The sequence below is a fragment of the Phalangium opilio genome, unplaced genomic scaffold (assembly GCF_054372755.1).
Source record: "Phalangium opilio isolate 3A_F unplaced genomic scaffold, DU_Popi_V2 ptg000002l_1, whole genome shotgun sequence".
Lineage (NCBI taxonomy): Eukaryota > Metazoa > Arthropoda > Arachnida > Opiliones > Phalangiidae > Phalangium > Phalangium opilio.
Genome location: NW_028324144.1, coordinates 10,003,127 through 10,112,255, shown reverse-complemented (window position 1 = coordinate 10,112,255; position 109,129 = coordinate 10,003,127). Strand labels below are relative to the sequence as shown.

At 35.3% G+C, this 109,129-nt stretch overlaps 5 protein-coding genes and 1 long non-coding RNA gene across 7 annotated transcripts in view; 4 read left to right on the top strand and 2 right to left on the bottom strand.

The window, feature by feature from the left end:
- The first annotated feature begins 12,346 nt into the window (after positions 1–12,346).
- On the top strand, positions 12,347–80,692 carry LOC149718750 (DNA (cytosine-5)-methyltransferase 3A-like). Its single transcript, XM_089852177.1, has 19 exons — positions 12,347–12,505; positions 18,004–18,056; positions 21,030–21,185; positions 23,037–23,153; positions 26,092–26,191; positions 27,691–27,813; positions 32,391–32,435; positions 34,229–34,273; positions 50,075–50,208; positions 50,916–50,980; positions 54,667–54,721; positions 57,076–57,277; positions 63,317–63,462; positions 64,979–65,069; positions 72,742–72,899; positions 73,992–74,077; positions 74,828–74,906; positions 78,219–78,337; positions 80,472–80,692. Exons 2-19 carry the CDS (start codon positions 18,021–18,023, stop codon positions 80,614–80,616), a joined length of 1,902 nt encoding a protein of 633 aa, XP_089708303.1. The 5' UTR covers positions 12,347–12,505; positions 18,004–18,020; the 3' UTR covers positions 80,617–80,692.
- LOC149718751 (uncharacterized) lies at positions 42,382–47,789 on the top strand. Of its 2 annotated transcripts, none has more exons than XM_089852175.1 (2): positions 42,382–43,035; positions 46,003–47,789. In XM_089852175.1, the coding sequence occupies exons 1-2, from the start codon at positions 42,447–42,449 to the stop codon at positions 46,890–46,892; spliced, it is 1,479 nt and encodes a 492-aa protein (XP_089708301.1). In that variant the 5' UTR covers positions 42,382–42,446; the 3' UTR covers positions 46,893–47,789. The 2 variants fall into 2 exon arrangements, with proteins under 2 accessions (XP_089708301.1, XP_089708302.1); XM_089852176.1 differs by having other exon boundaries at positions 42,382–43,668; positions 45,813–46,143.
- Positions 80,693–80,831: 139 nt separating the features above from the next.
- Positions 80,832–100,702, top strand: LOC149718749 (uncharacterized). The gene is made up of 14 exons (XM_089852178.1): positions 80,832–82,773; positions 82,854–83,183; positions 83,258–83,398; positions 95,159–95,204; positions 95,297–97,464; positions 98,054–98,156; positions 98,224–98,263; positions 98,340–98,416; positions 99,025–99,097; positions 99,155–99,325; positions 99,388–99,556; positions 99,668–99,885; positions 99,949–100,271; positions 100,330–100,702. Exons 6-14 carry the CDS (start codon positions 98,092–98,094, stop codon positions 100,538–100,540), a joined length of 1,347 nt encoding a protein of 448 aa, XP_089708304.1. The 5' UTR covers positions 80,832–82,773; positions 82,854–83,183; positions 83,258–83,398; positions 95,159–95,204; positions 95,297–97,464; positions 98,054–98,091; the 3' UTR covers positions 100,541–100,702.
- A 3,780-nt stretch (positions 100,703–104,482) lies between these two features.
- On the bottom strand, positions 104,483–104,935 carry LOC149718748 (THAP domain-containing protein 2-like). The gene has a single exon (XM_089861570.1). It carries the CDS (start codon positions 104,933–104,935, stop codon positions 104,483–104,485), a length of 453 nt encoding a protein of 150 aa, XP_089717696.1.
- Positions 104,936–107,821: 2,886 nt separating this feature from the next.
- Positions 107,822–109,129, top strand: part of LOC149718747 (uncharacterized) — a 1,354-nt gene continuing 46 nt past the window's right edge. The window contains exons 1-5 of the long non-coding RNA XR_016374616.1: positions 107,822–107,930; positions 107,998–108,085; positions 108,147–108,478; positions 108,550–108,966; positions 109,043–109,129. The exon at positions 109,043–109,129 is cut by the window's right edge and continues 46 nt beyond it. This is a non-coding gene — a long non-coding RNA (uncharacterized LOC149718747). The remainder of the gene's footprint in view (positions 107,931–107,997; positions 108,086–108,146; positions 108,479–108,549; positions 108,967–109,042) is intronic.
- LOC149718746 (uncharacterized) overlaps positions 108,806–109,129 on the bottom strand; it is a 2,070-nt gene continuing 1,746 nt past the window's right edge. Inside the window, exon 2 of the mRNA XM_089852174.1 lies at positions 108,806–109,129. This exon is cut by the window's right edge and continues 89 nt beyond it. Within this exon, the coding sequence (XP_089708300.1) occupies positions 108,806–109,129 (324 nt within the window).

Sequence of the window (109,129 nt, the reverse complement as noted above, 5' to 3'; positions counted from 1 at the left end):
TAATACACTTTTGTTACTTGCTTGTGTAACGTACTCGAACCACCAATTTAAGTGAGACTTGTATATTGGTGGTGGGTTTTAGTCAATGTGATGCTAAGTGCTGGAGCTTTGACAGACACATTTTCGAGGGGATTTAATTATTGGTTTTTCTTTTAAATATATTAGAAAGGTAACTTAACTTCGAATTTAAGTCCAGATTTCGAACTTTTTGTTATTTAATTTAGTTTTAGGTAGATGGTTAATTTATGTTTAAAATCATCAAATGAACTGGTAGTTTTTATATGCTTGGGCAAATTATTATAGAGTGCGACTGCTAACGATTTTGCATTTTTTTGTGCAATAGCTTTTTTTACCATTGGGATGGCCTTATTCAAGTTAGATGTAAACCGGGTTTCAACTCTTTCTTCCATTGTTTTGGTTTGTTGATCTTTTTGCACATAGTTTTTGAAATAGTTTATTAAAATTGCTTTATGAAAGAGTTGTTTTAGAGATAAAACATTTAGTTCCGTGTATATCAAGTTAGTTGGGTAAATAATTGGTCTTTTAAGGCATTTCTTAATTGCTCTATTTTGATTTATTCTAATCTCATTTAAGGTTGTATCATATGTACTACTCCAACAAATTATTCCATAGCATGAGTTAATAATATGTTAGCTCCCTATAAGTTACTCAGGCAATTCATTTTTATACTCCAGCGTTTTCTTCCGCGCCGCCGGCTTCCCAATTATATGCGACGCTCTGCGGCCGCCACGGGAACGAAAATCTTATTTACTCTTCTTTCCGGTTTTTCCCCGGAAGCGCGTGTAGTGGAAGCTAGCCAATGATATCGGAGCCGAATATTTCACTCAGTAGCCTCGGTTAAGAAAACAGTTAAGAGATCAGTGGATTGGATTTAGCTGTTGTATAATTTTCTCGTTTCAAGTCAGAATAACAACTCTTATCTTTAGCATTCTTTATCAATATCGGCAAATTGCATTGAGTTCGTGCATTTTTTTGTCTCGGTACTGACACAAACGCCATGATTTAATGTTAAATTGTTAAAACATAAACATTCACGACTAAAACACTCCCTTGGTGAAAAAGCAGCCGACGACTCGAGGTCGAGGAGCCGTACGAGCGGGATTTTTTTTTCGACAAAACACGGATTTTTTCCCGCGCGGGCGAAATGAGAAGAAATCGCTGGATACATTACGCCTATGGAGCCTGAGTAACTTATAGGGAGCTAACATATTATTAACTCGTGTCCATAGGTAATGAATGACTGGAAAAGACTAAAATAGAGTGATCTCAATGTTTTTTGGTCCAAAATATTGGTAAACTGGCTCAAGCTAAAGAGACTCGAACGAAGTTTTTTTTTAAGGAGAGTTATGTGGGCCTTCCATTTTAAATGTTTGTCCACTGTAACTCCCAGATAGTTTACAACGTCAGTTTGAGTGATTTTTTTGACATTCACAGGTATAATTAGAATTTAAACAGGTTTGATTTTCATGTAAATATAATTGATCCAATTCTGTTTCACCAGCTTTTGTAATAGAGAATGCTAAATAGTTGGATTTTTTTGGGTTAAGACTAAGAAGGTTTACGTTTAGCCAGTTCTTGGCCAACCATAAACCGTTATTGGCTTTTTTAAATACTTCAGTCCATGTGTTGGCAGTGTATATTAACATAGTGTCATCTGCATATGCTATTGTATGATCAGAGTAGTTCTGTTCTATTAGATCATTTATATAAATCGAAAATAGGGTTGGTCCTAAAATGGACCCATGTGGAACTCCATAAGAGTATTTTTCAGGGTCACTTAGTACTTGATTTATTTTTACTTTTGCTATTCTTTGTGAGAGATAACTGTTAAACCAATCTAAAGGTAGACCATGTATACCAATATTTTTTAGTTTTTCTATTAGTTTGTCATGGCTGACCGTGTCAAAGGCTTTTGCCAAGTCCAAAAACACCGCAATTACTTTTTTACCTCTATCAAGATTTGCTACTACCGTACTATTAAACGAATGAAGAGCATCTTCTGTCGACAATCCCTTTCTGAAACCGTATTGGTTTTTCGAGAGGGGGCTAAATTTTTCCAGAAACTTATCGAATTGGTCTTTTAGGCTTTTCTCAATAATTTTGGAAATTGTGGTAAGTACCGATATCGGCCTATAGTTAGAAATCTTAGTTGAGTCCCCAATTTTGAGTATTGGGGTTATTAGGGAAATTTTACTCTTTTCCGGAAATACGCCATTCGAGAAGCTTAGGTTAACAATATGTGCAAGAGGGTTACTTATATCAGGAATACATAGATTTAGTACTTGGAATCTATAAGAGGCCATAGACCCCATACAAATATCTGATTGACTGTGAGGGGAAGCGCCAAAAACCTTTAAACCACCTGCCCCTCCTTCCTCGCGTCTCATTGGTTATGCGAATGTGTGGGACAGATCGAGATCATGACCTTTTAAGCTGTCGTCTGCATCAGTTTCGGCTCCGAAATGGTCAGAAAGTGCGAGAACTTGGAACAGTTTGACTTTGACGTTAACAACGTTTTTGAGGCGGAAATTTCTGTAACTAAAGTCGACGATTTAGAAGTAAGTGTAGCTCGAAATTCAGTATTGAAAACGAATGCTATAATAATTTCGAGAAACGATGACGTTACCTCCCCTTAAACCCTAAGCCTTTGCATAGGGATACTGATGTTTTGTTTTTGTATAACTTTGGTGAAGAGTGGAAGGAATTAAATTTTTACTCCACCCTGTGAGAATAGTAATATCGAGTTAGTAACGGAAAGCAAGTCTCGCTTTTTTTTAGAAACGTAATTCTTGGTCTACTTGTTCAGACGACGTATCATTCGGGTTCACCGCGCATAGGTCGCGGGAGTCGCGGCGCAGGTCGCAAAATACGTTCAAATAAATTATGCATGACGTCAACGGTGACGGTTTCTACACCGCCTCCCCTTTCAGTCAGACACCCAGGCCCATAAAATGGCCTCTTAAGGATTCCAAGTACTAAATCTATGTATTCCTGCTTACATATATAGCAATTTTTTTTAAATAGCGAGGAGCTATGACCGTCAATCCCACAGGATTTGGTTGATTTTAGGGTGCGAATATATTTTAGTATATCTGTGGGGTTTACAGGGTATAAATAAAAGGAGTTACCCTTTTTGGTGCCGCTCTTTTGTTTAATAATAGTTTCTCTTAGCGAATTCAAATCCCTTGTTTGGGTAATGTTTTCTGCCAGAGTTGGACCAACTTTTGAGAAATATTGATTAAATTCATTTGCAATTGTGTTAGCGTCTTTGTCTGTACTGTAGTTTGTTTGTCTAATTGTTATGGTTTCAATCCCTTGTTTATATTTTTTATTAGGATTTCTTATATCGTTTTTGATTTTTCATAGTTTTTTATTGTCTGTTCCAGCATTCATAACTTTTTTTTTCATAGTAGAGATTCTTCGTTTGTTTTATAAGGGTATTAAGTTTGTTTCTGTAATTATTATATCGAATTTTTAAATCCGTGTTTAATGGCTCTTTTAATAGTTTTTTTCTAAGTTTGTCTCTCGTTTCAATACTTTTTATTAAACCGATTGTTACCCATGGATTTCGAGGTTTTTTTCTTGTGGCCTCACTATGATTCTTTATAAATTCGATATTTTGTTTATATGGTTTTTTTGCTAAGTTTATGTAAAAATTTAAGTGTTCTGTGAATTTTGTACAAGCGTTATTCGTGTCCTCTTCATTAAGAATGTTCAACCAATTCTCAAGGGATAATAAATAATTAAGTTTTTTAAAATTAATGGGTGAATATATTGAGGTTGGAGTTTTATCGGCTTGGGGTATTTGTAGTTTAGAGAAGCCGACAATAATTGGCTTATGATCAGTAATTGCAGTGTTTACTATATATGAGCATGTTAATAGTCGTGCGTGGGAATTAACTTTAAGAAAAATATGGTCAATACACGATGTAGTAGACTCTGTGGTTCTTGTTGGGTCATTTATTAAACTTGTAAATTGATTGGACGCAAGAATATTGAGGTATTCATCTGAGAAACTATGAGTATTATTTTCTATTATGTCAATATTCATATCTCCTATGATTATTACATTGGGGAGGGTTGAGTAGGAGTGAATTTCATTTTCAAAGGCTTTTAAAAAATTGGTTAAGTCTGAACTAGGTGATCGGTATATACATAAAAGCCTAAATTTGTGCTCATTAATACAAAAGTTAAATGTTAAACAATTAGAATCATGTATAACTATTTCCCGATGTTCAAAATTAATTTGGTTTGAAATAAAAACTACTAGGCCATCCGCACGGTTATTCAAATTTTTTGTTGTAGATAATTTATAACCAGGGAGGTTGAAATGGCTAATTTCTAGATCTCTGAGCCAGCATTCTGAGAGAATTATTATATCAATTTTTTTTCCATTGAATCTAGTCATGACGTTTTGGTCATGAATGCAGATTGCTGTAGTTGCGTCCGGTTGCATTCGGTGTCTTTATGTAATAAAACATGCAAAGGATCTGTAATTTTTGAAAAGCCTACTCTGAAAAGGCGATAACCATTACCAGAAATGTTCTCAATTCCTTGACATTCCTAGGAACGGGATACTCGCTAACGGCGGTAGTCTTTGCTGGATCAAACGTGACGCCATTCTATATATGGAAGCTTCTTTTTGACCAAACTTGGTATACTCGCCTTTATGGTGAAGCCAGTGTTACTGAAGGCGCAAAGACATGTGAAGTAGCCATATGCTCTTCGAAAGTTAATGAAATAACTATCAGGTCGTCGAGATAAGCACTTATTCCCTCATGACGAAAATCACGTAATGGTGCGAAGAGACGATCAATCATACTTTGAAACGTCGAAAGGGCGGTCGTGAGGCCCAGTGATGCATGTCAAAGATTTCAATTATGATTTCGGGAGTTACTGGTGTTGTTTCCTCCCGCTCGGGGATTACCCTAATTTGGACGATTGTTTTGCGATGGAATGGTTTGTGTTCGTCTTTGTCTATTATCGTTTTGGAACGAATTGTTTCTCATTTGCCTCGGACAATTCGGGCTAATATGACCCGTCACTCTGCAGGAACGACATACTGGGAATGAATATGAGTTATTGTAAAATTCTCGGGTGGAGTACCATCATCCGAAGAGCGGTCCAAATGTTATACAACATTGGAGTCAGTCTGAGCGACCTTAAACTAGTACAGTACCTACATATTCTGTGAACCTCAATCTCAAAGCACTTGTAATTCAGTCGTCGTCTTATCAATAGCGGTAGGCGTTAGCTCCGAAGTCAATCTTATGTATTCATTATAGCTGGCAGAAGTCCATCACCCAGGGGTTATGAACTTCTGACTTTAGTTAAACGTTGTGCAAATGGACATAAATTCGTTTGTTTTAACTCACTATCGTGGTACTGTTACTTGGTAAATTGTTGTATATCGCATCATTCACTAAGCGCAGCACCGTCAGCCTCGAATCCGATGGTGGGCCCAGGGCCTCCGAGAAATTAAATGCGACACTGCCTCAAGTGATTTAGGAAAAGTACGCACCCTTCGCATAACCGAGAGAAACTCTTGGCACGCGCTTTTTCATATTATTTAAAGAAAATATAAAGTAATTTAATAATGGTTGTCTGAACTTTTAATTCTCCGTATAATAAAACTTACTAAAAAGATTTATTTAATTAAAAAAAATTTAAACATAATTTGTAAAGTCTAACACTAATATCTTAGAACGGACCCTATATTTTTTAATCTGAAACCAACTACAGCACGAGGTTTCATAAGAAATAACAAGATGCCCCAAGGCCTAGGCTCATAATAGTAACCACATCGTACCGTACTTAACTGGCGTAAAAAAAGTTTCTGTGACCCTTTTTGGAATACCCTGTATAATGCTTATGACTGAAGACCATCCCAATCTAGCAATTATATACGCGTTAATAATTGCGAGACCGGGATGGTCTTCAGTCATAAGAATTATACAGGTTATTCCAAAAAGGGTTGTAGGAACGAAGCGCAGTGTGTTCTATGGCGGTATTTTGACTCGAAAAGGTTTTATGTAGAGATGAGCCGATACCGATACTGGTATTGTTCCCGATATTTGCCTAAACCGATATATCGGTATCGGTTTAAACTAAATAATAGTAATAATTTTAATAGTATGACAGAAAACTAAAGTGAGTAGCCCCTCGATGCGCTACCTTAATCAGTGCTAAAACTGTTACCCGTTACGCATACCTAACGCTTAATAGAAGTACATAAATTAGAGTGATGAGCCCCACGATGCCATACCCTAAAAATATTTTCATTCGCAATCAGTACTTGAATAAATTTACTTCTGTTATAATTGTAATATCCCGGGCCACAAGCTTGAAGCTAGATATATTGGTTTTTAGCCACATCGTAGTATACGATGAGGCTCTTAGTTTGACCCGAGCCGTCGTCGTCGTAGTAGTAGTAGTGGCCGGGGTTGTCGCTTCGTTATCGTTAGATTTTAGCTTAAAAGGAATTCGATAGTACCTCAAACCACCCATAGGGGTAACTGAGCCAGGTTAGAGATTTTATTTTCATTAAAATTTTTTTGGTCGCAGCTGAGATTCGAACCCGGGTCGTTCACGTAGCAGTAAGACACTCTACCACTATACCACGAGGGCTAGACATTAAAAGCGAGTTTTCTTCCTTTAATTTATCTCTAAAGGGTCGGGAATGAGGGAGGGCCCTATTTATTTCTGGGGTCGGATACTTATGTATTTCTGGGGTTGGATACTTCTGAATTTGTGTCTTTTGGTCTTTCTGCACTGGTATCTTTCGGGTCGGACACTTTCGAATTTGTATCTTTCGGGTCGGATACTTCTGAATTGGTATCTTTCGGGTCGGATACTTCTGAATTGGTATCTTTGGGGTCGGATACTTCTGAATTTGTATCTTTGGGGTCGGATACTTCTGAATTTGTATCTTTAGGGTCGGATACTTCTGAATTTGTATCTTTCGGGTCGGATACTTCTGAATTTGTATCTTTAGGGTCGGATACTTCTGAATTTGTATCTTTCGGGTCGGATACTTCTGAATTTGTATCTTTGGGTCGTACAACTCCACCAGACTTCATTAAAGTGGAAGTGGCGACTTTAATTCTTAAAATAACCATTAATAATCTAAATTTTTTAAAGGTAAATGGAAAGAAAGGTATAGCTTGTTATATTTCCCCATCCCGCGGGCGCCGGCCTTGACTGGCTGAGGCTCCGCTCTGCCTCTACCGGTATTACGGTTATCACTGTTTAGGGTAGGGCATCGAGGGGCTATTCACTCTGATTTTTATGTACGGTAAATCTAAATCATTTAAGCATTGTAAAAGATAGCGCTATTCACTCATTATGGTATGGTATAGAGGGGTTATCCACTCATTAGGGTAGGGTATAGAGGGGCTATTCACTCGTATGATGTGGCTACTATTACGAGCCCTTGGGCCGTCTTGTTTCTTTTAAATTCTTCTCTATTTCTGGACAAATGCACGTAACTTGTTTCATTGTAATAAACACCGCCTTGAAACCGTTCTAAAAATAAAATTCCCCTCGATTTCTTTGAATGTTGGATTATGGGAACGGTATTAAAAGCACGAAATCCTTTTTTGTGGTTGACGGGTAAGAGAAATTTTAAAGGGAGTAAAACACCTTCCATTTAAATTAAGGCAATCCCATAATATTCTCTCTCGCTTTAAATATATCGAGCAAACGTAAAACACAAAGCACAATGCGTATCTTCATTCTATCTTTAAAGAGTCATCACGTGGCTTCCCTTTAACCCAAAAATTAATTTTATTAATTTCGGGAATTTTTTTTTAAATTCACTTTTTGTAATGACGCTTACATCTACTTTTTGGAATAAACAGTAACTGTGTAGAGGCAGTACAAACCATTGAGTTCTAATATATGTATTTCTAGAGTTTTTTTTTTTGAATTTCCTCTTCGCGTACTCGGGTTCGTCGAATTTCATTTCTTTATCATAAGTCGTTAGCGCCATCTGTCGCCTTACGTGGGAAGCTTAAAAGAAAGCGCCCCGCAAAATTGCCGCAGCTTGAGTTTGAAAATTAGGCTTAGGAAGAAGTAAAGCGCGAAATATGAAAGTTAGGTAATTGAAAAACAGTAAGTGGAGCCTAATAAATAAAATTTGATATTTAATAAATGGAATATTGATCAATTTCTAATGAAATGCGTGTTTTTACTTGGGAATTATATGTTATTAGTTATTAAAGTAACACATAATGTGAAAATGTATTAAATTTTAAAATGGGTCGAAAATGCTCAGTAGAAAAGTGTGTCAACACTGGTAGAAATAAAAATGTTTTGTGACATTAGTATATACGCGTAGAAAATTAATAAATATTTAGATAGTTCAACCTTTTTTGAACTGTACGATTAAGATTCCCTACAAAAAATTCGGAATTACCAAAACAGTGGTGTCAGGCCATTAATGGAATTGAATGGACTCCAAAAAAAGACATTCGCGGTGATCATTTTGGTCAAGTTGACTATCACGAAAGCTCAAAAATACATATAATATCGGTTAATGCAGTTCCTTCTCTGTTTTTACTCGAATCTAGCAATTTACTTTCATTATCATAGCGGTTTCTATACATTTCCTATCTATATTCAGAAATTATAGCAGACACCATAGTAACAAATATGTGTTTTTTAAGTGAAATAGATGGCGCCACCACCTAATGATAAAGTTGTCCGTCTGTCCCCTAATTTCAAAAACGATGGTCGCGCGAGCGCGAAAACCCGATATCCAAATAGAACTCTAGAAGGATATATGCTATGAACTCAATGGTACAAACCGCTACTCTTCCTTGATAAACGGAAGTGGGCTAGATCCATAACAAAATACCAGACATCTCGATATAAAATCGCTCATCGTATTTTTTCGAAAAATCTAAAATTTAACCGTGAATTAATTGGTGCGTGACGAATTTAAGCTTTGTTCTCACTTGCACGGGAGTCGGTTGACAACTCGTTTGCCCAACTAGGCCTAGTTTTTAAACACTCTTTATTGCTAGTTCAAAGCGATTTCAACAGCCTCGGTTCACACCTTACGACAGAGTCGGAAATAAGCACAGGACAATTGTCCAATAATAGTTTAAAAACCGTGGCGTCACTGAAAGGATAGCAAAGAGCGCACCTAGCGGAGATTAAAGGTGAACTAAAATATCAGAAATATAATCTGCAAACCCTACGGCGAACTGGCCTTAATATTTATCCCGTAGGCAACGGTGAGACGAATAGAATGTAAAACCAAGGAGGTCTGTGGTAAAACCGTTTGAAAAGAAATAGAGGGTAATGTTTGGGGGTCTTTGAAAAAGAAGTTTCGGTTGGCGTTCTTTTCCTGCAAGGTTTAAGAACCTTAGTTCTCGCTCTGTCTATGGTTCTCGATTCAGAATTTCAGCTCTCTTATTGCTTATATTAAATAGTAAAATTTTAAATCCTCAATGATCGAGCCAAAGGAAATTTTCTTTTACGAATGATCCCTTTATAGAAATATAGCAAAGCACGGCATCATATATGTATATCTTAAGATAAGGTGAAGTCCCCCGCTCTCAGGCCTCAGCCAGGGAGGAGAGAGGTGTAGGCAACAGTTTCTTACTTAAACTTGAGGGGTCATTTTTAAATCACTCCAATTATATCTTGTTTACCTGGTTATTAGGTCAAAATGTCATGTCAAGGACCCTTTTTGGACTCGAAATCAAAAATAGAACCCACTGTAATTTGATGCAACCACCCGTTTGCAACCCAACCTGTCTATAGGCTATGACTAAATTGAGAGCGCAGGAGATTCCATTGATACTTCAAATTTTAAGTGATCTAGTACTGTAAAGTTCCACTTGTAGAAGAATTTGTAAAATATTCTTATTAACAATCAAGAAGATAAATAGAACTATTTTAAAGTTCGTTCTTGAAATAAGGAATTTCTCATTCAATGGATACTTAAAATGTAAAGGGAACTGGTATAGTGACGACTTTGGTAGTTCAAAGATCGTGGCAAGGGCACGGTTTTTGAATAGTAGTGTAAAACCCGCCTTGTAAGAGAAATTGTAAAAATGATCTTAAATGACTTTAATTACGAGTGTAGAATCATTTTAAACGCCTTACTACATACGAAGAATTTCGCATTTTTAGTGTTCCGAGCGATTTTGGGTGGTAAATTATCTATGACATTTTTGGCATCATGATTATATTGTTTTAGGGATGACCCCTTAAATTAAAATAATATCCAAATACAATTTTGGAACACCCTATATATTGCCTTAAACCTATTCCATCTAACTAATAAATATATAAAACGAAAGCAGTCCATATCCAAATGAAGGAAATTAAATGGAAATAAACAAAACTAATGTTTAAAGTATTCATTATGTCCCTCAAAACAGTTCCAGTCCTTCTGTTTAGTAGTTTACAATAAAAAATAAAAGCCATGCCTTTAAAGAAGACCCCTTTAAGCGCAATTGTGTTTGGGCTAAGGGGCGAAGATCGAAGGAAACGTCGAAAGTTCAAGGTCGCTAAATATTTCCACCCCACGAAAAAGATAAAAATAGTTACTCCCAGTCCCAGAGCACCAAGGGACAAAGCCACGTTGGACTGTTAAAGTCGTTTTCGGAAACTTTCCTCTCCCCTCATGGAGTCATGTATTGAGAGGAGAGGTTAGCGCTAGGCTTTAACTGTACAATTTGTCTCTTCCTGCGTCTCGACCAGTTTGAGCATGAACCCTTTATATAATGGACCGGAATCTTAATGGCGGATCTCATGTTAAATTTTCTTGCTAAAGTGTCCCAAAATAATAAAGAAAAAAAAAAGCTACGGTACTATGTAAACAAGTAAAATGGCCGCTTGGTCTCATTTCGCTAAGCCTTGGGGCTAATGTTAATTTTTTTTGCATCTATTTTAAAGTAAAGTTTAATAAAGTAATTATAAATAGGAAATATAAAGATTTGCGCGTTTGGCAATTGTGAAAGTGATTCAAGGAAATTAAAATGTAAAAACATAAGTTTTGTACTCTTCCCAAAACCTTCACGTTTCTTTACGTTGTACCGCGGTGCGCGTACCTAGCGAAATTGGCGGGAAACTGCGCACAGACGTTGTAAGCAGAAACAAGGCGACCCAAGGGCTCGTAATAGTAGCCACATCGTACGAGTGAATAGCCCCTCTATACCCTACCCTAATGAGTGGATAACCCCTCTATACCTTACCCTAAAGAGTGAATAGCGCTATCTTTTACAATGCTTAAATAATTTACCGTGCATAAAATCAGAGTGAATAGCCCCTCGATGCCCTACCCTAAACGGTGATAGAATTATTACCCGTATAAATTTACTTATGCCGTAATTGTAATATTCCGGACGGCGAATCGAAGAACAGATAGTTTTAGTGATTATCCCCTCGATGAGTTTACAACATAGACTTATGCCGATGCACACTTATCGCTTCTTATAAATTTCTAACATGAACTTATGGTCAGAAGAGTTTGAAAGAGAAAGAATTCGGTAAAACACCCAATAATTGTAATATCCCGGTGCCTTAAGACCATTCAAAATTTCCCTCGATTTCTTTGAATGTTAAAATAGGGGAGCGTGAAACTCTTATAGTCGACGGGTAAGAGGAATTTTAAGGGAGGCTTAACCTAACTATCATATTCCTTCCTTTTAAAATACACGAACGAAAAATATCACCTCACCCGAATTCTCTCCCATTCACTCTCCCTTCAATGACGATCGAAAAATTTTATACTGTCAAAGGCAGTTCTCTTTCACGACGCCGCCGCCACCACCACCACCACCATCAGGCCAGGTCAAACTAAGACCCACATCGTAGATGTTCATCATACGATGTGGCTAAAAATCCTCCCAGTTTCTGGTCCTTCCAGATTGATGGTTCATGTTTCGAGCGACTGGCCAAGAGTATCCCAAAGCTTTTTTGCTCTACGGGACCATAAAATTTCAAATTGGAGATGCTCTACGGAAATTTCGAAATTACTACCTTTCGTAAATACCGCATAGGACAGCGATACTGATTCGGCTGGGTTTATTAAATATGCCTTAGAATGAACACTTAACATATCCTTGGATACTAAAATGCCAAAAAAACTCACCAACCCAGAATGTTGTTGTTTTCGCGGGGGCTAAAAACAGGCGCACTTACCGCTCCTCTTAAGATACAGACTCCATGCCCACATGAGCTACCTCGGAAGGAACGTTTCATTTATCCCTGGTTTCTTAAACCCCCATAGAAAATGTTTTTCTTCACATATTCCCCCTCCCAAACTGAAGGACTGTGACCCTACGCCCCTTTCCTGTTATCCTATGGATGCTTCCAAGTTTTATAGGCACTGGTATAAACAAGGATCTGTGTAAAGCTAGTAACGGCAAGTGGTGGTGGCGTGGTTCCCACATCACACGAGAAAGCGGGCCACTAAGCATTCCATAAATTTTGATCCTTGGATTCGAAGAACTTCGATTTAATTAAAGTAAGAAGCCATTTATTAGCATGTTCAACTTTATTTTTTTTAAACAATTTAGTATTTACTCCAGTAAACATTGCAATTATAGTAAATTATTTATTTACTTACTTTAGACTTAAGTAAACACCCCAAAACCCCTATAGAACGTTACTTTTAACATGAAATCAACCTAAAATAAATTTTTTGGGGTAACATCATTAATAATATTTTAAATAAACTAGGATTAAAACTACACGATTAATTCGTCCAGCCATATTTCTCCAATTTCACACTTAAACAAACATTAATCATCATTAAAATACATGAAAAGTCGTGAAAATTAAAACTAGGGTAAATTAGTGAAAGTTCCGTACAAAATCTTCACTATACATTATTTATAATTAAAGTAAACTTAGATGTTAGATAAGGAACAGATCCTTCATGGAAATTATTAAAATTAAAAGATTATTTACAAACTAAAAATATAGTGGGAGCTTTCGGACCGCAGTCTTTCTTCAGCCAAGTTTTAATCTAAACTAATTTATATTTACAAGTAACAGTCATCCATTTTTTGGATAGCGGTTACTTGTAAAAATGAGAAACCAACACACAGGGGGGGGGGCATTGGGGTATCCTCCCTTTCGCCAAGAAGCAACGCCGGACCTTCGCCAACATTAATACGTTGGCGAAGGCCGAACGGAGGACGAGTTCACTACACACGGGAGGCTCCAATTTGCACTGCCTCTGGAATGGTAGGTATACTCGTGGGGTCGGTCATTCACGAAATCCCGTAGGCTACCCGCGAAATCCAACTTAAGAAATCCGAAGTCAATAATAAGAAAATCAGAAATCCGGAAAGATATCAAATGTATTTTTGCTGATTGATTTCGAAATACCATAAAAAATCACAAAGTCAGTAAAGAAACAACAAATTTAGTAAAGATATCACAAAATCAGTAAATAAATCACAAAATCAGCAAATAAATCACAAAATCAGTAAATAAATCACAAAATTATTAAATAAATCACAAAATCAGTTAAGAAATAACCAAATTAGTAAATAAATCACAAAATCAGTAAAGAAATCACAAAATCAGTAAAAAAATCCCAAAATCAGTAAAGAAATCACAAAATCCGTAAAAAAATCCCAAAACCATGCATAGAAAACATTGGTGATTTTCATTAATGCTTTATTGGTGATTTAAATTGGATGAGGATTAGGGGTTATGTCTGGATTACGGTTAATCATAGAGGTGCTAGTCACTCGTCGATTTTAAACGGAATTCGGATTAAGGTATACTTAGTGGTTTAGTGTAATCATCTTAGCACTGTTGAAGACAAAGCGTCGAGGAGCTATTCACTAACGGTAATTTTCACTCATTAGGGATTTTATTAGTGATTTTAAAAGGGAATTTGTTTAAGGGTTACTTATGTGTAATTATTTTTGAAACGTTAAATGTAGTGCGTCGAGGGGTTACTCACTAACACGTCATTGCCGATTTTAAAAGGGATTGGTAATAGGGGTTATTTAGTGGTTCCGAGCAATCATTTTAGCACTGTTAAAAGCAGCGCGTCGAGGGGCTATTCACAAATGATGATTTACTTTCATTGGTGTTTTTCATTGATGTTTCAAATGTGATAGGGATTTATTGATGATTTAAAATGGATGGGGATTAAGGGTAACTAATACCTATTCCGAAGATAGAATGTTCTCGATAGATGGAGCCTGACAAACGATGGGGCTCTAATCTGGCCGGGGCCATCTTGTTTCATTGGTGTCTATGTTTAATAGACAAGGATCAGAAGATGATGGTGTACGAAGCCCATGTGTACAAAGTGGTATCTATGAGGAATGGGAGACAAACTACGCACATAAGAAAATAGTGGGCAGTAAAACTTGGAAAAATTTGAGTGAATAGCCAGTCGATGCGCTACTCTTACTTTAATGAATTTACTTTTGTTTCAATTGTAATAATGCGACACAAATAGAAAACGTGAGTGAATAGACCCTAGACGCGCTTCGATTAACAGTGCTAAAATAATCACCCGAAATCCTTTCTACAATAATAATAATAATAATAATAATATCAGGCATACCTAAACCTTAATACAAGTACAGAAAATGTTTGTGTTTAGTCCCTCGAGGCGCTAACTTGCACAATGCTAACCCGTAATCGTTACCTCGATAAATTTAGTATTGTTATAATAGCAATATGCCGGTTCCACAAGATTTTTATGCTTGCCTATGCCTTTTAAAATTCTTCTTGATTTCTTGAAAGATACACGTAATTGTAATAAACACCGCTTTAAAACAATTCGTTTCTTCTTTAACTGTTTAAATATAGAGGGGCGTTATTGAGAGCGTGAAATCCTTATTGTCGACGGGTGAGCAAAATATTAAAAGAGCGGGGACACCTCCCGTCTCCCATTTATGTAAAGGATAAACCATAATCGAGGGGCTAGTCATTCACCAAAATTGTGTACACCTGATTACCGATTTCTGAATTTTCATGGAAATTCCGATGATTACAAAAGGAATTCCTTGATTTCTGTGATTACGATTAATATCGGTGATTTTCATAATCTTTACACTGATTTCCGCAGAATACTTGTGATTCCTGTTTGTATCCCAATGAATTCCGGTGATTTTTTGATTAATGCCGTGATTACCACAGGATTCTTCGTTAATTTTGATGAAAAAAGTGACTATTTCTATTTCAACTGATTATGATTTTTACTTTGGATTTTTCGAATTCCTCAATTGATTGCATGAGTGATTGTTTCACGAAAAGTGTGATTACCGGGGTGATTACAAAGGATTACTAGTAAATCATGTGATTATTTCCGATTTTCTCATTATTTCACGTGATTTCCAGTGATTATTGGAGATTTCTGATTACCTTTGATTACCCACAAGAATGATTTTGATTACTGCGGTCTGTACACCTGTTTATTCAAGTGACTAACCCCTCGATCATACTCACTTTCAAAATAACAAGCAAACGTACAATTAAATTTAATGCATCTTTAACATTAAAATGAAAAAAATATTACCTCCTCACAATCTTCTCAAATTTACTCTCTCTTCAATGAGGAACAAAACTCTTTATACTGCCATAGTTAGTACTGTGGCACGCCGACGACGACAACAGGGCAGGTCAAACTTATAGCCTTATTGTAGATATGCATCATGAGATGTGGCTAAAAAGGCAATTCTACCCAAATTAAGGAGGTAATAATCAATTATTTATGATGGATGGCTGAGCTATCTACCGAAACTCTTGTGCATTAGTGCAATATTACTTTCTCAATCTATCTTAGCCAGATTAGGCAATCGTTACCCAGCGATGCGACACTTCATTAGTTTAGCTATTTTACTAGTTAGTGCGTCAGTTTTTATTAAGAAATTTAACTTAACTATTGGTACCTGAGAAGTCTGGTCCTTTTTCTCCACCATTCTCCGTGAGTGAAAGCTTTAGTGTTTTCAGGACTCCCGGTGATCCTATAATATCCTATAATTTCGAGATGATCCTATATAGGCTATCCTAAATTTTAAACAAGGTATGTTTCTAAGAGCTCCAGCCATAAAAATGTATTCCAAAAACATGTAAAAACACTCTGCCTCGCTTTCAAAGTCAAAAATGCAAAAATCTAAATGTGATCAAATAACCTAGATTCACTATGTAATATTAGCTTTCAGATTATTTCAAATACTTTTTACTAATAATTAAGCCGAAATTTAGGTTTTTTTATCCAACAAAAGATCACTTTATTTCAAAAATTCATCCTATTAAACCCTATATTTCGATAATTTTAACTCCATCCTATCGCCGCGTGTATCTTAACCCTTACGATCATAATGGTGTAGATCACAGGTTTGTGTCTATATGTGATAGACTACAGACCAGTGGGTGGTTGTGTTTTTAGAAGAAAATAAGCTCAGATTGGTGTCAATCTTCAGAATTTGGTGTTGTCAAAAAAATTATTCGTGTCTATGCGGGATAGACAAAGATCAGAAGATGGTGGTGTAAGAAGCCAATGTGTACAAAGTGGTCTCTATGAGGAATGGGCGACAAACTACTCAGAAAAAAATGGTTGGCAGTTAAACGTGGATATTAAAGGGAGGGTGAAGTAGAAAATCAAATGATTTTTTATCGATTCTTCAACCAATTTTAAGACCAGTCTGTATAGTGAAACATTCAGGAAATACTTCCGAATGATTTTAAAATTCAAATAGGTTCAGATTTTAAGGATAATTTTAAACAAGGACTGCTGACCAATCGCGTAACGCCCTGCCTTTTTGTCAACAAAATTCTCGTGGCACGCTCCATGTCTCGCGCACGATTATCACGTCGCGCGCCTAATTTTATCAAATCTCGTGATAAATTTCATTCAACACGGAACGCGCCACGAGAATTTTGTTAACAAAATGTTACGCGATTGGTCGGCAGTCCTTGTTTAAAATTATCCTTAAAATCTGAACCTAATTTGAATTTTAAAATCATTCGCAAGTATTTCCTGAATGTTTCACTATGCAGACTGGTCTTAAAATTGGTGGAAGAAGCGATAAAAAATCACTTGATTTTCCACTTCACCCTCCCTTTAAAGTAGAATAGCTAATGTAGTGAAAAACAATTCTGAAAATTTCTGCGAAATGTGATAGCGGTCCCTCAGGGTGTAACAACAGACGCAAAGACGCGTCGGTAATAGGAACTCTCGGCGAGACGCATGAATTTCTCGGGTTATCCATGAATTATGAGAATTTCGAAAAATGCAATGGATATATAGTTTGAGAGTTTAAAAATGATGGCCCTGAGATTTATCGTGTAAAGAATACGACACTTTTAAACATTCACTATACAATTTCACCCATTCCACACTATTAGACAAGCCATAAGCTCAATTTTGACTGCCGTAAAATCCAGTTATATAGAGGAACAACTCAGTATTCTCATGGGCATCCCCGTGGTTATGCCTTGAGATTTCCATTCGGGAAAGCAGGAGCGGTTGATGTAAGAGATTTATAGTACCATCTTGCCATAAAGAAATGATAGGATCCAGTAATCGAGAGCCTTTTCTGTATATAACTACGCCAAGGCTAGAGAGATGCGACAACTCCACCAATGACCAAACCACTAGTTTCCATATTGCGAGTGCGAAAACTGTAGAAAGAAACTGTCAAACATATTCCTTTTCAACTATTCAAAATTGCCACATTATGTGAGGCAAATTGTCAACTATACTGTTTAATGTTGCATCCCTGAGATAAAATCCTACCACACACAGTGTTCAGAAATACGCATGAAAGTACTCATCCTAGCACACTGTTTTGGTGTTCGATTTTGGTGCCAGTATTTACTGTTCGAAAACATAATTCAAAAGTGTGCTCCCAGTGTGTTTAGGCTTGCCACAATTCTTGGTTTAGTTCTAAACACATTTTCTTAGAGTGTATTGTTTCATTGCCCTATAAACATTTACTATTATTATATATCTTACATCCAAGATATTTATTTTTTCTTTTTTAGCTGTCGGTCAAAGGAAAATGGCAAGTCCTGAGAAAAAAATGAGAGAGAGTCCGGTAAGATAATTTGATTAAATGTTTAAATTTTACAGTGCATTCAAGTTGTCTGTAATGATTAACTACCAATTTAAGGGTTAGTATCAACCTCGCGCGTCAACTCGCGATATTCGTAAGCGAGAAATCTAAATAGACCAGGTTCTAAATGACCTTAAGCCTTGAACAAAACGTGCCGGTAAAGTGCTCCAATATAACAATTAGGTGGTCAAATTTGAATTTTTCCGGTTATAATTGTCCAGCGAGTGATTTCAGAACGGCTTAAATTTAAATCACTGAAATGTGACCACGAAGTTGTTTTATTAGCACCATAGCAGTGGCGACCTCACCGTCCTTAACATACAGTGTGAAAAAGATAGACCAACACCTTCCTTTGTGGACAAACCCTAATGCTGTCAACGAATGACGTCATTATACTAAAGTATACCGGGCGTAAATATTTTGACTTTCAAATAGCATAACATCTACGGAAAATGCAGGAAGGAATGGAGGCTATAAACATTTTATTTTTAAATTTATTACTAAGAAGCCAGTAAGAAGAGATTGGTGTAATAAAGGGTAGAGTAGCGAATGATGGTGTTCCCAGAAGCCAATGTGTTCAGATTTGTGTCTTTGTGAGATAGAAGATAACTGTTGGATGGAAGAATCAGTGGCGTAGGAACGAGGGGGTACAAGGGTAAATTGTACCCCCCCTAAAATTTTACTAGGGCGCCTAAATTGGACAGAAAGGGCGCCAAGTTTATAATAAAAGGGCGCCAAAATTATAATGAAGTAAACAAGCTACCCCAGCAGAAAGGACACTCGTGCGAGATATGTACGATAATAAAAAAGTGAAACAATAGGGGCTAAAAAAGCGAGAATGAGGTAAAAATACTAGAGGAATATTTTGATCGAAAAATTAAAGCAGACTTTTATCACATTGGTATTAAAAGAAATAATTATAAAAACTAAAAACTTTACATTTTTATGTTTGATGATGGAAATTTCTTTAGACAAAGTTAAATAGATGAAATTTTTTTCATTCTTTACTAGACGCCATACCTCAATCATTCAAAACCCCCTATTTATAGGGCTGTGCGAGCCTTGAATTTTTGGTTTCGAGTCGAGTCTCGAGTATTGAAATTTTCCCTTATCGAGTATCGAGCCGAGTCTCGAGTACTCGAATCGAGTATCGAGTATTTGGAAAATTTGTTTCGAGTATTTATCGAGTAATTGGGAATTGATTTTCTAGTGTTTTCACATTTTCTGTTAATTTATCGCTCTCATAATAGACATTTGGTGTAATTTTGATCATCGACAACTACTTTCATCAATTCCCAGACGGTATTAGTCTTCATCCCTTTAAATTTAACTAACTTAATTCCTCATTAATATCTTCCTCGGAATCTCATTCCTCACCGAAGTCACTTGTAGCCATTTTTATACTTCGCGCAAAGTTCCAAACGAAAATTACTAACTTAAACTTAAAAATATATAAATAAATAAATAAATTAATAAAATAATAATAGTAAACGCGCCTTTAACTGTATTTCATTACTTTTACTTCCACTATTTTACCAGCTAGGAGCTACTACCCTACTACATTGCACTGGCATTATGATCTAAACTACCCAATGAGCACTAATGTGCGTCTGTTAACCAATAAGCGTTACTTTCTTGTAGATTTTTATAGCTACTACATCCTGTTTTCAGAGTTGAAGGCTTTCCAAAAGCAGATTCGAGTATTTATCGAGCCTTGGTTTAATACTCGAAACTTTTTCGAGTCTCAGAAAATCTCTTATCGAGTATCGAGCCGAGTACTCGGCTCGATACTCGATCGAGTACTCGAGTCTTATCGAGTACTCGCACAGCACTACCTATTTAGCAGTCGGAAATGGGAAGTGGCGAGTGTAAAAAAAACGCTTAGTAAAAACTTTATTGAAACAACAATATAAGATACGTTCTTTTTACCAATTGTATCAGGTCAATAATTTCTAGTTTATTGTTGAAACAAGACGTCGCGAGAGAGATAGATTTTAATAGGTAAATGTATAAAGTAGGAGGAGCTAATTGAAAAATATAACAAATTGTCACGAGTGACGTTTCTAGTCTGGAAAAATGACGCTCATGCTCAAATACACAAGATCATGGATAAAGGATGCGCGCGAGGAAATTTGTTTTAATGCTATAAGACAGAAGTGAGATGAGACTAGAAGTACTGAGCTAACCAAATTCTTCACTCGGCGAAAGTGAATATTCTTGATAACACACCAACGGTTGGCCCTCTAGTGGCGGTTTCAGAATTTCTCCTCCAAAACGTGAGACGCTCGCGGTGGTAGACGGCCGAACTAGATTCAAGCACCCGCGTCCGTGTTTCGCCGCTTTAGGTTGAGGGGAAGGGGGTAAGAAATTTTTTTGGAACTCTACCAATTTTTTTCTCTCTAGCGTAGGCGCGATTGAAGCGGCGTAAAATCCTCAAATTTGTTCACTAATGCCAGGATCTATTACCAATGCTAGAGCCCTTCACTTCTAGTCTCATCTCACTTCTGTATAAGATAGGCCTAGTGTGAAAACCAATTTCCTCACGCGTATTCTTTATTCACGACTTAACAATAAATCACCAGACTAACGTCACGTGCAAAATCGCGCGCAACTGTGATGACGATTTCTTACTTTTCAACAACTTCAGCAAGACCAAATACTTTATATATCCACCTATTGCGGCGACTGTACACCGAGAGTTTTTGTATACTGTACCACTGAAAGAAAAGATCGTGTACTTTGTATGCGACCGTCCAGACACTTACGCGTTCTATGAAACGTAATTAGTGACGAAACAAAATATGGTATTAAGTTTCATAAATCTGAAATTATATATGTGAATATTATGTTATATATACAAGTATCAAATAGTAAAAAATATTCGCTAACAACGAGAAAAAAATATTGTATTATTTATATTCTACCAAAATCAAGATAGTTTTCTTTTTACTATAGAATTCTGATTTTGGCCACGGAAACATTGTTTGGGCTAATTTCGGTAAAGATTCTTGGTGGCCTGGTATGGTAATCTACGGGTCGGACATTGGACACCCTGAAGCAGAATCCAACCGTGTGTGGATCTACTGGTTTGGTGACAAAACCGTCACCCAGGTAAAATTATATCATCTTCTAATTTTGAATTGTGATTCACTGAAATATGCATGACACAGTATTTTTTAGTATTTCAAATATTCTTTTCATATTAGCTCATTGTGATTTATAATTTTATACTATAAGCAAAATACCTGGTTTCTTACTAATATAATGATTATAAATGATATTATAAAATAAATACGAGTAAGGCTCTTAATTGCCAAGAAATTACTAATTTATCTATAACAAATTTGGAAACTAAAATATTACTTCTCTTAGTCGAGACGATGCCTATCTAAACTTTAATTACCTTAATATGTAACTATTGTTATTTATTAATGAGCAACTTCAAGCTCAAAAATGAATTTTCCTATAACTGCTCTATTAAAATCTCGATTCGTCTTTTAACACTACCCTCTCGTTTCACAATATTCTTGGTTGTCCAGCGTGATAGCTAATCTTTGACGTAACTAAAGCCGCTAAGGAGAAAAGACAATATGCACCTTCAGAAAAATCAGAGCTATAACAATGGCGAACATGACTGTTAAGTGCATAATATTATTCATTTAAATGTGTGTTTAACTTTAGGCTCACTCTGAACCGCTCATTGTTTATTATAATATCTAAATTTATCATTTAAGCATTTCCGTTGCCTTTATCACGGTCTTAAAAGATTGTCAGTATAATTTCGCCTATTTCCCCACGCTTTAGAGGAAAGTGGACGAATAAGCTTTATAGTTACTCCCGAAATACTGGGCATCAGAAGTTTTTGTTACGTAATTAGGCTGATGTATAGGTTGAGATTGCTGTCATCTACCGCAAATTTGAATGAAATTAAGACAATTTGTTACGTTCGTAATAATTTCATGCCTTTTTCAAAATATTGTTGCTTTCAATTGGTTACATGCTCAATAATTTAAAGCCTTTTCCAAAATCTCTGACTTACTTAAATGTCAATTCTCTTCCACTTTAATTGTAATCTTTACTTCAATTACAGGCGAAAATAGAGAGATTTAATGAGTAGTCGCCAAAACCTTAAACAGTGCCGTCTTATCCATTGGGCCCGTTGGGCACTGGCCCAGGGGCCCCTTAAGAACAGGGGCCCCATAATTGTCAAATAATACTCATTTTACATTTCTTGTCATAAGAAAACCACTTGAAAATATAAACTACTCTCCATCGGTCATTCAGTCTTTTCAAAGAATAATTTCGCCTTCGAACTTGAAAAAATGTAAAACTAAAAATCTGAGACCTATGAGGTAGTCACCCATTGCAAAGGCTTTTACATTATTCCCCCTCCCCATGGCCTCACTTCAACACCGCACATCGGCTTTTTACTTAGTTTGAAACCACCCTAAAACAGACTCAGTCTAAACTGTCATTTCGCCCATGCGCAGAGAGAAAACCTGAAATTTTCTGGCTCATTCTCGGTGTTAGGTGGCACGTGGGGTACAAGTCTATTTCTTTCCCTGCTGAAAGTAGACAACTCTGTTTAAAATATAATGCCTGTTATGAATAAAATTATGGCTGAGATGTTAGACAAACTATAAATAGAGATCGACTTCGTTCCAATTGTAAAGGAATTTTTAAGGAAGAAAGTGCGCAAATGTTTCGGACTTTGCGTTGACTGTTAAATTTGTAGTCTTTTGTTTGAAGGAAATAATAAATATTTTTATTTCTCGATTAATGTTTTGTATAAGGGAATAGGGGGCCCAATTTACTGCACTGCCCAGGGGCCCATATAGCACATAAGACGGCCCTGACCTTAAATGAAATTAAAGAAATACATTGAACACCGAAATTATGTGTTCTTAAAGCAATGTGTAACAAGTTGCTGTTTGAATATGGACTTCTTTCTATATATTGCAGATCTTTCGAAAAAATAATGTGTTGGATTTCAAGAAGAAATTTGGTGAGAAAACGAGACGCTTTGCTTCTAAAAAGATGCCACCGAGGTTTGAAAAGAATATAAGATGCGCCTTGGATGTAAGTATATAGTTAATTTTTATTCGGGAGTTAGGGAGTAGCATCGGTGATTCTACAATACTAACATGTTAACATATAGCGCGATGAGATTACTACCCTCGGGACTCTAGGTCGAAGCCCATAGGTTTATTCGACAAGATAATATGATACATGTTGACCATTTAACCATGAGGATAAAAATTTGCAGTTATATAATTTTCGAACCAAAAAGAATAAATATGGAATGTAACGAGTGCCAATTTTTGCCGCTATATTGAAATATACCAGCTTTGACATTTTCCTAGAGGCTTCAAAAACTTTAAAAACAATTTAGCACCATTTAAAGTTCCTTTAATATTAACCGCTTAGGACTGACTTTTTAACCACTATGTTGTATAATGGCCGGTGTATGAAACTATCACTCAATTTTCTATATTATTCTCTTTGGTTATGCAGGGAAAATAAGTAAGGCGTTTGAAGGCGCTGGGAGAGGAGTTAAATAAGCAGTGTAAACTCTACTATTAGATATTTTGTGAATTAAATTCTCTTCACAAATACCGCAGTACAAAAGGTTTAATATTTCTCGATAAACAATGTCAAAGATTGAGCTTCGTAGCTTTTAGCTAAAGCATTATCTTCTATTAAAGAATGAAGTTTTTCTAGACGCACAACTTATCATTGTCGACGAACTGCGTTTCAAAACTGTTAATTTAATTGGATACTAACACAGTCTTTTATTAGTCCGGTGACGAATGACTTTGGGTCATTTGTTTTCTTAAATTACAGCAAGGAAGATGTATATTATTAGAGATTGGTTCAGGAAAGGGGGACGAAAAATAACTAGGCATCTACCGCACGCAGTTTTGCGCAACTTCGATGCGCAAGCAGTTGGTAAAGGCGCGCGTCATGTGATTGTTGATGGAAACGAAGGATATTCAAAAGCACAAACAAGCTTATGAGGGTAGAGCAAGGAGGCTTGAACGCATGCGCGAGAACGTACGCTCTCTTGCCATGAAGGATTTACAGTAGCCATGGAAACCAGGGAACGGCACAGTACCGCCCTTCTTGATTACAGATATAGGGGACTCCCCATTTTAAGGGCTAGCAAATCCCATGAAAATTTTCGCTGCATTAAGGAAAGTATTAATATGTGTCGCCGGCGTAATATACAATATAAAGACTGAGAAATGATTTTTCCAAATATATATATATTTATATATATATATATATATATATATATATATATATATATATATATATATATATATAAAATGGGCAATTAAAGCCAGGGCTGGCACGATTTTGCCAAGGGTGGGAAAAACATTGATTGACACATTTTAGTATATAATTATCTTTTTAAGTTAAAACCATAATTATTTAATAGAATATATTATTCAAAGTTTCATTGCTCAACACAATAATTAGTATACTAGCAGAGATATAACTATAGTGCTACTAATATGCCAAATCCCCAACTTTTCACGCGTTATCATCTACTTTATCGTTAACACAGTTAATGCTAATCACTGTAAGCTCTTAACAACAGTTTTTTGTGATCATTTAAAGACCCTTGGCGGCGGATGTCTTACTAACCTGCACCACGGGCCAGTTAAATAAATATAATTGTTATCAATTATTTTAATCGAAAGAAATTCACCTTAATTCTAGTTAAACCGTTTTAAGAAACTTTATTACTAAAACGATTTTAAACATACCTATTGTTGACGTTTGAATTCAAGTGTATGCCTCTTTAACAATTTTTGGAAATTAGGATATGTAAGGCGATTGATTCACAATAAATGATAAAAAATCCGCAATTGCGTGAAACTTTGATGTTAGCCCTGCTAGACGTTTCTCATAACCGTATAGCCGATCGCTGCCTACTTCTTAATCCTAACGATGGGAGTAGAAGCCAAAAAATGCTTTCTGCCAACACGTTTGCTCCGATTTGCCAACTGCGATCGCGGTGACAGACACACACACATACACACCCCCACCCCCATACACCCCCGCCCCACACACAAAAACGTCCAGTGTAATACCTTTCCGTGACATCATCGTCACTCGGAGAGGCAAAGAAAGGAACGAAAGCTTTATTGGGAAAACCTGAAAGGGACTGTAAAGAATGCTTCGGCGAGTGGGTAAAAATTATTTGAAAAACGTCAGAGTCATGTGACCAAGTAGAGGCGTGGTTCAAAGAAGCTTAGTTCGTTTTGTTTCGGAAACAAGCACTTCAGAGAATTGGCGTTGCAAAATACAAGGAGTAAATGTCCAGTGTGGAGTCTTTGTATCTTGTTGTAACGTGGTGCCTGTGACGTATTTCAAATAATTTTTACCCACCCGCCGATAGCTTCTTCGTTTTTTCGACTTGAGCCGAGCCGAGCTTTTAAAAAGCTCGCTCAGTTCGGCTCGTGAACAGTCCTAATTTCCAAGTCTGTTATGCTCGCGATGTGCTATTTTTTCCGAAACGGGACAAAGGACAGAGTTAGGTCTTAGTCCGCAGAACTTGCAGACTATATTTTATTTGCAATACTTTGAGGGATAACCCGGGTTTGTACATTTATAGCAATGTCCTTGAATTAGTAGAATCACACGTACATTTTACGAAATGATTTTCTTTACTCGTTATAGGTAAATTATACATTTCGGTTGAATCAGTTTACTTTGGGGTTTTTTTTTAAGTATAACAAAACTTACTTGTATTATTTGCGCTTTACTTTTCAATTGCAACGCACAAAGGGCAAATTTATAATCTTTTCGACACAAAAGTGAATTCCTAGAAATTTCGCACATACTACCGTATAAATTCATAGAAATTCTAAACTTACTAATGTAAGAAAATAAACATTTTAAAGCTACCAACATTTACTTAAAAAACTGTTGTAGCTTCTTAAATTTGAATTGGCAAAATTTAACTCTAGTGAGCTGAATGATTCACATTATAATTTTACTGTTTTAGGAAATGATATCACGAGAAAATTTGACCATCAACACGGATATTGTGGAATGGGCGGAAAGTGGTTTTAGGTCAACTGTGCCTTACGACGTCCTTGGAAAAGGTGACTACAGTTTCATACATGAATTGTTTTTCTCGTAGTTAGGTTGTTTATTTGGTATCCCCCCAATGAACCGAATTCCCATTCGACCGAAATGCTCCAAATAAGATAGGAAACTAGCGAAATGGCGGGTTTCGAACCACTGGGATTTACGTACAATGTCGATTTAAAATAATCTGCATTTAGTGTAAATAATGAAGCAATTCCCAGTTACAAAGCAGTTTTTTGCTCTAGAATTTCACATAGGTAGAGTCATTGAAGTTCATTATCGGCATTTAGTTTCACAATATCATAATTTAATTTTTCTCTATTGTGCTATAGGTTAGGTTAAGTTTGGTTTGGTTAGGTTTTAATGAACACGTCACTATTCCATACGGTTAAGTAAGATTAGTTACAGAATAATTTTATGCCTTTTCTAAAATATTTTTGCTTGCAATTACATACTTCCGCAATAATTTGACGCCTTTTCCAAAATATGTTTGCTTTCATTTATTTTGTTCTTTCCCCAGTAATATTACGCTTTTTCCAAAATATTGTTGCTGGCAATAATTGGCGCCTGGGTTAGGTTTTCTTCGTCTGGTTTAGAATAACCTAGGTTAGGGTTGGTTAGGTCAAATTATTTAAGGTTGTCTAAATGAAATGAAAATAAAAACACTTAAAGTGAATAAAAGATACGGAGGTTGGGGTAGCATATAGCAACTAAATTTATAGAGTAGACTGGTAGTGTTTTCCTTAATAATTTTTTTTTTTATAACGAAGATTTTGAGCGCATATTGAGAGAAAGATCAACGGTTTTCTTCACAAAATTTCTTAGCTGAGAATTAGGTAAAACACGTTCATCTCAATCATCATTCAAACTTAATATCTAATGAACTGTTTCGAAGTACAGCTTATTTTACATTACCCATTTAAGGACGTAACTTTTTTAATTCAATCAAACAAGGTTAATTTATCGTTAGTGCTCACTACGCCTATTCTTTTCGTAAATGGCCTAAAGTGTTGGGTTTCGGTTGAATTAAATGTTTAGAAAACCAAAAAAGAACGAAATTTATGAATAGAAAAAATGAACGCATTTATTGGCATACCTTATTTACTGGGTTCAAACAAGGGAGTACCAAGTTAAAATTTATCTCTATCTTGAGATATTTTTAACTTTTAAACAGAAATCATTAGAGCTAATTTTTTAATGCAAACTTATCTATGGTAAGTTAGTAACAGAAATTTAAGTCACGTAAGTTTGAAAATAATAGCAACATTGTAAAAATAAAAAATATAAAGTATATTAAAAACAGCCATTTCTTATGGAAGGACCTTAACATTACCTCCTAGAATTAGTGCGTTGTCATTCGGTTGTGATGTTATGGGGTATAATCAATGATGGAGTTCCTTTTATGTTGGTAACTAATTCTGGATTAGTACTGTTATTAAAACATCTCTTCTGCCGATTTTAATTGGGAAAACGTTTAGAGTAAATAATATAATTATTTCGAAATATTTTTTAGGACCCAGTATTACAGAATGCACAAGAAAAATTTTGGATGACATAAGGACCAGAAACAGGAGTAACGAAACTCAAAAATTTAATTCACCAACGAAAAGCGAAAATAATGATGAAGTAAAAAGAGGTAATTACATTGACATTCAACATGTGCATGAATTAACATAAGGTGCAGACAATTCCATACTACATTTAAAGCAATGCTTTCTGCGACATAGTAACTTAATGTTCTCCAGGTAAACGAAGGATATTGAAGTTAGTTATCGTCATTTATAGTAAACAATGGAATTTAATCCAATTCAACGTAATCAATCGCTTTTATTTCTAAATCAGCAAGTCACTACCCGTACAAAAATTTACGGCTGCATTTTGCTGTTAAGTAGATTTTTTATAATCTGCAATATATTGCAAATAAACTGGAATATTCTGGAATAATACTGGAATAAACCTGAAAAATGTTCAACTTCAGACACAATTAAGATGCATTCCAGAGGGCAATGCAGAACATTTTAGACGTTTTGCAGAAAAAATATCTTCCGTTGGAAAACTCGATCAGTATATACAAAATATTAGCTACTCTAGAGTCATAAAATAGCTACCTTACAGCTAGAAAACAGAGGGGAAATAGTAACTCCCGTAAGAAATCAGGATGTTTGTAGGCTCATTACAGGTACCTTCCAGATATTTTGTATGCATTTACAGTCAGAAAGAGGTAAGTTTGTAGGATCATTGCAGGTGCATTTCCGATACTTTGTAGGATAATTGCAGGTGCGTTTCAGATACTTTGTAGGATAATTGCAGGCGCGTTTCAGATACTTTGTAGGATAATTGCAGGCGCATTTCAGATACTATGTGGGATAATTGCAGGCGCGTTTCAGATACTTTGCAAGATCATTGCAGACGCGTTTCAGATACTTTGTAGGATAATTGCAGGTGCGTTTCAGATACTTTGCAGGATCATTGCAGTCGCGTTTCAGATACTTTGCAGGATCAATGCAGGCGCGTTTCAGATACTATGTAGGATAATTGCAGATGTGTTTCAGATACTTCGCAGGATCATTGCAAGTGCGTTTGAGACACTTTGTAGGATCATTGCAGGCGCGTTTCAGATACTTTTCAGGATAATTGCAGGCGCGATTTAGATACTTTGTAAATTGCAGATGCGCTTCAGATACGTCGCAGGATCATTGCAGGTGCATTTCAGATACTTTGCAGGGTCATTACAGTCGCGTTTCAGATACTTTGCAGGGTCATAACAGTCGCGTTTCAGATACGTCGCAGGATCATTGCAGGCGCGTTTCAGATGCTTTGCAGGGTCATTGTGGGTTTTCTTATCAATTATTGTGAATCATTCGAATTATATACCCTAAATTTCCAAAAATTGTTAAAGAGGCTTACGCATGAGTTCAAACGTCAAAAATAACTATGTTTAAAAATGATTTTAGGAATAAAGTTTCTTAAAACGATTTAACTAGAATTAGGAAAATTAATGACGTTTAAATTAATAAATATCAATTATATTTATTTAAATATTTAAAAATAGCCTCTAAATTGCGTCTCGACTTGGAGAGGTTTATTTTGGATTCCCAACTTGTACCAGGAGTTCATAATAGCCCGAAGTACGAAACTGGTTAAAAAGCCCGTAACAACAAAGTTTCGCCGTAAAGCTCAGCGGATTCATACACCGCTTAACTCCCAAAGAAATAGTTACCCCATTTTTAGCGCCCACGCGCATTAACTTACACACTTCCGGTTTAGCACTATTTTTATCTTGTGATTTTGGAAGCAAAAATGGCTCACGTCTGCTTCTGTCGGAACGGTGTAAAATAAGCCTTGGCTGAGAAGTTGGCTTTTAGTCGGGGTTTCTAGTTTTCTACAAAACATTTAAACGATCGTCAATGATGTTTTGTTGTGATATGTGTGAGTGAGAATTCCGTGGTTAAATTAAAACGGTTTGGACAAATTTATTCGCAGTATCTTTAATAAAGGAATTGCAACGTGTTTCTACGTCCACCATATCGCCATTTTTCTTTTCGACGGAGATCCCAGCCAACGGAAGTTTTGGAACGAAAACCAAGGAGCATAGATACCACTACGATATACTCTAAGGTTGTATGTCCATAAGCGGGCTAATCCATTCTATACGCAACGACAGAATCTTGTTGTTCGCGATTTTTACCATTAGCTCTATGGCCAGTTTCATACTTCCCCCCTGAAGGGGGGTTATTATGAACTCCTGCTTGTACTCATCCCTTACAAAATATTAAGCTGTAATTCATCTGCATACACGCTTTTTTATCGCTACCACGCTGTAATATGTATACATTAAGGCTACATTTTCTGCAGCTCAAAAAACTGGAAAAATTCACAGCATTTCTAGAACTGCAAATTGACTGCCGTTTTTACATTTTCTGTTAGTTAACTGTTAACTGTCTAGCCTGGCAGAAATATGCAGCGCAATTCTGCAAACGCTATGCAAAAGTAGAAATACCAGCTGCTAGTTTAAAACTGTAATTTGACCATTTTTATAGACATGTTACAGGTCTGCAAAAGTGATAGAAACGTAGAAACCCAGCTGCTAATTTAAAACTTCAATTTGACCACATTTATAGACATGTTACAGGTCTGAAAGAGTGATGAAAAAGTAGAAATCCAGCTGCTAATTTAAAACTGCAATTTTACTACATTTAGAGATATGTTAAAGTTCTGCAAAAGTGATGGAAAAGTAGAAATTCAGCTGCCAATTTAAAACTGTAATTTGACCACATTTAGAGCCATATTGCAGGTATTCAAAAGTAGGACATTTTACTTGAATTGAATACCTGCAATATGTCTATAAATGTGGAATAGTTATAGTTTTATATTTTAAGCTAGATTTCAACTTTTCCATCACTTTTGCAGAACTGTAACATGTCTATAAAAATGGTCAAATTACAGTTTGAAATTGGCAGCTGGATTTCTACTTTTCCATCACTTTTTCAGTCTTGTAACATGTCAATAAATATGGTCAAATTACAGTTTTAATTTGGCAGCTGGAATTCTACTTTTCCATCACTTTTTCAGACTTGTAACATGTCTCTAAATGTAGTAAAATTACAGTTTTAAACTAGCATCTGGTATTTCTACTTATCCATAAGTTTTGCAGACCTGTAACATGTCTATAAATATGGTCAAATTACAGATTTTAATTGGCAGCTGGATTTCTACTTTTGCATCACTTTTTCAGACTTGTAACATGTCTATAAATGTAGTCAAATTACAGTTTTAAACTAGCATCTGGATTTCTACTTTTCCATCACATTTGCAGGCCTGTAACATGTATATAAATGTGGTCAAGTTGCAGTTTTAAACTAGCAGCTGGTATTTCTACTTTTCCATCACTTTTGCAGACCTGTAACATGTCTATAAAAATGGTCAAATTACAGTTTTAAATTGGCAGCTGTATTTCTACTTTTGCATCACTTTTTCAGACTTGTAACATGTCAATAAATATGGTCAAATTACAGTTTTAAATTGGCAGCTGGAATTCTACTTTTGCATCACTTTTTCAGACTTGTAACATGTCTATAAATGTAGTCAAATAACAGTTTTAAACTAGCATCTGGTATTTATACCTTTCCATAAGTTTTGCAGACCTGTAACATGTCTATAAATATGGTCGAATTACAGTTTTAAATTGGCAGCTGGGTTTCTACTTTTCCATCACTTTTGCAGACCTGTTACATGTCTATAAATATGGTCAAATTACAGTTTTAAATTGGCAGCTGGATTTCTACTTTTCCATCACATTTGCAGGCCTGTAACATGTCTATAAATGTGGTCAAGTTGCATTTTTAAACTAGCAGCTGGTATTTCTACTTTTTCATCACTTTTGCAGATCTGTAACATGTCTATAACTTTGGTCAAATTACAGTTTTAAACTAGCAGCTGTTATTTCTACTTTTGCATTGCGTTTGCAGAATCGCGCTGCATATTTCTGCCAGTACAGACAATTAACAGTTAATAAACAGAAAATGTAGAAACGGCAGACAATTTGCAGTTCTGGAATTGCTGTGAAATTTTCGCGTTTTTCGAGCTGCAGAAAATGTAGCCTTAATGTATACATATTACAGCGTGGTAGAGATAAAGAAGCGCGTATGCAGATGAATTACAGCTTAAAATTTTTGTACGGGTAATCAGGCCAAGTTAGGGTAATTTTAGTATCTGAGCAGTCATGTCATTATTTGAAATGATAAATTTACTCCTTTTTATCAGCAAAACTTCGATATGAATTAAATGAGAGATGGGCTGATACCAGTTTTAACCGATACCGATATCTTTCGTCACTTGGGAAACCGATACGTTCCGGTACCGATACCGATATTTTACCCGATCCTTCGAATAAACCGATCCGTACCGGTACCGATACCGATATTTTACCCGAACCTTCGAATAAACCGATATTAAACCGATACCGATAAATTAAACGATATCAATAATAACAATAAATAAGAAAATAGATGCTAAAATTTAGGTTGGAAAATAGAACCTTTATTTTGATAATAAATTACAGCTTGTAACTTATTCCAATATGAGTATTTGAAGTAGACTAGATATGTAAAACAATTTTGAGAATTTCTTATATTTTTGGAAATTTACTTTGATTTATTTATGTTGATGAACTTCATGAAACGTTTTAGATATGTGTACTTTTTCTCTAACTAGGAAATGCACAGGATAAAGCCCGGGAGAAAAATTCAGATAAAGAAGGTAAATTTAGTTTTCACTAAAGCTACTGATTTTTACTTTTGTAATCTATACCTTGATCCCTAGCGCGGTAGTGTACATTTTTGGAAAAATAATTCATAATCAAGGGGTAAAGGGTTATTCTCACATCAATTTGCTTTTGTATTTGTCTTTATCCTAGTGGATTAGCGCATATATTAAGGAATACAAAGCAGTAGATCTACGTATTCCTGTTTATTAATTTGAATATTGAGTTTTTGTGATAAAAAAACGATCGAAGGTTTTTTTAAACAAGGCGACCCAAGGGCAAGTAATAGTAGCCACATCGTACCGTACTTAACAGGCGTACAGAAAAGAATTTGAGTGAATAGCCCCTCGATGCGCTACCTTAAACTGTTATAAAATTATTACTTAATTTTTTTTACTTCTGTTATAATTATAATAGACCAATACGAATATTACCTACAGAGAAGCAACCTTCCAGGGGCACGCCTACATACTGGATAATTTCCCTGTCGTCACAAGACAGCACTAGAGGCAGCCCAAGCTCACTGCATCTGAGAGGCTAGTCAACTCGGTCATGCCTCTAGCGGTGTCTCCTGACATTAATGAAATAATCCATTATGGAAGCGTGCCTCTGGAAGTTTGTTTCCCTGCATGTAATATTCGTATTGGTCTATAGTGTTACACGAACGGAAAACGTGAGTGAGTACCCCCACGATGCGCATCCTTTAACAGTGGTAAAATGATATTCCAGAAAACACCCATTAAAATAAGTACTGAAGATCAGAGTGAATAGCCCCTCGATGCCCTAACAAAAATTATAACCCTTAATCCTTTACTTACGTTTTAATTGTAATATCTGGGGCCCCAAGCTAGTACCTTCTTTTAAAACTCTTCTCGATTTTTTGGAGAAATAAACGTAACGTCCAATAATAAACACCGCCTTAAAATCACTTTAAATATAGCGTCGGTATATACTTCCTTTTGCTTTTTAAATATTCCCCTCGATTTCTTTGAATTTTAAAATAGGGGGAGCGGGATAAAAAGCGTGAAACCCTTATTGTCGACGGGTGACAGGACTTTTAAAGGGAGCCTTAAACCTCCAATTTAAATTAAGGCACTACCATATTCCTCTCTCAGAGGCTCTCTCTCGCTTTAAATATATCGAGCAAACGTAAACACAATTCACAATGCTTAACTTTGCTAGAACAAATAAATCCAATGCTAAAACTAACAAATATAATTCCCTTCCTTTTAAAATACACGAACGAAAAATATCACCTCACCCCAATTCTCTCCCATTCACTCTCCCTTCAATGACGATCGAAACTTTTTATACTGTCTAAATCAGTTCTCTTTCACGACGCCACCACCACCACCAACAACAGGCCAGGTCAAACTAAGACCCACATCGTAGATGTTCATCATACGATGTGGCTAAAAACAAAGAAAAATCGATGGGACTCCAAAAAGGAAGCGGGGGTGGGTAAAATTATTTGAAATACGTCACAGGCACCACGTGACGCCTAGCTTCATGGAATTCGTATGGAGTAGGACTGAACAGGACTGAACACTTCGTTGTTTTCGCGAGATAGCATTGCCATTTCTTAAAGTACTAGTTTTCAAAGTGAAATGAACTAAATTTATTTCAACCACGTCTCTCCTTGGTCACGCACCTCTGACATACTTCAAAGAATTCCAGGCTATACATATACTCAGAACTTTTGAGACAATAGAAAAGAAATTCCTACTAAAAACAAACGGCATAATTTTTTGGTAAATTGAATTCTTATGTGTATTATTATTTTTTTTAGGAAGTGCGTTGGAAAAAGTCCGAAGTGGAATTTTAGATATCAAGGGTAATTGTCTTATTAACTAAAGCTTTTGACTTTTACATTTGTTACTTTTATTTGTTTTCTTTAAGCGGGCAGTTTGAATTCACGCATCGTATTTCATAAAATTTATTGAGTTCAGCTTGAAATTACTTGAATTTGATTCCACGCAGTTTTAATCCGAAATTTAATTAAGGCAAATTATAGACTATGAAACCACAGTATATAGTTAAAAATATTCTCAAGAACTAAAATTAAGTATAGCGTTTTGAAAATAACCTTAGTTTTTAGGCGTGCATCTAAACATTAGAGTTAAGTACTATATTTTAAGGTTGGTATTTCGAATTATTTACAGATTATGGGTTATATGCAGTGTAGATTTCACAATGAACGGGGGATCAACTTTGACACTTAACTCTCAAAAGGAACCACTTTTATTGTTATATTAGCTTTAGATAGGACAGTTATTTGTGATATTTGGTTTTAAGCTCAAAAAGCGCAACAAAACCTATTTGTACGAAAAATTCATTTTTTGTAGATTTTTCATTTTTGAATGGTGACTTTGTTGGAGGCCCAACAAGCGTTAAATTGCCTTAGTTCTTAACGTGTAACCACGTTTGTCCGTGACATTTGGGTTAAAATAAAATCACATTTTGTTTAAAATAAACAGTGCATTTCCAGACGTAAATTCATAGCGAAAGTTGTGTTTTTACGTTTTTGGGCATTAGAAGACAAGTGCCACAAATCAGTGAAGCACCCGGTATACGGACTAACTTCCCAGAACACAAAAGACCCCCATCATAGAAAACGTACAAAATCCCCACACTCTTTCGACAAAAGCCCCCCACTCTCTAAACAAAATCCCCAGCCATAATTTATCCCTGTTATATAGAGAAAGTAAAAAATACAACATCAATATAACATAAAACAGTTGTGTAATAGATGTGGAGTGATGGATGGTGGGTTTGGATCCTCTAAGGAATGCTAATAAAGTTTGTCCTATTTCCAGCGGAATAGATTGAAATTATAATAATGAGTGATGAGCGTAAATAATGTAGAAAAGTCACAAATTTGAAGGCATTTTTTTAATTTGCAAATTAATTCATTGCCGTCCGGTTAGGTGTGGTTAAGTTTGGTTAGGTTAGAATAGGTTAGATTGGATTTACGTTCAGTTGGGTTAGGTTAGAATAAGTTAGATTGGGTTATGTTGGCTAAGTTTAGATAAGGTTATGTTAAATTGAAAGACCATCATTTATGGATTTGCGTGTCACTGACAAAATATCCATGTAATTTTAGGTTATTTACTTGAAGGATATTTCATAAGGTACATAGCTATCCGCACTGACCCTATTTCAGTGAGCCTGGACACGAATTGATAAACACGAGCCGAGCCCAAAAGTTTATGAAAAAAAAATATTTTAGAGATTGAGCCCGGGCTCACAACAAAGTTAGCCTAGACTTGAAGCTGTTTTCAACAATTTCAACTGTTTTATAAATTTGAAGCGTTTCTTGAACTCGAGCAAGGCCAATTTAAAACTATAAGCCCGCACATTTTGAAAGAGCGCTCACTGCCCCATTTAGTGTAAACAGAAACTAATGTAACTCATTGATAGACGAAATTTTTTAATACAAAAGTGGTGAAAGTCATTTGGATATTGAATAAATATTCAAATTTTGCATTTATCGCGTAAAAATAGCTATGCAATTATATCTACTTAAACATTTACACTGCTTGTAAGAAATGTTCTTCGTAGATATGAGACTAAGCTCTAGCTTGAACTTAATAAATTGACTGAGGCCAAGCTCGAATTAAGTTAGCCTTAAATACTATCAATCTTGAGCCCGCAAAAGATATTTGAGCTCGAGTTGAGCCAACAAATATTTTGTGAATGAACCCGAGCCCGAGGTGAGCTCAATATTGATTCCGAGGTGAGCTGGTTGTGAATTTCTAAAAATAAACGTGAGGTGAGCTGACCCCAAGCGATGGTGGGCAGGTATGTGCAGATAGATTTTAAATTAAGTGAAAATTCAATAAAAATCCGTTAGTTTTGCTTTTCGCCATCCATTTAAATTCTTGCCTATATTTGGAGTGCTGAAGATTTTCAAACATTGCATTAAATAAATTTTGGCGGAATTTGTCCTGCTTGGGGTATTTTGTTGTAGACATCCCGGGGATTTTGGACGATGTGAGAAGAGAGAGTATAGACGACCGTATACGCCAGTTTCACTGGCGTATAAAATCGTCTGGTGGGGAGGGGGGGGGTTCATTACTTCCCACTTTTCGTTCTACTCTCTAGGCGGTACCGTGCCTGAAGGGCGAAAGTATGGTTGGGGGGGGGGTTTGATGCCGTCACGTATCACGTGATGTTGTTGGCGGGAAATTTGAATTTATAGGGGTATTATTTCGGTGTATTTTTAGGTTATTGTGTCTATTTAAGGTATAATTTACGGGTAATTCTATAGGTTCATTAGGCCCTTTCTGCCTGTAATGCTATTCTCTGTATGATTTTGAGGTCTCTCCGTGTAGGCTTATGTTATACTAAAGAACTAGATTAGGTTTACATTGCAAAAGGTACCAATTAAGCTACGATGCGGTTCTAGGTGTACTCATGTTTTGTATTGTTATTTTTAGGTGTATCTTTAGGATATTGTGTACATTTAGGATATGATTTTTATAGGTTCAGTAGGCCCTTTCTACACCATCCTGTAATGCTATTCTCTGTATGATTTTGAGGTCTCTCCATGTATGATTATGTTATATTACATGAACTAGTTTTAATTGAGATATGGTTTACATTGAAAAAGGGTACAAATTACACGCGGTTCTAGGTGTACTCATGTTTTGTATTGTTATTATTAGGTGTATCTTTAGGATATTACGTTCATTTAGGGTATGATTTATATAAGTTCAAGTAAACCCTTTCTGCACCATCCTGTAATGCTATTCTCTGTATGATTTTGAGGTCTCTCCGTGTAGGCTTATGTTATACTAAAGAACTAGATTTAAGTGAGATAAGGTTTACATTACAAAAGGTACCAATTAAGCTACGATGCGGTTCTAGGTGTACTCATGTTTTGTATTGTTATTTTTAGGTGTATCTTTAGGATATTGTGTACATTTAGGATATGATTTTTATAGGTTCAGTAGGCCCTTTCTACACCATCCTGTAATGCTATTCTCTGTATGATTTTGAGGTCTCTCCATGTATGCTTATGTCATACTAAAGAACTAGTTTTAATTGAGGTACGGTTTACATTGCAAAAGGTACCAATTAAGTTACGACGCGGTACTAGGTGTTCTCGTTTTTTGTGTAATGGTTATTAAGTTACTATGTTAAAAAATAGTACATTGTAATATCATAAAAGGGGAATTAAGGCAGTTTTTACACAACTTGGTAGCTGGTAATCAGTTAAAATGAACAAATATTACTATAAAACATCATAAAATGTTGATCCTAACTAAAGTATACACGAATATAGCTAGACTGCTTCATATATTTTCTAATTAGCACACATTTTAAGCGACATTTTAATCAAAAAAGAATTACATATACCGTAACACATGATTTCTTACTAACCTTGTCACCAACCTTTCTCTCCAGAGTTCGGAAGTGAAATGACTCTCTATGGTTTACAAAATCGCCTTTTGGCAACCCAGCAGGTGTAGGTTACATGACATTAAGGGGGAGGAGGAGGTCGAACATGGTTCATAACAAAAGAATTTATCCCAATCTGTTTTTACTTATACGTAAACACGTTCAGACGTGTCGTAATGGCTTTTGGGGGCGTGGTCGAACCAGTTGTATTGTTATCAATGGAATTTATTTTGTCCTTTCTTTAATTGGACCACCCACCAGGTTTTATGACATTGAAAAGGGGGGGGGGTGTAAACCTTTATCCCCATCTGTGTTTTAGGTATACGTAAACATGTCCAGGCGTGTCTTAATGGCTTTGGGGGGAGGGGGTCGAACCATTTGTATTGAATCAATGGAATTTATATTTAGAGTGATCTATTGCTTTATTAATAGGGGCTGGTGATTCATCCTACGAGGGGTTTCAAGCATTTAATTGATTACAGGTGTTTGCCCCGAGGGCCTTATTAGGACAAGTCTCAACAAGTTTAAGATGTTTCCGTTGCGTCAACAGAAAGGCAATATATCATTAGACCGAAGCATTGACTATACTATATTTATCAAAATTATCGGCAGCGTAAAACAAAAATTTGTGGAAAACGTAAAAACGGTATTGAAAGAAGCATCATTCACAACGCATTTCGTGTTAAAAGTAAAAAACAATCGAAACGTTTTTGATCAACCACGTTACATTTTTTCGCAACGAAATTGAGCATTTAAAATTCTTAAAAACCCATAGGAATACATGGTAAATTGAATAGACCACCGACACGAAATCAGTCATGCACGTGACAATTGACTGACACGGAACGAGTCATTTGAAAAACATTTCAAATTAATTAAAACGTTTCGATAAATTTTAGCTAAATTTATCAAAATTACTCTATGTTTCACCAAAAACACTTTTGATTTAGCAAAATTTCACCAATTTTTTTCTATTTAAATAAAAATTTAATACCTCTTAACCCCCCCCCCCTCTTCGCAGTAAATAGTATAGCAATGTTTTACTATACAGAGACTAAGCTAATTAAACAAAGTATTTCTTAGGAAACGTCCATCCATTCGAGCACGAGTATTAAAATACCCAAAATATATGTTTACAATGTCGAATCATCTACATAGTTTCACACTAGAATATCACTGCTATTTACACTGTTCTAGGGAAAAACACAGATTTTAACTAACACCTTTAGAAAAAACATAAATCCCTATTTACTAAAACAGAATATAACACCAGCGAAAAGTTCAAAGTACAACACAGAGGGTCATTTAGCTAATGTCAGTGCATGAATCGTGGATCTCTAGCAATAGAAGGAAAAATTGTACGCAACATTTTTCTATAAAAATGCTTATTTGGGTTTCCTAAATTCCCCAAAGAATTGCATACAAAGTTTGAAAAAGTACTGACTTCAGTTAATCCAACTCACTTTGTTTCTTTAGTTGCCTTAAAATGACGAAACGAGTCATTTGAAAAAGAGTTCACATGACTAAAAACGTTGCGATGATTTTCGCAATATATTTATCAAAATGATTCGATGAAAAGCATATTTTCATTAATTTCAGAATCATTAATTTCAATACATAACGCGATGGTGTTGCAGACTTAAGGAATTTAATTTTCTATACCTCAAAACTAACTTTACTCTTATCGTTGCAATTTATTTATTTATTTATTAAATAAGGCTCGAGGGATAGGGTCGTGAAGCCTGCAGGGCTTGGGTACGACCCCCCGCCATGGCAAAAGAGTCTAGATACAATACGAGAGTATATACAAACGGGGGAATATTACAAACAGAAACGTACAAACGGACTAACAAAAGAGAGAAATCTTACGAAATGGTTAAGTTTAAACATTCAGTTACGTCATTAAAATTATTCCTTACTAGTAAATTTGAATATCATGAAAAATACGGGTTTTTACACCAATAGTTACAAAATTTGACGACTGCTTTGATTAAATTTAATGTGATAACACTAGTATTAGTGGTTAGGGTCGCTCATTCTTGAGATGTTCAGACTTTAGGGTGGTGCTTCCCTCGATTGTTGTCTGATGCTCATAGCGTTTTTTAGATACATTGGAATTTATTGTCCTTTCTTTAATTGGACCACCCACCTGGTTTTATGACATTAAAGGGGGGAGGGGGAAGAGGTCGAACTTGATCCATAACAAAAGGATTTATCCCCATCCGTTTTTATTTATACGTAACCTCGTTCAGACGTGATGGCTTTTAGGGGCCTGGTCGAACCATTTGTATTGCTATGAATGGAATTTATTTTCGGATTTATTGCTTTGTTAGTTGGTGACTCTTCCTACCACGAAACATTTGATTCGAGGAGTTTGCCCCGAAGCCATTATCCTGACAAGTCTCTACACGTTATGTCTTTGTTGCGCTAACCGAAACCATGAAAATATATGAGTATTTTTCCAGAACTATAGGAGACTAATTTCGTTCTTTTTTTAAAGGAAATAACGCTCTTTTATCATCTTTAACGTAGCAAATAATGTAACAAAGCTATCCTAAATACCCCATTTTAATTTCAATCTGACAGCTACATCAAAAACTTTCAGTGCTTACATCTCAAGTAAACGCTGTATCAATCTAGGATTAATCAAAACATTTGTTAAAAAACAGTACATTTTTAACCTTTTTTATCGCAAACCATACAATATATTGTGATTTTCCCGCCTATCTTAAATACTGGTTGGGGGTTCAACATTGTTAACAAGTTGGGTAGAGTAAAACAGTCCTTGCCAGATATTTACGCCTATACAGAACTTTGACGAGATTAAGAATACTTTGGTAGAAAAATCACTCTCAAATCCTTGTTTTTGTCAGTCATTCTCACAAAGTCTCTGATTTTTTAGTGAGGTTAACAGGTTTATTTAATTAGGGTTTACAAATAAACGTTAGAAGACGAAACGTTGTTGTGTGCCGTTTGTATTAATGAATGATAAGAGAAATCCTTTGTGACTCTATCGTCCCCATGATACGAATGCGTTAACATTTTTAAAATTAAGTGCTTCAAAGTCTTAATCCCTCGTTAGACGGACAGTGACGTTTTTCAGACAAAACCATAATTTTATTTTGGAATACTGGAATTATTTGTCCATTTAGGACCAAATTGCTCTAGGTTTAGCTTTCTTTATTTACAAACCTTTCACAATCAACTGTGTCCTTTTTAAAGGTATTACAGTTCCATCACTATACTAGCCCGTAGCGAAAATTATCATTGTACTATGAAATTAACCCAATCAATAGCATTTCGGAGTTATACGCCTTTTGTTATGCCAGTTTTGTATACACATCGGTGGAGAAAGGTCTTTTGTTCTATTCTTGCGAAAGACGTCTAATGTTTGGACTTGTTTTGAGAATTTTGATCCGCAGATAAACCTTTTCATAACGAATACTAGCTCAATTGGCGCTGTCTCTACTATAAAACTTTCGAAATTTAGCCTCTTAAGGAATTAAATATGTTATATTTAAATGCCGAGTTGCTACCTGGTTGATTAAAAATATTTTATAGCCTATTCCGTAAACACGTCGGGACGTGTCTTAATGACTTTGTGGGGGGGGGGGGGTCGAACCATTTGTATTGTTACCAATGGAATTTATTTTGTGATTCATTGCTTTACGTAGGCCTACTTCTCGCCTACATAATCATAGTGTTATTCAAGACCGTGAGAAACTATTTGGTAATAGGTTAGCTTAGGGTAGAATTTTTTTAAATCTACTATGGTTTTTACGACCTGTTCGGAACAAAAGATATTTTTAGCAGACATGAAGATATCAAAGGATATTTTCACAATTGAGAATCTCTAGAAACGCTTTACACACCATGTTTTTTATTTATTACCCCCATAAAGTATTGTCCCTTATTTGCGGTGTTTATACCAAAATTCTATTTATAAGCCACTCTTTTCTTGACAATTTATTTTACATAAAGCAAATCCATCGTTATTTTGTTATAAAATGGGTAAACTATTAACAGGCATGGGTCCGAAAATGCATAGTGAGAAAAACATCTGGTGACTGATTAGCAATAAATCAGGCTATTGTTAAATGATTGAGGAATATGGGCGTGTCTATTAAGAAATTTAGTTTGCTTAAGGTGGCATTTTTTTTTGAAAAATGTACAATGGTTTTTATGACCTATCAGAGAAATTCGGAACGTTATTATTTAACAGACTTGAAGATAACAAAGGATATTTTCTCATTTGAGAATCTCTATAAACGCTTTACACACCCTGTTTTTTATTTATTACCCCAATAAAATTGTCCCTTATTTGCAGTGTTTATAACAAAATTCTATTTATAGGCCGCTCTTTTGTTGACAATTTATTTGACATAAAGCAAATCCAACGTTCTTTAGTTATAAAATCGGTAAACTATTAACAGGCATGGGTCCGAAATGCATTGTGAGAAAACATCTGGTGACTGATAAGCAATAAATCAGGCTATTGTTAAATTATTGAGGAATGTGGGCGTGTCTATTATGAAATTTAGTATAAAAGCGGCTGAGGAAATGATCAAAATACACAGTCGATCTTCAAACACCGAAAGTTAAACATGGACCCTGAAACTCTTAGTACAACTTTGAACGAACTGGCTATAAATAGACCTTGGCCGTTACGTTTAATATACGAGTTTTATTTCTACCTATGCGCCTATCTGCGAATAGATCCGATGTACGGACCTCAGACTCTACCACAACTCGTAGTACAGGCTGACTTAAATGTCATTCAAGCCTGCCTCGACTTACTCGAATATATGAAAACAGTTGTTCGAACGCCAGAGGACTGTACCACCATAGAAGAATTGGAAAACCTAAGAAATCTAATTCCTAGTCCCTTAAGAAATGAATACTCAGATCGCCTAGCGAAACGACAAGAAGAAATTGAGCGTGGTATACGGGAAGAGGAAGCCCAGATCGCCGACTTCAACAACTCGCAATATGACAAAGAGATAGCCACGTTTTTAGCCCGAACGGACCAAGGACCCCCCATAAAGGAGATACTTTTGAACGATACCTTAGAGAGGGAGAGCGGATCTGAAGAGGCGCTTTCTGACGATGATATCGATGTACAATGGGGAGGAGGAGAAACGGACCAGCCCATACCTATTGACAGCGTACCTTCTTGCGAGATACTAGGTCAAAGTGAGAGATTTTACGAACATTTTAACATGTATGGTAGAGAGGTAGTTCTTAGAATTACTGAAGATCCCGTAGCCCGTGTATGTACCGTAACCAAAAGCGTTCTTAGCAAGTATAGGCCTACAGATTACGTCCAAATTACTTTAAAGAGTGCGGCAAATATTTGTAGGTCCGAACTAGAATTATCTTTTAGACGATTAGATCAAGTCGACCCTAATATTCTTTTTGACCAGCTTAGTGTTATGCTTTATGATGACGAAATGGAAGCATTTTTCCTGGGTCCTGTTAAAATTATTTTTAGCATTGTACGATTGCCTGAGGGCAAGACCCTCTCTACGGCCCGAGGTATTAAACCTTTTAATCTATTCTGTCAAGATAGACGTGGTATTGTACGCATAGTTAATTCTGACAACCTGTGTTTAGCCCGATCGCTTTGTGTGTCTATAAATCATAGAAATTATGCTAATGATACAACCGAAGACAAGACTCTAAAAACTCAATACGAAGCTATATCTAGGGCAAGACCAGGAAATAAAGCGCAAAAAGAAGCTGCTTTAGAACTATGTTATAAGGCAGGAGTAAGGGCTAGTGAGTGTGGAACTGCCGAATCTTTTGATAAGTTCAAAACTCATTTAAGTCAGTATTCGATTTTCGTCTACAAATTCGAAAATAGCGTCCCTGTTTTGATTTTAGGTGAAAACGATCCATATGATACTAGGCCCCGCCTCTTTTTATTGAATGAAAATAACCATTATAACGTTATTACAAAATTAAGGCCACTTTTTAACCACGACCGATTCTGCGAAAAGTGCCTTATCCCTTATTGGCGAATACAGTCCCATAAATGTAATGACTTTTGTTTTAGTTGCATGAGACCCACTATCTGCCAAGGCCCCCAGAAAGCTTGTAGATTTTGTTTACGAAAATTCTTAGGCGATGAATGCTATCAAAGCCACTTAGCATCTTCCAGCAGTAAAAAGCCGCTATGTGAGCGCCTTTTTCACTGTAGAGACTGTTTAAAAATTATTGATTTTTCCCGAAGAACTGAGATGCATACGTGTGATGAGATATATTGCCAGGTCTGCAAGAAATATTTGCCCAGCAACCACTTATGTTTTATTCAAATTATCACAGACAAACCTCTGAAAGTGCCATCCGTTAAAAAGCCTAGACCTAATCAGCCTAACCTTATGTATATTTTCTTTGACGTAGAATGTATACAAACGAAGGTATGTCAGGAAGAGTTAGGAGCCTATGAACACCAGGCTATCCTGTTAGTCAGTATAACCGTTTGCGAAAATTGTATAGACAAGACATCCCTAGACTTTAGTTGCACCATGTGCGGGCAATTCGGACCTCGTAAACAACATTTCTCGGGTGGGAATCCTATATCTCTATTTCTAGATTATTTAATGCAATTGCATGCCGTTAAGAACGTCATTATACTGTCTCACTATGGCAGTAATTATGATAATCAACTACTAATTCGAGAAATCATTAATAGGGATGAAAAATTCGTTCCGTCTTTGAAAATTAACGGAACTCGAATTTTAGAAATGAAATTGTTTAACTTGTTATTTCTGGATTCTTATAATTTCATTCCTGTAGCCTTGGCAAAGTTTCCCGCTACTTTTGGCATATCAGACGCCGCTAAAGGGTATTTTCCACATTTTTTATTCAATGTAATAGAACATAAATTTGATGTAGATAGACAGGATGAAACCAATTATGTTATAGAAAGTAGTCTACCCCCTATCGAAGCTTATGGCTGTCAATATTTTACAAGGAAAAATTTAGATGTCTTCTTAAAATGGCATAGCTCCGAAGATAGTAAAGGTAAAGGTTTCGACTTCGTGAAGGAACTCAATTATTATTGTGAGAACGACACGGTTTTACTATTCCTTGGATGTATAACGTTTCGTACATTACTCTTTAAAGTAACGGGTGTAGATCCATTTAATTGCGGCGCAATTACTCTTCCTGGCGTTTGCTCTTACGTATTTCGCAGGAATTATCTTAAACCCGATACTATAGGCATCATACCCGCTAATTGTTATAGACTTAGCGAAAATCAGTCGATAGGGGCTATAGAATGGTTAGAGTGGACCGCCAACAAAAGAAATATATCTATCCAATCATCCTTTAGAGGTAAAGAAACCAGAATACAAAAACTCAAAGTAGACGGATTTTGTGAAATCAACAAGGAAATATTCGAGTACTGGGGGTGTTTTTATCATGGGTGTAAAATACACTTTCCCTTAAACAGAAACAAGGCTTTGCACGGAGACCCTGCACAGACTTTGAATTCCAGATATTTTAGAAGCATGCTCATGTTAGCCAAATTAGAATCCCTCAATTATGAAGTGAATGTCAAGTGGGAATGTGACTGGCAGAAGGAAAAATTAAATAAGCCCGAAATAATAGAGTTTTTAAACCATAATGATATTATGCCTAAAATAGTGAAAAGATTAGACCCCCGTGATGCATTCTTCGGGGGGAGATGTTGCGCAACAAAACTATACCATAAAACAACAGGATCGGAGCGTATTCACTACGTGGATTTCACAAGTCTATACCCATTCATTAATAAAACCACCAAGATACCTATAGGACATCCTGAAATCATATTAGATAACTTTCCTGACATATTTTCGTTTGATGGTCTTCTTAAGTGTGACATATTACCGGCCCAAAACCTAATTCATCCCGTTCTGCCTGCTCGTATTAACGGAAAACTAACATTTCCACTATGTTACACATGTTGTAAAACCCAATTTCAGGGTGATTGCGAACATACTACAGAACAAAGAGAATTGAGAGGCACATGGGTAGTCGACGAGTTACGTCATGCAGTAGAGAATGGTTACACAATCACACGAATGTACGAGGCTTGGTCATACAAAGTGACACAGTACGACCCCAAAACAGAACAGGGAGGACTGTTTAAAGATTATGTTAATACCTTTTTAGAATACAAAACCCTAGCTAGCGGCTTTCCAGCAGATTGCCAGACTCAAGAAGATAAGGAGAACTATGTCAAAAACTTCAAAGCCGAAGAGGGTGTAGAACTGGATATCACTAAAGTAGAGAAAAATGAAGGTCTCAGATGCCTTAGCAAACTTATGCTCAACTCTTTTTGGGGTAAATTTGGCCAAAAAACAAGGCACACCTCTACAGAACTAATCAAAGATGCCAACAAATTGTACGGATTAATATTAAATCCAGACTTGGAGGTTAAAAGTTTACTAACAATCAACGAAAACACCGTATTAGTAAAGTACGAACACATTCTAGAAAACGAGATTGTGCACAAACACACAAACGTAGTTATCGCTTGTTATACAACATCTATGGCGCGATTACATTTACTAAAACATCTTGAAAAGGTCGGTGACCTTTGTTTTTATTATGACACGGATAGTTTAGTGTACCTCTCGCCAGACGGCGCTCATTTGCTACCCACAGGCGATTATTTGGGGCAACTTAAAAATGAATTAGAATCCTATGGACAAGACGCTTATATTTGTGAATGGGGGAGTGCTGGACCAAAGAACTATTCCATGGACATTCTCGACCCTAAAACCGGCACTAAAACTAACATTATCAAAGTTAAAGGATTTTATTTAAACGCCTCTACAGAAAATTATATAAATTTTGAAACAATGAAGAACCTACTAGGCGTAAACAATGAAGGTGAACCTCTACTGAACTCGGTTCAAGTCCCTATAGGCCCACAAATCAGACGTCTTCCCGATCACACACTGATCACGATCAACCAGACCAAAACATATCAGGTCGTAGTGGATAAAGTTAGAATACTTCCTGATTATAAAACAGCCCCATACGGTTATATTAATTAGAATCTTTGACATTTTCGACATAAGTTACTCGTATATATTCTAGATACCCAGTATCAGTATTTTAATTAGTATTTCAAGTATTATTTATAGTAATATTAACGTATTTCAACATGTAACAATATTTTAACGAATACGCAGCGTTTTTGGTAATATTTTTGCATTTAATAAGCTGTTTTTAATTAATATATATTAGCACTTTAGTCAATAAGTATTGAATTTATATTGTTTTGTATAATTGTAATTTTTATTTTTTGATGATAATTGTAGTAATTTTTTAAGTAATATTTCCATATTTTTATCCGTAATCGTATATCAGTATTTTAGCGTGTATAGCGCGTCAGAAAAAATATATTTTTTCGTCAATCCTATGAACATTTTAGTTTAATAACTAGCCTAATATTTGTACTAAAATCGTATAATAACCATTGTAGCTTTTAAATCATATTAAAACGTAGTATTGTTATATTCTCCATGAAGGTACATGGGTATATATGTATTTAATAATCTCGCATGCAGTAATATTGTTCTATTTTCTATAATGGTAAATGTCTATGTGCTTAATCATCTTGTACTACGATTTTTTTTTGAAGTAGTATTAATTTTGCATTTTATTGAATTTGTTTGTTATCAAAACCATTGTAATTCGTATTGTCTAATGATGTTCTTTAGTTATGATTGCGCATTTTAACTGTATATCAATATTTTAGCGCGTAGGAAAATATATATTTTTCAGTCAGTCCTATGAGGATTTTTAATTTAATAACTAGTATTGTGCTTACTTACCATGTATTCTATGTAGTTCGTATTTTCAGTATGTTTTTTCAGTAATATTTCGCATTTTAACTCAAGTAATTGTACTTATTCTCCAAATTCGTATTAAAACTAATGTAATCCTTATGTTCTGAGTTTTTTAGCACTACTGCTTCATTTTAACTTCTAATCAACTATCCAACTGTGCAAAAACTGCCGTAATTTCCCTTTATGATACTAAAGTGTACTATTGTTTTAACATAGTAACTTGATAACCAATACACAAAACAGGAGAACACTTAGATCCGCGCGTAATTTGTACCCTTTTTCAATGTAAACCATATCTCATTTAAAACCGGTTCTTTAGTATAACATAAGCCTACATGGAGAGATCTCAAAATCGTACAAAGAACAACACTACTAGAAGGGCGGGTGTAGAAAGGGCCTACTGAACATATATAAATCATGCCCTAAATGAACGTAATATCCTAAAGATACACCTAATAATAACAATACAAAACATGAGTACACCTAGACCTTCGTCGTAGCTTAATTGGTATCTTTTGCAATGCAAACCCTATATCACTTAAATCTAGTTCTTTAATATAGCATAATCATACATGGAGATACCTTAATAATAATAACATTACGGGAGGGGTGCGTTTAGAAAGGGTCTACTGAACCTATAGAATTACCAATAAATCATACCCTAAATGTACACAATATCCTAAAGATACACCCAGATAATAACAATACAAAACATGAGTACACCTAGAACATCACCATAGTTTAGTTTGTACCTTTTGCAATGTAAACCATATCTCAATTAAAACTAGTTCTTTAATATAAGAATAACATAAGCATACATACAAACAAAGAATAACATTACCGGCAGGGTTGGTATAGAAAGGGTCTACAGAACCTATAGAGTTACCAATAAATCATCCCCTAAATGTACACACTATCCTAAAGATACACCAAATTAATAACACTATGGACACTGAATGCCTTCAACACCAATAAATTACGTGACGTCATACCAATACACGATAAAAAAACCCCTATAAATTCAAATTTCCCGCCAACAACATCACGTGACGTCATCAATTCCCCCTTGGGGGAGAAATGACCCCCCCCCCTCCCCACCGGACGATTTTATACGCCAGTGAAACTGGCGTATACGGTCGTCTATACTCTCTGAGAAGGGATTATGTCCATTTTTGCTATTCGGAAATTATATAGGACTGGGTAGGTCTTTTGTACAGGGTGAATATGTGAGCACCAAATGGAAGCATAGGAATAGGGCTATCGATTTCTAGTAAAGAAATTTAAATCACAGAGGTTCTTTTTACATTAATTAATTACGTTTGGAAAATGTTGGAAATCCATAAAAAATTGCATTTTCACGTTTTAGAGCCATTAAAATATTTCAAACCTAATCTATATCATATTAAAATCTAGCTACTACGCCATCCCAATAAAAGCTTTTATTTATTTATTATAGCTGTTTAAAAATTGCTTGGTTTTTCAGAGCTACCCATCCTGATACTACCCATTGCTATAGATTGCTTTAGATATTAGCAAATATTGCTTCATTTGATTGTAATCTTATGAAAATGGAAAAGTGGTAGTTTACAACAGGGTTTACAATTATGATCCGAGAAATTTGTACAGATTCAAATTGTGATGTGTATATCGCTGCACTTCATTTATACCCGAACAGGAATACATAGATTTCTTCTTCTTGTAATCTTTAAGAGGCCATAGACCCCATACCAATAACTGATTGAATGTAAGGGGAAGGGCTTACAAATATGTTTAACCGCCAGCGACTCTTTCGTCGTGTTTCATTGGCTCTTCACACGTATAGAAACAAAAAAATTAAGAAAACCACTGGAAAAAACGACATATAATCAATCAAACAACAAAATAAATCCTCCTAACGCAATGACTCTAAATAACTCATACCATTGTACAAAAAAACTTCTTCTGTTATCAACAAATATATAGTCATTAAATAAAAATAATAAAAGTTATTGTAAAAAAGGAGCTCAAACATTTACTTAAGGCGAACCCAAACTTTAAGTCCATAAATTAAAATTTCAAAAAATATATACAAGGCTATGTCTACTCGTTCAGCGCAGAGCGCATGCAAAGAGAATTTGTTTACATTATGGTTTGGCGCTCATAGGTCGCGGAAATCACGGCGCATGTCCCTAGCTATGTCAATATCACGTGGTTTGTAAGTTCAAATACATTATGCATAACGATTTCTTTACCACCTCTCCTTTCCTTCGAGCGGAAAGACCCAGATTTCTGTTAAAGATTCCAGGCAGAAGAAATCTATGCATTCTTCACCCGAAAAATTTCATTTCATTTATACCCGAAAATTTTCAATTCAATTATACCCAAAAATTTTCATTTCATACCAGACATATGCATCGCTTGTGATTTGCTAGAAGCCAGAGTTGTCATACAGCATCCAATAATGGAAGGTGGGCTTTGCCTAAAATGCAAAAATCACTTGACCGAGACATTTTATTCCGAAGGTGATGATGGATTATATGTAAGTGTGTTATCTTCTATCTAAATAATTGTGAAAGTTTCAATTCGTGGCCTTATGCTGGAACAGTATGACAGTTGCAGACTGTCTAAAGTTTGGAAATAGTTCCATAGAAATCTATTTTCATTCTCAACATGTTGCACAAACACCGAATTTCTCATTAACTAGAAAGTTTAGACTCTTAAGGCTCTTTCAGACGATCCAACTTTTTGACTCAGCTGGATTGGTCAACTAGAGTTGAATCAACTAGTTTGATCATGTGAATAGACGCTGGATGAGTTGAGTCACCAAAAAAGTTGGTTAGGAAAAATTGGATCGAGTTTTTAAGTTCATTTCTCCAGCCAATCAAAATGAATAACAAAAAAGCCTTTTTCGCGGGTTATTTCGTAAATGCCAAGGTAGGTGGCGCTTAAAAATTTCCATTTGGCGGTAAAGGTTTAGTCGAGTGAATAGGAAGGATTTATTTCACTTTTCCCTTCAAAAGTTGGGCAAGTTGATACAACTTTTTGACCCATCGAGCTCAGTCAAAAAGTTGGATCGTCTGAAAGAGCCTTTACTGTCTTACATGTTACAAATGCTTATAAAAATTAAAACAAATGAAAAAACAATAAAATGAAATAAAATGCAATTAATTTCAACAGCTATTATGTTCATTCCCGGTAACTTTTTCTACATGACCAAACTAAACCAACATGTTTTTTCCATTACAGACAAATTGTATGCTGTGTTCTTTAGAAGGTTTCTTTGTAATTTGCGATGAAAAAGAATGCAATAGGTACGTCCAATCTTGATCAATTTCTTTAGGAATGTCACTATCAGATAGGGCTGTGCGAATAGTGGTTTTTCAAACCGAATCGAATACGAATCGAATAGTAAATCTCTTATTCGAAATCCGAGTCGAGTACTCGTTTAAACGAATATTATTCGTTTTTAAAGAAATGTAGTTCGAGCACAATTTTGTGTGTTGTAGAACGAGTAGAGACTCGTAGCTTCCCCTCTACTAAAAAGCTAGACCTTATTTGTCCATAAAAAGGGTATGCATTTCGATCCTCCCTCCGTAACTAGACGAGCCCTTGTAAACATGAAAGATGACCGCGAGCCACTGACGTTGAAACCGGTTTTCGGTTAGCCGATTAATTTAAATGGCCGTTTTAACCGCTCCAAAAAACTGGATCAAAAACTGGTTTGTCAGAAAACCGGTTTTTATCCGGCCGTTTATGATAGATGTTGAAAAATTCTATATTCCAACATAGACCCGAAGACCGAATATTAGTACGAGTAGGTAGTACTAATAGGCGATAACTAGTGCCGTTTTCCATTGGCATTCTAGAATATACCAATGGAAAATTACTCCACAGATTTTTCTTGGAGTGAGAACGAAAGTTCCTTTAAAATTGATATGTGTCCATGGTGGTAGATTGCTAGAAGTAAACAGAAGGTAAGTAACAAGTGTCGAAAAACTAAAACTTTTGATTTTGTGAATTGAAAAAACACTGATTTAGTTTTCGGTTTTCTTTTCAAAAAACCGATTAAAACCTAAGAATTTAAAAAAACGGTGCTCGGAAGAGTAAAAAAACCGGTTTTCGGTTTAACCGGGCGGTATTTGACATCCGTAGTGTATCGAGTCGGAGTGCCGGGAATTTCTCAAGCGTTTGCAAATCTTATTTAAAAAGCCTTTACTATTTTTTCTATTTATATTAACTATAATATGGGAAATATTCAAAGAGTTAAGCCGGGAAAAAAGAAAACTACGCCTTCTTTAAAACGCGTGTTCTCTAGGAGAATGGAGAAATGACGTCAGAGATTGTAGGCTCGGTATGCGCAAAAATTATGCGAGGAACACTAAATGACTAGTACGCTTATGTCTAGGCCCTAGAGGCCCAGTCTCTACTCTTTCTACAACACTCCTCCGTGCTAAGACTGACTATTTCGTGAGGGAGAAACAAAACAATAGGAACTGCGCATTCGCGTTGAAATTCAAAAAGAAAAAAAAGGAAACCGCTTTATATATGTTATGTGACCATACTAGTTCTTAACATTTTCAGTCGAATACTCGTTTACTATTGGAATTTAGCACATAGGAAACGATTACTCGGTTTATGGAACTATATTCGTTTTCAAAACGGTTATTCGAATTTTTTTTCGAATAACCGTTTTGTGAATCGAATACTCGTTTTTGTCAAAATGGCAAATTCGATTCGTCGAATCGAATACTCGATTCGAATTAAACGAATAGTATTCGAAAGTTCGAGTATTCGCACAGCCCTACTATCAGACTTAGCCCGGTACTGATTCAATTGGCGGAATCGACATAAATCAGTAAAGATATTAATCAAAAGAAGTGCTTTTGATAACAAAGTCTTGAAAATTAATAGATAAGTCGTCAAAATTGTTCGGCGAAGTAACGGATATATTTAAATTTTCAGTTTTAAAGGCATTATTATAAAACATCAACTATTTGCCAGACACCTTGCGCTAGTATTTTAATATTTTTTTACTGATTGTCGGCTGCCATTTTTTCCATTTCGAGACACTGAGCATTCGTAAATGATATATTTTTGTGTGCCGAATGCTAATTGGCCCTTATTTTAATAACTTCTTTATCAAATTCGAAACCTTATTTTCTAAATGTGGAAGAAGATAAATACTCAAAGAATCTGGCCGCCAATTTTAAAACTGTGTCCTCTAGTTCTCTCTAGACAAGTCTCAACTTCGAAGTAGACGATAATCAGTTAAAAAAACTTGGACGTGATCAAGTTAGCTATGCCAGATCAAATCCTCCCATAGCCGGAAATATATATATATATATTAGTCACTGGAATGCACAAAAATAGTGTCGAAACTTCATGGTCAAGCTATTAAAACTTCGGAAAAATTTATTGGTCAATTGTCCATGACCGCCTTAGTTTATAAAAAATAACGGAAAATTTTAAAACTGTATTGAACAATGTCCAGTGTCCTGTGCTTATTTCCGGCCCTTAATCCTTTCCCCTCGCAAAGAGCAACCGATCACGTGATCTTATTTTTCTCGCGAAAAACGCCGGTCGGTTCCTAAGACATCAGCGCTCAAGTGGACACATATTATAACCTGATAATTTAACCGATAATGATAACTAATATTATTAGCGGGCCACACAAAAAAAAATCAATATTGAAAAAGCTACCAAATATTTAAAATTCAAAAGCAGTTTCCTCGTGTATCATCCCTATTCTCTCAGTTGCTGTTAATGATGGAGTTACAGTACGAGAAGCAAGATTGAAATTTAATTTTAAATGCAAACAATTAAATACCAGGCTTAAGTAATATATTAGGTTTAATTTCAACTGTTAAATTCGGCGATTATTTTCAACGTTTTTTATTGTGCCAGGGATATATGTAATTTTAGAAGCAGGAATGGAGAACAGTTAGTATTTATTTCAAACCGACTCATAGCCCAGTATAGAGCTCCTCCCTCCAACACGTAACGAAAATTTTAAATTTTCTTATTGGCTCACTAAAACTACCTTTAGATGACGTTGCTGACGAGGACAGGAAAAAATAAGTAATTATATTTTACCTCTGTCACTATGACCCGTCTCTTCTTTCTTACCCCCCCTCACGTCACGGGGAAGGGGGTCCGGGACTTTGACGCGCTCACAGATTACTTTGTTCTCCATTCCTGCTTCTAAAATTACATCTATCCCTGATTTTGCATATTTTTTTATCTATTTATTTACTAAGTCGGTTTGATGGAACGCTAATGATATGCTAATAAGTATTGCCATTGTGTCGACTTCAATAGCACTTAGCTCATGAAATTCCCAACTCAGTGCACCTTGCAAAACTGGAATATACTTTCCCCTTCACTTTCTCTCAAAAAATAATTTTATGGATGTATTATTCAACGTACACTTCAGATATGTTTTACAACGCTGGCAAACGTTTTGTCGTATTCAATTAATGAAAATTGTTATAGTGTATATTTTACCACTGAGTGAAATATTTGAATAGTAGAATTGATATGAAATCGTGGAACTTGGTTATTCTCCTTCATAGTTGAAAACAGTTTTTGTGTAAATAAACTTAGTTACTCATTCTCTAAGAGTATTGCCACTTAACGTGTATTATGGTGTAGGCCTAGGTCAAAGATACTGGATATGTAAATTAGACTCCTAGAGAGTATAGTGTGTAGAGTATAGAAAGAGGTTTACATTCCTCATCTAATTAAAACTTTCTTTGAATACAATCTAAATAGGCTTAATATATTGTTTCTATTTGTTAAAATTCCGCAAAGTGTTTGGGATAATTATTTATTTCACATCTCACCATGACTAAAATATTTCCTTCAATGCCCAGGTTGTTAACAATTCTTCTCTTGAATAGAATCTAACCTTGAAAACTTTTGCATTTTTTCTTCCAACTTTGAATTCTACTACAATACCCTGGCTAATAAAGCTTTATTTATTTTTTTTTTAATATAGGAGTTTCTGCACAGAATGTGTTGAAATGTTGGTTTCACCAGAAGCTGTAGATAAAGTAAGTTGGAATTTTTTTAGCTATTCAACCTGAAACTGGTTTCTTTATTTGCTCTATGCAAGGCCCACAAGCGGGCTGGAACGAGGCTCTATTTTTTACAGTAGATGACAAAATGTTTTACTCGTAACGAAATTCGCAAAATTTGGAAGAGTCTGAGTGTCAATAGCCAATATCCCCCTTCATCTGACAAGTTTTCACTCAGGAAACTTGCTTTGAGTTAATAATAATAACCCTTAAGCATGAAGAACGGCATATATTTGTAACGGAATTTTATGTTGTGTCTTGAAGTATGGTCGACTTGGGAACTTTATTCCTATTACAAAGGCGTTCAGTCAATCCTTATAAAGGAGAACCGAAGTCGAAACACTAAGCGTTCGGTTAAAAACTAGCATATTACCCAGGTTCCTTTTTGGTTGTGCCGCTTTCTTTCGTCCTTTGTTTGAGACTAACTTAGACTTAATTTAGAAGACTTAATTTGGTAGATCAAAAACTTATTGAACTTTTATTAAGATAAATTATAAAGAATTTTAACAGAGGTGAACCCGAACCGCGTGGTTTTATATATATATAGTAATGCTTTGATATTAAGAACCCCTTGAAAATAATGAAACATTTCAAAATAAAATATTTTTGGCTTAAACGGAAATGAGTGTTTTTAGCCACATCGTATGATGTACATCTACGATGAGGCTCTTAATTAGTTTGACCTGCCCTGTAGTAGTAGTAGTAGTAGTTATCACTGTTTAGGGTAGGGCATCGAGGGGCTATTCACTCTGATTTTATGCACGGTAAATCTTTTAAGCATTGTAAAAGATAGCGTTATTCACTCATTAGGGTAAGGTATAGAGAGGTTATCCACTCATTAGTGTAGGTATAGAGGGGCTATTCACTCGTACATGTGACTACTATTACGAGCCCTTGGGTCGTCTTGTTTTTTAGATAATTGATGATTAAATGTTCAGGCTACCTAATATTTAGGGATGTGCAGGTCTTGAATTTTGGGATCCAAGTCGAGTGTCGAGTATCAAAAATCTTTCTTATCGAACAATTGGAATGTTGGTTTCGAGAATTTATCGATCTAGTAATTGAGAAGTTCTTTTATTATAGTATTTACAGCTTTTCTGTTAATTTTCCGCTTGCAAATCACTTTCAAAGTCTAGTTGAACTAATTCCTTGGCAAAGTAACTGCCATCCATTGTTATACTTCGCGCGGCAAGTCCCAACCGGAAATTACCAAACTAAAGCTGAACTTTGAATTAAAAAAAAACATCGTCAATGCCTCTTAAACCATTTTTGTTGTAGTTACTTTTGCCTCCACTCTTGAACCGATTATGAGAAGGAGCTACTAACCTACTACAAAATACTATCATTGTGATCTAAACTACCCAATCAGCACTAAAATTCGTCTGTTAGCCAATAAGTTTCTATAACTAGTCCATCTTTTTACAGAGTTATTGTGCTTTCAAAAGCAGGTTCGAGTATTTATCTAGTCTAGGCTTAGCACTCGAAACAGAGAACCTCGAATTAAATTATTAAAAACCTAAATTTTCAATAATTACGTTTAATTCGCCTGAAAATTGAAGGGTAAAGTGTCGCCATTTTATGGGTTACGTGACAAACTCGCACACTAGCTGTGATTGTTGATTGGCCCAAATGGCTAGCGAATTGAAACTCTAGTTTTCTGTATTGCAGTCGAAGTCAGCCCTGCATTTCCAATATTATTCAAGGTTTTATAACAATGTAAAACAGTGAGCTTATTCGTGATTTCAAATTTCTTAAAATATACCGAGCTAACAAGGAAATTTCAAACTCACTCGTTTCATAAAAAAATATATTTGTGACCAATGTATATCTGATAATTCCTAATATAAAAGTCAAAAAACTTTCGGACGGTCTCTGTTCTATTATTTTCAATGTCCACGATCTAGAATTCAATAGTTCAGGAATTTTGTGAAAAAATTTCAGATTGAGGGTATTTTGCAACAATTTCATAGAATTAATTAACTTCAGAAATAGCTAAAATGTTCAAATTGGTTCATACAGTTTTAGGATATGGTTGGACTTTACAGTGGAAGTTCTACTATTTTCAGCAATTCAGAGTGACTTTTCAGACATGCTGGCATTCAGCTCTTAAATAAGCACGGTCGAGCTTGTCATGTTATAGAAAAAATGTCACGACTATACTCTTTACACGTATCACGTTTCACCTAAATCACTTCATGACAAGCTCTCAGTCACCATTGACAAAATTATGGAACACATCTTATTAACTTATGGTTTTACTAATTTTTCGTTTCATTATGTTTGAGACCGAAAGCAAAGATTGTATCTTTCATTCTTAATTATCTTTTTAGGTAATAGAAAGTGATCCGTGGAAATGCTACGTCTGCGCACCTTATAACAAAGACGAATTTGGCCTAATAAAAATAAAGGATGATTGGAGGGCAAATATCACGAACCTTTTTGCACCAACTAGGAGAGTGGAAGTTCCTTTTCAAGATAAAAAGAGTAAAAGTGAACTAACCGTGTTATCAGTATTTGATGGAATCGGAACGGGTAAGCCTTCTGTTTAACTATTATTGAAGAGATATAAAGTATGATGAAAAGACCAAGCTTAGTAGGTATTGGGTATCAACCAGTAGCGTGGCTAGGGTTTGAAATTTGGGGGGGGGGGGCTAAATGTGGGCAAACTATTTTAAAGTTATTATAAGAACTTAATATAAACAAGATGGCCCAAGGGCTGGGCCTTAATAGTAGCCACATCGTTATCTATTTAATTAGCCAAAAAGAAAAAATTCAAAGACCCTAAACAAAAAATAAGAAGTGTCCGACCCCACAGTGGTAGCGTGTCTTACTGCTGCGCCAGCCAGCCGGGTTCAATTCCCGGGTGCGGCGTGAAAAGTTTTTAATTAAAATAAAATCTCTAACTGAGCTCAGCTATCACTATTGGTGGGTTGAGGTACTATCGAGTTCCATTTAAGCTAAAATCTGACGATAACGAAAGCGACAACCCCGGCCACTACTACTACAGCTACTACGGCTCGGGTCAAACTAAGAGCCTATCGTATACTACGATGTGGCTAAAAATTGCATAATGGGTTCTTTGGAAAATGTGTAGACCTTTAAAACTATCCGTAAATTCGTGTCAACGTGAAATTATTCGTATTTTAAAGATGTACAACCTTTTATTGATAAAGACTACGGAACTGATTATGAATGATTTTCACTCGTCTTAGGTTTATTTTTAGTTTTGGTTAGCTTTTAGTCAGGGCCGGATTAAGCCGTTTTGCGCCCGGGGTCTGAGATAATGTGCGCCCCCCCTAAGCCAGGAAAATAGGAACCTCAATTGTTGTTTATTATAAAATGAAATGCAATTTATTAAAAATTACGTTTTCGCGCTTTCGATACAGAAAATTTGTTAATAGTTTCCTCCCAACTAAGGCTATTTAGAATATCTGACTCTATAGAAAGTATAGATAGAAAATTAAGTCTTTCCTGATCGATTGTAGAACGCAAGTAGTTTTTTACTCTCTTCAGTGTTGAGAAAGATCTTTCTCCCGAACAGTTAGAACAGGGAAGGCATAAATAAATCCTTAAAGCAATTTCGACATTGGGAAAGGAACTACTTAACTGTTTCTCTAATAATAGCTTTAAAATTTGCTTAGCTGTAATATTATCAGTCTTCAAACCGAAAGCAGGAAGTAATCCTTTTAACTGTAGTAACTCGTGGTAAATGTCGGGCTCAATATCGCTAGAATAATACTCTGCAAGCAATGTGGAACCGCCTTCAATTTCGTCGTTAGTGAGCATAGGCGCTTTAAGCAATACCTTGAAACGACTTTGCAGGGAATGATAGGCATTAGCCCTTTTAGAAAGTTCATTCTTGAATGTATCAATTATGACTAGAAATGTCTGGATTTTCATTTTGTCTTTCCCAGTTAATACAACTTCCAGAGCTTTACCTTCATCAACTGCTCTTTTTCGTGTTTTCGTCCTACTTATTTCCCATTTGTATATGCTTTTTCCACACAAAGCTTCGGCTTCGGCTTGAAAGCGATCAAACTTATCCCGCAATGAACTTATGTACACCATCAAGGAGTTATACAGACATGTTACAGTTGATAACTCTATTTTTTCTTCTTGAAGAGTTTTGCTAGTTGAATTTATTCGATTTAAGACAGGAGTCCAAAATACGATCATAAAGGCGATTTCCAAGGTACACATTTTTTCTAGAAGAGATTTAGCTTCATGAAGTGTGGCCGATTTTTGCATTGTGTCCTTTGATATTTCAAGTAATGCTTCCTTAATTTCACCATATCCACACGATAGTGAATTGCACGCGTCTTCTCTGGCTGACCACCTTGTGTCCGAAAGTGATTTTATGGTTTTAGTTTCTTTTTTTTCTTTAAATGACTAGATAGAACTTCCCATCGGTGAGTTGAGGAGGAAAAAAACACGAAAATGGCCTGAAGAAACATGAAAAAATCTGTAGATATGGTGGTACAGTCAGCGGCGCATGTTCCAACCAGATTCAAAGAGTGTGCAGCGCATGGAATGTAGTCGGCAAATGGAGCTTTCTCTCGAATCAATGCTTGAAGTCCGGCATACGCACCTGACATATTCCGAGCATTGTCATATGACTGACCTCTACAGTTTTTGATGTCCGTTCCTTGCGCTTCTAAATCTAAAATGATTGCATCTCGCATTTCTGCGCTTTTGTGTCCAACTGAAGGGAGGAATTTGAAAAATCTCTCTACTGGGTCGCCATTGGGAAGAACATATCGAAATATCAACGTTAGTTGATCTATCTTTGAGATATCAGGAGTGGAGTCTACGCTTATAGAAAAATATTTCGCGGACTTAATTTCATTTACGATTACTTCTTGTACTCTCTTGGCCATCAGTTCTATAAATTCATTGCAAATGGAAGAAGACAAATAAGAAACATGACCACGACCTAAATTTCCCCTATCAGATAGGTGTTTGGCTAAAAACGGATCAAACTCTCCTATAAGTTCTAATAAACCCAGATAGTTTCCGTTGGATTTTGATCCAATGATTTCATTTTGTCCTCGAAAAGCTAGGCCTTTTGTGGCTAAAAACTTAATAGTCGCGACAACTCTTCGTAAAACATTTCTCCAATAATCAATTTCGGTTTCAAATTGTTTTTTTAAATGCATATCAATCGCCGTCTCAGAGTTTACGCTATTAACTCGTAAAATTAATTTATATTGACTCGATAAATGACTAGCACTCTTTTCGTGCGATTCAACTTTCTCAAACTGTTTTTTCCAGTTGGTAAATCCGTCTTTCAGAGTGACAAACGGAGACTTTACACAATTAGGGTTCGTATCTGTCGCAAATAAAAGACATGGAAAACAATACAAAGCATTTGCAGTTTTCGAGTATAATAGCCATTCTCTTTTGATTTTTTCACCATTGACTAGATCTCTCTCGAAAATGTTTTTCGATAAATATCTGATTTTTTCTCCAAATTTTCGTTCTGTTCTGCCAAAATCGATATCATCAACATTTTGTTTTACAGGATTGGCCAAAAGCAACTTTTGAGTTTCCGAATTCATTTCCCAAAGAGCTGGATCATTTCCAAATGTGTTTATATTAAGACAAGAATCGGGCAGCTTTTTGGATTGGTGTAAGGCTTCTATATGTTCAGGTGGTTTTTCTTCGGAATTGGAATTGAATATCGTTTTTGTTGATTTTGAACAACAAGCGAGAAGAGGATGTGGTTCTTCACATTCTTCTTGTGCATCCTATTATGTTACGCAAATCACAAATCCGGAATTAAAATATAATATTGCCAAGCGAAAAGCAGCGGTAAGAGATAAGGGCACTGACGTGACCGTCGTGACGTCATTAAACTAGTTGCCTCTTACTCTTGGCAGCTTGGTCAGTAGTACAAATAATAGATCCAATTTAAAATCTTGTCTCTAAAAGTATGATATCTCAAATAATCCTTTACCATTAACGGCAATAATATTTCGCCATCCCTTGGAGCTCCTTCATTTTTTTGGCACTCGGTTGCTTCAGTCGGAGTCCCTTTTTCTTCAAGCTGGGCAACTTGGGCAAGCTCACAATTTTTTTGCTTCCCGATGAAAAAGTTGTCTATTTTTGAAACTTTAGTTAAAAGGTCTTTTTCCCGTTTTGTTTTCTCCAAAAGTCTTTTCCCATTTTGCGCACCACTTGATTTCTTTCCGAATTCACTCATTTTTAAATGAAAAAATTTAAAAATATTGAAACAGTCTTATTTCTTTGGGTGCTACCGCACTGCACCTGCACTCGAAAAATATGGATAGAGGGTTTTGAAACATAGTCACGGGGTCTTACGCCCTCCAATCAACAATCGTATTCGTATAACGATATAAGCGTTAGCTGACTCTCTCTCCTCTCTTAGGGGAGTCAAAGAGGGAAGGTAACTTAAACGGCAAGGTTTACTGTATGTCATACGCGCCTGCCTCGGCGCAAAGCCGAGATCATCGTGGTTTTTGATTTTTTTTCTCTCTCTGTTGTGCTGAAGAGAATGGCTGAAATCCTCTGCTATAAGTTATAACTCGATATTTTCGCCCTCACTATCATTCTTAATGGGCTCCAGTTTTCGTATTTACAGGGCCCCTCTCACACATACCTCCAAAATTCTGACGGAACACGAGAGGAACATAATTTAATTTAATAATAAACTGAGGAAATTGAAATTCAAAAATTTAACTCTATGCAAAATTTAGGAAGCCCTAGCTTGAACTCAATGCGCCCCCAACAAGCCTTGCGCCCGGGGGCCAGTGCCCCCCTGCCCCCCCTTAATCCGGCCCTGCTTTTAGTCCACAATATTGGGACTCCCTTCGAAAGAATATGAAACATTTTACTTGTCTGTTTTTTTCTTCAAAATTTTACCAAGGGAAAATATTTTTTCTTGATTTTACTGTTTGATATTGAAAATTTTTTATTTATTGCTACACAGAAAAAAATTTGTTACGGAATTGAACACAATCTCTGAACACCTTACCTTCATGCAACACTCTCCTATACATCTTCAAAAATGAGAACATGTTCAAATAAAAATGTGTTCTTTTTTCTAATGTATTGAAATATATTTATCACGTAATAGTTACTTAAAACTTACCCACAAAAAGGATTACACCTTTAATCTTCTGAAGGGCCAAGGCTTACAAATCCTGGCCAAACTTACGGGCTGTTACTTTCGGGATCGGTTTTCTTATTAGCAATTTAGCAGCAGTAAAGCTTGCAGACGAATTTTAGGGAATATTGAAATTTCCCAAGAAAAATAAAAGCAATTGCAAAAAGCTTCGTAGGAGAGTTCGTCTCATGGTCGGCGCTTTTCCAAGAAACGTTTTCAAGGCATAGGTTAATTAAATTCACATTCCATATATCAGAAGTGAGATGAGACTAGAAGTGAAGGGCTCTAGCATTGGTAATAGATCCTGGCATTAGTGAACAAATTTGAGGATTTTACGCCGCTTCAATCGCGCCTACGCTAGAGAGAAAAAAATTGGCCGAGTTCCAAAAACATTTCTTACCCCCTTCCCGTCAACCTAAAGCGGCGAAACACGGACGCGGGTGCTTGAATCTAGTTCGGCCGTCTACCACCGCGAGCGTCTCACGTTTTGGAGGGGAAATTCTGAAACCGCCACTAGAGGGCCAACCGATGGTGTGTTATCAAAAATATTCACTTTCGCCGAGTGAAGAATTTGGTTAGCTCAGTACTGTCTCATCTCACTTCTGCATATATATATATTATTTATAAATATGCTTACCAGGTTTTTGGTCGAATTGATACATTCATATTCATTGCAGAAGCGTCGCTAGGGTTTGAAATTTGGGGGGGGGGAATCTGTACAAATTTTTAATGTATTGCTACAGAACTTTAGGTGGCTACGAACTAGTTTTAGTAGGGTTTACTGATTATTTTGAGAGGTCTAAGTTTGAAATTTGGGGGGGGGGGAATCCGGGTCGCTCGCGCAGCAGCAAGACACTTTACCTCTGTACCATGAGGGCTTGACAGAATTAGCGAGTTTTCTTCCTTCAATTTATCTCTAAAGGGTCGGAGACTTCTGAATTTGTGTCTTTTGGTCTTTATATTTCTTTTCTTTTTATGTGCTAATTAAATAGATAACGATGTGGCTACTATTAAGACCCAGCCCTTATTGTATTGCCCATCTTGTTATTTTCACTATTTCGGGGGATTATGGAGATTTTGTCAAGAGTGTGGAGGAATTTTGTACTATTTCCTAGGATGGGGGAAAAGGACCGGGGATTTGTCTTGAGAGAGGGGGACTTTGTATGTTTTCAAAAATATTGGGATTATGACCGGGGTTCTTTTGTATAGGGGAAATTTAGTCCGTATACCACCAATGATATCGTTTAAATTGTAATTTCGACTAAACGTTTTTTATCGGCGATCCTTTTTTTCACTTATCTGGTTAAGCCAAAAGCTGGCTAGCCTAAACATTTCTTTGATTAGTGATTACGGCCATAATTTGCACTTTCTGTTTGAAACAGTAGACTTAAATTGTTAAATATTTTAGTTATTTAAATTTAAATAAGTTTTAATTTTCATTTTAGGAAGAGTAGTGTTAGATAAACTCCAATTAAAAATCAAGAAATACTACGCCTATGAGATTGATGATGATTCAATTAATATCACGAAAATGAAGCTTCCACAAAAAATAGAATATCTAGGGGATGTGAAAGACTTTAAAGATTCTGTGGTAAGTTGACAATGACATAATAGAAAATTAATTACTTGCCTCTTTCGTGCGCCATTTACCTTGCAAACCGATTGGTATTTGAGAAAACCGGTGAAATAACTATTGCAGAACAGTAATAATTTGAAACACTACAATGACCAAAAATATGTAAAAAAAGATGAGTAGTACTTGTTCAGTGAGCTTTATTATTAGTATAGTAAAAGAAGTTCTGGACTCATCTGTAAATGGTAAAATCATAGCTGCAAATTTTGGTTCGTTTAATGATGAACTGACTGATTTGAACCAGTTTTTTAACGATTCACAACTAATACATATAAAATTAGCCCAACAATGACGTTAAGAAGATATTAGAACATTTCATTTATGCAAAATACCCAAAAATAAATTAATTAGAAATTTCCTATGGGTAGTTCATGCGTCTAATGCGTGCTTGCACAAAATCGGTGTGATCTTGTTGGTCTTTTCACAATGTGCCGAGACACAATCATTCTAATAAGCCAATAAGAAAAGTCATTCTCCGTTCTCGTTTATGAATTAAATTGGTGACTTAAACTTTGATTTTAATAAAAATTACCATGATTACAAGCATGAAAAAAATAAACTGCGGGTACGTTTTCGAAGACCAGAAATTCATCTAAGAAATTTTCTTAGCACACAGAATTTCCTTGGGAAAATGATTCAGTCCAAAGTCCCAAAATTTATTAATGGAAAAGATCACGGTATCTAACATTATACCAAGAAGTGATATCTAGTTTATTAGGGAAAAGGTATAAGGTGTGTAAGTTTTCGCGCGCCATAGTCCCAGTCCCTCTTTCACAATACAGCGGGAGGACGTAAAATGAGGCCGGGCTATTTCGCCTCTCCTCAGTCGGAAAATACGTAATTTTCGTATTCGCGTTGCGCTGACGTGAGTTTTCAAGAACCAATGAGATTCTGGTTGTAATTTAGAGGCGGGGATAAACTCCGGACCTACGTTTGGACTGGAGATAAAGCTGGAAATGTGGCGAATTTATACCTTCTTCCTAATAAACTAGATATCACTTCTTGATTATACTTTAAACGCAGGACGCATTTCAGAAAATATTAAAACCCCTGATAAAAATGAATTATAGTTGATTTATGTTATTGTAGATATTAAATCTAAGATTTATGATCTTTTGTTATTTCTAATTTTGTTAATTTCAATAAGAACCACTACTTCATGAAATTTTAAAAATTATACGTTTATTTACAAATAAAAATTATTATTTTGGGAGCTTTCGGACAGCGTTCCTTCCTCAGTCAAGTTTTTAATCTAAACTAATTTAAATTTACAAGTATAGCCGAGTACAGCTAACTGTAACTGAAAGCTGTTACTTGTAAATTTAAATTAGTAAAGATTTAAAACTTGGCTGAGGAAGGACCGCGGTCCGAAAACTCCCAAAATAATAATTTTTATTTGTAAATAAACGTATAATTTTTAAAATTCCATAAAGTAGCAGTTCTTTGATTGATGTTGTTTGTGTTATACATTTAGATCCAGGAAATTGGCCCAATCGACTTACTAATTGGCGGATCGCCATGCAATGATCTATCTCGGGCAAATCCAATCAGAAAAGGGCTTTACGGTAAGAATTTTATTAATATAAAATTTTACATTTCAACAAAACTATAGTTCTTCAATCTGAAAAAAAAATTTTGGGTCCCCAATTAAAGCCTTAAAGGTTTAAATATCAATGTACTTGATTTACAACTGCATTTCAATCATTTGTCTATCATTCTTCATACATATAATGAATTTTCTTTACTACCAATCATTTCAAAAACATTCAAGAACAACCACTTCTGTTATAACCCGTTCAACCACTACCACAACGGCGGCTTGCACATTTTGGCGACAAAGAGAGATTGTATCAAAAATAACTTGAAGCTCTTGTTCTTTCATTGCCCAGCATGGGTGTTATGACTTATGGTTTCTAATGATATAATAGAAAATTGATTGCATGCCCCTTTCAAACCAATTGGTATTTGAGAAAACCGGTCAAAAAAACTATTGCGGAACAAAGTCGCAAAAAATAATTCGCAAAACTACATTGAGAAACAAGTTGGGAAAACCAAAATATTACCTCTCCGATATATCAGGAGATTTTAATATTTAAAATATTTTTTTTGTTCCCGAAAAAATAAGAGTTATATAAATTTAATTAAAGAGTTAACTGTAACAAAAGTTAATTAGATTTTTTTGTAGGAGTGAGATGATATTCGTTTTTTTTTATATCTGGTTTCTTTAAAAAATATTTATTATATATGGAAATGTTTATTTTTTTTATGAACAAATAAGTTAAAATTTATGAAATATTAAAGCAGTATACAAAGCATAGGGAATAAACTGTAAATAAGACAACATTTTACATCGAATAAGGATAAACTTGTACACATTAAAATCATCCGATGGGGGAAAAACGGGAAATGAAGAGATAAAACGGGAAATGAAGAGATAAAACTTTGGAGAGATATTACCTTTACGTGTTTGTAAAGGCCCAATTTTCTACTCCTCAACTGTATACCCTCTATGTTCAAAGCCATATTCACAACAGGGTTGCCGTGTAAACACTATCCTCTCGTTTCACCTCAACGATTTTCTTAGTTTGTCAACATGACTGTTAACGTTACATAACACCAAAGCTTATTTGTGGCTACACACACTGAAAGTAAATGCGCACCATAGAAAGCATGAAAACACGAAGCTACAATCCGATTACGATCAGACCTTTCACTGATCTATACTGCGTTCAGCACAGCTCACCAAAAAAGACAGCGGATTTTCGAAAACCTTTACCGGCGAGCTCTGTCGTCATAGCTTTGCTGAACGCTTTTCTCCGGTCATCGGTGTTTTAAAAATGACGCTAGAGCTGTAAAGCGTGCAAGGTACCAAGGCTTAACAAAAATTGTATGATAACATATTTATAGAGATAGATAAGAACGACTTTTATAATTAAAATTAGAAAGACTAACATGTCTCTTAAAATTCTCGCGTGATCAACTGGTTTCACGCCAATTAAATAGGTATAGTCCCATCAGAATCAGCAAGAGCTATTTGTAATAATTCCTCCAGGTTCTTTTCGCCAAGCTGAGAACTACGCGTTTTACGTCACGTTATCCAAAAACCCGACTATTTTCTTTGGTGACTGCGCTGAGCAGCGTGACGCCACAATTCAAAAACCAAATCCCATTCTGTAGGACACTGCTAACAGCGCTGAGCTCTGCTGTACGCGGCCCAGATTTCCACCATGATGCTTTATTCAATTATTAAATCTAAGCCTGATTATTTAAAAGTGTATTTAACTTTCGGCTCACTCTGAACCGTTAATGTCTCTGCATTACAGAAACGAAAAACAAACCCAGGCGTTTACTTTATGGTTCACTAGGCCTATTGACAAATAAAACTTCATTTGAACGACAGAGTAGCGTTCTTCTTGTAATCACTAAAGAAAGGGTTATGCTATAAACAGATGTAGTATAGCTTAAGTAATATATATAAACATCCATTTCAAATAATAATATAAAAATATTCTTGAGATATCCAAATGAAACAGAGCTTTTAGGTTACAAAACTACTAAAGACATCGAAATTACGAAAAATATTTCCATATATTTTTATTTTTTCATTATGAGAAAACCAAATATTAAGGTTTTGTAGGATTTCTTTCCACATCAACAGCGAACTGCTAACGCGGTGCACTAGTGTAAGAACGGATGGACACACACAGACAAACACATAGACTGCTGTTTTACCCTTTCCGTATTAATTTTGAGTTGAGAGACAAGATTATCTTAAATACTAAAATAAATATAATTATTATTATAAATTTTCTTCGTTAGTTATTCACCTTATTCAGCGTTACATCCTTGAGAGACTTGACTAATATTGACGTTTGAATTGAAGGATACGACTATTGTTTCACCTTACTCAAATAGGTAGTATATAAGGGTTTCGAATCGCAGCTATGGATAAGAACAGCGCAATTGCGTGAACCTTTGGTGGAAGCCCCGCCATTGGGAGGCCGGACGTTTCTCGTAACCCTGGCCAATCGCCGCGTATGTCTTAACCTTAAGGATGATGATGGAGTAGAAGCCCGGTGTACAGACTGGTGTCCATGTGGAATGGACAAAAACAAAGACCAGAAGATGGAGGTGTTAGAAGCCAGGTGTACAGACTGGTGTCAATGTGGGATGGACAAAAACAAAGACCGGAAGATGTTGGTGTTAGAAGCCAGGTGTACAGACTGGTGTCCATGTGGGATGGACAAACACAAAGACCAGAAGATGTTGGTGTTAGAAGCCAGGTGTACAGACTGGTGTCAAACTGGGATGGACAAAAACAAAGACCGGAAGATGTTGGTGTTAGAAGCCAGGTGTACAGACTGGTGTCAATGTGGGATGGACAAAAACAAAGACCGGAAGATGTTGGTGTTAGAAGCCAGGTGTACAGACTGGTGTCCATGTGGGATGGACAAAAACAAAGACCAGAAGATGGTGGTGTTAGAAGCCAGGTGTACAGAATAGTGTCCATGTGGGATGGACAAAAACAAAGAGCAGAAGATGGTGGTGTTAGAAGCCAGGTGTACAGAATAGTGTCCATGTGGGATGGACAAAAACAAAGAGCAGAAGATGGTGGTGTTAGAACCCAGTATGTACAGACTGGTGTCTATGTGAGATAGACAAAAACAAAGACCGGAAGATGTTGGTGTTAGAAGCAAGTAAGTACAGACTGGTGTCTATGTGGGATAGACAAAAAGAAAGACCAAAAGATGGTAGTGCTAGAAGACAGTGTGTACAGACTGGTGTCCTTGTGAAATGGACAAAGACCAGAAGATGGTGGTGTTTGAAATAAATAAGTACAGATTGGTATTCATGTGGAATGGACAATTGACTAGTCAGATTAAGTAATAGTGGACAGTTGATTTGTGGATAGATAGAACTCTTGAATTTTCCGGGAACTGTGAATGCAGTCCGGAAATAGTGAACACATTTTCTTCGATTCGGAAACTGCGAACGCCTTCTCCAGGGGTGTAAGTCAATAACAACAGCCTGACAGACACGCAGACAGACACGTCGAAATTAGAACCTCTCCGAAACATACGTCACTCGGAGAGGTAAAAATTGGTATAAAGATGCCCCACTTGTAGTTTCGTTCTGGTACAATTATTAAAATAGAACAAGATGAGTAGTGTTTGTTTAGTGAGCGTTATTATTAGTGAAGTCGTGGACTAATCTGTTAAAATGTACATATAAAATTTGGTCCCGTTAAAGATGAACTGAAGGTGTTTCAACCAGTTATTAACGATTTACAACTAATACATATAAAACTACCCGCTAAACATAACATACATGCTAGGCAATGAACGAACAAGACCTTAAAATAAAAAACAAAAAACTTCGCTCTATTAGCGGTAAAACAGCGTAAGTCCAACAGTACTTTTCTCTATGATTTTAGCTAGGATTATACCACGTAAGTCCAACAGAATAAAGGGTCGTAAGTTTAAGTATGTGCTTAAAAGTACAAAAAGTAATACTTAATATTAATTGTTTTCAATAAAACTTCGAAAGGCACCAGAAAAATGTTCAACCTTTCATTTAAAACCATTTTCAGACCTATCGAATAAATAGTCTTCAAAAAATGGTCGAGACCATTTGGCTATCACAGCAAACATTTCCCATGTTATTCCTATGGGAAAATTTCCCTTTTTTTGCCAAAATGTCTAAATTTTTTTATTGAAATGAAAACCACCCTTAGCAACTTTATTTTCTATAATAAAAACTAATGGAGGGATCTCTTTGAAATTTTAACCACATATTAACGGTCCGAATTTTAGTTCAGTGGAATTTTTTCAAAGCAGTAACCATGATAGGAAAAAAGTTACATCGAATCAAAAAACCACCCTTATACATTAAACGCAGTATGAGGTCTTATCTAAGAGAGCAACCGCTCTCTCAGAATATTTATAGAATAAAACAGAAGCATATAATTCGATGGTCGTTCTTTGAATTTTTTAAATGACTGGCAGTGAGGAAAATTCATTACATCTACGAGGAATGGCTAACAAATGAATGAAATGCAGATTAAATTCAACTTTATTGAGATTTGTATCATTAAGGCTTTAATATTATTGAACCCTAACACTCCGTTTTCACCACTTTTTTTTGCGAAATACGCGTTTTGCCGTCGATGGCTCTATTTCTATTTTTTGTTTTTCTTCCTTTGCGTTTTTTCTTACGCACTAACCGACCAATAATAGGCTTTCTTGGTTTGACGTCATTGAAGACATGGGTAAAAGTTTTGATTTGTGTCGCCATTTTATGATCTACACTCGCTGAGCGTAAGTGGTAAGCCTTGGTTGGTACTTGCTTGTGATTTAGAAATTATACAAATTAGAACCATGTAGCTTTGTGATATTTATATGTCGAAATTCGATATGAAATAATTAGTAGGAAAAATTATGAAGTATCCATATCTTTTGGGATAAAAGATAACAGAATATCTTCAGTCGCGGCAATGTTCTCATACTTTGTGGGTTTATTTTCTCTTTTTTTCACACAGTGAAAACCGACACGCGTCAATGAAAACCACTGCCGCGAATTTTACGTTTTCGCGTTATTTTGCGATATTTTTGCGCAACGAAAAACGCCTAGTGAAAACCCAGTGTAAAACGTTTCTTTAGCCACATCGTAGTATACGATGAGGCTCTTAGTTTGACCCGAGCCGTAGTAGTAGTAGTGACCGGGGTTGTCGCTTTCGTTATCGTCAGATTTTAGCTTAAAAGGAACTCTATAGTACCTCAACCCACCAATAGGGATAACTGAGGTCGGTTAGAGATTTTATATTAATTAAAAGTTTTTCATATCAGACCCGGGAATCGAACCCGGGTCGCTCACACAGTAGTAAGACACTCTACCACTGAGCCATAGAGATTTGGTAGAAAATCTGAGTTTTTATGCTTTAGTTTTATCTCTAAACAGGGTTGGCAAAAACCCGGCAAAAACTAGTTTTTGCCGGGACACGTGGCAAAAAGTGGAAAAAACCGGCAAAAACGGAAAAAACCGGCAAAAAGTGGCAAAAACCTTTTCCCTATTGAAATGATAATTAGAAATACTAACTTTGGCTTTGTATTTGTCATTCGTGTTATAATAGGTCTTCCAACAGCTAATATGTCTCAATCTTAATCAGTTTTATAACATTTATTGTGTTTTAAACGTTCGAGCTAAATCCACATTCCAATGATCCTGGTTGCTTCGCATTTGATAACTAAACAATATATTTTAAGCAGTTTATAGCTTTAATCTGTTTCGAAACTGAAAATGCAAAACCACTCGGTAACGTTTCACTGTTACAAACTCTCTACGAGTGCGAAACTCAAAATTAGCGAGTTGTTGAGCGAAAAATAAGGACTGATTTTTCATTTATTGGTATAACAAAGCCAAAACGTTCTTTGCCAAAATTGCCATGCGGTTTTTTTCTCCATTTTATACTGAGAATGTAACCCACTTCATAAGCCTATACAATTATGGTAGAATTTTGGACGTTTTATTTTCATTTCAAATCCGATTTTTTTTTTATTTTTAAAATTTAGTTCGTTATTTCCACATGAAGTGGAAAAAACCGTGGCAAAAAGGTTTTTGCCGCGCGGTTTTTACCTGGAAAAAACCACGTGGAAAAAACCGCGGCAAAAACTAGTTTTTGCCGCCCGGTTTTTTCCAGGTAAAAACCGCGGTTTTTTCCACCCCTGGCAAAAACGTGCCAACCCTGTCTCTAAAGTGACGGGGGTGAGGTGGGGTGGATACCTCTTAATCTGTGGGGTCGGATGCATTTCAATTTTTATCTGTGGGCACGGATACTTCTGAATTTGTATGTTAGGGGTTTTTAGCCACATCGTAGTATACGATGAGGCTCTTAGTTTGACCCGAGCCGTCGTAGTAGTGGCCGGGGTTGTCGCTTCGTTATCGTCAGATTTTAGCTTAAAAGGAACTCAATAGTACCTCAACCCACCAATAGGGATAACTGAGGTCGGTTAGGGATTTTATATTTATTAAAATTGTTCCGGGTCAGACCCGGGAATCGAACCCGGGTCGATCATACAGTAGTAAGACACTATACCACTGAGCTATAGAGACTTAAATATGAGATTTTATGGTTTAGTTTTATCTCTAAAGTGTCAGGGCCCAGGGTGAGGTGGAGTGGGGTACCTCTTAATCTGTGGGGTCGGATACATTTCAATTTTTTATCTGTGGGGTCGAATACTTCTGAAATTGTATGCTTGGGGGTTTTTATATTTATTTTCTGTTTATTTATGTGCTAATTAAATAGATAACGATTTTCCCCGTTTCGTACCGCGCTCCTCGTGTGTTCCGTTCTCGTTCGGTAGCTATCGCCATCTATGTTATGTTTGACTGGAACGTTTTGGCGGTTAATTCAAATATGGTTTTAGATAGAGTTAACATAGTGTTAAATGAGCGTTATGCGTTTGATCATTTTAGCATTGCTAAAGGTAATTCGAGGGGGTAATCACTATAACTAAACTTTCTCTTTCAAATGTTTCTGGGCATAAGTCCTTGTTAGAAATTTATAAAATGCGATAAGTGTGCATTGGCATAAGTCTATGTTGTAAACTCATCGAGGGGATTATCACTAAAACTATCTGTTCTTCGATTCGCCGGAATATTAGAATTACAGCATAAGTAAATTTATACGGTTATAATTTTTCACTGTTTAGAGTAGGGCATCGAGGGGCTATTAACTCTGATTTTATGCACGGTAAATCATTTAAGAATTGTAAAAGATAGCGCTATTCACTCATTAGGGTAAGTTATAGAGGGATTATCCACTCATTAGGGTAGGGTATAGAGGGGCTATTCACTCGTACGATGTGGCTACTATTACGAGCCCTTGGGCCGTCTTGTTTTTCATTAAAATAACCGTTTAAGAAAGTAGTGATTAATGTATACAAATATAAACAGTAAAGTATCACAAATTTATTTCTGCTTCCATAAATAAATTATTGACCACCACCTAGTGTAAATATGAAAGGGGTGGGTCTTACTTGTCCACTGACACCGACGTAAGATTATAACCCTAAAATCTCACGTTTTTATGCCTTCTTATGGTATATCCATTCTTGGACTACAAATTGCGATTGCGATAAATTTTATTTCATTTCAAAATTTTTTGATATTATTTTCATTCGGATAATTTTCGACGGTAGGTAGGGTCCATATTGAAAATAAAAACTGTTTTTCTTTTAGATTCAAGTGGAACTGGGCCACTTTTCTTTTATTTTTACAAGATTTTAAGGGCTATTCAATGCGAAAATCAAAAAACTGGACGAAAATTATATTGGCTCTTTGAAAATGTTGCTTCCATGCCTACAGCCTTTAAGGACGACATTGGAAATTTTTTCGAGGTAAAGCTTATTTTTTTTTTAAATTAGAAAGAGGGAAGCAACTATAGAAAAATCTAACCTAAAATTAAATGGATACAAACCCTCCACTATTTCGCCAATGACCCGTAAATCGATATGTGGTGGGGAATGTATTTAACCTAATCTAATATAACCATAACCTTAGCACGAATAGCAGTACAATTTAATCGAACCTAAAACAATCTGACCAGTATCAAACTTATGGAGCATATCTTATGTACTTATGGTATGACTTAAAAAATGTGAAAAATACATTATCTTAGTTATTGAAGCTAGAATTGCCTCGTTGGCTGAGCGTTTAGGTTAAGGCAACTTAAGTCGTATATACAATTTCTTTAAATATTTTGAGGTGCAGTGAAAGCGAACGGAACCAAAGATTAGAAATCAGCTGCGTCTTAGCAGAGTAGGATTACTCATACCTGAATAGTAATAGCTACTCAAACCAAAAATAAATCAAATCAGAAATCAAAGCAAAACTTTAACAAAGATAGAATTTTTAAAATAATTGATGTTTTATGATCATGTGTTCAAAAGTAAAAATTGAATATCTGAACTTCAGGCAATTAATTTTCTACACTTATCTCTTACACTTTCCCGTCTTTGTCTATAAAGACAGTTTTTATTAATTGCATATTCTCTATAACCAAGTGTCATGACCGCAATTAGATTGCTGTGGTTGTATTTTTGATCGGTCAAGTTACGTTCTTTGAGTGTTCTCTTTTTGAGCAACTAAAGATAATTTATCATTAGTATGGAGAAACTTTAACAGTCTTGCTAAATAACTAAGAAAATTGTTGAGGTGTAACGAGAGGGTAGTGTTAACAGACCAGTCGAGTTGTCAATGGAACTATTTTTAACGCTTGAATAATTCATTATTTAAAATTTGATCGCCTCTAGTCGGTTATTAACAAAGAGCGGTAGTTGCATATTCAAGTAATTAAGTAGGTGATAGCCCTCGTCTCGACTCATGAGAGTTTTATTTTGGTTTCCCAACTTGTTATAATTTTTATTTCGTGATCGTTTCATAGATTAACAAACCGTGCAAGCTACTCACATACTATTTTTATTTAACAGTGCGATCCTGTACTCATTGATGCCCGCCACTTTTCACCTATGAACCGGGCGCGCCTATTTTGGGGCAACGTCGCATCACTCTACGTGTAAGTGGATTTTTGGAGATACATATGGCTACTGTGAACAACACATTACAAAAGGATAATTTCTGCTAATTTTTTAACTTTGCATGAAGTCTTGAAAAAATTAGAAGTTAATACGAATGAAACAGCCATTGTAAAGTAAATGAGGTTGCGAAATGAGGTTGATTTTATTGTGTTTCGCTTGTTAAGACGTATCACGTGACTAAATTCAAATTTGATATTGGCTCAAACTTAACAGGTGTCTCTTCGTTGTTAAGATAATTATTTTGAGCAGTGAACCTTTATGGATATATGCATGTTGAATGTTATTCGCCAATACAGTTGCAAAGATCTAGAAAATCTATTTTTCTGTGATCTCCTAATTAAAGCCTTCGTTCTGTTTTCAACGAAACTTCCTTTATTTTAAAATCACACCATAAACGTTGATTCTTTATTGAAGCCTTCAGAATCAGTCATATTTTCATTGAAATGACTGCTAATTCAAGTATGAAAACAAAGAACATCGCTCAAAACACACAAAAAATCTGACTAATATACCGTGACTCCATTCGGCAATGTTTTACAATTAGTGGCGAAGTTTTGGCTTTTATATTTCTATCATTCTTTTTTTTTTCGTCATTTTAATCTTTTATATTTAGTCTTACTTTGACTCTCTAATCTTAATTAAAACAAATTCGCGGGCAAAACACCTGGAAACGTTTTTCCAGAACTATTTTACTTATCACTTTGAAATTGTTTATTTGTGTTTTCTAGCCCAATTCCAAGGCATATAATCGAAAAGGATCATATTCTTCAATCAGCGCTAATCAAAAATCTTAACCGTACCGCAACGGTAAGCAATCAGTAGTATAAAACTATTATATAAAATAAGAAAAATGTTTTTCCAATGGTGATGAATCCCCACTAGTATATGCCAATACATTTTATCTAAAATCTGCTCGATGCCATTATTAGCCTATTACATCCTGCGACTAGATTTAATAGTGCTATCTATCCCTTAAAAAGTTTTGAATGCGTAGTGACCACTAAGCGACTTCTTGTGGAAAAAGTTACCAGAAGCTAAAGTTAGTGAAGCTCAGTAGTTACGCAACATTAGATCGGTGAGTGGGAGAGCGTTAGATGAGTGCCCCAGGTTCGAAATAAGGGTGTTTAGGGTAAATAAATTAGCCTTTTGTTCCACTACCAAAAAAGTGATTCATTTTAAACAAGTTAAAGTTCTAGTAAAACTGAATCTTTTCGATCATTCTAAATAAAAGTCTTACAAAAGTCTTAAACGAGTTACACATTACATCCTAATATTTTCATCATCAAGCCTAAAACGTGTTGGATACCGTCTTCGAAAGTAGGACTAACTTTGTAAGGTAAATGTTGGTTTTGAAGGAGTCCCATAATGCAACCCAGCTTGAATTTTTGATAAACCCTCGAACAAATCTTATTATCGTATCTAAAACCGGAACGCGACAATTTGGTCTCGCCGTTATGGTCTCGGGACCTAACCCAACCCAACCTTGTTTGGAGGTAAGAAGATTATTTATATGAGTATTAAAAGCCCGTCTTTTACCACGAACAATTTATTAGCAATAATAGAAATATTTTGGAAAAGGTGTCAGATAATTTATAGGAGAATATTTTGGAAAAGGTGGCAGCTAATTAATAGGAGAATATTTTGGAAAAGGTGGCAGCTAATTAATAGTAGAATATTTAGGAAAAGGTGGCAGCTAATTAATAGGAGAACATTTTGGAAAAGCTGGCAACGAATTATTGGGACCATTACTTTGGAAAAGGAGGCAACTAATTAGGAAACCAAATTATCTCGAGACCAAACCGTCCCGAGACCAAATAATCACGATATCAAATAGTCCCGAGACCAAATAATCACGATACCAAATAGTCCCGAGACCAAATAATCACGATACCAAATAGCCCCGAGACCAAATAATCACGATACCAAATAGTCCCGAGACCAAATAATCACGATACCAAATAGTCCCGAGACCAAATAATCACGAGACCAAATAGTCCCGAGACCAAATAATCACGAGACCAAATAATCACGATACCAAATAGTCCCAAGACCAAAAAATCACGAGACCAAATCGGTGAGACCAATTAGTCGCGCGACCAAAATGGCATGACCAAATCGGCGCGACCAAAATGGCATGACCAAATCGGCGAGACCAAAATGGCAAGACCAATTCGGCGAGACCAAAATGGCAAGACCAATTCGGCGAGACCAAAATGGCAAGACCAATTCGGCGAGACCAAAATGGCAAGACCAATTCGGCGAGACCAAAATGGCAAGACCAATTCGGCGAGACCAAAATGGCAAGACCAATTCGGCGAGACCATATTTTCCTGTTCCGATCTAAAACTAAACCTTCTTTTCTAAGACAAGGAATACAAACAGCTAATAGCTATGTAGTCATTTTCTCAATGGATCTATCATCTAGGTGGATTTTTTGGCATAAACTTGACTAAACATACTGTATAACGAATTTTACCTCAAATTATACCTATCTCGCAGCCTGGTGTTCCTTGCGTGTGCTCCTGACCAAGCAATGAAATCACAGTTAGAAAGACGTCAGAAATATGAGGAGTGACACTTTACACTCATATTGGCTAAATTCCATATTCGCGGGATACTACTTCGACACTATAAGGTGTCATTTTCATTTCTAGTTTACCATACATTTTTTTCTTTCCATAAATCGTAGAAAATGAACACAATCATAAATAAACCTTTGCAGTAACTAATTTCAGAATTTCGTTTGTCAAAAATTAAATTCATCAATTGAAGGTGTACCCGATGTCTATGTAATTTTGAAAGCAACCCCACCGCGACTAACCGACAACAATGCGAAATTCTTCATCTACAGGAGGAGTTCAAAAATGATTCTACTCTTCTACAAACTATTATAAGTTACATCTCTATACTGAACTTCAAAACCGTCCTCGTACCACGATTTTTGACCAATCAAAGCTGTCACTTTTACCAGTCCCCCTTGCTGTGAAACGTCCATGGAATCGCGTGCACTGCCTTTGTATGTGCATCACAGGTCGACTAAATAACTAACTGGATATCGGCAGGAATGAATGGAGGGGAGTTGGAATGGCTGAGGTCAAATCATATTAGGCGTGAAATGCTCTTGGAAACATCGGACGTGGCTTATTTTCTGTTAGCGACGTCATAGACTGACGAAATACGATTATTTCCCATTTAAATATTTTCATTGGCTGCCAAAAAAGTGAAAACTATTCTGCCCCTTTTCACCCCTAATCCGCTCGGTAACTAGTTTGAAACGACTAGACATTTACCGCCTTCAGGAGATGGCTAAATCGACGATGGGGGAGGAGCTACACTTAAAAAAAAAAAAAAAAAAATAAGGCATCGTCATATGTTTCCACCATCAAGGGAACACCGGGAGCCCCTTTCGCCAATCCAACCCCCTTCATACATTCCTACAGTAACTAATTTCAGAATATCGTTTGGCAAAAAACTAAATCCATCAATATATTGGTCAATTGAAGGTGTACCCGATGTCTATGTAATTTTGAAAGCAACCCCACCGCGACTAACCGGCAACAATGAGAAATTCTTCATTTACAGGAGGAGTTTAAAAATGATTCTACTCTTCTACAAACTATTATAAGTTACATTTCACAACGGCTTTTAAAACCCAAGCTACTGAACTCCAAAACCGTCCTCGTACCACGATTTTTGAACAATCAAAGCTGTCACTTTTACCAGTCCCCCTTACTGTGAAACGTCTATGGAATAGCTTTCACTGCCTTTGTATGTGGATCACAGGTCGACTAAATAACTAAATAAATAACTAACTGGGTATCGACGTATAACTCCGCTGGTCGTTACATAACCACACGGAGTAAAAATAGAGTCGTTGTTCAAAACTGTTGTTTTAGAAATAAAGCAAGCTGTTTTGAGAAATGGCAGTGTTAAACTAAAATTTTTAACACATTTTAACCCTGCAATTGGCCTAGGTACAAATAAATAATCATTCCCTAACCTTACCTCACCTAATTTTAAGCTAGTTATTAAGATGGTGTTTTGTCTCTGTATGGGTGTATCTGTATGTGTTTTTTATATCGAGAAGTTAAAGTAAGCTTTTTTGTATAATTATTCTAGGTTAATAAATTGAGAACAGTTACTACAAAAAGTAACTCTTTGAAGCAAGGCAAGGGGCGAAATTTTCCTGTGAAAATGAACGGTAAAGAAGACACAATCTGGACTACCGAACTAGAAAGGTGAGTTACTGTCTGCTTTAAAGAGTATGAGAAGTTTCGTTTGAGAAACCTCTGATTTATATAACAAAAGATAGAATTAATTACTGTGAATTCAAAAATATCAAGCTTTTAATTCTCCGATTTCTGGTTATTTAGCAATATGCATTTGAAAATGCTTCATATTAAATTATTTAAAATCCACTTTTTAAGAAAGGCTAAAACGTTTCCCTGTTGGCTGACGTCACATATATTTTTCACGCGAGATGGTGCTACTCTATCAGACCCAGAGTTTAGAAAGGAGAGAAGCATGGACAAAGCTCGAGACGCGTGTACCTCGCGCGTATAGGATTCCCGCGCTTTTTTCCTCACGTCATGGTGATGTCATCCCTGTTGTCATCAAGCAGGCGAACAAGGTCGACAAGACAACATTGTTTAAATATCCAAACTGAGTTTTCGTGATTTTACAATGGATTTTAAAAATAGAAACTTTGGTCAATTATATTAGAAACTTGATATTTTGAAAGTAGAGAATTGAAAGTGTAATATAATACCACTTTCGTGCTAAAATATGATATGAAATTGTAAATTCGCCATACCTTTTAAGCTCCTTTTGTGAGATGGCCACCTTTTTATCCTCCTCTTACCCGCTTTATTCGAAAAAAATGTTTTCCGATCGTTACTGACAATTAAACCGCTAATTTTGCATGAATATGTGCAACCAAACGTTATTAATGTCGTGGTGCAGGTATAGGTTAGTGTTGGCGAAGCTTGAAATAAACGACTAAACACATTGACAGTCCACGCAAAGGTAATGGAATGCGCTATCTATTTAATATGGACTAAATCACTATCCTTTTGAAAAAATACCGTACCTAAAGCTCTCCCTACACGCGCAATAATTTGCGCAATAAACACAGGGTCCGTTGTTTAAGTTACAAAGTGTGAACAAAACGTTATCCAGACTAACATTTGTGCAAAGGTCAATTTCAAATTTAAATGGAAGAAAAAGGAATGGCTTACATGGAGAGCTTCGTACTTATAGGGAGCTATCAATTATTTTCTTATGCTACTACTACAAGGAAATAACCTACACCAAGACGACATTTCGACTTTGCTATAGTTGTGACGATGAGCTTTTTACGTTCCCAACCGAGTTCGCGTGAATGGAGAGAAAAATTCGAAATTCTCGGCCTGGACTGAGTTTTAACTTTTGGAGTGTGAAGTAAAACAGGCAGGGCTAATTCTAGCCTGAGTAAGCTCAAGCACGGAAGGTTCATCCTTGAGGACGGTGTTTACGTTTTTTACGGCAACGGAATATTCGTGTGGCTCGCTAATGTTTTTTTTAAAGCGGGTAGTCAATTCGAGATAATAGATAACATAAAAGCTGGGAAGCCCTCACGTTAGCAGTTCCCGTATGAGCGGATTTCATAATAGCGGTCCTCATAACAGCAGTTCCCAAAATAGTGGTTTCCCGAAATGGCAGTTTACCCGTTACAGCAATTACCGATACATCGGTTCTCGTAAACAGTTACACGGCGTACCGTTACAGCAGAACTCTAAAGAGCGGAAAAACAGATGCGCAAAACGATAGTTGTTTATTATGGTCTAAGCTGGCCCAGCTGGGTTGTATGAACTCAGAAACTAGGTCAGATATGGATAATTTGGTTAGGTTAAAGTTGATTATTTCAGCTAAATAGTATTAGGTCAGGTCAGGTACAATATTTAAGTGTGCTTTTAAAAAACATTCATAAACACGATCCGTTAGTATGTCACATTACTGATTAAATAATCACAGAAAAAGGTACTTTTTGAAACCAACGAATACAACTATAATGTTAAGAAATGCGCAAAACTCAACACAAACACTGCTATTTCCCAAAATAGCAGCCGCTATTTCTAAAACAGCAGTTTTGTAAAACACCGGTGTTTTTTGGAATCGCGGTTGCTATTTCGACAACTGCTCTACCGGGAACTGTTCATACGAGGTACACCCTAAAAGCTTTGGCTAACGAGATTAAATATAAAGCGAAATTCGAAATTCATTGGATTCTAAAGCATCCGAACTTCCATTAATAATCGGTTGCATTGGAATATTAGGCCCCATAAATAGAATGTTTATTGTAAATGATTCATTATAATAATATTCTGTTAACAGAGTTTTTGGATTCGATGATCATTACACGGATACTGGGAATCTGTCGCACAATCGTCGGCGAGAGCTTATCGGTAGATGTTGGAGTGTTCCAGTTGTAAAATACTTGCTATCCTCGTTAAAAACGATGTATAAACTACAAACCTAGATAAACCAGTATTAAATGTTTACTTAATCAATTCCATGTTAAGCTTTCCATAATAAAGACATGTTTTCAAGCGAAACTGTAATCTTTTCTAAGTACTTTGATTTCGAAGTCAAATTTTCAGTTTTTATTTATTTTTATTTATAAGTCGGCAATCAAAACGAAAGCGATGGTAATTATGTAGCCTAATTTTTGAAGTTATCGTAAATGATACGGTAATTTCCCTAGAATTCTAGGCTAATTAACTGTATGGTTCGTATTCGAAGTGCCATAGCATCCTTAATGTGCAACTAACAGTGAAAGATTAACTTTTCTTAGTACGACGCAAAAACATCAGATGGCTCTGACTTTCATAATAGGGGTTAGAATATATATTAGGGGGTAAGAATTGTGTTCGGATGCATTTTTTCCATGGTACTGCACTGAAATCACCAATCAGGGGTCTGCCTCTTCCCTAGTGGTCGGCATTTGGATAGGATAATATCTGTTTGTTTTATCTTTATTCATAATTTGAAATTATCCACAGGAAGTCTATGATTAATGCTATGTAATCACGAATAATTATCTGATTATTATTCATGAATAACTGATTAACCAAATTTCTGTGGATTATCTTGTCCAAACGCCGACCACTACTCTTCCCAAGTTTAAAATTACGACCTTATATCCCATAATTTTTCTACCAAAGAATTACGTTGACACTTTTTAACAACCACTACAATTTGTCAGATTGTACTACTATTCATTTAATAACACATGCAACTACGTTTTACTCATTTGACAAAACTTTCAGGCACTAAATGTTCATTTAACTAATTTTTCTTCCACTTTTTATTAATTTAACGACACTTTCAACCACCTTTTGGTCTTTTAACGACACGTTCTAGCACCTTTCAGTCATTTAACAACACTTAAAAGCGCTTTTCAGTCACTTAGCATCATTTTCTTTTATTTTATAGTCATTTATTCACATTTTCATTCATATTTAAGTCATTGAACGACACTTTCTACCACTATTTTTAGTCATTTGACATCATTTTCTATCACACTTAGACAGTGGCGTCGCTAGGCCTTTTTTGGGGGGGCTATAGCCCCCCCCCCCCCAAATTCCAAAGTTAGCCCCCCAAAAAAATCCGTAAACCCTACCAAAAAATTGCTGTTAGCATCCTAAAATTCTGTAGCAATATATAAAAAATTATAATGATAGATTCGTTAAGTTTCATCTCTGCAGAGATGAATTTCAATATCAAACAGTACAATTTTGAAGAAAAGAACAGATGGAGACAAGTAAAATGTTTCATGTTCTTTCGAAGGGAGTCCCAATAGTGTGGACTAAAAGCTAACCAAAACTAAAAATAAACGAGTGAAAATCCTTCATAATCGGTTCCGTTTTTATCAATAAAAGACTGTATATCTTTAAAATACGAAAAATTTCACGTTGACACAAAATTACGTAGTTTTAAAGGTCTACACATTATCCAATGAACCCATTATGCAATTTTTTTTATTAAGTTCTTATAATAACTAGTTTGCCCAGATTTAGCCCCCCAAATTTCAAACCCTAGCGACGCTACTGTCACACTATAGTCATTTGACGACATTTTCATTAACGTTTTAGTCATTTAACGGCATTTTCATTAATGTTTAATCATTTAACGGCATTTTCGGCTACCTTTTAGTCATTTATCAACACATTCATCCTCATTTTTCTCATTTATCAACCCTTCTTAACGACTTTTTATTCTTTTAACAACACTTTAAACCCTGATTTAGTCATTTAACAACACAACGTTTCACCCGTTTAACAACTCTTTTTATTCGTTTTAAAATAGTTTTAACCACATTTTATTCAAAAAGTAGAACTCTTTTTAAAAATTAGTTATTTACCTTTTATACAATTTTTAGGCTTACGTATATATTGTTTCATACTTTCCCAAACTTCCCATTGGATAAAAATATTGTCAACCTAAACAGTGTCTTTTTACGTGGATTTTCAGTGGTTTCAAATTTTCCCCATCAACGTACAGAAATCCAGTTGCACCTGTTTTAATATGGAAGACCCAAAAAGAACATTCTAGAAAAAAAAAAAGAATATTCTAGAAGATCGAAGTGATCGACACCTCATTTTATCGTAGTGGACATCCGAATTCGGCTTATATTGTAGGTAGTGTAAAGTCAACATGACGCTATGATGTGTAGGCTCCCTCTGTTAAAAACCCAAACTCTATCTCAAACTGTAGTAATAGGTTTGACGATTCATTTACTACGAACACCAAGTTCATCGAGGGGGATGCCGCCCGATTTTCACGTGTATATAAATGATGTAGAGTCTGACCACCCAGGACCGTGACTGACGGTTGAGACGTCAAGTTGACATGTTAGGTGTGGACGCACGTGGCTCCGTCGTCAAGGTGGATCGAACGAGGGGTCGGATATGCACTATTTCATGTACCATTTCTTTGGAGTTATCAGTATAATCCGAACTAGTGAGCGACCACCAAGTGATTACACCTGATTTCTTACCGTTTGTGGGTTTTTTAGGGTTTCCGAAAGAAACCAGTGATTCACAGGCAAGGGACAATTTTGAATATTTGGCCACAACGTTTTTTTCACTCCTAGAGTATAGTTAATTTTTTTTTTGTAGAAAGATAGCTAGATCATGGTCATGGAGAAATTAGCGATGTCGGAGGAGTTCCCAGTAGAAGAATATAATAAAGTCGAGGATATAGAGAATATCGTACTTGATATTAGTGACGATGAGAGCTTAATTAATTTTATGGATGAGGTTAGTGATGAGGGTGAAATTAATTTTTTGGGTGAGGTTAGTGATGAAGGTGATTTAAATGTCGGTGTTAACGAGGAAAATGGATTCAATGTTGTGGTGGGAGAGATGGAGGAAAACAGCGTGAATACAATTCCAATTTTGAGCGTGGGAGACTTGTAAGTGATTTATATATATAATAATATCGTGATACGCGTTATTTGGGTTTGATTTTATTTTGAACTTAATAGAAATTCATTAGAAAACCACATCGGAAACCCTACGCCACAGTTTAAGGCCAGCGTTATGAATTGTGATGGGTTTAAGTAAATAAACAGGGTGTTATAATTGGTGTGATAAATAGTACTAATATAATTGCAATTGGGGCGGAAAAACATCACCCCCGAGCAGATGCTACCCATGTATGAGTTTTTAATTATATAAATAATATAGGCAATTTATTTAAATCTGTATTTAGCCCGGAGAGGAATGAGGATGATTTTAGATACACCCCGACTGTAGCCTACATAACCCCTAACTGCGACGGCTTTAGGTACTTTATTAATTAGTTTTCAACATAATTATGCATTGTCTTTTCATAATTTGTTCTATTATTTTATATTTTAAAAGTCTTGGCTGCGATCTACGCGATATTCATTAGGAGGAGGGATGCCCGGACAATCAACCCCGGCGATGCCGAGATGGTCCCTCAATTGCTGGAATTTGACCGGACGGTCCTAAACCACATAAATCGTTTCATTTTAAGAGAAACTTTAGGAAATTTAGAGGATGCATACGTGTATAATTAAAGACATTTTATAGTTGTTATTTCATTCGATTTATTCATCTCTTAAATGACTATTTACAATTTTCCTGTGATTATAAATCCACTCGGAAAATAATATACATTTAGATATTACTTCTTATTATTACGTACAGTTTTATGATTAAGCATGCATGTAATCATCGGACCGTCATCATCGATTTCCTTAACTTTTGGACATCCTACTCCATTTAAGTCTATAACTTCCCGATTAATAAGGTTCAACAACAAAAAAAGCAGAATACACGTTCGTAGCTTTGTACAGCGGTTCTCAGGCACTCCCCGAGTATTTCGTAGGGGGCTACCCCATAAACCCAGTCAAGACCCTGCAAATTGTTCAACAGCCACCGGTTTTGCCGTACGGTGTCGTACGGGATCTCTTTTTCCAGGTAGGGCGGCATGAAGGACCACGAGGCGACTCTCGGAATTTTTTCCACGCTTGTTACAGCCACCTCTTTCGCTATATTTTCCTGTTGATCCCCAATAGCACGGCCGTTCAGGAAGTCGAACTCAACAACCACATTTTCCTCTAATGCAATCCCCCCTTAACCATTTGATTAATACGGGAGAAATTAGCTGCTGGCCCATTGGGCCGAATCCCATTAGACCGAATGTCCCATTGGGCCGAATCCCATTAGACCGAATGTCCCATTGGGCCGAATCCCATTAGACCGAATGTCCCATTGGGCCGAATCCCATTAGACCGAATGTCCCATTGGGCCGAATCCCATTAGACCGAATGTCCCATTGAACCGAATCCCGTTGGACCGAATATAGCCAAAATGTGCGGGTTTATTATCTTAAAATTTTCATTGCTATTAAAAGATATATTTTTAACGCCGTATTTTAAAACCGAATTAAAAAAAAACCTCTTTTGGTTTAAAGAAAATACCCTTGTCCTTAAGCTTGCGTTTATCAATACACTTTCCTATATAAATAATGATACTGTGATGGTCAAATCCCAAGTTTAAAAGGATGCCTCTATTGTAACCGAGCCGAATCAAAGCCAACCTGAAATGACCCGTAAAACAATCAATATTTTGGAAAGGGCATATATTTATTGTTCAAGGAACTTAATAAATGCAGCGTTAATTGCTCCAGAATCTTTATAAAAATAATTTGTTAGAATAGGCCCGGTTTTATTATGCAAGGACCTCAATGAAAATAAAAATATTATGGAAAATCGGTTATCCTACCACTTCCAATCCTAACCTAACCTAACCTAACCTCACCTAACCTAAACTAACCAAACCCAACCCAACCCAACATAACCCAACCCAACCTAACAAAACATAACCTAACCAAACCTAACCTAACCCAACCTATCAAAACATAACCTAACCTAACCCAACCCAACCAAACCTAACCTAATCTAACCTAACCCAACCCAACCTAACCTAACCTGATTTGACCTAACCTTAACTCTCTAAAATATTACCGTAATTTTAATAAAATTTACGCAAAATATTTCAAATACTCAAAGGCCATTATTGCAATAGTATTTTTCATTACTTTATAGTTTCCCACACTCTCTAACGTAACTGCAATTAAGTTCAAATGAAATTTATAATCAATTGCATGAAACTATTATTACGTAGTTTACAATTTCTTTCGGGGAATCGATCCAAGGACTATCGCACGGTAGTCCGATACTCTTCCACTGCGCCACGGTGAGACGAAAGTTCCTATCGCTAAATTAACTCATATAGCCTTATAAGTAATAATAATATTCCTAAAAATCTCCAATAGACAGAAACCGCACAAACGGCGGGATTTAAAATCATATTTCAGATAAAATCGGTTGATTGGGAATTCGGTCGAATGGGATTCGATCCAATGGGAGGACACCAGAAAGCTATGGTTCAAATTTTAATCTAATTAACATATTAAAATACTGTTTATTTTTTAATTCATAATTCACCCTATTTTCATACTTCAATGTATGTACTTCTACATCCGAGAAACGAACACGCTTCATTGACCTGTCAATCAAAAACACCCCTTGCAGGTGCGAGAGCGGGGTGCGTCAATCAAAAACGCCCTCTTGCAGGTCTGAGAGAGGGGTGCGTCAATCAAAAGGGTTACGTGCAAAGTCTCATCCGCCATCTTGTATCCACCCCCACCCCTTCCACACGCTCCTCCATACCTTCCACTGCACTGTGCTCCACGCTCCACCCTGCCTTCCACTGTACTGTTTTGGGATTGGCATTACTATTGAATTATGCCAATAAATTACGGTTTTCGTGTTCTTCTCAAGTTTCTCAACATTCTTTTTATGTTTACCTTGACTAATATTTTGATAAATAATTAAAAAATCATTGCACTACCTTTTCACGAGTCCTGTTACTACAAAGTTTGGTCGTTCTCCCGCTTCTGCAGGATAATTATTTGTAAATCTTAAGAGGAACTCTCTTTGAGATTCATTTCCAAAGTTTTTATCAAAATTGCGGTCGCTTAATTCTAATACAATTTTATGAACAACCTCGACTAGCCCAAATTGTTCCATCTAGCCCGTTTTTAAAGAGTAAAGCGGCCATGTTTATTGCGTGAATCCACGGAGTTTCACGACGAAACTTTGTTGGCACACGATTTTTAATGGCTTTCATACTCCCCCCCCCAAGGGTCGTTTTTATGTAAGTTTCGGATCATTTTCAATCGACGATAATTTCATGATGGATCGTCGTATCGCAAAATTTTTGACATTATTAGTAAAGTGTGAATGTCAAGAATAGGTCAACACCTTATTTTTGAAAATCAGAAAATTATTGCGCTCGTGACTACTAAAAAACCAAAAAATCACTTTTCGACCAATCAAAATCTTCGCGTCACGTGACATTTTTTAGATGCATCACATAGCTTGCGTCATTTGGAAACGAACCCTTTTTGAAATTTTAAAATCGGTCCAGCCGTTCAAAAGTTATGGCGTAAAATGTGACTGGATTTTGGTCACAAATTAAGCCTAACGTCCAAAAGATTGTTTAAGAAAAGCCAATGAAGCCAAAGGCGGGTAATGTTATTTCAATGGAGAAAGGAAAACACGAAAAAAAATTGCTTTTGAAAAATATTATAAAATTGAGTATCTAAAATAAAAGTTGATTAAATCAAATTAAAATTGACTCACTCAAATTGACTCATTCAAATTAAAATTGACTCATTCAAATTAAAAGTTGATTAAATCAAATTAAAATTGACTCATTCAAATTAAAATTGATTAAATCAAATTCAAATTGACTCATTCAAATTAAAATTGATTAAATCAAATTAAAATTGACTCATTCAAATTAAAATTGATTAAATCAAATTAAAATTGATTAAATCAAATTAAAATTGATTCAATCTAATTAAAATTGATTCAATCTAATTAAAATTGATTCAATCTAATTAAAATTGATTCAATCTAATTAAAATTGATTCAATCTAATTAAAATTGATTCAATCTAATTAAAATTGATTAAATCAAATTAATATTGACTCATTCAAATGAAAATTGATTAAATCAAATTAAAATTGACTCATTCAAATTAATATTGATTAAATCTAATTAAAATTGATTAATTTAAAGTAAAATTAAAACTGATTCAATCAAATTGAAATTTATTAGATCAAATTGAAATTTATTAGATCAAATTGAAATTTATTAGATCAAATTGAAATTTATTAGATTAAATTGAAATTGATTAATTTAAAGTAAAATTAAAAGTAAAATTTATCAACTCAAATTTAAATTGATTAATTAAAATTAAAATTTGTTGATTAAAATTTAGATATTAATAATAAAATTTATTAAATTTTAATTAAAATTAAAACTGGTTGATTAAAATTCAGTTATTTATAATAAGATTTTCTGAAAATAAAATTCAGAAATAATAAATAAAATTCATAAATAATTAATAAAATTCATAAATGATTTTTAAAATTCATAAATGATTTTTAAAATTCATAAATGATTTTTAAAATTCATAAATAATAATTAAAATTCATAAATAATAATTAAAATTCATAAATAATAATTAAAATTCAATAATAATAATAATTAAAATTCAATAATAATAATAATTAAAATTCAATAATAATAATAATTTTAAATTTAATAATAATAATTAAAATTCAATAATAATAATAATAATTAAAATTCAAGAATTCAATTCAATTCAATTCAAATTTTATTAACTCTATACAACAACATGCTTTTAATTAAAATTTATTGCAATTCGACTATTTATCCGCTCTAATGGGAGTATGAGCTTTGTTTATGACTAATTATTTGTTTCAAATACCTGTGCTATACCTTAAATTTGTATTCTACGTAAAATTGAATAGGTTTATTTGTGCGGCATTTGAAATAGGCTTATGTGCCCCTTCATTGCTGAAAAAAAATTTGTCCCTTTCATTTCGATGTGAGAATCCTTTGATAAAATCAGGGATAGATAGACTTTTTTAAGACGGAATTCCCAACGGTTAATATTTACTTCAGTCCGACTCATAGACGAGTACATAGCCCCTTCCTTCAACACGTAACCAAAAAATTAAATTTTCTTATTGGCTCACTAAAACTACGTATTGGTGACGTTGCTGACAAGGAGGGCCAATAATACGTAATTCCTGTTTACATCTGTCGCTATGACTACGACCCCTCTTGCGTTGTACCAGAGCCCACTCGATCCGCGCTCCCGGACGCTGCGCTGCTCGCGCTATATAGCGCGAGCAGCTTACGTCGTGATGCGCGTGATCGAGTGGGCTATGGTTGTACAGAAAAGCATCTTTACAGGGGTTCAAAATGAAGCTGTCTAAAAGCAAGGGTACGGAAATTATTCGGGAATTGTTTTTAATAGCAATTAAGAGGTAGGGAATTTATTGCCGGTGTTTTGGATTTGGAGTACATCTGTAAGGGTGAAAAGTGTTCGCTAATTCTTTCTAAAGCCAATCATGTCTACTATCCTCATAATTTTGTAAGCGAATTTGATGAAGTTAACCAAGGCTTAGTGAATGGCCAGGAGTTTTGTGAGCTTAGTGTTTGGTTAAAACCTGTTCGTGTTGTAATATCTATGAAGGCTTTTAAAGCATCACTACAACTTCATCAAAGAGAAATAAATCGTATTTCAAAATGTGTTTTGGTTTCAAGCCCTATGTCTTGTGTTACTTCCATTTTTAAACAATGTTCTTTCAAAAATTACAATCGGAGCCCAATCCATTCCAACTTGGCAGACGACGTTTATTTGACCCGGATATACATACAACGCCATAATGAAAATAAGACCCGCCTCTTCTTTCATACCCCCCGTCACGGGTAAGGGGGTCGTGGACTAGGACGCGCACCCGAATAACCCTGTTACCCATTCCGTCTTAAAAAAGTCTATCTATCCCTGATAAAATGAAAGGCTGATTCAGGTATTTTCAATTATAAAATACACACTCTAAGAAAAGGAAGTGTTAAAAACGTGTTAAATGGGTGTAATTTAAGAAAACACTTTTTATACACCGTAAAAACACCCAAAAGCGTTTTGTTACCTTGAGTTTTTGTGGCCAATTGAAAGTGTAAAATATATGTAAACTATAACTTTTAAAACACCGTTTTGAAATTAAAAATGGAAAAATTACATTATTTTGCGAATTTCTTAAATAACGTCTTTCATTTCCATTAATGTTTGAATATTAGAGTAAAAATTATTTGTTAAACTTTTATTTTAAGATGATATTCATGAAAGAATATATTTTTATCCTTTAAATTAAATTAAATTAACAAAGAAATTCGTAATCAGGGGGTAAAATACCTTTATAAAACACTGCTAAACGTGTTAGGCGACATACTGAAACGTGTAAGGTGACACTCTTAAAAGCCTTTTATGGGGGCTATAGCGCCCCCAAATTTCATAGTTAGCCCCCTCAAGGTAATCTGTAAACTCTACCACAAATTGCTCGTAGCCTTCTTAAATTCAGTAGGAATATGGTGTATAAATATTATTTTGATAATTTCGTTATGTTGCATCTTTGTAGAGATAAATTCAATATCAAACAGTAGTGGGGACCAATTGCTAATAAATCACTCACTCTAAAAGGTGTTATGCGACTTAAGCAATTGCTCAACACTCATATGAGAGTAAAAATCAACATTTAGTTGTGTCCAACTGGAAAAACGTTCTCGTCACTGAAGACAACTTTGGACCAGTCATCAATTGTCCAGTTTAGATGGTTTTGTGCAAATTGAAACGAAGTCTTCTGTGATTTTCGTTTAATTTTTCCCTTTATGCATGAAATACTACTTTATATTTTTCAAATTCAACGATTTAAATCCATAACTTTCACGCGCTTATAATATTGGTTTGAATCACGCGATAGTTTCAAACTTCTATCACGAGCAGCTTCGTTAAAAAATAAAACAGGCTATTATTAGGCCTAATTTTATTTATGTTTCAACATGGATCGTCAAGCTATTCGTCAAAATATAATAACAATGAAGAACTTTCAGCTAGAATAATTGCAAGGCGATTGGGTGTAGGAAAAGCAACAGTCCTAAGATGGATAAATCGACACAATAACGGTGATTACAATGACGGTGAAGATAACGTTAGAGCGGGAAGGCCTAGGATTTTAGAGCATCACAACAGAAGAAGACTTCTCCGCGAGTCAAAAGCAAACCCTATCATGACGGCCAAGAAACTCAAAGCTTCGCTGAACCTCAACATATCAGTTAGGCGAGTTCGGCAAGTTCTAGTCCAAGAAGGCTTGCACGGTAGAATTTCATGCCTAAAGGAAAAATTAAATGAAAATCACAGAAGACTTCGTTTTAATTTTGCACAAAACCATCTAAACTGGACAATTGATGACTGTTCCAAAGTTGTCTTCAGTGACGAGAAAGTTTTTGTAGTTGACACAATGGGCAGGTAATATTTATTGATAAATCGTTTGCCTAATATATAAGACGAAAATGTTTAATTTCATGAAGATTTGGGTTCGAAGGCCTATCAATACCAGGTTTGATAAAAAATATATAAAAGAAACTCGAAGAAGCGGGCGCTTCACCGTGAACGTATGGGCCTGGGTATCGGCCCAAGGAACTGGAATCTGCCATCGAATTGAAGGCCGACTAAATGGACGTGAATATGCCAATATTCTCGAAAATGTTATGCTGCCTTCCGCAATGGAGACATTTCCTCAAGGAAATTTTACCTTCCTAGAAGATAGCGGCCCAATTCATACTTCTCGTATGGCTCAAAACAAGCTTCGCGAACTAAAGCAGAACAATGGATTTGAGGTATAGCACAAGAAATCGTTAAATATCAATAATAATGATATCAGAAAGTTATACCAATACTTGGGAGTGGATAAGTGGGCCAGTTTTGGTAAGACCACGTATTAATAACATTAGCTATTGCGTCACATCAAGTTGCGCGGTTTGTTTTCTATCCAACATTAAGAACTGCTCAATCGTGAGACTAGTGAGGGTTGAGTCTAATTTTATCGAGAAGCAAGAGAACAGCCTATAGATCTCTGAGTAATGTGAGATTAGCTCCTCACCCTCTTTCACCACAAACATCGTAGTATAGGCTGTATGGGTATCTGCCCATTCCAAGGAGGAGTAGGGTTTCGGAGTGAAATTAACAAGCTGGTTTAGATATAGACTAGGTTTTTTTACTAATGACTACTTTGTGCCAGTAAATGAAATTTTTGAAATGGCTAATTTTTCATCTATTTCGAATACAGTCTTTCGATTGGCCACCAAAGGGGGCTGGCATGAACATTATTGAAAACGTTTGGGCTGAAATGGTCAAAGTAATTGACCATAGAGACGTTATTAACGCGGAACAGCTGTGGACTGCAATCCAAAACGCTTGGGAAGAGATTGGCCAAAATCAAACATTATTTGAGAATTTAATTGCCTCACTACCAAAACGGATGAGACACGTAGTGGAAGTTAATGGGTACTGGACAAAATATTAAATATTTTATATTTTTGAAACTGGTATTCCAATATTTTTATGAAAATAAAGTATTTATTTGCTGAGGAGTATTCATTCTTATTTCTATTTAAAGACTTTTACACGAATTTCAATAATTATTTATGCACTTTAATTTTTATCAAAGAATGAAATTTTATTGTCATTGTGAATTTCTATTATCATTCATGAATTTCTATTATCATTCATGAATTTCTATTATCATTCATGAATTTCTATTATAGTTCATGAATTTCTATTATCATTCATGAATTTCTATTATCATTCATAAATTTCTATTTTTCCGCGAATTAATTCAAAAATTTTAATTTTTATTCAGGAATTTCTATTTTTCCGCGAATTTTTAATTATCATTCCCGAATTTTAATTTTTTATTCATTTTAAAGATTTTTCTGCGAATTTTAATTCATGAATCAGTTCCATTTTTATTCATGAATTCTAATTATTATTAATCAATTTTAATTTGATTGAATCAATTATAATTTGATTGAATCAATTTTAATTTGATTGAATCAATTTTAATTTGATTGAATCAATTTTAATTTGATTGAATCAATTTTAATTTGATTGAATCAATTTTAATTTGATTGAATCAATTTTAGTTTGATTTAATCAATATTAATCTGATTTAATCAATATTAATCTGATTTAATCAATTTTAATTTGAATGAGTCAATTTTAATTTGATTTAATAAATTTTAATTTGATTTAATCAATTTTAATTTGAATGAGTCAATTTCCATTAGATTGAATCAATTTTAATTTGATTGAATCAATTTTAATTTGATTTAATCAATTTTAATTTGATTTAATCAATTTTAATTTGATTTAATCAATTTTAATTAGATTGAATCAATTTTAATTTGATTTAATCAATTTTAATTTGATTTAATCAATTTTAATTTGATTTAATCAATATTAATTTGATTTAATCAATTTTAATTTGATTTAATCAATTTTAATTTGATTTAATCAATATTAATTTGATTTAATCAATATTAATTTGATTTAATCAATTTTAATTTGATTTAATCAATATTAATTTGATTTAATCAATTTTAATTTGAATGAGTCAATTTGAATTTGATTTAATCAATTTGAATTTGATTTAATCAATTTTAATTTGAATGAGTCAATTTTAATTTCAATGAGTCAATTTTAATTTCAATGAGTCAATTTTAATTTGAATGAGTCAATTTTAATTTGAATGAGTCAATTTAGTCAATTTTAATTAGATTGAATCAATTTTAATTAGATTGAATCAATTTTAATTTGATTTAATCAATTTTAATTTGATTTAATCAATTTTAATTTGATTTAATCAATTTTAATTTGATTTAATCAATTTTAATTTGATTGAATCAATTTTAATTAGATTGAATCAATTTTAATTAGATTGAATCAATTTTAATTAAATTGAATCAATTTTAATTAGATTGAATCACTTTTAATTAGATTGAATCAATTTTAATTAGATTGAATCAATTTTAATTAGATTGAATCACTTTTAATTAGATTGAATCAATTTTAATTAGATTGAATCAATTTTAATTTGATTTAATCAATTTTAATTGGATTTAATCAATTTTAATTTGAATGAGTCAATTTTAATTTGATTTAATCAATTTTAATTTGAATGAGTCAATTTGAATTTGATTTCATCAATTTGAATTTGATTTAATCAATTTTAATTTGAATGAGTCAATTTTAATCTGAATGAGTCAATTTTAATTAGATTGAATCAATTTTAATTAGATTGAATCAATTTTAATTTGATTTAATCAATTTTAATTTGATTTAATCAATTTTAATTTGATTTAATCAATTTTAATTTGATTAAATCAATTTTAATTTGATTAAATCAATTTTAATTTGATTTAATCAATTTTAATTTGATTGAATCAATTTTAATTTGATTTAATCAATTTTAATTTGATTTAATCAATTTTAATTTGATTTAATCAATTTTAATTTGATTTAATCAATATTAATTTGATTTAATCAATTTTAATTTGAATGAGTCAATTTTAATTTGATTTAATCAATTTTAATTTGATTTATTCAACTTTAATTTGAATGAGTCAATTTTAATTTGAATGAGTCAATTTTAATTTGAATGAGTCAATTTGAATGAGTCAATTTTAATTTGAATGAGTCAATTTTAATTTGAATGAGTCAATTTTAATTTGAATGAGTCAATTTTAATTTGATTTAATCAACTTTTAATTTGAATGAGTCAATTTTAATTTGAATGAGTCAATTTGAGTGAGTCAATTTTAATTTGATTTAATCAACTTTTATTTTAGATACTCAATTTTATAATATTTTTCAAAAGCAATTTTTTTTTCGTGTTTTCCTTTCTCCATTGAAATAACATTACCCGCCTTTGGCTTCATTGGCTTTTCTTAAACAATCTTTTGGACGTTAGGCTTAATTTGTGACCAAAATCCAGTCACATTTTACGCCATAACTTTTGAACGGCTGGACCGATTTTAAAATTTCAAAAAGGGTTCGTTTCCAAATGACGCAAGCTATGTGATGCATCTAAAAAATGTCACGTGACACGAAGATTTTGATTGGTCGAAAAGTGATTTTTTGGTTTTTTAGTAGTCACGAGCGCAATAATTTTCTGATTTTCAAAAATAAGGCGTTGACCTATTCTTGACATTCACACTTTACTAATAATGTCAAAAATTTTGCGATACGACGATCCATCATGGAATTATCGTCGATTGAAAATGATCCGAAACTTATTTCCGCGACTGTACTCCTGATGGTAGTTAATCACTAAGATAGATATTTCCCAATAGGCGGTCGTCTTGAAAATTTACGAAAAGGTATCTAAACAAACCCTAATTTCGAAGTGATGATAAATTAATCACCCGCTTTTGTGTCCGATATTGAATTTTCTTCTCAAAGTTTTAGGACATAATTATATCAAAGGCTTGAAACGGAGATCGTATTATATTATTTACAGTCCCTGATATCCCCCCCCTTCATTTTCAGATCATAAGAACACTGCCTGATATATATTATCTGCCACAAAGCACTTGTACGTAAGTAGTCGTCTTAAGCAAATATTGTTGGAAAACATACCAGCCTTAATGTTTTTTCTTTATATAACTGAATAAATCTGGTTTTTAGCGACATCATATATATACAATACGACGGGTTATTAGTTTGACCTGGTGTGTGGAGGTGAAGGTGTTTCGTTTTTTTTTTAAATATTACAACTAACCGTCATTTTTAATGTACCCCTTTATATTTCCTTTTTAATGGATCACGTGACGTTTGGCCCTCCGTTGTGTGCCGGGGCAAAGAGAATGTATCAACCTTCCTGATTCGGCCTTTTAAACTGAAGTTCCACGAGTACTTTGACGATTATGCCCATAGGTCTCATGGTATGATTTTTGCTGCATTGTATAGATTGGACCGGAGCCTCCGGGATGAACTAGGCCCATGCATGTCAAATTTTATGTGGGGAAATATCCAGTTTGTTAGGAAAAATATTTTCACCATAGATGGTGCTTATTTTTCCGTTGTGACAGGGGTCTTCCTTAAATTATCGTTGATATTTTAGGGGTCAGTCATAAAACTTTTATGATAGAGAAAAGTTTCATCCTAAAATTAACGTAAATGTTTTTGGGGCTATTCACTTTTTACTGAATCTTTCGGTTAGATGGTATAGGCCTTTATAGAAAGTTTTTACGGCTTGCGCACCTTGTTGATTTGTCCTGCCGCGTGTGCGCATTATAACAGCCATACGTCACCAAAATTCTCTCGGAAGTGACGTCACTAAACTCAACAACCAAGGCTTAGATCAAAATTCTTAAATAAATATACTTTACGTTAGATCTAATCATTATAAATTCATACGAGTATCAAATATCAACATTAGAATAGTTCGGCATAATATGAATAAGATTTGCTGGCACAAAGTAGAGAAACACAAACGAAGAACAAACGCTTTAAAAAAAGCCCACCATTTTATCAGTCTGCTTTATCTCTCCAAATCTTGCCTCCAGTTCGTGTTTTTTATAACACAAAACTGGCTGAAATGAACAGACTCAGTTTGAACTACAAGAGGGGACAAGTACCCATAATTCCTTTAGAACTTTCTATAAAGGCCTATTGATGACAACAAAATAAATTATTTCAATTAAAATAATTCAGTAAGAGTAATGAAAACGTATACTTACAATCCGCGACCTTGGCCCAAATACTTAAGCAGTCGACAGGGTCACGGGGTTGAACTTTGTTTATTTTTCGGTCGTATCAGCGCCCCCAAACGGGAAAACACGGTGAACTAAATTAGTTAAAAAAATATTCTCGCTTCGCCACACGCATGGGCCCAGTTCATCCCGGAGGCTCCGATTGGACTAATAGTTTTACCCAATTTGTGGTAAAGTAGTAAGTATTAACAAAGACAAATAGGCATAAGAGACAGTGGGCGAAATACGTAGGGCATTGGCAACGTGATTAAAGCTTCCAACGATGTGGCTTAATTATGGGCTAGACCATCTTGTTTTTACTTTATATGGTTATTTACTCCATGTTAAGTTTTTTCACGTGCAACTCTTCTTATCTTATGTGAATCAGAAAAATAAACATAAACAGAGAAATGTAATTAAAGTGTTAGTGCCACCTTTTTTGAAAAGTGGCAAATTTTCGTTTTAAAACATCAATTGGGTTATAATAACAATAGATCCAAAGTAAAAGGTCTTATAGAAATTTATTCATTTTGTAATATGAAAAAGAAAAATTGATATTTCACATACCTCATTAAGACGGAATAAATTATAAATATACCCCTGGTGACGTCATAAGAGGTTGACCAGCGCGAGACAGAGACATTTTTCATTACGACAGCTAAGCCTAGTTTTCAAACATCGCGCGCGCGTCAAATTCGATCACTTTGAAGCACCACCTATCAATAAAAAAATAGGACTTGCGGAGTCGCGCGTATATGGAGTACCGCGAAATTTAACTGTCAAAATAGTTTTAAAAAATTCTGCGAGTAGGTTCCGGAGGCCGGGGTTTTAATAATATTTGAAAAATTATAATGCATTATATAAATAGATATTCTGAATCAGAAAGATTTGATCTTTCAGATAGGAATAAAACCTTTTAGTTTTAAAAACAGCGATTTTTGGTGACTCTAACACTTTAAGGAACTTAACTCTGCAAGTTCTCCAAATCTGCCTCTAGTAACAGTTTCATAAGGGGCGGCCAGTGGTCAACTACAACAACAGTTAAAGTACACGGCGTTAACAATGAATTACCAAAACTCCGCAGCATGATACTACTCCAAGGTCTGCATATTTTTCAAAATATTCGCACTATAGCTACTTTAGATTTACCCGTTGCTAAAACTGTTATCAAAATCTATATCTGTATAAGTCAATACTTCTCTTCGAGAGAAGTGTACCACAATGCGAGGTAATTGTAACATGATTCTTCCCAACATCGTATTAACATTTGGAGCAAGGTTAGGTTACTAAACCGAATCACATAACGCGATAAATAGTTCTATCATCATTACCCTATCTATTAGCGCTCAACTATTTGCCAAGGCGCATGCACTAGAGGATTTTTGTCCCACGTCAAGACAATCAAGGTTTCTGTCTACTTGATTTCTGAGGATTTACTAAAAGCCAAACAGTTATAGAATTCACCCTAATAGTGCGATGCGATGCCCATCTGAAGTTTGATGAGCGGGTGAGCAAACAAAAAGGGGGAGCCTGGGGAGAATTATGTTACAAAACTAAAGTATTAAAAGACTAAAGTGTCATTCTTCTTCTATTATCCCCTTCAGCTAGTATACGCTAATACTAAGAAAATTTTTTTTTTCCAATCTGGAACCATCTTCACACAATTCTATTAAATTATTATCGCTTACAGATGACAACTGTTACTTTTCTCTTCTGAAATTTTGATTCATGGACGAAGAAATGTCGCCAACAGAATTTGAATTTCTGGGAAATGATCGATATTTTAAATACAAGTTGGCCTATCTAGAGTTTGAATTTTGAAATGTTACTGTCGATTTGAAAATTAATTTTAAATTTAAGGTACACCGAAGAGACCCCAATAAACGTAACAACACTTGAGGTGAGTTTATCAGCTTTGGGTTTAAGACAGAATCATTTTCCTATACGGCAAATAAAAATTTAACGTTTCTTTTCAGGAGACGTGGGAGATGGAGGACACCGCGCCAACTTACAACGTTATTGGGGATTATTTAAGGCGATCCCTCAACATGAAGTAATTTTTTAATTAAGTAGTATTTGGAATTCAATTCGAGCAATTGATCCAGACGAAAAATAATTCCGTTAACGTACTATTTGAATAATATTAGTTTGTTTCAATCCGATTAAATTTAAAAGTTTAACGATTAATCAAGGGATATTTGGTTATAATTTAAAGGAATAGCGACGTTGCTTAAAAATTATCTCAAATCTAAAGAAAACCGTACTTTCTGATTCCAAATATATGCTTGATCAATATTTAAAAATGAGGGAAAACACAGAAAAAACTTGAAATTTGATGGGCGGAAATATGCCGCCCCGAGTCTACTAATGCCTCGCGAATCTGAATAAAATAGGCTTGAGGCGTCACGTTAGCGACATCTAGAGAGAAGATTTCTACTTACTACGTCATCAAACAAAACAAAGTTTTAAATAGGCTTTTTCCAAACACAATACTTTGCAATTTTATAAATTGCTACGAAACCAAATATAGAAGTAAACATACCATAATAAACTAGATTTTTCAAGGACGAAAACTATGTCACTAACAGGAAAAGGGTTTCGGATAGGGATCTAGCATCAGAGTCAAAGTCAAGCCAATATTCATTTGTGTACTTATCTTAGAGTGTGTTACGAAGAACATAAACACAGCTATTTTGAAGCTGATAAACTGGTAACAGAACCGGATGTTTTCAACGTAAGTGAAAGAGAGATGTACGGATTAAGTACAAATTTCTAATAACTGTGATTTTAGAAAGCAAATATTGTCTTGATACCCATGCAACGCTCATTTTTCGATAATGAGCGGCGGCAGGAATATTTCAGCCCGTCTCCGGTCTACAACGCGGCCAAGACTATTATCGTGTCCACCGCCCCGAAGAAAGTCACATCAACTTCTTTGTCCTTCTTAAATATGGACAATCAAGTAAAATTTGCTCGAATAAAATAGCTGCCGAATTCTTTGTATTACATTCTTGATTCAATTAGGTTGTGATTTTGACGGGCTTAGCCTTGGTGCTTCTGTCACTTTTGCTCGTCGTTCACTCCATCGTAGTCAACAAATATAAGTCGGTGCCCACCAAGAATGTTGTCAAGAAAATGGCTCAAGAAACCCTGGAAAATGTCTGGGACAACGCGTCGCTCTTGTGCGCCGAACGTAAGGCATTTGAAAATAGTTATCAGTCAGTTTCGAATTGGAAATCCAATTAGCAGAGATTGCTTTCTCATAAAGAAACGCGCTGTAATCGGACATAATTATTTTTTGCAGCGATTCCCACCATTTTGCCCCATATTACTTGTCGGCTGCTCGCTGCGTCATGGCTGATCGGAGTGACTTTCATTTTGTTTTTCTTGGGTTGTTACTTGCGTACGGAGTTTACGACGGAAAGCTACAATAGCATAAACACCCTCTCAGACTTGATCAAATCGGGAATTCCACCAACAATGATCAAAGAAGCTGGAACTCTGGATTTTTTGAAAAATTTGGTATAGATGGCGTTGCCGTTTTAAGTTCTCTATTCTTTTAACGTCATTGGTGCGTATCAATAGGCAGCCCAGGACCCAGTCATTAAGGAATGGCTAGACGCACAAGATCAGGAGAAAATTTTCTCCGATCTTGCGGATTATGTGTCGTTTGACGGATACCGTCCAATTCTATCCGGGGAAAAAGCTTTAATCATAACGGACATGTTTCTGACTTGGTTGATGCCAGAATTCTTGAATTCTGAATCCGTGAGCAAAGTCGAGCTGTTGGCGAACAATGGAGGATTTTACTTTTCGCAGTACGAAGTTGGCTTCGAGTACCTACACCTGATTTTGAACACCTCTTGGATGAGAAGCTCCCCGCAAGTGCACGAAAACCTCCAACTAAGGTCCATACTATTTTTTATCGTAGAATAATTCTCGTGTTTTACTACTGTTTTATTACAGCCTGGAGCCTTGGTTCGAAACGCAAGTTTTCAAATATCTTGAATTTCAAAAGCATCACTTAATCGAACAAGTCACGTGGAAGAGACCGTTGAAAAGCACGACTGATTTGAACCTGAGTAGCGTCTTCGTTCCTTTCTACTTGCTTTTCATGCTGTTGTCTGGAACAGTAGCCGCTGTCATCATCGAAATCATCTTCAACCACTTTGCTTAATCGAATTCTGCTTAAAATCAAAAAGCTTCTGCGCTTCGAAATGCCATCCACATGTTACGACTTACGACATTTTAAATCTAAACTTAACTTATAGGGAACATTTATTATATAATTTTATTGTCACTTTGATGATTAAAAAGTTGCACTGTTATGTAAAGTTTACTAGTGTTTGTAATCCAAACTGAATTATCTTCATATTCTTCCCCTTGACCAAAAAATATTGACCAAATTCTCTGGGGCGCAAAAATAGTAATCAAAGAACATAATTTATCTTCTTTATCGCGTCAAGCTTCCGCATAATTATTCTGTTTCTATTTCCAGAACCCTAGAAATGTTCAGTTTCATGCGCGGGAATGAGTGGTTACCAACAACAGCAGATAAAGTTAACCCACGCACTAGTCCTTCATGAAACTCTAAATACTACGAGTCCAACAAAACCCGATGCCAAAACTGGACTTAAATGCAAGTTCAAAAGTTTCTTAAAATTATGTTAAATTTCTAATGATTAGACAGAGCTTGTTACTTCGGTTTCAAGCTAGGATTTAGTTGGAGCCCAAAATGGCACCAACGGATTATGACTTTATGGGAAATGATCGGTATTTTAAATACAAGTACCTTTAATTTGCATTTTCAAATCTTAATAGATGTTATCGTCGATTTGAACATTAGTCAATTATTATAGGTACGCCCAAGAGACTCTTGTCAATGTTACGACAGTTGAGGTGAGTTTCTAAACATTTACTCGCGAATCTCTGATGGAATTCTATTTCCTTGTTGCAATAAAACTTAAATATTTCTTAGCAGGAAACGAGCGAGATTAGTAGATAGTAAGTGTTACTTTGGGGCCACTGGCGTCGGTCAGTGCCAGCATCGTGCCAGATGGCACCAGTAAATATGTCGTCAATGAATCAGACACGGCGCCCACAGCATTTTTCTTCTTATGGCGCCAGTGAATCAAACATTTTTCACCCAATCTTGTTGTGACGTCAGTGAAACGCACATGACGCGTCCTCCTATGGTGTCAGTGAATCAATCATGGCGTCAATGTTAGGCTTAAGCGTCATATTCGACAAGGTGGTAAATAACCCTTGTCATATACGTGGTTTAAACGTCATGTTCACTATAAGAACATGATTGGTTTAAAAAGAGAGCCATGTATACATGGTCAGAAAGTCACGTGACATTAAAGTATAAAAGACGAGGACGGTTTAAAGATAAGCCATTCTACATCCTTCCTTGAAGAACCGAACCAGATCCGAAAAATGCAAGTATAAATGTCTTTAAATATAAGTTTACGGTAGTTAATTCCTCCCGCATTTATCGATATAGATTTAAGTATGCAACACCCCTTTACCGGACTAGTGGCTGGAGTCACCGGTTGTGGGCAAAGTGTTTTCGTAGGAGAATTAATTAAGCATAAGGATATATGTATTTCGCCCACCCCCGAAAGAATAATTTGGTGTTACACGGAGTATCAGTCGAAACTATACGGTGTTATCCCGAGAATGGGATAACAGGAGGAACAAAGGTAGAGGTTGATGAACCCAAGAATGGGACAAAGGTAAAAGTTGATGGACCTGCTTTGTTCATGAGGGGGAGTGGAACCTTAGGGGTAGAGTGTCGGGTAGCCACGTGTAACGTTAAATTCGCAAGTCTGGTATAAACGGCAGGACATTGCGAACATGGGTATTTAACATCCTCGTGTTTCTCCCTTTTATGTCTTAAACGTTCCCTGTTCCCTTGGTAGGAACGCTCACAAATATTACACTTAAACATTCTCAAAGAATGAATGAGATAAGGACAATCTTAATCTCAGAAAAATCGCAAGTACTTGTAAAAAATCGCAAGTACTTGTAAAAATCACAAGTAATTTCGGTACTAGCCCGTAAATTTTTTCTTACCCTCTGCAAAATAACTTGCAACAGCAAATGTTACCAAGTATTGAAAAATACTATAAAGCAACTAAGGAGCAGGCTGGAACTCGTCTGAAGTCAGGAACAAAAGTGACTGAGTTTGGACACGTGCCAGGCTTTTATACTCTTGGCGTCGTCCATTTCATCTTTGCCCGAACTATCATATGGGTTTTTCCGTTGGCGCCAAGTCGAAAACCGCGCCATGTTTCGAAATGCACGCCAAGTTTCAATCTAGTTTGTTTATTTACAAGTTTCCTAGCATAAACAAACATTGCAACCCGAACTATCACACCATGTTGACACTAACCGCTTTCTACAAGCGCTTATCATGATTTCTAATTATTGAGATAGGCCGTTTATTTACCATCCGAGTTTCTCTATTCACGATCACCGACCGGGTTATTTACATTTCCTATCCCTGAATATGTGAAATAGGCCTATCAATAAAAAGAAATTGGTTTAAGTTGAAATAATTTCTAAAGTTTATATTTAGAAGTAATAAATTGAAATAACTCCTAAAATTTGGAATATGCCAATATATTCAGTTAAATAGTATTATATAGAGGCTATAGGCAACCCCAGGCTCCGCTTAGCGAAGCTCAATCGCGTAGCGAACGTTCCTAGCATAGAAGCCATCTCCTCAGAAGTTATTTCTTATATGGAATAGTCGAATTTGTCTATTTGAAGGGATCTCGTGAAGCGCATATGCCATCATGAATGAGATTTTCACTAGGCTGCAATGAGTCGGGCTGAAGACCTAGACGTAATTAATATGAGTTCTAAATATTATGATATCATGGCCCAAATAACAATATTTTCAAACCGCTTCTCCTCTTCAAAAGACGCGAGTTTTCTCTTAAAGGGAGCGGGAAGTGAAAATTAAAGTGTTTATTTTTATGGATTCTTCTACTAATCATGAGACCAGTATGCATAATGAAAAATTCAGGAAATACCTCCCATTGATTTGAATATTCAAATTAGGTTAAGATTTTAAGAATAATTTCAAAAAAGGAACTCCGACCAATAGCGTAACGCCGTGCCTTTTTGTTAACAAAATTCTCCTGGCACGCTCCATGTCTCGCGCCACAATTGTCACATCGCGCAAATTTTATCAAGTCTCGCGATAAATTTATTCACTCGTTCGGTGTTATTTCCTGGATGTTCCACTATGCAAATTAGTCTAATAGAAGAATAAAAAAAAAAATAACTTTATTTTCCACTTCTCCATCCCTTTAATGAACGTCTGATATGTTTCAAAGTAATGCGCCACAAGACCAATCATATATATACGCATAAAGTGCCACATTATCTAACAAGCATTATTACGACAAAGATTCGATACTCGATTATGAATTATCGCCACTCTAACCAAGTTTGCCATATTTTGAATAAAGGCTGATTACTCGTGACCTATTCATCTGAACTGAATTTGGTGAAAACTTTTCAAATATGAATCGAGCTCAAGGATTCCAAAAATCGCATTTATATCCTTGAGAATCCAATATTTTCAAAGTTGATAATTTTGACATTTCCGGTTTCCGGTATAAGTATGCAAAGAACAACTGTGGAACGGGTAAAATATGAAAGAGGAATGCAAAACCCTTATAACGCACTTTATTCCAGAGCGCTAGCTTGAATAGTTTTTGAAATATAGTAAAATATGTGCGAAAAATGCAACGCGCAAAGACTTCTTTAACAGACTGAACAACTTATTTTACATTACCCATAAAGTTCTATAGTCACTAATTATTTAGACGCAATGCGTTCCAGACTTAACTTTTTTAAATCAATGAAACGAGGTTAATTTATCGTCAAGTGCTCACGACTCCCACACTATTCGTAAACGGCTCAAAGTGTTGGGTTTCGGTTGAATTAAAAGTGTAGAAAACCCAGATAACAACAAAAATCATTCCGCACTAAAGTTCCTAAATTCTGCTTACAGTTGTCAGGAGATAAAAAACCTATAATGGCTTTTGACTTCTTCATTGATTTGGGACTGATGTTTAAATCAGCTGACTCGACTAGGTTTTCAAGAAACAGTCTTTTTCTTAATAAATGCACATTGTTTCTGGTTTGAGTTTGTTGCATAGGAGATATGTTTTGTGTGTTTGGTTTCAGCTTTGAGTGCTTCATTAATTTTGTCACTAAGAGTAATATTAGAAAGTAACGTTGACTGGTTTCTTGGAGGAGCCGTGATAGGAGTATTGTCAACATCAAGTTTTAATTTCCTGACTAAAGGCTCCCCATCAAAGACCGATGGAATTGCATAAGGTAGTAGCCGCCTTTTTCTGTTAGTTGAAACATTAAAATCGCTTTCCTTAAAATGCTTACAGCATATTCGTGAATTCTCCCTAGCTTTAAATTTAAGAACTTTTTGCCATTTTTCTCGAAGAGAAGGATTTTTAGGGAAAGAATGCCAGCTTGTTGTGTTAGTTTGAATTGCATCTTTATTGCAATTCTTTATGATACACGAATTGACCATTTCCGGCGAACAAATTGAGGCCTTATGATTCAAAAAGCATTACATTACTAGTTTGTTTTGACCAAGGGTTACACTTCAATATTAATGACTATTTCTATAATTTGTAAGAAGAAAACGGATTTAAACAGTTGACCTTAATACATTTAAAACTAACCATTTGTAATAAGCACGGCCAACTTAGAGGGCTTTGAAGTTGGCCGTTAACTGATATTACAGAAAAAAGAGAGCCATCTAGCGTTTAGATTGAAAATGTCTAATAAAATAAGACTTTTGATGACATTTCTAGGCCTAGTATTAGAGAAGGCAGTGCTCAAATGTATCAGTTACTATTTTGCTAAGAGCTGCGACACAAAGATTAAGATACACACTTAGAAGCACTTCAAAAGATTATAAATTCCTTTTTAAATAACTTTACATTGTAGCATATCTAAAACTCCATCATTAAGACTCCAAATTAGTTCTGTAGTCTTCGTTTCTTTACGTGTCAGCCCATCAACAGATAAGAAGCTGAAAATTTTCTCTACTTATCATTGCTTTCAGGCGTATACTCACTACCTAATGTAAGCCCCTTAGTCACGCATTTTCATTTAAACAGTAAGCTTCTGTCGAAAAGAATTGCAATTCATAACAGTAGGTGATAAAAAATGACATGTTTTCAATCCACGGAAATAAAATCTACCAGTAAAATTATCCAAAATCAAGAGCAATTTGATGTTATTATAATTGACTTGGTACAAAAAATCCTATTCAAATCATATTCTCGTAGGTTTGTGTTAGGTTTTTCAGGTAAGGTTCGGTCGGGTCCTAATCGGGTTAGGTTAGATAAAATTGTGTTGGGATAGGTTGTGTTAAGTTCTGAGGGGTTATGTGAGGTTGTTTTAGATTGCTTCAACGTTTTCTTAAAATTTTGCAGCGAACTAAAAATGGAACTATAAGAATTCCCATTTTTCATTGTAATTTAACATAATACGATGCAAAAAGCGTAAAATATGTAAAAAAATAACGGATTTTTCTTCAACCTTTTTTTCTGATTCAGTTTTTTTTTCTATTTTTTAATATTTATTTTTTCAAAATTTTTCTTTCTCTTTGTGTGTGGATTTTTTCTTGTATACTTTTCAAAGTTTATTGTTTTCTTTCACTTTTTCACTCATATCACCCTTCAAATATTTAAAATTACTATTTCATTATAAGAATTTTTAGGCAGAATTTTATTATAATATATTAAATACTGGTTTGCCCAATAATCCCATTAGAGAACGAACATTTTTTAAATTCAAATTTTGGAGTAATCGAAAACTTATTTCCTATCATTAATCTATTCTATGCGCAAAATTTGCAAGAGGAGCAAATGATTCATGAAGCGCGCTTCATCAAGCCAGATAAAGTTTCAAAAATGGCGACCACAGTTGCTACTGAAATTGCGTAAAGGTATATGGTGAATACATGAGAGATAAACCCAAGTGACATTGGAGTCGCGTCTTGAAATTGATTGCTGTCCATCAGGATAAGTTCCCGAAAACTAAAAACGTCAGACCTTTCTTTAGGAGTTCCTTGACCAGTCTCCGAAAACATGAGTGTTCTGAATTAATTAACGAAAGAAATAATTTCGCATGAAAAAGGTTCAATAGCGCATTTGAAATAATTGAAAACCATAGAATTAAAACAGTAATAAATGCATTCTCGGAATAAACCAATATTTATTAACCAAAAGTGAAATCTTTTAACTTTCTAAGTCATATATCTATTTACAATACAAGCGTGGCAGACAGCCTTAAAATGTTATCAAATTACTCATCAACAAACCAACTGATGTTTAACTAGATTTAGTTTAATTTGATTGAAAAAAAAATTGGAGGTAACCCAATTAGTTTGGGTAATCGAGAAAAAGTGCAGTGGGAAAAATGTAGGGACAATTTATATGCATAGTTTACAGACTAGGAGGATTCATACCATTTACACAGGGAGGCCAGGTTTCAGGTGTTACAGAAGAAGGCCTGACTCACTAGGTGAGTCTAAAGCTAGGCCTCCTTGTATAAATGGTATGAATCCTCCTAGTCTGTAAACTATGTATACTGCTAAAAACGTCCAGTAATTTTTTACGGGCGGTAAAAATGTACAAAGGAAAAAACTGCCCCTTCTTGTTCGCAATAGTTTGATATATCAGAGGGCCATAACCCCCTAGAATAACTGAGATGTAACGGTCTATACCCTGGCAGTCTTCAGCAAAGAAATTCGTTTTCAACCGCCCATTTTCCAAGTATTTTTACGATAGTCCCCCCTACTGTTTTCTGTTAGCTCTCGATTTTTTAATATTTTGCTAATTTGCGATAACTCAATTAAAAGAGTCAAACTATTATCATTGATAAAATTGTAGGATTTAAACTAAAACAACGAAGAAACATTCCGTTATTTTTCAAAAAAACAATGAGCTGGCATAGATGTACCCGGTGATCGGCTAGAGTTACGATAAACGTCTAGCAATTGTGTGTTTTCTTACCATTTACTGTGAATCAATCGCGTTATATGTATACCCTAAATTTCCAAAAATTGTTGAAGAAGCAAACGCTTGAATTCAAACGATAACAATAGCTATGATTAAATGATTTTGGGAATAACGTTTTTTTAACTACTTAACTACAATTACTGACTCTTCAAATAATAATTGGGTTTCGACTCAGACAGTGTTAATTTTTTTCCCAACTTGTTTTTCGACTTCCCAAACACACCCCCTGTTCTTTTAGGATTTCTTAACGGAAATGCCCCTTTAGAGACAAATATTTTCTCTTGGAACCGCCACTATCGTACGGCTCGCTCAGAGGCTAGAATTTGTGTGGTGGCACTTGCGTCGCGGTGTCTGCCTAATTAAAGGCTTAAAAGGGTTAGTAAGAAAGCCTTACTTTAGTACTCCGGGTATATGAATAAAAGGATGTATGTACAGTACTTACAAATAGTTTATGTTTTCAAGTATATCCAGAGGGAGTTGTTTGTTTATCAAGTAATGATAGTTTTTTCGTTCGTAAGATTCTTTACCAACATAAATTTTTCTCTTCGATTTCATCAAGAGAGGTTCAATATTTGGTGCTATGAACATCAGAATGGATGCCTTATCATGAAAAATAGCAGAAGCACCACGGGGAAAAGCTCCGTTAAGTACGTAACCCAATGCAGAAGAATTAAAAATGAATCCGTTTTGATCAATCTTTTTCCGAAGTTTGACGCTAGAAGACGAGTTCCTCTTCATGGAAGAAAATAATATCTGGGTTAAGAACGTTTCGAACTCAAAAAATTACAAATGCATTCTGTTTATGTGATGACATCGTACAATGTAGTATGCTCTCAATGAACAGTATCGTAAATATTTTTGAGCAATTCTCTGATAAACGACCGCAGTCAATCAAAGTTTTATGTTTTGATTGAAGGGAAACACTAAAGCGGCGACGTAACGAACTATATGCACTTGTTACTTCATTAAGCATTAATAGTATAGTATACTCAGCAAAAACTAAGTCACGAGGATAAAGTCATTTCGAGATAAGATAAAATGTACGATAGAGTTCATGCGCACTTCATGACCAATAATACCCCGTGACTTATAAACTTGCTTATTCAAACAGCTTCGAATTGAATATTGAACTACGGCCGCAAATGATAAAATAGATTAACCCATGGCATTTCAATATGCATTGTCAGACAGTCAATCTCATAACAAAGAAAAGTAGTAGATATGAAGTGCTTTTTCTTTTACTTCAAGAAATATAGCTACTTTGAAAGTAATTTAATACTGCTATGAATAAATTCCCATTAAATAGAAAAACTGAGCACCGATGGTAAAACGGTGCCCCTTTTTGGGTTGTAATAGTTCCAGTTCATTTAAAAATTGCAACCAAACGGGACCAAATGATCAGTATCCCAACGGTCCCAACCGCAGTTACTTGACTTTGCAAATACGCACCGATTTCTAGGAAATAGCACGACGAATATCAAAAGGAAAATTGTTACCTTCAGCGACAAATGCATAGGCAAATTTTCAGGTATCATTAAAGTAATGTCTTTCTGCTCGCAAATATCATCAATGGTATTTATGTATTTTGTGTTTGATAAGAGCAGTTCTGATTTCAAAGCACCGGAAAAGCATCTGGTTAACACGGTACACCCGAGCAACCAACCACAGAGCAAGAGTCTCGGTGATTCCAA

Excerpts from the sequence above, each read along its gene's own strand:
- LOC149718750 (XM_089852177.1), top strand. The coding sequence starts at position 18,021 with ATGGCAAGTCCTGAGAAAAAAATGAGAGAGAGTCCG. Across the intron at positions 18,057-21,029 it reads AAAAAATGAGAGAGAGTCCG|AATTCTGATTTTGGCCACGG; the intron begins GTAAGATAATTT and ends TTTTTACTATAG. Across the intron at positions 50,981-54,666 it reads GATGAAAAAGAATGCAATAG|GAGTTTCTGCACAGAATGTG; the intron begins GTACGTCCAATC and ends TTTTTAATATAG.
- LOC149718751 (XM_089852175.1), top strand. The coding sequence starts at position 42,447 with ATGGACCCTGAAACTCTTAGTACAACTTTGAACGAACTGGCTATAAAT. Across the intron at positions 43,036-46,002 it reads TTGCGAGATACTAGGTCAAA|AATACAAAACCCTAGCTAGC; the intron begins GTGAGAGATTTT and ends ATACCTTTTTAG.
- LOC149718749 (XM_089852178.1), top strand. The coding sequence starts at position 98,092 with ATGGACGAAGAAATGTCGCCAACAGAATTTGAATTTCTGGGAAATGAT. Across the intron at positions 98,417-99,024 it reads AGGCGATCCCTCAACATGAA|AGTGTGTTACGAAGAACATA; the intron begins GTAATTTTTTAA and ends TACTTATCTTAG. Across the intron at positions 99,886-99,948 it reads TGGATTTTTTGAAAAATTTG|GCAGCCCAGGACCCAGTCAT; the intron begins GTATAGATGGCG and ends GCGTATCAATAG.
- LOC149718748 (XM_089861570.1), bottom strand. The coding sequence starts at position 104,935 with ATGGTCAATTCGTGTATCATAAAGAATTGCAATAAAGATGCAATTCAA.